A 129,613-nucleotide genomic window follows, 5' to 3' on the forward strand; every position below is an offset into this window, starting at 1 on the left:
AAAATGTGGAAGAAAATGGCAAATTACTTTCGTACTGTTGCCAAGAGAACTGTACAAATTCTATGACGTCACCGGGAGAAAGTGTGACCTAAAGGAGATTTTACCTTTTCACTTCTACACACTTTCCCCCCCACCCCCTCATCGGGGCATTGATGATGTGCAGATCTGAGGCAGTCTTGAACTAGGGTTTCAGGCAGCCAAGTTCTATTGGTCCCCCTCCTCTGCTGCATCTGGTGCACTGATTTCTCCGCTAACTCTTCAAGTCTTGCTCACCATCTAGGACTCTGCATCAGCCTGCCTGAATGTGATCAACAATCCCACTGATCAATCCAATCCATCCAATCCTATATTTTCTCCTCAGAGTTATGTTTCAATCTGAATAACTCAAAAAGCTGCTCCAATCCAGAACCAGATCACCTGAAACTGATGCAGTGTTTCTCAACCTTAGCAACTTCCAGATGTACGGACTTCAATTTCCAGAATTCTCATCAATAGCCATGTTGGCTGTGGAAATCTTGGATTTGAAGTCTCTACATATGGAAATGGCCAAGGTTGGGAAATAGTGAATTAGAGGCTTGGGGGCTTTTTTTAAATTAAAGATTTGCCAGGCATAATGAGAATTTTGTTTCTTCTCATTTCAGAAAATGGGAATTGTTCTAATATTATTATTAGAATACTGGTCCTTCTCAGTTTCAGTCTTAGCAAGAAGAATAGTCCTCCCCTTCATTCTATATGATTTAGAACTTTTATATTTCAGGAAAGAGGAACACTTCTTTCTCTGCCATCCTAAATATGCCTGTCCCTGTGATGCTTCTGGAAAATATTCTACTATTGCTGCTATGACATTCAAGGAATATTTTGATGCCAGAGATTTTGGCAGGAGTACTGCATTTGCCCAAAATTAAATGTCTGTTTCTAAGAGTGATCCATCTCCCAGCATATAAAAAATACATTTCTTCATCAACCCTGGCAGAATAAGGCAGAGTTATATGTGACGATGATTGAAATCAACGTTCAGAGTCATAATTTTGATCTCTGCTTTCAAAGTATCCACAGCCATTGCTGGAGGTCAACCCGAAAGAGTTACATTCTCTCCCTGATATTCTAAGACCCTTTACTGATTAGCTATCCAAATTATAAGAAAAAGTGCATATGCAGCCTTGTTAGATTTCATATGCCTTTGGAGGTGAGATTTATAGCCCATTGGGATAATGATGTTACAAACAAAATGATTTGCACTTAGGATTTACAATCATCCATGAGAAACTCAAGTAAAAAACAACATGTAAATCTCAGTGCTGATGCTCAGGAGGTTTTGTCTGCTTATGCAGAACTGGGATTAACTGCAGAAGCCAATGTGCCCCCTTGATGTGTTTGAACTAACTCACTCATACACCTGCCACATATTTATTTTCTACCCAAAGGAAAAATCTGAACTAAATGTCATCCATCCTCAACAAATCTACTCAACAGTCAGCCCCTGTGTGTTTGTGAGTGCACTGTGGTGCTTTCTGCACAAATGCAACAATCAGGCAGCCAACAGCAGAGAACATATGCTTTATCTGGTTGATGTTAGATCCTTTGGGGGAGAGGTAAATCAATCTCTCAATTTCCTTTAATTTAGGTTCAATAAAATCTCTGTCTAACAGAATCTCACACAAAGAAATGGCTTTAAGCCAGATTAGCCAGTCTGTTGTTTGACCCCAATTCACATGCTGAGACTGGCACTGACACAGAGGCTGAAGCTCTTTCCATCATACCTACTTGGTGCTTTTACAATATTGTAGTGGTTGCTTTAGCCATGCTCAGAACTTTGGGTGTAGTCTTGCATGTAAGCAGCATGACCAATGATCTCTTCATCTATCAGAGAACAAGGAGTTATTAGTGGCATGTCACACGCTGGTCTCACCCCACCCCACTACCCCACCCTACACTAACTAGTCCCAGTAGTTCCACAGCAGCTGCTACTGCTTCCATTCCTACTTGCTACCATCCTTGGCCTTCTGTTGTTTGCATTACTCTAAAGCAGTGTTTCTCAACCTTGGCAACTTGAAGATGTATGAAGTCCAGATGTTTTCAAGTCACCAAGGTAGAGAAACACTTCCCTCAAGTGATGCTCCTCCTCACTTCCACTTTCTAGGGGAAATCAATTTCTATGGGAAACAAGCTAGGTATCTCATTTTTCTTTCACTGCTGGGACAAGAAATAGCTCTGGACCAGTGAGCACAGGGACATTATCATCAACATCAAAAGGAAACTGAATCAGTGCAAGAAAAATTAAAGTGGTAGGCACACTGGGCCCTAACTAGGTCTATCTCTCAGTGCCTAAAGATGCGCTAGGTAGGAATTGTTCAACAGTTTGTTTCAGTTCCATCTGGAAATCCCTGGGAAGTGCGGTCTTTCCTTGCCTCCTTAAGCCATTAGGAATACCAGAAGACCTTACCATGAGCAGACTGGCCTTATTCCCAAAGTGGACAACTTTCAAACTAAGAATGTAGAAGATTGCCGGGAACAAAATGGTAGAACTGTAGCAGAATACATTATGTCTCTCCTGATCTCACGTGGGAGTCGGGTGGCATCACCCCCAAAAAATATTAAATGAGACAGGGTCATTTAAATGCACAGCTGCACATTTAGAAATAATAACTATAATTTAAGTAATGATACAGCTCACCATACTGTAACCAGCTGACCTTCATGCATCATAGGCAACTTCAGAGGCCTGGTGTGCCTTCCTGTTTTTAGAGCACTTTACCTTTAACCAGATTAGAGCATAAGAACCCTCCAGAGAACTGTCCTCTGTAAAATATAAATGGCCACCCTTACTTTTTCAAAACTGAAAATCAAACTGAAAATCAAGCAGTGTTCTTCTGTTTTTGGCATGCATGGACAAGTATGCATCCACAAGTAGATATCCGGAAAGTGAAAAACTTGTCATCAGGCGTACTTGAGAACAAGTCTAAAAGGGCACCCACTTGAATAATGAAGCCCCTTGCCCCAAGTCAATATGTCTTCTAGCATATAAGATCAGACACAAGTACCCGCCACTGCCAAACAGAAAATATTCTCCTCCTTTCATCAAAAACTATAGAGACTCCCTGCATCAATATTAGGAGCAGTATTTTTAGAAATATACATGTGTGCGAAGTTTCAGGTTCTCCTTTAAAACACAGAAACCTATCACTCACAAAAGTACAGAGGAGGGTGACCAAAAATGAATTCCTGAGGCTGGAATATTCCTAGCAGCTTAGAATAGGAAAGGAACTTGATCTATAAAGCAATTATCAGCAAGATACTTGAACTGATTCTTTGGAGCAACTTAGATCTGCCTGTGGGCTTTCTATTCTGTTCTTACTAGGAGCAGCTACTCCATTGGAGAGTCACTTATACAGTGAGATGGGCAGCGTATAAATTTGATTAATAAATAAATTTGATTAATAAATTGGATCAGCTAATATCTATGGCCCTAAAGGCTCTTCAGTTTTCTTGCAACCAGCATCCAGCCTTATCATTAGGCAGGGTGAGCAACCATCTCAGGTGGCAAATGCTGAATGTGTCACATGTGTGAGATTTGCCCCGTTCGACAGAGAAACTCTCGTGACACGTGTGGTTCACAAAGAAGGTTTACTCATGCGTAACGTAGTAGTCACAAGCAAAGCCAGGACTGGCTTGGTACAATTGCATCACTTGTTATATTCCCCCCTTCCCGCGCTTTTTCCCGCCTCGTGATCGCGTTGCGGCTGTGGGCTATTAGGCCCCCCAATGTCCCCCCTGATCGTTCATGATGGCAGGGTCGGTCAGAGTCCATTGTCCTTGATTGCCAGTCCCCCTCCGGCTGGGTTGGCCCCTCCCTGCTACGTGCAGACCGCGGGTTCTGTGCTGCGTTGCGATCTTGTTTCGCTGCCCTGCGGCCCCGTTCCTTGCTTGCTCGCGCCGTTATCAGTTCGTAATTAAAAGCTTCCGCTGCGGTTTTCCTGTTCAGCTGGCCGCAGGTGGCTCGTTAATTAGCGGCGCTTTCGGTTCCTCTTTTCCCCGCTAGCTACCGCCGGTGGATTCCGCGTGGTCTGGTTGCGAGCTTCCCTGCAGCCCCGTGCTTCCCTGAAACCTCGTGCTGACCGAACCTGACATGCCGCCCCCCTGACGACAACTCCCCCCCTCGGTCCTATTTCGGCTTCCCGGGGTATTTACTGTAAAAGTCCTGCACTAGGTCCGGCGCCCTTATGTGGGTTTTACTCACCCATTCGCTGTGGGACTTGGGGAAATGTTTCCATTGCACTAGGAGCTGGGTCTGCCCCTTGTGCCTCCGGGCGTCCAGTATCCGGTTGATTTCGAAATGCTGCTCCCCCCCGACCATGATGGGTGGTGGTACTCCCTCCGCCTTGTGCCAGGCGTTCCCCGGCTGGTGCAACTTTAGCAGGCTGCAATGGAACACCGGGTGGATCTTCCCGAGGCTTTTCGGGAGCGTCAGCCTGACGGTCACCGGATTGATGATCTCCGAAATGGGGAACGGCCCCACAAACCTCGGGCTGAGTTTTTTCGATGCCTGGTGCGTCTTTAGGTTTTTGGTTGACAGATACACCTGGTCCCCCACTTTCCACTTTTCCTCGGGGAGCCTCTTGCGGTCCGCGTGCTTCTTGTAGTCGGCTTTGGCTCTTTGCAATGCCGCGTGCGCCGCTCGCCGGGTCTCGTCGATTTGGGCGAACCAGGCGTCCAGGGAGTTGATCTGGGATTCCGGCTGAGGCAGCTCCGGCATGGGGACGAATTCTCTCCCGGTGGCTACTTTGAACGGAGAGAACCCGGTGCTCTTGTGGACAGCGTTGTTGTATGCCACCTCCACGAATGGTAGTAGCTCCGCCCAATCGTCCTGTTGGTGCCCCACGTAGCAGCGCAGGTACTGTTCGAGCCCCCCGTTCAGGCGTTCCGTGGCTCCGTCCGTCTGCGGGTGCGCCGCGGAGGATAGGGCTTGTTTCGTCCCCACCCGCTTCAGGAACTCCCGCCAGAACCGCGCGATGAAGTTGCCGCCCCGATCGCTGACGATACGTCGAGGTGCGCCGTGGAGTCGGTAGACATGTTGCACGAACAGTTTCGCCAGTCCCTCGGCCGTGGGGACTCGCCGGCACGCTACAAAGTGCGCTTGTTTGGAGAATAAGTCCGTGACCACCCAAATGGCGGTCTTCCCCTTACTCTCCGGGAGCTCCACTATGAAGTCCATGGCGACCTCTTGCCAAGGGCCGTTGGGTTCCGCTACCGGCTGGAGTAGGCCTCTAGGTTTGCCTTTGGCTCCTTTCGCCGTTGCGCACACCGGGCAACCCCCCGAGTACGCCTCCACGTCCTTCCGGAGCGTGGGCCACCAAAACTGCCGCCGGATTAAGTGGAGTGTCTTTACGAAGCCGTAATGCCCCGCGCTCCGGCTGTCGTGGGCTCTCTCCATGACCTCCCATCGGCAACCCTCGGGCACGTACAGCTTTCCTTCGTGCCACCACAACCCCTCTTGGCCGGTTAGCGCCTCTCGGTTCTGCTTGAGCCAACCGTCCCGCTCCGCTGCCTCCGCGAACCCTTGCCTTACTTCAGACGCCGCGTCCCGTCGCTCCCCCTTGGTCTGGCTTCGGGTCACCGCCTTTGCAGCCAGCCTGCTGGCGGGGATGACGGAGTCCACGATCTCCTCCCGTAGGCTGGCGTGTTGGGGCATGCGAGACAGTCCATCCGCTAAGAAGTTGCGCTTCCCGGGGATGTGTTTCAGTGTGAACCTGAACCTCCCGAAGTATTGGGACCACCGTGCCTGTTTGGGGGATAGCTTACGCGGGGTCTTCAGGGCCTCGAGGTTCTTATGGTCCGTCCACACCTCGAACGGTTCAGTTGCCCCCTCCAGTAGATGCCTCCACGTGGCCAGCGCCCACTTGACCGCGTACGCCTCTTTCTCCCACACCATCCACCTCCTCTCCGTCTCGGTGAATTTGCGGGAGGCGTAGGCGCACGGGTGGATGGCCCCCTCCGGGCTGGGTTGGAGCAGGACTGCTCCCGTTGCCACGTCTGATGCATCCACTTGGATTATAAACCGCCGGTCTGGGTCGGGATGGCGCAGGATCGGCTCCGCGGTGAACCGCTGTTTTAGTTCCTCAAACGCCCCCTGGCATTCTGCAGTCCACGCGAGTGCCATGCTGGGCTTGGGGGTTTTCCAGTGCCCTTGGTTTTTAGCAGGTCGGTTAGGGGAAGGGCGATTTGGGCGAAGTTCGGGATGAACTGACGATAGAAGTTCGCAAACCCTAGGAAGCTTTGGAGTTGCCTCCGGGTTCGCGGCGCTTCCCAGCCCAGGACATCCCTTACTTTCGCCGGGTCCATCTCAATTCCCCGGCTGGATATTCGGTAGCCGAGGTAGTCTAGTTGCTCTCGATGGAACTCGCATTTCGAGAGCTTTGCGTACAGCTGTGCCTTCAGCAGTCTCTGGAGCACCGTGCGCACCAGGCTCACGTGCTCCGCCAGGGTCTCGGTGTAGATGAGGATGTCGTCCAGGTAGACCAGGACGCCCCGGTAGAGTAGGTCGTGCAGCACCTCATTAATTAGCTGCATAAATACCCCCGGGGCCCCTTTTAATCCGAACGGCATCACGGAAAACTGGTAGCTTCCGAGCGGGGTGTTGAACGCCGTCTTCCACTCATCTTTTGCGCGGATCCTAACTCTGAAGTAGGCTTCGCGCAAGTCCAGTTTTGTGAACACCCTCCCCTTCGACAGATGCGACATCAAGTCCTTCATCAGGGGGAGGGGGTATTTGTACTCCGTGCTGATTGCGTTCAGCCCCCGGTAGTCTACGCACATGCGGAGCGAGCCGTCCTTCTTCTCCCGGAATAACACCGGGGCCGCTAATGGTGACTTCGCGGGTTGGATGAATCCCCGTGCTAGGTTCTTGTCTATGAACTCGCGCAGGGCTCCCATCTCCCTCCTCGACAGGGAGTACATTTTTGGCTTAGGCAGGGTCGCTCCTGGCTCTAGCTCGATGGCGCAATCACTGGGCCGGTGTGGTGGGAGCTGGTCAGACTCCTTCTCCCCGAACGCTGCCGCCAGGTCTCGATACTGCCTCGGGATTCCGCCGCCCGTCGGGGGTTCCCCGGGTCCGGCCCCTCGCTTTGCGGTTGCCTCGCCAGTCGCCGCTGCCTCCCCTCGCCTCGGGATCGTGGCGGGTCTCCGGGGTCCCGGCGCTGCTGCTGCTGCTGCTGCTGTTGCTGTTGCCGCCCGGGTCTCGGGCCCCATCTGCTCTCGCCCCGTCTCCCGGTGTCCCGGACCCTCCGCTTGTCCGCCGGTGGTTGCGGCTGCCTCCGTCTCCACGGCTCGGTCCCCTCTGCTCTCGCCCCTCGCCGGTCTGTCGACCCCGAACCGCACTGCCTCCGCCGTCCAGTCGACTCGTGGGTTCCGCCGCCGCAGCCACGCCAAGCCGAGTACCACCGCGTAGTCGGCCACCGGGACCACCACGAACCTCAGTTCTTCCCGGTGACTCCCGATCGTCATCTGGACCGGCTCGGTGTAATACTGAGCTGGTCCCCCCCCTGCCAGCGTGCCATCTAACTGGCTGAATGAAATGGGCTCCCGGAGGCGCCTCAGCTGTAGCCCGAGCCCCGAGACCACCGCTGGGTGCATCAAGCAGTGGGTGCAGCCCGAGTCCAGTAGCGCCCGTAGCTGCGCCTCCCCTCCGGATCTCACCCCCCGGACGTGTATCCTCACCCGGAACGGTGGGCAGTCCTCGTCTCCTATTGGGTCCGCGCGCCTCGACTCCCCTGCTCGCACTGGGACGCCGTTCAGTGCGAGCGCGCCTCGTTTCCCGCCGGCTCCGAGTCCTCTCCGGAGGATGCTGTTTCCGGGGTCGACCACCACCCGCGTCCTTTCTCGGTCACCGCCGCCACTGCCCCCTTCCGCGGTCGGTCACCGGTCCTTTTCCCGTTCGCACGCGGGGTTTTGACTTCGGGCCGTGGTGGGGCGCCTTCCCGCTCCGTCGGGCACTGCGCCGCTCGGTGGCCTCTGCCTCCGCATCGGAAACACAGATTCGGGGCTCTGGTCGCCTCTCGCCTCCCGGTGGACTGCCGTCGACCGCTCCGTCTCTCCTCGGGGTCCTCTCCCTCGGCCGGTCCCTCGTCTGGTCCCGTCGTCTTGTGCTCTGTTGGATCTGCCGCCACGCCGATTCCGCCGTTCCGGCCAGCCAGATCCAATCCTTCACTGTGGCCGGGTCGTCCCGCCCCAGTGCCCGTTCCAGGATCTCTGGGTTGAGTCCCCTCTTAAAATACTTCACCTTCAGGGACTCCGGCCAGTCCGCGAGCTTCTCGGCCAACCTCCGGAACTCCAGGGCATATTCCGATACCGATTTGCCCCGCTGCCTGAATTGTAGGATGTCGTCCTCCGCCCGCTTGGCGCTCAATGTGTCCTCGAATCTGTCCCGGAGCGCCTGCATGAAGTCCGGGAAACTCCGTAGTTCCGCCGCGTTGGCATCGTACAGCCCGATCACCCAGCTGGCGGCTTGGCCATCTAGCAGCTCGGCCACGTAGGATACCCTGTCCTCGTCTCTAGCGAACAGGTGACCACCCCTCTGCATGAACCCCCTGACGTGCGTCAGAAAGTGCGGCAGCTGTTCGGGGTCCCCTGAGAACTTCCCAGTGATACCTCGAAGTCTCAGGGCGTCTGCCGCCCGTTGGTCCTCCGACCGGGGCGCCGTGGGTGGTGCCGGCGGGGGTGTCGGACCGCCCCCTGTCGCTCGCCTCCTCGTTCACCGCCGGTGGCCCCACTCTCTGCAGTAGGGTCTGGAGCATCGCCTCCACGGCGTCTAGGCGTCGCTCGACTCTCTCCTCTAGTCGGGCGAATTTCTCGCTCCACTCACGGTCCCGGAACCCCGAACCCCGGGTCATCGTAACGCCCGAATCGTCTGGTCCTTGATTCACGCCCATCGACCACCGCTCGGATGGAGTGCGCCCGGCCCTGGCCGCTGCCCCGTCGCTCCCGGGCGGCTCCGACCGCCCTTCCGCGAGCCTGGATCCCTCGCGCTCCAGCTGACCCACGGATTCCTCGTCGCTGGTCATGCCTGTATTGAGAAAGAAAACGCTCCTCGGTGGTACCGGGTAGCGCTGACGGTGAGTCCTGGCTTTATGTGAGATTTGCCCCGTTCGACAGAGAAACTCTCGTGACACGTGTGGTTCACAAAGAAGGTTTACTCATGCGTAACGTAGTAGTCACAAGCAAAGCCAGGACTGGCTTGGTACAATTGCATCACTTGTTATATTCCCCCTTCCCGCGCTTTTTCCCGCCTCGTGATCGCGTTGCGGCTGTGGGCTATTAGGCCCCCCAATGTCCCCCCTGATCGTTCATGATGGCAGGGTCGGTCAGAGTCCATTGTCCTTGATTGCCAGTCCCCCTCCGGCTGGGTTGGCCCCTCCCTGCTACGTGCAGACCGCGGGTTCTGTGCTGCGTTGCGATCTTGTTTCGCTGCCCTGCGGCCCCGTTCCTTGCTTGCTCGCGCCGTTATCAGTTCGTAATTAAAAGCTTCCGCTGCGGTTTTCCTGTTCAGCTGGCCGCAGGTGGCTCGTTAATTAGCGGCGCTTTCGGTTCCTCTTTTCCCCGCTAGCTACCGCCGGTGGATTCCGCGTGGTCTGGTTGCGAGCTTCCCTGCAGCCCCGTGCTTCCCTGAAACCTCGTGCTGACCGAACCTGACAACATGGTCTTCTCTGCTAGGGAGGATGCAACATTAGTCCCAGCAAGACATATATTACCCCAGGTTGGGAGGACTCAAAATTCACTAATGTAGGTTGTGTTCAATAAACACTACGACCCTGAACTGAATCATATGTTATCGCCCCTCCTTTGTCAGCTGATAGCATAGGGCCTCAGAATGGTACTTTGAGCAAAATGACAATTATATCCATTCGTATAAATTCCATTATGGATACTCACACCCCTTCATTTTTTTGTGGACAGTGATGATATATTTTCACTTTTTTGGAAGAGCATAACCAGCCACCCTAGGATTATTATATGCTATATCTTTCAAGAAGCTCTTTAGATAGGAGGATCTTAATTTGCAGTTCTGTCTTTTGTAGAGTTGAAGCCAGTAGCCTTCATGAGCTTCTTTCACCAAGCCAAATGTTGTAGGGTGACTACTGTAAGCATCCTGAATCCATATTTGTTGTGCCCATGCATATATAAAGTGATGGTTATCTGAATTATTACACAAAAAAGGTGTTCATGTGTCCCTCCCTCCCCTCCCTCCAGCACACTGTACTGTTGAATGAACCATTTTTTCATTATCCTTCATAGCATTCCATTCACCTATTGCAAGGTTTTGTATCATAATATGAAAGGTACATACTAGGTTTAGAAAGACAGCCATGCTCAATCCAAAGGTAGCATTCCAACTGTCTACAGCCAGGTGCCCTCCTTCAACCTCGATCATCCCCAGTCAGCACATCCAAAGACTTGTGGGACAAGAAGGGCTGGAGTTGTAGTCCAACTGTCCAGCCAGCTGTATTAGTCCTCTTATTTTTTGCTAATGAACATCCAGAAACAGGCTGACTGGCTAGGTGATACCAGCCTAGGCAATTTTATTTCCCAGTTTCAAGAACTGTGAGGATGGTGAAAGGCTCAAGAACATGGAATATTTTAAGTCTGAAAAGTAGGATTTGCCAAGCTGGTGATTCACAAAGAAAAATTATTTTTCCCAGCCATGTCTTTCACCCCCATGATGCTGGACTAGGCAGGGCTGCCTGAACCTCTGACAGAAAATTCTGAAATGCACAATCATAACCATTAATAAAGGCTGACGTTGTTCCACTGTTTGGGGTCAGTGACTCATATGGGAAAAAAATACTTCTTCAGCTATATACTTGCTGGATGGGTTTTTTTTTTTAATGTTTTCTCCTCTAAAGTTATAATAATTTATTATAGACGAACAGTACAAATCAGAGGTGAAAGTTAACAACTTTTGTGGTGACACGGTCTCTCTCCCTTGGGCCTTTTTAGGTTAGCTTGTGAGTGTCTCTTCACCTCTATTTATTACACTGTTTATTTTAGGATGAACCCATTGAACTACAGTAATCCAGACATCTCATTAGCTTAATTCATGCATGTTTGGCTGAAGTTTGCTTTACAGATCATTAAAAAAAAATGGTAGCCCTCTCCTTTTCCTCCTTAGGACCATGCTGATTTTCAGTGAAAACACATTCCAATCAGAATATACTAGTCCACCCAAAATGATGTCAGGTGTGTGTGTGTGTGAGAGAGAGAGAGAGAGAGAGAGAGATCTGATCAGCCTTGCTCAGACAAATTGGGGCACTGTTAAAATTTGTTCTGGGCTTTGTTCGTCATTTTGCCAATGCAAACCCCCAGTGGTGGTTGCTGTATTAAATTTGAGAATCTTTGTGATATATAAATTAAACGGATTAAAAATAAGTTGCATATTTATGTTTGCTCAATCCAGACTCCGATGAAATCCTCAGTTTTATTCATGGGGCATCATACACATTTGTTCATTGTTTTATGGAGGCTCAGAATCAAAAACTGAGAGCCAGTTTGGTGTAATTGTGAAGGTGCTGGCCTAGAAACCAGGAGACTGTGACTCTGGGCCACTCTCTCTCTCTCAGCCCAACCCACCTCACAGGGTTGTTGTTGTGGAAAAACAGGAGGCAGGAGCAACTGGTATGTTTGCTGCCTTGAGTCATATATAAAAAAGATGGGAATAATTTTTAAAAAGTATGTAAAAGTATATACAAAAGGCAGGATAAAAAAAAGTTTGAGAACCACTGGCATATGCTAAGGCAGAGTTTTGTCTGCTACCCCACCTTCCCTTTGCAAATCATTTCAAATTCCAATTCCAACCCAGCAGGTGATTCCCCTCCTTTGTCTTCAGGTACCAAACCCTAATGTGGGCCAGAAACTTGCTGGGAGCACTTACAGCCAATCATTGCTCAACCGAAGCTAGCCAATAAGTCGCAGGCTTTCAGTTTCAAACTTGCCAGCCCCTGAGTTTCCTCCCGCTTCTTCCATGCTGGAAAAGGAAGGGGAAGCAGTCCACCATGTGCCATTCTAGCAAGCCCTATGCAGCATGTTGTCCCAGCAAACCCCAACAGCAAGTCGGTAAAGCTGTTGTAAGGTTTGCAACCCCAAATCCCAGAAAAATCCAATGCCAAGAATTCAGGAGGAGGCTCTTAGAAAGAAACAGCTTTTTATTCGGCCGAGTAAAGGAAGCTGGGTGGTCAATAACCCAAAGCATAGGCAGCAAATATGCCAGGGTTTTGCCACACCACCGGAAATACAAGCTCAGTTTTTATAGTTTACAGGGACAAGGCAGTTTGAACTGCAGTTTGAACTGGTTTGGCTGCAGACCCTTTCCTGGATGCCCTCAAGATACACAAGGCAGGTTGAACTGGTTTAGCTGTAGACCCTTTCCTGGAGACCCTCAAGATATCCTGCGTGCGTGTCCCTCCCGCTTCGAGCTAATGGTGTCCTTCTAGCGAGGCTGCAAAGACAACCCCCCCCCCATTGTCTTTTGACAGGGTTTTTCCCTAAGCCAAGGGGAGCAGTGGAGAGTCTAGCTAATGCAAAAGGAAACACCCACAAGCACAGGGGAGCCCTCTGGGTAGTTGAAGCATGGGAAGGAAAAAAGCCTTGACCACAGAATGGCAAGGAAGCCAAATTTGCAGGGCTTTGCAGCACGTTATCACAGTTTTGCTGCCCACATCAAGCAACAGGCAAGCATCTGTACATTAGCAGAGACACGGTCAGTTCATTCTGCGGTAAGCCAGAACAGGCTGAACCACAAACCAGCCAACCCTATTTTAGCATAGTTGAGCACGTTATTGTGTGAACCCAGTCACTGTCTTATAATTCTGTCTCTTGTTCTACCTCATGGAGTTGTGTAAATAAAATGATGGGCTGCCCAACGCATGGCTATTTGGAATTGTAATAATAAACACCACCATGCTGCAAGAATGTGCTCTATATTTTTATCGTGGCGTGTCACTTCTGGGTGTGGCCATATGTGGATAATTCTTAGCTTTCAGATAAAGTTTGAATGGACCCTCAATTACCAGCATCTGCTGGCATTAGACGAGAGCTGTGTGAGTCGATGGCGGCAAAAAATGAGGAGGAGCCGAGTAGCACCTTTTCCAACCAACAAATGTTATTAAAAGGCATAAGCTTTTGTGAACTGCAACTCGCTTCATCAGATGCATCTTATGCAACTCATTTTATGGCTTATGCTTTTTAATAACATTTGTTAGTTGGGAAAGGTGCTACCAGATTCCTTCGGATTTTTTGCCAGCATCTGCTGAGTATTCTTCAAAAGAGTCGACACAACAACAACAAAGATCCAGGAGCAAGGAAATAAAAGACAAAGATGTCCTCCCTAGCATACTGAATCCATTCTAACATGTCTGAGCCCGGCCTTGTAAAAGGTTTATAGAAAAGGAACAGAAAATCAGGTACCGACATGCTGTGGCAATCAGCAATGCTATCATGAAAACAAAATACAGTACAAAGTAACCTCCATAAGAAAAGCCGAAGAGGATGTAGCTTTATTGCGAGGAGAAAGTGGTGAACTGGCAGTGGATGATGGTAGTGAGGACATTTTTTTTCTAATACTTTCCTGCCCCCTGGGCTTAATGCATGCTCCTTCTGCACCTGTTATTGTCCTAGCAGCTTCTAGATGTCTTCTCCACGTTCATCTCCATGTTTCCCTACAAATAGGTTGCCACATGAAGCACGAGTTCTCCTTCACCGGAGGTCTTCCAGCAGAGGCTGGAGGGTCATCTTTCAGAGAAGCTGGGGTAGATCCTGCCCTGCGCAAGGGGTTGGGCCGGATGACCTTTAAGGTGGCTTACAACTCTGTGATTCTATGAGCATCGCCACCTGAGGATTGTGTGGTTGGATGTATTACCCACCTAGAAAGGAAATATATCCCAAGAAGCCTTTGTATGCTGTACAAAATCCACAAGACACCTTAGTACCCCAGGAGCTCCTGCGGAAAGGGCAGCAACAATAATAGGACATCTCCAAGCACCCCAGAAGACAAAGAGTTGAGATTCATATCTATGCATGCTAGAAAACAGCTGTTTTAAGTATAACAGAAAATGGGCTCCAAAGGACACAGGATGCAACACCTAGGGAAATCAGTTAATACAGGGGTAAGTAACCCTTCATCTATGGGCCACCTGCAAATCCCAGTCCCCTCCAGGGCTTCCCCAAGATTTACCACAGAAATTTTGTGGCACAGTTGCAATTTTCAGCGATACAGTTTAGAAGATTATGCACTTCTGGGAAAGCTGCTAGGGCAAAGGCAATGGAGATATACAAACAGCGAATAACAGCAGATGGAGGAACACATACTTCCTGACCCTGGATATATAGTAAGTGTTCACAAGGGAATGAGAGAGAAAAGTGAGCGGGGATACTTAATGCTCAGTCAACACTCTCTTCACCTTTTATCCTACCTTCTGGCTTATACCAGGCATGGCTAGAAAACACCCACACATGCTCTCCACATTCCAGAGCAGATGTGAGGAGGTTAGATAAGCATCTTTATTGTGGAGAATTAGGAAGCCGTATGTAAAAACAAGTTCCGCATATAATAACACACAGGAAATATGCATGTCAGTTCCAACCAAGATTCACATGTAGATTTTAACTGGGGGAACAGCTGTCCTGCATGCTTCCAAGCACTGGATGTGCTAAATCTGCCATAACTCTTTGGCTAGCATTTTTTCATTATATGACTGGGCCTTTATAAGGAGTGGCTGGATCTGCAAGCAGCTGCCCCAAGTACTGAACCACTGTACTTCAGGAGGCAGAAACAGAACTACAACTTCATGTTCAAACAAGCCTTGTGAGTAAGTGATGGTAGCGTAGACTGGAGATGACAACCTTTGGGCCAGTGAGCATGCTGTGGATGGTATTGCTGTCATACAGGAGAGGGTTCACCCACTGACAAAACGACTTTTATGGAGACCAGCCCAAGCACAATGGATGCCAAGATGAAGGTCTGTGAGCACACTGGTAGTCACAGGCAAAAGTGGGAGACCCCGTGGCTATGCTGACATTGCTTTGCCATTAAAATCAAGGTAAAAGAGAAAAAAGACCTTGCATATAGGTTTGAAGACAAGTGAAGGATATATAGCCTTGTGACTATATCAATCAGAGAAATAAAGCCTTGCTTGATACTATCTGCTGGTTGGCCCAATTATTCCCAGTCTACAGCTAATTTTAAAGCTGCTTACTCTAGCCTGCTCAATGCCATCCTCACACCTTTCCCTGGTATATTTTCCTGCCCTGTCTTGTGATGGAATTCTTCTTCAAACTTCAGAGTCAGATCTCAATTTTCAGCTCTGCTTCAGTGACTTACAAGCAAAAGTTTGCTATATGCAGTACTGTAGCTCCACTGCTCTGTTTATCCTGTCTATACTAATGTCAATTGACAGAACAAGGAATCAGATGATTCACAACAGTATAGAAAACAAAAACAGAATGAGATTTTTTGAGCCGTGCAAACAACAGATGATACGTTAGACATTGGAACATGCTAGGCAAATTAGATCCTTGTAAGTATAGATTAGTAGCACATGTTTTAGCTCATACCATTATAGAATAGGCTGTGTGGAACAAGATGCTTATCCATGATTACCTGCGTTTGCTAACTTAACTCAACTTCCCTAGGTTCACACAACACACTGAAAAATAAACTATTCAGTAGATTACAATGTGATTGGCTATTTTGTTGCTTAGTGTGTCAATGAGTTGTCAGAGGCCTTTGTATAAACCATCAAGACTAAGCCTTGCTTAAAACAGGAAATGAGGACTCTCACACAGATAGTTCTTCAACTTCTGTTTTTAGCTGACCCCTCCTTTAAGTAATTTGTTTCATTCTCAAACAAGCTGTCATCATAAGGGATTTTTTTTTTCATGATCATCCAAAATCTGCTAACTTGTGATTTAAAAATAGGTCATTAAACCTGACAGCAGAGACTATGTCCTCACTCTCTACTATGGGACTACCCTTCAGACAGTTGAAAAGTAGGACCACTTACCTTCAGTGACCAAGCAGAAGTTCCAAGATGATGGAGGATACAGACCACGCAGGTTTCACCTGGAGTCCAGTTACTTCTGTTCATGTTTGGCAGCTGATCCCATCTCAACAGGGCCTACAGGTCCTGAAACCTACCTTGAACTCTCTCTCTCTGGGCTGGTCCAGCAATAATAGAAATACCAAGCATTTTTTAAAAAAAAATTCCACGGTGACCCGGAGTGTTCCATAAAGCATCCGTTCACAACTTCATGGGAAATGGTGGCCTACTGATAGAGGAAGAAGCCCAGTCAAATGTGGAGGTAGCGCAGCTTAGATACACACATCTAAAGTGCCCCAAATGTAAAGGAAAATAATCCTTCTATCCCACACATCTATCAGAACGTCAAATTCTACTCTTTGTCCATCATATTAAATCAGGAAAAAATAATGCTTCCAGGACAAATAATTCGATTCCTTCTAATAAGATTACTCTCAATCATGCATTCCATCCCACCTCAGGCACACCCAATTTACTGTATTCACTTTTTCTGTCTGACATAATCAGCATTAGAACAACAAAAGAACATTGGTTTCTCAGTTTTCCATGATTCGCATCTGTCATCTGGCTCACACTGATGGGTAGTAGCTTACTCATGGTTAACCCTAGACATGGGTGAGCTTATCATATGAACATGCTCAGAGGAAATAACAGCAGATGCAGAGGTCTCCCATTTCATCTTACTCCTCTCTCACCTGTTGTAGATTTAGGAAAAGTAAATCAGAAGAAATTCAAAGGAGTGGCTGTTTATAATTCCACAACTCCACTTAAAATCATAAATCCAACATTACTCTATAAAGAGCTGCTTCTGATGTTTGCTTTTAGGTCATTGCTGCTTGCAGTAGCGTAACAAGGGTGTTACTTTTTTTTTGAATTAGGCAACATCTGATCTGACACTAGAAGCAGAAGTATTGTGACATTTCTGAAATACCCATCAGTATATTCATCATGAGTGATATTTGTCACTAAGACATAACCTCTGTTTCAGCCAATTGTGTTGCTGGATGTAAGGTCTTCTCTTCCTTCCTGTCTTCCATGGAAATGGAGCAGATGAAATGATATTTCTCACACAGCTGGAACTCACATCAATTGAAATAATAAGGTAGCCCACCTTGAATGATGACAAGAGTTTGTGGGATAGCTGAACACCTAGGAAGTTCTCTATACCTCTGCCCTTTCCACCTGGGCCATGCTTACACAGCATACTGAATCACAAACTAACCACATTGTAACCAAGCCTATGGTTAGTTGATGTTTTAGGGTATCATGCAAACCCAGAAAATGTGACTGAGTAAACCACAAGGCAAGGATTGTCATGCAAATTCATCCAGTTTTTGCTCATGCCTTTTTAAAAAAAATTTTCCTCCCTGATTTCATATAAGGAGAAGTCTTTAAATTAGTAGAGTTATTTTAAGAAGTCTTAATGGATATGGATACTGTGGTGGCGATGGTGCACTTGCTGCAGGAAGTCCTTTGACCTCTTCCAACCTTTCAGGTCAAAATTGATTGATTTCCAGATTGCTTCTGGTAATTGAGCTATCTGTATCTTTGGAAAATAGTCACATCCAAGCACCATAAATGTGCACATGGGCACTAATACATACTCACTCTGAAATTTCAGGTGCTGACATGCACAAATATGATTTTTTTTCCACCAGCATTTATTGATAATTTCTTATGTGAACCCATATAGAGTTTCAGTTAGATGGGAAGTATTTGTGAAAGACTCTATCATCCTTTACACTGGGGATGGAGAACCACTGGTCCTCTAAATATTGCTGAACCTCTTTCTAAATATCTTTACCTATTGGAGTAGTAGATGTTGTAGTTCAGCAGCACCTAGATCCCTCAGATGTTCCTCATCCTGGCTTATGGAACATCTTTATATTCACAACCCACGTTCTGTCCACAATCAGTATTGCATTCACCATTCTGCTGGGTGTATCCAAGTCATTTCTGGTGGTGGTGGTGCTGCTGCTGTACCTGACATTCCACCACATAATAATTCCAATAAATTCAAGATCCCTTAGCCACATAATTGAGCTGTACAACTGCACTCTATATAATTTAGTGAAAGCTGTTCAAGATTTAGTGAGACTTATTGAGAATATGTTACTGGTCAAAAATAAAAGTGACCATATTCCTGAATGCAGCTAATGCTAAAGATATTAATGGTCTATTGCAAGCTGAAAAGCCAAAGCCATTAAAATTTGTCATCTCTATAACTCCTGTTAAACAATTCTGATTGTGAAGAGATAAATGAACAGTCTATGCAATCTTAATAACTTGCCTCTCAGCCAAGTACATAGAGCACAGAATGACTTCATTGCTCTTTTGACTCTTGAATGAAACTGGTGCTCAAAATCCCATGGAGGTGGATATAGGTCAGTTTGCAAAACAGAAGCTTCTAGACAACCAGTTTTTAAAGATCAAGCCACATGGTCTGATGAAGTTGCTGGCAATAGTTACGTATATCTTTCCATTAGCATATCAATTTAGAATGAAATGCTAGCTGTAGTTCTACTTGGAACTTATGGTCATGGTCCCATGTCCCAAGTGATCAACACCCAGTGCTGTCTAAACAGGTCACACTCTTTACACACAGCTGCTTTAGTGATTAACTTCAAAATTTCACCTGGTGAAAAATCATGCTGATGAAGAGAGTCAAGAAATCTTCACATGTGATCCTCTTTTGACAAAAGATGATTTAACTGATTCATGGATCTACCACTATAGATGTGCAAGATGGTGTGAATACTGATTTTATCCAGGACATTTTCAAAGGACTGGTTATCTAAGTCAAATGTTCTAAGAGGCCATCTTCAATCATACTGTAGGTCCCTCACGTAGCCTCTGTGGGTAGTGGTGGATCGACAGATGCTTCTCTTCATACTGGTCAGGCCTTTTGTCTATCCAGATTTTTTTATTAAGAAATGCATTTAACCAAAAGTGCCAGCCACCAGCAGCCTCATTTTTATTTCCATACAGAACCCACACATATTTTTTATGAAATAATATGACATATAATATTTTGAACTGAGCATGGTTGCCCAGAGAGAGAGAGAGAGAAGAAACAAAAAGGTGAGAGGAGTTGACAAAGATTGCCGTGTGTGATGAGAAGGAAATTGGAGAGAGAGGGGGTAGACTGGGTGGAGTGATGGTAGCACCTTCCTTGTGCTGTCTCTCTGTGTGTATCTCTGTTAGAGGTGTATATTCACTTCTATTGTGTATCTCTGGGTTGCACTGGATATTGTACACATCAGCTAGGGTGTACAGAGAGTTTTGCCTAGAGTTGTATGTATGTGACATTTTTTGGGTTGCGTCTGTCTAGGCTGTGTATGTACGTAGGTTTCTCTGAACATCTTCAGGTTACCATCCATAAAACAACTATTATGCTTTGCAGGAACAAATTGTGATTTGATATCCAGGGATTGACCTTATATCCCTTTTTTTAAAGAAATAGTACATCAACAAAACACTGAGCAATAAACAAGAGCAAACCAAAACCACACACAGGAGCAAATACTGAACAAAAATGTTTCTTGGTCAAGCAATTTGCCTCATCAGCCTACATCCTGTGAAATGGTCGATGGAAAAGAAAGCTGAAATTAAAAGGATGATTTTGGAGCTCAGACCTCAGTTTTTCCATGTACTTAGATTTTTTTATTGTTTTTCTTTAATTCATTTACATTGTATTTATTAATAAAATATATAAGGCTATCCAACAGTGTGGCTCTGGGCAGTGTACGGCACAAAAAGTAAACAGTAAACCAATCCCCCAAACCATGTAACATTCAACATCAACTATAAATAAAAAATACAGAGTATAAAATGGCAGCCAAGCAAGATAACAGAACCACGGGTCTTAATGGTCTTCCTGAGGGTGAGCAGAGTTGGGACCTGTTGTATATCGGGAGAGAGATGGTTCCAGAGACAGGGGCAACCACAGAAAAAGCATGTCTCCTAAGCCCCATAAGATGACAAGATTTAAAAGAAGGAACCTGGAGCAGCCCTCCCTGTGGGGGCATGTGGGGCAGGCAGATGTTCTTGGGAGAAGGTGGTCCCTCAAGTAACCTAGTCCTATGCTGTGTAGGACTTTAAAGGTGATAACCAGCACCTTGGATCACACCTGGAAGCTTATTGGAAGCCAGTGCAGCTCATAGAGTGGTGGTTCCCTAGGAGCTGCTCCTTAAAGTCACTCTCGTAGTGATCTGAAAGCTATAAGACAGCATCAAAATGCTTTGGCGTATGGGCAACTGCTGCTCCAGATAAATGTATGAGGACAATATGCCTGCAGAAGAATGGAACTCCTCACTACTTGTCAGCTCTGCGAGGTAGTCCAGACAAGAAGCACACCCAGGAGTTCTAGCCCTACCTTTACTGTAAGGTTACATTAACAGAATCTTGAAAGTACATCTCTCCCTCTCACCTTGACAGTCCAAGAAACTAGAGAGGGTCCCTTCTGAGTCATTTGCCATGCTCCCATTCCTTCTGCAGACTCAGCTGCCCCTTATCTGACCATTGCCTAGTCTGTGGCTCTTCCTCCTGTCTCCCAAGGTCATTCTCACATACCATTACACCACTGACATTTTCCCCCCCAAAGTTAGGTTAGCCCTCAGACCATGATAGAATCCACCCACTTGATGGCCAGGGCTGGGTAAAATAGATTCTCAAGCCTTTAGTAGTCGGGGCTACAGTTTACAGTTTTGGAAGTATGAAGGTTGCAGTGGGAAGGGCAGTGATGCAAAATGGGTAGAGCCCTTTCATACACATAGGTGGCATCAGAATTACTGGGGGGGGGGGGGGCAAGGACTTGAAAAAGGAGGTTCTGATGCCACAGGCAGCCAAGGGACTTCAGACTACTAGCCTCAGCTGTAGGTGATGTTTAGCTATGGTCCAATGGTCTGATCTATGTAAGAAAACAACCTATGTTTCCATTATCAAATAATAAGCAAAAAAATCCCAATTATATGTATACATCCATTGGGAAAATGCTGGCTTCTCTTCTTCATATTGCCTACCATATAATGGACATTGATGTATTACAAAGTTTTATTTTTTTTTCCCTCTTCTTTGCCTTGCTTGGTAAGTAATACCAGCGGCAAGCCTTACTGGAGAGGTGAGATTTATGCTTGTGAAGGTTTGTACTTGACGGTCATTTGTTATGTAGTACTGTAAACTCCTTCAAAGGGGGTGATAATACACAGGCAATAAACTGTTAGCTGGAACAAAAAAAAAAAAGTTAACTCTAGAAATAATTGGACATCTCAGTGTGATCTTAAAACACAGGCGTCTGATATCAATCTTCCAAATTTAAGACACCGGAGTGCAAACCAAGCAAAGAACGAATTATTAAAAAAGGGGCTGAGGGATTACTTTTCTAATCAAGACATGGAGTCAATTTGGACTTCCTTATTTTCGCCATATCTCTGCCCCATTAAGAATGATCATGCCCAGGAGAGCTATTTTCACAATTTAATATCCACTTTGTTGCTTACAGCTTGCTTGTTTATTCTTTTGTTTGCACCCAGGTTCCCAATTACGGCCATTCGGTTCTTGAGCAGCACTCCCAGAAAATTCCAATGCAGCTATGTTTACGTCTGGGGAGCCTGGGAAATCAATAATGTATTTATCATTACCACCTCCCATGTGTAATATTGATAAAGGCTTGGGGAGAAATTCATTGCGAAAATGTTAGAGGTTCAGTCAGTGCAGGCTTACTGGGTACAGCTTTAGCTTTTGTCTGGAGACCAAGAGAAATGTGTCATGTAGAGAGGTGCAGGATTTACTGTAATTTTTCTGAAACTGCGTAAGAATTTGTTGAAGCAAATAGAAGTGATTATAACAGTGTGCATGTTGAAGTAATGTTTTAATATTTGGAGGAAAACATTTAAATTTTAGATTTTAATATGGCTGTTATAACATCTGCTAGTTTTAGAGTGACCTTGATGATCATGATACTTTCTGATTGTAATAATATTGAGTATTGCACAATTTTTTTAATAGAGTTTCCATCTGGGTGAGCCGGTACTCTGAACATTTTTAACACCATTCTGTGCACTTCTCATATATTTTCTTGGCCTCATCGTGACACCTCCCCCTCCCTCCTTTTTTTTTCTTCTCCTAGTGGCTTGGAGCAAATTAAAAGATTTTGTAAAATCATTATCATTATAGTGTAATTACAAAATGGAGACCAAATGTGAATTTCATTTTTAATCTTTAAAAACTTTTCAAGACTCTTCGCAGCTGTGTTAATTTTTCAGCACATACTGTAGTACTTCCCACAATTTTAAACATCAAGGATAACTTAATTAATGTAATTTTAATGTAATTTTAATTTTGCTGTAGTAAATCTAGTAGTAAATCTAGCAGCTAACAACAAAAATGGAATTAATTTCTTGGGTTGCATCACATTAATTAGTAAAAGCTATTGGCTCATTTTTCCAATTTTTTAAAGAGCTGAGTAACTAGGTACTAAAACCAAAAATGTTTACAAATTTGATTAGAACCCCCCAATGCAATCTAGAAAAACTGTGACTAATATAATGCCATTTAAATGGGTATAGTACCAACAATCGCCTATTTTATGGTCAATTCTTGATGACTTGCCAAAAGAGATTTAAAAGGAATTTTATACCAAAAATAGATCCCATGCTCATCAAGTTCAAATTCAACTCTTTTCCTGTATTTGTACATACCTTCAAGAAAAACAGTTGTACTTGATATCAGAATTTTGTCTAATACTGAAGCAGTTCTTTGATCTTTAAATCACATGGATGTACACTATTCTTCAAACATTCTGAATCTGATTGATTGGTAAGATCTCATGAGCTAAGAAGGTGATCCCACAGAACTGTTCCAAAACCAATGGACTTGGGATCAATCATTCTGCAGAATCTATTCAGCAGAAATAGTTTCCTATCAATAATTGAGTTTCTAAACCTACACAGTCCTCTACCCATTCCTTGAATGGATTATGTATATCAATGCATTTAAAAGATGGGTGATCAAGAAATGGGAAAGAAGGATCAGAAGCCAGAATGTGATGCTATACAGTACCCTGGAATACATCCAAGGCTTGGGATGAAACTTTGGTGAGATCCAACCTGCAATCTACTGGAGGCATACAGTGCTTCAGTTAAAAATGACAGTTCTGTGTCGAGCAGTTTTCCTTTCCCCTACAGTGTATAAACACACTCATCTACATACAAAGTGAAGAAATGAGCTTTCCTACCTGTCATCCACATCACTGGCTGTTGGTGGCTGGCTCAGCAAACAAAAGCACATTTATGACACCACAGTGCTGATAACACACCTAAACACCTAAAGATTACTGGGGTCAAGGAAGAAAGAACAACAGGATTGTTGATTTTGGTGGCGGCCTGTTGTCATTGTGTAGTTCTGAGCAAAGTCCCTCTCATATCAACGATGGCTGGCGATAAAACTAATCCATTCCAGGAGAGTGAAATGTTAGGAATTTCTCAGCATTTCTAAAATAAAGACATCATGCAAGATTTAACTCACTATAAACATGCTCAGTTACGACTCCCATCACCTGAGCATAATAGTCACATGATGTACCTAGAATGAAAATTATTTTATAGAAACCTATAATGGATTCCAAGGATGTTTCTTTAGTTGCAGAGTAATAATCAGCAGGGTGCATTTTGGGCACTATTTTCCTTCCTAAAAATTAAAAATAAATGATGCTTCGTGCTGAGACAATCTATACACAGAATTGATTTTATACTGCCTCTATAATTACCCAGGTATTACTCTAGGATTCTTCTATAAAAGCATCCACTTTTTCAGTAAAATTCTATATACTATAGTCTAGCTGATCAAGTGATATCTTCAAGTTGGGATGTTAATCATTGTGCATTGCACAATCATACTGTAGGAGTATATATGTTCAAGCATATATTCAAGTATGTGTCCTACGCACATACTTAACTTGAAGCTCCTGTTAAAATAAGCACCTGAAGAACATTCACTGTGGGAAAGTTGACTGTTGCAGCACTAGGACATTGCTGAAGGCCCGCTTTTGCCAGGAAGCAGCAGCTGAGAACATCTTCTTCTCTATGGGTTTTGGAAGCGAGTCCTGAAGACTGAAATGACAGAGACAGCATCTCTTGGGAGGTGGAGTTTGGTTTAGGGAGAGGAACTAATTACCTTACCCATCTATCTTTCAGGTGGAAAGAATTAAATCATGGTCTGTTTCCAGTGGGTCACAGAACACTTGCTTCTGGCTGCAGATATTACTAGGAATACTTGTTTAGACAGCCTAGTTCTGATCTAGCCAGGCGCCTACACTGTTAAACAGGAGTGTATAGTCAGGAAGAATTGATCTGCATGGACTTTCAGTAGAGCCAAAAAATGATTGTGAGTTCATATAAAACACTATGCCATAAGGTGTTTGGTTTCGTTTTGGTTAGCTTATGAACCCAGGTATTATGGTTTGTAAACATGGGTTATGTCTTAGCCTATTGTACAAACAAATTGTGGATTCATTATCTTTGGTTAAATAAACCATGGCTTGAGATACTATGTGAACCAGATTGAAGTGTGCAGGTATGCTTGGTAAATTTAAAACAACCTTTGCACCTGAAGGACCTCAGATATGTTGGACATTAATTCCTATAATTCCCAGACAGCATGACTGGAAATTATGGGGTTTAAAGTCCAACATACAAAGAGGACTCTAGGCTGAGGGAGTCCGCTGTTCAGGTTTAATAAAATAATATGCCGATCACTTGAGACTGAAGTGGGTGGAGTTACCAAAGGTCAAATCAATCTGTACTTCACTGAATGTTTTTGTTTTAAAAAGTTGATAAAATAATCCATGAAAGTATTGTCCAGTTAGTTTGCTGAGCATTATAAATAATTATGTTAAACACCTCCATATTAAACTGGTGTACCTGGATGATAGAAAACAATGTTCTAGGGGTTGAACAAGCTAATTTCAGATAAGATAGATCATCTTTAGACCACTGTCTAGTTCTCTAGCGCCAAGCCAAGAAATATACTTCCCATCCAGAGAGAAAACTATATGATACCCTCATAGATTTGAAGGCCATTTTTTACTTGATCCCCAGAAATAATTTATGAGAAAAACTGACTGCATCCTGTGCCAACCAGTGTTTACTAACTTGAATCATGATATTTCATGAGAATACCATGCAGGTTTATTATGGCTTTCAACAATTTGCCCTATTTACCTCCCCAATACTCATTCAAAAAAGGTAAAGCAGGGTTGTATCTTGGCTCACATCTTTTTCAATAATTACATAAATCCAGTGGTACAAGCCATGTCCAGGCCATGTTTCACCCTCCTTCATTAACCAATAGGCTTGTTTCAGTTTTGCTTTATGCAGATCGTGAAATCATCTTCTCTATGTCCTTATTAGATTTCAAAAGATGTCTTAGGGCCCTTGCCCCTTTCTATAGGGAAATTGGGCTTGACTTTAATCAAGAGAAAACCAAAGTAATTGTCTTTCTAAGAAGTCTTGTTATGCATCATTATTCGTGGATGAAAGATAGTATTAGCATCAACTAGGTCAAAGTCTTTAAATATCTTGGGGTCTCTTTTTATGCCTCTACATCCTGGAAATAACAGATAAAGACTACATTCACAAAGGCTCAATGGCTTTCAAATATTATCTTGTATTTTGTGATTCAGAATGGCAATAAAGATGTTTCAGCAGCTATTAAGACAGGTGGGACAAAGGTTCTAAGCTACCTATCTCTACCACCCTCTTTGAAACTGTTGAATCAAAATTTGTAAGATGCAAGGTGTACCTTGCTGCTTTTCTAGGTTAGAGACCAGAGGGATTTCAATTCAGATATGCAGGTCGCCTTATTACCTAAAATACCGGCTTAAATTTTGAGACACCTTTTATCTCCCTGATTTTCTATGGCACCTTCATGACTAAAGGGAATACATTTAAATCCAAGACCCTGTGGTTTCTCTATCCAATGTCTAAGGTCAGTTGCTCATGAGGAGCTGAAACAGCCTTTAAAAAAAAAAAAAAAATTAATTAGTCCTAAATCACAGTCTTACCACTTTGGCTTACTCAGTAAACCCTTCTCAGTAACTCCTTATCTTGCCAGTAACTTATGCCCAAAACATAGAGGAACCTTCATCCTGGCTCGATACATGCTGCCATTAGCACAATCAGAAGGCAGATTCAGCAGTACCTCTTTGCCAAAGTATCTTTGCCCATGTCCAATAGGGAAAATTGAATCTGTTGACCATATGCTTCTCTATTGTCTTTTTTATTTATCTTGGGCTGGGGATTTAATTAGGCCACTTTTATGTAACTACTACAGAAACTTAAATGATAAAGGCTGTTCTCTTCCTGCTCACACATATGACTTCTAGTTGCAAAAGTTAGTGCAACTGTAATACATCGTGAGATTTAGAGTAGCACAGTATCTCATTGCATTTAATTTGTCTATTTTATGCAATACCGTAACCAGTAGTATGCCAGTATGTTATTGACTATTAGCTATGAAGTGTAATGCATACCAATGGATTTTAGAACCTTCTGACGGTACTAATATGTTTTGTTTAGTCTAAGTTCTTAATAAAGTTTTTATCTAGCTATCTGCCAGACTGAGGATAGAGTTATCATTGTGGAACATGTATCTCTTGAAATACAGACATGAATGTTGGCACAAAATCTCCAGAAATTAGAACTGTTAGTGATATTGCCTCTTCCTCCTGAGCATCAAAAAAGGAGGAGACTTTACTTTTTCTGATTTCATGCAGGGACATACCTGAACTCATAAGTTCCTTCTATGGTTCAAGCCTGAACGAGGCTCACTAAATGAGTGAGCCCCAGAATTAGGTGAGGTATGACCACCCAGGATTTCCAACTGCTGAAACAAATTGCTTTCAACTACTATTGCAATGCACTGCCATTGTTGGTCCCATCCAAATTTTTCTATCAATACCATACAGAAAAGCCTACGTGTACCCATACATCTGTAAGGGGGATGTTTGGAAAGGGGGAAAGAGAGAGAGAGAAGTCCAATGTGCTGCAAAGGCACCAGGTTCAGTCTTTTACAGCCTTTAAAACAGAGACACGGGATAGAGCATTTTCTGTCTGGCCAAGGTTCTCATGCCGTGCAGCTCAACGAGATATTTGAAACAGAGGTAATCCTTTTCTGCTGTCTTTCTCATTTGTGCTTTTGGGGAGTAATCGTTATTTTATGCTTTTAGGATCTTTTCCCCTCCATTGGTGTTTTTGTCTTTTTCAAATTTTAGAAGGAAAATGCATTTGAAGTTAAGATTCTCATACATATGCACTTTTTTACTCTATAATATTAATCATTTTAAAAGCTCTAAAAACTCTCATGGTACAGAAGTTAAATTCCATGAGGGAAATTAGAGCATTTTTTCAACAGAAGAATATAGTATTATGTCTACACACATAGACTGGCAGAGTTCTTGTCTCTTTCCCTGTATTTTTTTCCTGGTGCCAAATAGCTGCAACCTCACAGGTTGGTTGGTTGGTTTCAAAGAGCTGTTTGCAATGTGGTGTGTCAGGGAGGGGTATGTGCAGTAAATTGCTCTTTTATCCTTCTAGACCAATATTTCTCAACCTTAGCAACTTCATGATGTGTGGACTTCAACTTCCAGAATCTCCTACTTGTTCAGAGCTGCAATATTTCCTTTGGTGAAACTATAAATAATAGAATGCAGGATAAAAGTGTGATCTACAACAAAACGTTGCAGTTTACTGTGGTGGGAAAAAGCCTACCTAAATAAGAAACCAAAGCAATTGGAGATAGATGAAATAAAGTATCCTTTATTGGCATGCATAACCACAGTGATCCCCAGACTCCTGGCCAAAACAATGCAAAAGGGCTCCGAGCACAGCGAGGTTGTTACAGGTGATGTATCTTTGGTTTCTTACATAGGAATGATATTGAAATATTGTCAGCTGTACTGTGATCTCTACAACTGGAATGTAGCATCTGATAATATTATGGGATGCCCTTACTATGGAGCCTCTATATTCCTCTCAACTAACGGGACTCCACATGTGCCCTAATTACAGATATTCACACCATGTACCATAAACACCAGCAGTTATGGTGCCCATATACTGCCTCCCCTCATACCAAAGGAAATAGAAACAGTCTAGTTTCTATTATTTGTCTCCTTTCTCTCCAGGTCATCACACAACTTCCACGTGCCTGCTCTTTTTTTTATTATGGTTGGTCACACAGTCAGCCAGATGTTTAGACTGCATTTGGCATTTTTATCCACCTATCGAGACCGTCCCAAGGACCTGGGATAGGCAGATGTTGTTTAATAATATTAAAGGGATTGTTGCAGGATGTAAGCTGTTCCAAGTAAAGCTGCCTTTTGCAATGGATTGATGGCGATTTTGTCAATGCCGATGGTGTTCAAGTGGTGCTCCAGATGTTTTGGGATTGCACCCAAGGCGCCTATTATTATTATTGGTACTATCTTTGCTTTCTTTTGCCATAGTTGTTCTACTTCTATTTGCAGGTCTTTCTATTTTGTAATTTTCTCCAGTTCTTTTTCTTCTATTCTGCTGTCTCCTGGTATTGCAATGTCCACTATCCAGACTTTTTGTCTTTCTTATTAACAATTGTTAAGTCTGGGGTGTTGTGTGGCAGGTGCTTGTCTGTCTGAATTCTAAAGCCCCAGAGCACTTCAGCTTCTTCATTTTCTATTCCTTTGTCTGTTTTGTGGTCCTGCCAGTTCTTGCTTGCAGGCAAATGGCATTTCTTGCAGATATTCCAATGCACCATTGTTGCTACTTTGTCATGCTGTTGTTTGTAGTCAGTCTGTGCAATCTTCTTGTAGCAGCTGACTAGGTGGTCCACTGTTTCTTCAGCTTCTTTGCAGAGGCGGCATTTGCTGTCTGTTGCTGTCTATTATTATTATTATTATTATTATTATTATTATTATTACTACTACTACATCATCATCATCATCATCATCATCATCATCATATCCTGCCTTTCTCATGCTTCCACATATAAGTCATCATACACATTATTAACCTCCACATTTCATCTATTAGGAGCTCTTCAGATTCCAGGGCTTTCTCTGCGGATATCACAATTTCCCATTTTTATTTTCCAATTGATATTCAATGTCCAGTGTGCTTAGCTTTTTTTGGGAGGGGGTAGAAAGGAGCCTGGTACCCTTATTTTTAAAGGCCTTTTGTATTTCTGCAAACCTTGTGGTTCACCCAACGTATTGGTTTCTCCCTCTTGTGTTTGAAAGACCCCAGTGACACTCAGTGCCAGTGCCAACTAAGTTTGGTGTTACTGACAGCAGCAATTACAGGTTGACATCTTGCTCTGAGGCAGTAGATTTGTGTCCTGTGTTTTTTATATGATTTATTGAATATATGGTCAAAGACCAGAAGAAAACACAGATACAGTGAGACACATCAGAACCAAGAGAGATAGTGGCAATGTTTAAAAATTACCAATTGTCTAGGCCAGTGTTGTCCAAACTTGGCCACTTTAAGATGAGTGGACTTCAACTCCCAGAATTCCCATGGCTGGCTGGGGAATTCTGGGAGTTGAAGTCCACTCATCTTAAAGTGGCCAAGTTTGGACAACACTGGTCTAGGCCCAATAGAGTTAGCCAAATCCTCCAGGCCTGATCATCATTCAAACCCACTACCTTGTGACATCAATTGCAACTGGGCAGAATTTAGCAATTTTTGTAGAAATTTTGACAGACTGATTACATAGTACAAAATGGACAACTCCTATTTCAGGCCAACCTATATATTTCATAAGGAGAAGCTATATGGAATCTTAGTGGTTCACAATAACCATTTAAATCAAAGTTAAAATTTATTAAAACAATAAAAACATATTAGGTGCTTTGAATATGGGATGTTACTGAATCTCCGCTCCAGCACCCTCAAGGCCAAGGCTAGCTTCACTAGCATAAACATCCTTCTATGCAAAACAGAGAGCAGGAAAATAGTTAAGAATGACAGCAGATCTAGACTTCTGGGGGAAGTCTGAAGGCAGCTCTGCAAAAGCAGAGCCAATGACCGCTGGAAAGACCAAGAACCTGACAGCACTAAATGGGTCACACTAAATGGGTCAAAAACCATGGTTTTGGAAATTCACACTAAATGGGTCAAAAACCATGGTTTTGGAAATTCAGATTCTTGTTCAGTTTCTCCTGGAGCTGCCCAATATCCAATGAGGATCATATCAGGATAATACTGGCAAAGCTTAATGATTCTACTAGCTCTTCCCAATTACTATAGTTCTAAGAACCTTTCAAATGTTTACTATACTGTATGTGTTTTGAATATAATTTTCATTTAGCAGAGGATGTTAATTATGACTGGAGATTTTAATTTAGATCTATTATTAGACCATAATACATTTCCAACTAAATTTTACTCTCATATATGGAAAGAGCTACAAGCTTATACATCGAATTTGGTAGGTATGTGGTGACTTCTAAACCTTTCACAGCAAAAATACACTTTTTTCAATACCATATTAGACTTATTCTCACTTGATTTCTAACTATCTCGATCCTCAGTGGACTGAATAGTTGAATGTAGCATGCGTTCTAGTGCAACATGAGCAATTCCTATAAGAAAAAGTTTTCCAGTTTTTTCAAAATGGCCCTTAAATACATTGTTATTAACAGATTCACAATTTATAAAAAGGATGAAACAAGATTTTGAAGATGTTTGTTTTATATAAATAGTAACCCTGCAAACCTAATGATGGTTTAGGATGCTTTTAAGGCATATATTCATGGACATATCATTGCTTATGGTTCAATTAAAAAAATCTAAACAAGAATATTTTAAAAATAAATTAAGGAACCTTTCAGTAAATATGCAAGCCAACCTACATGGGTACTATATAGCACTTTTACGTCTGATAAACTGAGACTCAGTTCCCATTATGACTTATTACATAATATTTACTGAATTGCATAAAGCAAGGATCTGGTAAATTATTGGCCTCTTGACTGAAAGACAACAAATTAATACAGTTTTTACTATTATGGATTCTTAGGGCAAAGTTTATAATGACACTGATATAATAAACCAGCATTTTTCTTAAATTCTTATAGTCAGCTTTATAACAAAGTCAAATGTTACTAAGGAAGAAATTAATCAATGTTTAAATGATAATAATCCCATATTGGGATTATTATATAACATGACCAATAACATAACCAAGCTGTTTATCTAGCTATATCTTAACAGGAATTAACAGACACTATTAAACCTACTGTACATTAACAGAAAATTCTTTCAGTTCTGATGGTTATCCTATTGAAAGGTACAACATATACTGATATTATTTATTTTATTTTGTTCCTATTTTGTTAGAGGTTTATTATGATGCTTTCAAGAAAAGTTTTTCCAACTTCCTTTAATTAGACTTATATAACAGTGATTTTGAAGGCTGGTAAAAATTCTGTTGAATGTGCAAGCTACAGTCCAATTGCCTTGTTAAATGCAAATGCCAAAATTTTGACAGCTACCCTGGCTTGTTGACATTATCTCCAGTTGCCCATTCTTCATAATCCAGTATTATAAAAGGGTGATAATGCTTGGGTAATGTTAGATTAATTCATGACATTTTAGATATATTCAGAAAAAAATGGAATTGCGGTAGTGGTCTCATTAGACCCAGAAAAAGCCATTAATGTGATGGAATTCAAATTTTGGGGGCAAATATTGCCCAAATATGGATTTTCTTTTTTTATTTTTTAATTAATTGGATTAAATATCTTATTCCAATCCTTCAACCAGGTTATTATAAATGGAATTATTTCCTTATCACGGAAAGAATCAACATGTACTGCCAACCTCATTAAGGATGTCCCTCATCTTCTCTTATATTTAATATGATTCTGGAGCTATGGCCTGTCTTATCAGATAATTCAAGGAAATTCTGGCTATAAAAATGGCTAAAGTTTAATTTTATTTTATCATCCACCCAATTCCATTATGACTCTGGGTGGCATATAATATACAAAATTTAAAATAAAGCAATTTATATTTTTATAAAATAATATAATAATACAATAATAATTGAACAGGCTTTAATTCTATGCTGAACATGAAGTATTATAGGTTCTAATGTATCTATGGAAAGAGGTAAAAATTGAGGCTTTATCTGGTATTTAACTTCTTCTAAATAACATGGAATAATTATCCCAAGCAAAAATAATTTATTAGTAGAGGTAAATATTTTAAAATTGTTTACTTCAGTTTAATATTAATATAAATAAATGATTAAAAATACTAATGAGTTTATGAGGAAATTCTACATGTGATCCAAGTGATCAAATCCAAAAACCATTATGAACACAATTAGAAAATTATTTCATAACTTGTCTGACATGATGGCTGTTTTTAAAATTAAAAATCCACAATATTTCCAGCATTAAGTGTTACAAGGGATATTTGAAAGTGGAAGAATAATCTTGACCTTGATTCACATGATACAGTTACATCTGGGGATAATCCTAGTCTGCAAATTGAAGATATATTTTTTTAAAATGTATGAGTTTATAAATGAGATCAATTAATTGCTAATATATACCAACAAAGATCCAAATCATGAAGGCAATGGTTTTCCCTGTCACACTCTATGAAAGTGAAAGCTAGACTTTGAAGAAGCTTTTTGAACTTTGGTGTTGGAGAAGTAGCCTGAGAATACCATGGACAGCGAAGAAAACAAACAAATGGATCATCAAACAAATTGAGGCACAAATGACCAACTCAAATTATTGTATGATGCAAAGACCTAGCTCCCTTGAGAAGTCCATAAAGCTGGGAAAGGTAGAAGGAAAGAGAAGAAGAGGATGACCAGCAGCAAGATGGATGGACTCAGTTACAGTGGCAATGGGTGCACTGCTGCACTTTTTTTTTCTTATTTATTTCTAATTATAAAAGCAAGCAAAAAAAAATAAAAATATACATACAGGCCTATAAAGTAAAAGACATTGGACAAAAATTAAAAAAGGGTCGAGATGAAGAAAAATAGAAGCATGACCCTTTGTTTTTAAGGTTAAACAGAACTTCCTATACAGTATAATGACCAGTTACAGACTGTTCAGGGAGAAGAGGAAACAGATGGAGCTGGTCTTTCTACAGAAATGATTCTGTTTTCCTTCTCAAATATCTCTGTGGGATAAATACATAAACCACAGTTCCATGAAACCCCAAGCCAATAAGAATCTAATTTAAGAAATCCATTCTGTGCTTAACACGTCATGACCTAAAAGGTTGTCTTGTCTACATGTTGTAAAATAGTCCACAACCTAAGGCTAACTGAAAAGTATCCATATAAACAGGGCAAAAGTGAGCCATAAATATAACTAGGGTTGACCATGGGAGTTCCAGTCAGGTGGAGCACAGTGATTTCCTCTTACATTGCTTGACAAACTAACCAGTTCAGGCCACTAAAGAGTCCTCTCATTCAGGGTTGGGCAGAAAGTAAATTAGGATCTGCTGGAAACCGCAGGATGATTTGCAAAAGGCAAGAGTTTCTGAGGCTTAGCTACAAAAACTAAATGAGACTTTCTGCCCTAGAATGTAGTACTAAAATAAGAAAACAGTGGTGGTAACAAGAATGGGCTTTTCTGCCAAAAGAGGATGAGCTCAGATCAAGCTGGATCTGACTAACTTTGTGTTGTGGCCAAAACCTGGCTCACCTAAAGCAACCAAATCACTCTGAAGATACATCATCAATTTATTAAGCATGCAAACAACTACAGTGTACATTGGACTTTCAGCAAAGCATTGGCAGCTTGCTGAGCAGCCCTGATCAAAAGCAGAACCGCAGCTTATATACCTTTGGCCTATTATATTACAAAGACAAGACAAGAAAAAAGCAGACGCTGTGTACATTATAGCATAATGTTGGAATGCTTTTGATAAACCCATCTGGATGACATTATTTATCCATTCCTACTAGGTCAGCATGGCAGCCACACCATCTTTGAGACATGTACAGTGAATATAAATAATTTGGTTTACTTGGTCACTGGTTCTTCCCCTGTCACCACTCAGGGTCGATTCAGCTTACTGTGAATATTTTATTGCAAGGGCACTTTAAGCAGTTCACATGTATTTGGGAGGGGGGGTTTCTTGTGGGGTTGACAGTGAATGTGGGGGGTACCTTTTACCACCACACTTCAGAATGTGCTCATAAGTGTTCTTAAGAGAGAGAATCTCTCCTGACTTGCATATAACTATGGCACAGTTATACTCATGCAGCCTTTTTAAGGGGGCAGCCATAACAAATCAAGTCAAAATGACAACACATATGTACACACACACGCACATCATCATACAAATGCTGCAATTACATACCTGCATCACAATATCTGAGACAGATATGTACAGGGCAGTATTTATATGATAACATCATTCACACTTGTGCTGTAGTTCACCCATGTTCTTTTTTCGCCTTGTCCCCATCTTGTCTTCAACTCATACCTGAGATAGCTTAAAGCCATCCTTGGCTGTTCTGGTGTTACAGCAGTGTTTCCCTCAATAAACAGTTAATAAGCTATGGCATCTGGTGATGAGAACATGGGAAGAGGGCAGCCTGCAATGCATGGGAAATGAGGACATTGTTCTTCAGTTGCAAGATAGAACTGAGACCCTTGGGATTTGCAGTGGGGCAGCAAGATCCATGCTGGTTTAGTTTTCAGCTACGTTATAGACAAGAGGAAAGCATTTCAACTGAATTCTGGGGAACAGTCCAAAGCGTGTGACCTTTCAATCTCACTCTGACTGACAGATCTTAGTATATTCCATTAGTGTTACAACCAAAACTGTGCCATTGTGTATCTCTTTTTAGGTCCTAATGTAAGAGATCACTTGTTAATGAGAAAAGCTATGCCACATGTAAAAATAGCCAAAAAGCAAAATGTCTTGGCCATCTTGGCTACCACAGAATAGGCAATAAAATGAACCCTAGCTTGGATTTGATCATTTTCATTATGAGTTTTCTTCACTATCATGCCAGCTATTGATTTTGCCATTTTTTTTCCTCAGTGAACTATGAGGTCACTGCAGTTCTACCTGTGGGTGAGGGCATCTAGGAGTAACAAGTGCATTGCCTGGGACTTCTGAGTCCACAAATTAGTCAGTCACATCAGAGAGGACTCCTGGGAGCTACTGGAAAATCTTATCATTCCATCAGCTTCTGAATGTAGCACTACTTGTTTCTCCTAGCCCTGGGAAGTTTTATATAAATGGAGCTGGGGCTACAGCAGGAGTACTGTATGCCTAGGTCCCCTCACCAATTACGTAAGAAGCATATTGTCAGTGGAAAGGACTTAGGGAACTGCAAAGGCCTTCCACATGCTAGAGTGGTGGCCAAATTTCACGTGAGGTTAGAATAGCCGGCTTTCAAACAACTAAATTGTTAGATGTCAAGGACAGGAGAATGCAATAAGCATAAATTACAGGATGATAAATGCAAGCTGAACACTATCAAAATCATGCCAGCTATACCAAGCCAACCTAAAACAGTTTGCCAGAACATTCTTTCTTGTGAAGTTTCAAGAAAAAAAAATGTAAATGCATCTGTTGAATGCAACAGAGTTCTCCCAAAGCCATGGTATTATGTAAAGACAGAGACAATAAACAAGAAGTGATGGTAAGGCATGGTGAGCTATGGCAAGTTAAGCAATCTGGCAGCAGCAGGACCAGAGTATCTGCCTATATACTGGCAGATGGCATTTCTTGGCACCCTGAGCTCTCTTTTCCACCTAACTCCAATTATATATTAAATTCTTTCAATTAAATAAATGTATGGGTGGCATGATGCAAATAAAGCACCAACCTCTAGCATCAACTTTGTCTCTATCAATGCCTCTAGGGATCATATAGACTGCATAAGCATTTTTACAAAATAAAAATGATGGATGGCTACACCTAGCACTTTGGAAGTGTGCCCACCTGCCCATAAAAATGACAAATAAGTCAAATGTATGCTTACTTAGTCTTACTCCGAGGTATTATATTTACTAGTAGGGAAAGTTATTATGAGTTTACCGGAAATTTACTGGAAAGGATGCCAACTCTGAATCTGAGGCAATTTCCTCCCCCTCCAAAATTGGAAGGTTAGACAACAAAAGTGCATCTGCATCTACCACATTTTCAATGACTCTAAAAGGACCATCTTGTTTTAAAGGAAGACTACGGTATTGTGGAAAAACCATTCTAGTAAATTCAGAGACTGCTCTCTTACATTGTAACATTTTACACTATCTCTAAAACTTGATTCTTAAAGATAACATATGGAAGGAAATAAGACACATTTTTGTTAAAAAAAGGGCACTGTACCTTATGCTCCATTGATATTAGCGGAGATCTATGAATAAGCCTGTCTTCCTTTCCGCAAGCACAGAAGTCAGCAGAGCAGCCAAAGCACCCCAAAGTCCTCCCAATTTCCCCAATACATCTGGAAATGTCAAGTTACCTGACCTTACACTGGAGCGTAAGTCCCTTCGACACTAAAATCATTGACATAAATATTTATACTTATTACAGAGAATAGTGGCCAGAATGGAAAGAAGACTATTGCTCAAATTTCTTTAGCATTAGCCATGGTAAACATATGTATAGGGTAAATACATCTCTGCAGCTAGTTGAATAAATATTTTCACACATATGCACAAAAATAAATTAAATTTGTATCCTACAGCTAATTTCTTGGATACCTTTTTCCTAGATTCAGGTCTGGTACAAGATAATTCCAAACCTCACATTTTGATACTGAGATATTAAAAATGTGGCTGGCTAGTCATTTTAACTAGATGTACGTTCTCCCTTTCATTCCGTAACTCACAGCAGTATAATTAGCACTCCCTCCTACTGAGTTTGTGAGACGGGTTGAGCTGAGAGAAAGAGACTGGCCTAGTTACCCAGTGAGCTTCTGTGGCTAAGAGTGGACTAGAACTGGGGTCTCCCAATAGCTTCACAGGCCAGACTCACAGCACGTTACCTGTGCTTTTAGGAAAAACCATGTTCTGCTGCATGGAGTAAAGCCAGCTGCAAACATAGGGCCAAATGATACTCAGCTGGGAAGTTAATAAACTTTAATTTGTGGGCATCTTGTGAACCAACCATTGTCTAAATCAGTGTTTCTCAACCTCAGCAATTTTAAGATATGTGGACTTCAACTCCCGGAATTCCCCAGCCAGCAGGTCCACCCAGCTGGTCTAAACTGCCTTGGCCAAGCTGACAAAGTGACGCTGCTCATTCCTAGAACCACTTTGACTGCCAGAATTAACATTAGGAAGAGGAACTCATAAGAGTTTCTCCAGTGTACCTCCACTGCACACTTAGAACAATCTGAATACGAAAATCAGCCTTTCCCGACCAAAAGCCCTCCAGAGGTGTTCCCAGAATTCCTGGCTGGTATTGCCAACAACACTTACAGAAGGAAATCCCAAAGCTGTGTTCCAATACACCTAAAAGGTTCCAGATTGCAAAAAGCTGAGAAATCAGCATCAACAAGGATTTATCATGGCCCATGTGCTACCTGAGGAAGGGCAGGTGGACAAGTGGGATGTAACCCATTTACAGAAGAATGCCTTCCCACCTGAGCATTCATTACCCCTATAGTTACTGCTGGCTTTACTCCAAACAACAGAACATGGTTTCTCCATAGCACATTGGGTGTGAGAAGGATTTGGAGTTTGTTAAAAAGCAGAAAGAGCCTATGTTTATAACAAAATAAATAAAGCTTATCTGACAGTAAAACGGGCTGAGCTGGCATTGTTTCCTGCTCCGCTGGCAATCATGCTTAGCCAGTGCACTCAAAGTTGTATTTTATTGTTGGTTTTTTGGCCCAACTTTATGCTGTCTTGAGTTCTTTCTTTAAAAAGAAGAGCGAGGTGTAAGCATTCTCAATAAATAACTTTTATCAAGGAAGAGTTTCTGGAAAAGCAGCTATATGCTGTTGCAGCAAAAAAAAAAAAAAAAAGCGAGCTTAAAGGCCGACAAATTTATTAGGGCATAAATTTTTTAGATTACCGTCCACTTTCACTTCACCAGTTGCGATCAAACTGAATATTATAATATCGTAGAACTCTTCTTTACTTGATTTTTTTTATTTTTATTTTTTTACTAAGGGCACCACTTAAAATCAGTTCCTCTGAACTAATTCCGGTCGGCCAACCACGAAGACTCCCTCGACTCTTTCACAAAATGCCTTTCTCGTAGTCGTCACGCCGCTTGCACCGGGTTTCATGCTCCCCCCCTCCCCCTCCCGACAAAAGAGGCGCAGGCGCTGCCAACCGTATATGGAAAACGAGAAACACACTTCCCTCCTGCATGTCCATAAAAAGCAGGTGGGCTAAAAGTGCATGCACTCGTTGAGAACTCTAGGAATACGGTGTCCTCTTTGGCCGCGCCAAGCGCAATCTCGGTCTGAACCTCTCACCTGAAACTCTAGCCCTGATTCACCCACTTCCTGCACGCCTCCCGCCCGCGCGCTCTCGAGCAGGGCCGGGCTCTGCCTGCTGCCGTCCCGAGGCGGGCGGTGCTCGGAAGAGCCGGCGTTGCTGGAAAGGGCCGGGAGCAGCGCGCCGAGGGCGGTGCTGGGACGAGCCAGCGGGGAGCAGAGGGCGGTACTGGGAAGAGCTGAAAGGAGGCAGGGGGAGGTGCCCGGAAGAGTCGTTTTCTCGTCGTCTCCTGCACGGACTTTAGGGCTGAGTTCGGGACGGGGCGCCGCGGAGGCATCGGGCCAGGCGAGGCGAGGCGGGCGCACCCAACCGACCGCTGCGAGACAAAGCCGGGGGAAAATCGGGAGGTGGGCCTGTCGGGAAACCCAGCGCTAACAGTCGTCGCCACAGCTGAGCGGGAACAGCCGCCGCAGGTAACTTTCGGCCGAGGAGGCGGTTGGAGGTGGCATGGCGTCGCTTTGTCCGGCTGGGCCTTCCTTGGCCGAGTTGGAAACTTTAGAAGTGGCTGCGGGCCGCCCTCGCCAGCGCTGTGACGGGACCGGCGGCGGCCTTGGCTCCGGTCCCTCCCTCAGGCCCCTTCTCTGCCTTCTGCTTCCGTCCCCTCCCCACAAAGGCCCGGCGGAGAGAGACCAGGAACTGCCCGGAGGAGGGCTTCCCTGCCCCTCGTCTCTTCCCCTCCTGCGCCAGCGGCCTCCCCCCCCCCCAATTGGGCGGTGTCCCCATTCCAGGGAGTTGGGAGCGCGCTCCTCTACAGGAGGAAGGAAGGGCAAGCGGAGCAAGGAAGTCGGTTTTTCTGACTTTCTTTTGCCCCAAGTTGGCTCAGCCCGCCATAGCAAGAGGCTCTGACTTGAGTCTGCTGCATTGAAAGTATGTCAGAAGTTTCTCGCGGGTTTGATGCTGTGAGTGTGGTCATATTCCACGGGTATTTTTGCTGTAGAGAAGGTAAACGTGCAACGCCCTTTCTCCCAAAAGGAAACAGGACGCGAGTAAGAAATGGAGAGGGTGGAGAAAGAGACTCACTCTTCCGTCATACATTAGCGTGAGAAGTTGCTACCAGCTGAGATAGTAAGTCATTGGTGCCTTGTTCCCAATGGAAGCAAAGTACTTTTGAGGGACTTTTGAAAACTGCTAGTGCTCAAGCAACGAAAGTGCTAGCTAAGCAGTTACTAGATCCACAGTCACCTAAGCTGGTTTTAACTACACGTTCTATTTTAAAGAAACTTTGTCAAAAACCAGCAGGTTTCAGCAAACTGCTGTCTTAAATCTTTTTGGCTAAATCTTATATTGACATAAAGGGCTTTGTAAGACAGCTTATTCTAAAACAACATTGTAAATCTTTATGTATGAATAAATAGTATATGATGCTTTTTTTTTTAGGTACTGTGTTAATCATCAACTTGCTGTATTTTTTAAAATTGGGTTTCTATTATCAATTACTCAAACATCCCAAGTTTCATAAATCTGTTCCACAGTTTTTTAACAGGATTGTTTCTATTATTTTGCTATAAGCATCTGTGCTATAAGTAGCATATGTTGCATTAATCAAACAAATGAATGTTAACTTTTGTATTAGGAAAAGTAATTATAGTCTTAGTTCAAGTAATTTCTGCTGCTCTTATCCTGAGAACAAGTTGGCTGTATTATGTTTTCTCATAAAAAATATAATTTAACAGACTTGGTATTAACTACCTGGAGTAAAGTGGTGACATGAAACATTCACAGCTTGTGTTGTGATTTCCATGTCCATTATAGTTCAAATATTGAAAGTATTTAAGTAACTAATTCAGATGTATTACTGAATATAGTAAGCAAATTTTATATGAACTTTATAAAATATTTTACATGGGGCTACCTGCTCTCTAAATTGAAATCTGAACAGGAATAGTCATGCGCACTCTGAGATAGGAAATCCTGCCACTTCACAGCTTCTGTATCACCTGAATATTACTTTCAAAGGCAGCAGGATGTGTTAGTGTTGGAGATACCGTGAAAGAGATTTCCATCATGTCACTCACATGAACTATAAGGATATGTCTGAAGTCACCAAGAATTGTGCTTGATTCAAGGATGATTTTACCTTTGAAGAACATGAAAGCAGTTTTGTGTTGCTCCTGTAACACCATTAAGATTATCCCATATGTTAAATTAGGGATTTACCAATCATTCTGTGCCTATTGGTGCATCTGTAACTTTACGTCCAGACATTTTCACTTTCTCTTGCTTTTCTTTTTATTATTATTTTGTAGAACTGTAAAATAGCATTCATTTGTTCCTGCTGTATGTTTTATGAGAAACCTACTTTATTATGTCAGTACTGCTTATTTGTCTACTTATTTGTCCTAATCAACCTAATATTTCTTCACTCCCTTGGTAAAAGTACACATAAATTTGTGTCATCTCTTCCCCCTTTTCTACATGGTGCATATTTAATGTGGTTTCTTCTTTTTAAGAAGCCTCTGTCTCTATCACTAGCAATAAGAGAAACCCAACATTAATACCTGAACAGTTGCTTTTGGAACCCTTTCTTGGATTTGAATGTTTGGTCCTAGCATAGCCAGTTGTCCTTTGCAACATATATCTGAAAAATAGGCACAGTTTAAGGTCCAAAGTTTGGAACTGAGCCAAAATGTGTGAGGCAAGAAACAGAATATATTCACATGTATAAGGCAAAAAAGAATTTTGAAAATTATACAGTCCCAATGTATACATTGATCAAGATTCTTACATTAGCTTTTGTCTCTGTTATGGTAGCTATAAAGTGATGTTGGAAGCTCTTCAATTAAAAGCTAATAAAGTTTCTTTTCAGTAATAGGTAACATACACATGTTCAAGATTTTAAAGTGAAAACCATCTGGAATGAAGTATTATGGATTGTGATTGAATATGACAGATTAGAGCTAGGAAATGCTTTTTCAACCTGTTTTGTTTTGGAAGATAATACAGTGTCAAGAATAGAAATAGACAGCTATCTTACTAGGTATTTACTGGAACTGAAAATTCATATTCTGATATGATATTGCCAGATGTCTTGGCATATTGGAACACACACTACATAGGGTTGCCCTTGAAGACCATTCAGAAGCTTCAATTGGTCCAGAATGAATGCCTTGATATGCCTATGTGACTCTGCTCTGCAAGCTGCAATGGTTACCGGTTTGCTTCTGGGTGCAATTCAAGGTGCTGGTTATGACCTATAATGCCCTATATGACATAGGCCTGGTGATTTGAAACCCTGCTGGCTTTCCAGGGGCCCAAAAAGACCTGGCTGTTCTCCAAGGCCTTGGGCTGGAGCCCTCTCTGTTGGTTATTAGATATTGGTAGGATGTTGGGGAGTGTCTGCCAGGTTTGTCATGTTTTATTTCTTTTTCTTCTCTTCTGATTTGGCTTTTATTGTTTTTATATTGTTTAGCGCATTATGCCAGCCCCACTAGGTAGACCAGACCAGGAAATTAATTCCACAAGAAGGCTAAAATTATTTTTATGAGATTGGTTATACATGTAGTCCTCACTTAATGACCATTTGTTCAGCAAATGTTTGACATTACAACAGTGCTGAAAAAATGAACTACAATCCATGCCTGAAGGATCCGGCTGTTGCAGCACCCCCGTGGTCACATGATCAAAATTCAGGTGCTTGGCAGCCTGCCTGCACTTGCAGGGATGCTGCAACTCCCCCACCCGCCTATCTCCTCCCCATCTATGCACTTTTGGCTACCCTGCACAGTGGCTCTCGGTGGCAGCAGCACCAAGGCTGAAGTAGAGACCTGAGGCCTTCAGCAGTCTTGGCCAGCTGCCTCAAGCCCCACACCTCTGGCCTTCGCTGCCTTGTGCCGTTCCCTTGCAAGGCAACAAAGAATGGGACACTGGCTTTAGGAAAAGAACAAGAGGCGCAGCTTGGGGAAGGAATGGGACACCAACTTGCAGAAGGTATGGGGGACACAGCTTTGGGAAGGAATGGGACGATGGTATGCTGGCTTTAGGAAAGGAACGAGAGGCATGGCTTGAGGAAGGTACGAGGTGGCAAAGACCAGCGGTGTGGGGCCTGAGGCAGCATTTTTCAGTGGCAGCAGTGGTGCTGGGGCTGAAGTCAAGACCTGGGGGTGGTGGCAGCTGGCCAAGACTCTTGACCTTGGGCCTCTACTTCAGCCCCAGCCCTAGCCCTGGCACTGCTGCCGACAAGTGGTGCTGTGCAGGATGGACAAAAGGGCATAGATGGGGGGGAGATGGGTAGGGGGAGTTGCAGCGCCCCTGCAGTCGTAAGTGCTGCTGGACTGGGTGGCTGAGGCTTCCAGGGGCGGCTGCAGCTTTGCACCACACTGCAGCACCCCCTCAACTCACTTGTGGCCTGTGCCAGGCCTCCCCCACCCCATTGAGGCATCCCCATGCTCCTTACCTGGGACTCTGTTCACTTAACGACCTGCCGTTCTTACTTAACAACGGCAGCCCGGAGTGCCGCCATTGTAGTCACTAAGCAAAGTGGTCATGTGATAATTTGTTTAATGATCACATCGCTTAGCAACTTAAATTCTGGTTGCAATTGTAGTCTTTAAGCAAGGACTACCTGTAATAACAGAATTTTGCAAATTTGATTGTTCTGCACCTCCTCCTGCTCGTACTTAGTGAATGATGGAGGTGTCTGCCTGAACTGCTTATTCTGGACTTAAAAAATGTTTCAGCCCCTTTTGCCTAGGCAACATATCCTGAATATCTCCATCAAGGTCATCTTCCTTACTCTCTACAGTGGTAAGACACCCAGAGTTGTTTGGAGCTGGGGGGCACCAAATCAAATCAAATAATAAGTAATAATAAATATCCATAGAATCTTGAGGCTGGCATACTATGTGTAACTTGATATTTTTCTAGTACTGAGAGATGCCTTCTTGATTAGCCTTTCATTTCATCTTTAAAAAGGGGTTGTGTAGAGAGTTTGAGAGTATCTCTTCAATCCATATTTGTACAGATACTTTGGAAGGGTTAATTAAGAAAATAGTAAAATACTTCTTAACCTATATACATCCTCTTTCATAGCTTTGAAGCAAGAGTAACTTTAAACCCCTGCTTGAAAACTGTCTATGGGGCTTTGTTTCCATTTGTTCAACAAATTATGAGCTGTATCAACCTTTTTTTTGCCTTATTCTTTTTCTGCCTCTGTGCTTCCCTATAAGTAAAGGTTTCTCAGCATTTTTGGGTTGAAAGGCACATTTGAAATTTGCAAGTATATCGTGGATAATATTATGAGAAGTCTTCTACAAGAGGCTTCCTTCTTCACAAAATGGTTGCAATGACGTTATGAACAGTCACTGAGCACTCAACTAATAAAGGACAAACTATTGATGGTGCTCTGCCATCCTCTGTACCCGCCCCCATTGGTTTTGTGGGAAAATGAGTGCATTTATAACAAAGCATTAAGCTGCAGTTCACTATTTTTATTTTCTAATATTGTCTGGGGTATACAATGATTTTTGGGAAATAATGATAATGCTAAAGGTTGCCATTTTGCTTTGTAACATGCCAACTCCCCATTTAAAATTAAAAATCTGAAAAGCTTTAAAGTCATGGAAGCCAGAAGGTCTAAGGGAGATATTCACAGGTACATAATTCCCCTTGGGCATCATTTTAGGGACCTTCATTTTGAGTTGTGTGTGTGTGTGCACATGCATAAATAAATGTCTTATGTATGTATAAAAATTGATTTATGAGCAAACAGAACTTTTCCATACATGTGTCCCTCTATCTGGGATTGATTTCTTTGGGATATCAAATCAATTTCCCCTTAGTTGCGGGATATTCCTTATTAGAGATAAGGACACATACTGCATATCCATAGAAGGTTTTCTGAAAGGCATGGATAGGCATTATAAGATAAAAGACTTGGCAAAGAATTCTAGAAAGATGCTTGCTACAATAATTGTATCAGAAGGCACCATTCTAAACATGTTACAGCAATGTGTGCTTTAAGTAGAAATTATCAACTGAACAAAATACATCATAGCAATTTCTCCTGGCTTGTATTGAGGGTGGGACCTTATTACTCTTTTTTTCAACATTGAGAAAAAAATCTGAATATACTGTATCTAGTTTTGATATAACATTACATTGTCACTAAATGCCATTGAAATTCTTACATATTTTCAAGTTTGCAGACTTAGGATTACTCCCTTCAGTGTTTTTAGAGCTAACATTTAGTACTTCACTAACTTGTTAATTTATCTCCTTCAAAAAATAGCCCCAGATTTTCACCACTTAAAGCTGAGTAATGAAAGTGCTGTCATAGAATGATAAAATCACTAGGTAGTATCTAAATTCAGGGTGTTCCTAGCGGGTGTTCCTGCAGGAGTAAGTTATCCTTTTCCCATTACAGATTGTCCTCGCTATCTGACCATTTGTTCAGCCACCATTTGAAGTTATGATGACACTGAATGGAGTTACGACCTGACCCAAAGTTACAGTGATCTGGGCCCTTGGCAATCGGTTCACCCTCTCACACCCAACCCGCACCACACCCCCATGCACCCAACCTGACCCTCCCATGTACCCCCTCACTCCCTCCCCCACCTGGCAGCACCTGGGCCTTCCAACTTCCTGCCAGCTTCCCCACTAACTTGATTGTGAGAAGCCGGCAGGAAGTTGCCTCATGTAACGACTGGGGCATTTAGTTAATGACGGCTGCCAGGATTGCAGCCACTAAGGGATGCGGTTGTGTGATGTTTCACCTAATGACTGCATCGCTTAGTGACCAAAGTTCCAGTCCCAATTGTGGTTGGATAGCAAGGACTACCTGTACTGTGTGACTGTGGAACCGTTCACTAATTAGTTCATCCAGTGTCGTTGGTTTAATGTGAGTGCTCAAAATAAACAGTATTAAAGAAAATGTGTTTCCATTTATTGTGGTTATTGTTTGCCCCACACTGCGTCTCTGTGGAGTATGTGTTGTGTAATCAAAGTTCTCTGGATAGGATTAATGTTTAGTATATAATCTGCCAGATAAGTATAGTACTTTCATTAATGATGCAGTCATTTAATTGTCATCTAAGCCTCCTGCCAAAATTGCTACAGTATCTCTGTTTTACCGACTTGCTGTATCTAGAATGGAAGTTCCATTTAAAAAAAGGTTAAAGCTTTTGAATGGACTAATGACATCACTGTATAGCTATTTCTGCTCAACAGTTGCATACTTTTTAGACGAGTTTAGATGTCACAGACATGTTTCACTGTGAAATCTGTGAAGCGAATTCTGGTTTGCTGGTATGTTTTTCTGTATTTAAATTTCTCCACTTGATGCTTGGTTTACTAACTATACAATCCACTGGGACCAATCTGCCAGATGTAAAATGGCTGAATGAAGTTACAGGCTGAGAAAATGCAAGAGGAAGAATGGTGGAAGAAGTGAGGGAACAAAGAGCAGAATAACCATTGAGGACAACAATGCAAAAGGAAGATAGGGAACTTTCAAATGTTTATAAGGAATGAGATCAACTAGTTGTATTGGAAGGCTCAGTGAGATACAGAAGCATTGAGTTTTCGAGAACAGTGAGAAAATCAAAAAGGAAATTCTGTTGTATTTAAAATAACGTATTTCTTGTAATTGTAAAATTTCCTGCAGTTTAAGTATGATTGTTGCAGCTTTTTCATAAACCATCCTTAAGCAAGATGTAGACATAAAAATTAATTTAATAAGCTTTCACAATATAAAGAAAAGAAATGGGCTTTTGAGACCAGTTTAAACTATTTCCATAGTTTAAAGTACTGTATTATGGAACAATACAAGAGAATGTATAGTCATAATATGACAGTGGCTTAAAACAAGCAAGCAGCAGTGGGTATCTTGGATAGGTTGAAAACACAGTTCATGCATCCTGTTGGGTTGTAGAGCAGTTAGCATGTACTGGTATCCTGTATTGCAATTCCTCCAGCTATGTCCATCTTTTTTATGGAATGTTGTCCTGATCCTCAGTATATTAGATAGCATGACTGGAAACTTAGAATTGATTTTTTTTCCCCTGTGGGATTATTTGGGTTTGCTGTGCATTGAAGAAGTCTTCACCAGTTAGAAGCTTTGCTGAAAACAGCTAAATGATATTTTGATTATATTAAACTGGTTGGTTGACAGTATAATTTTGAGATTCTAAATTGTAACTACTTTTGATATTTTTTTTTTTGTTATGGTACCTTCAAGTCAATATCATGTCATGTCATGATGTGGAAAGCAATAGGGATATAGAAAAATATTGAATTTGTAAATGCCCCAGATCAAGGGTGAATTGCTATTTTAAGCAAAATGCTGTTTGGGGCATTTTGGAAGTGTTTTGAACTTCAAAAAGCTGTGTTTCAAGCATGAAACACTTTGTTTCACAAACAAAACATTTCTAGAATGCTTGAGAGCCCATTTCACATTTAGATAAGCTGTTTTGCATCAAAATAAGACATTTTGTGTTCACATAGAATGTTTCAAATTTGGAAGATTTTGTACAACCCTATAGAGCAATAATAGGGTATATTTAAACAATGACATTTTCTAGAGATCCCATAATTTGAGGTTCTGAATGTACATAAGTAACTTGTTACCATGTTATGTGATAGAAAAGTAAATGTTTAGAAGAGGGTGTTAGCAAGAAGATGTCAACATTGATAACTTCCTTAAGGCATGTAAAATAACTTACATAACTTTTCAGGTCTGTGATTAGAGGGAAGAAATACTTCTTACTTGCAAAAAACAAGTTTGTCTTGGCATTTTTCTTGTAGTTTTTGCTAAAGTTTCTCCCACCGTAGATGGAAACAGCTGTTATTCAAAGTGATTGGAACTACATTAGCTACAACTAAAATAATTCAACCTTGCCATTTTTTATAAAGGTCCAAGGGAGTCTTTTGTTAGAACTAAGTATTATTATTACTGTTATTATATTTATATCCTGCCTATTTTGTATAACTTAAGATGGAGTACACAGTGTTCCCACTTCCTATTTTCCCCACAACAATAACCCTGTGAGATGGGGTGGGGTGGGGTAATACTGCAGCATGTATTGCATTGTGCCAGCTGCATGTTTATATTCTGCTGGCACAATCCAATATGTGCTGCTATGTTGCTGCATATATTGCTATGTTCTTTTATTGCAAATGCATGAAATGGTTGGAATGGACAGTGCATCTATTCCTTCCTGCTCTACAATTAGGATTATTCATCTACTTATCTTTTATAAGTCACTTTTAACTGGTGGGATGTAGTCTTTTTAAAGAGTAATTGATTTAAGAGAAAGAAAACTGAGATGCAGGGATCTCTGAGATATAGGTCCCTTTTTGAAGTTCAATCTAAAGCAAAGGTTCCAGGATGGCACACAAAATCTAGATGCATCAACTTCAAAATAAGTTTTCTTAAATAGCCAGATTTCACAATATTGATACTATATGATCTTAAGCTATTTTCAATTACTTTTATTTTTGACCCCTTTGCCATTGTGCAAGATTGCATAGTGGCACTCAAGAAAGTTGCTGATCCCTGGACTAAAGGTCAAGAAAGAAATTTCAACTACTAATCTATATATTGTATTGGCTATCAGAAGAACTCTAAGGATAGAAGTAAATGGCTCTATCTTGTGTCAGAGGTATTTAGTCTGTGAATTTAGTTTTGAGTAACTTCCATTGATTACAGTGAGTTTTCTGTTTAAACAGACATTTGTGTTATGTAGAGAACTGAAATAAGAGTGAAATGATTTCATACTTTTCATTCCCAGAAATGACTACCATTAATGCAGGAAATGTTAACTTCAAATGGGATCCTAAAAGCCTGGAAATAAGGACACTGGCAGTTGAAAGGCTGCTTGAACCTCTTGTTACCCAGGTAATAAAAAATTACATATTGTTATCTTTTGCTTTTTATTAATGTTCTGGAACTGATAGATTAATTGCATTGTGAGCTAGTCAGTTGGGCCTACATTAAGTTATCAAGGATGCAGTGAGAATGTTAACCAAGTTGGAATGTTTTCTGTTCATAGCTTTTCTTTTTTGCATTTATAAAGCCATATCAAAATAGAAAATACAGTGGTACCTCAGGTCACGAACGCTTCTGTTCACGACCAATTCGGTCACGAACAGGACCGTTCGCAAAATCTTGCTTCCTTTCGCGAACTCCGCATCAGGTGATGAACAGGACCGCGGCCATTTTCCCTGCTGACACATGTGGTCGTGGCTTCCTGTAGGGAGGGGGATTCTCCCTCCAAACAATAACCGCCTCCCCACCCACCTTCCTGTCCTCCACGCCTCAAGCAAGGTTAGCGTTCTCTCTCTTCATAGTGTACTGTACTGTACTTTGTGTCATATTTTTGTGGTTTAAAAAAAAAAATACACATGGTTCAGAACAGATTAACCATATTTACATTGAACCTTATGGGAAAATTTGATTCGGGTCGCAACCAAAAGCGGTTGGCAACCAAATTCGTAGGGGTCAGAACGGATTAACCGTATTTACATTGAACCTTATGGGAAAATTTGATTCATGTCACGGAACAAATTAAGTTCGTGACCCGAGGTACCACTGTATCAGGGATTTAAAAAGAACCTTTAAAGCTGGTATATAACCGCATCTTTCCTGAAGTCTAAGATGGAAAATACCTAAATATTAGGGTTAGAGATGGGAAGACAATGTTACAATTTGGCATATTAAATCAACTTTGGAAGACTGATGAGCAAAAATCAACATATTTCTATTGCTGTGAGTTTTCTTTTAAAGATGAACTTAAGTATAATTAAAATGACATCCAGTATTAATAGAATTTTTTTAAGTTTAGCAAAAACACTTAAAGCTGAATCACTGGCATACTATTAAAAGTGAGAACAGGCATCATGGGCATTGTGTCCTTGATCTCATAGCAAGTTAACTGCATAAGTCCCACTTAAATTAGTGGAACTTAAATGGCCCAGAGCTAGCCCAAATGATTTCAGTGATATTTAAGTACAATTAAATATGATTTTACATAGACTTTCAAATATATGTTGCAGTCTTAGATACACACATTTTTCCTTTTCCTGTTCAAGATATCCCTTTCTCTTTTTTTATGGTATCTATGGTTGTTGATAGCTCTGTCAAACTGAATATTCATCTAATGGAATCCAAATGTCAAAAGGTAGCCATGGGTAACTTTAAACCTAACAGTAACCCTGATGCTAACTATAATTTCTGAACCAGAAAATATTGATATGGCTATCATTTAACTTAAAACCAGAGATACCACAGAGGTAGAGGGGAGCACCAGAGCCTGAACTAATAATATCTCAAATCATAGTTAGGAAAACAAAATTTCAAATCCATGTTTAAATGTAACTCATTAGCCCAGTCCAAATAATGTCAGCCCCATTGGGATTCACATATTAGAATAACATATTTTATGTGTGGTCAAAACCCAAAAATAACATTCAACACAGCCTTGTTTTTAAGCAAAGCAATGCATTTGAGATCTACATATGTGGGGTCAATTGGAGTGAATTGCCGGGGTGATATGGAAATATGATTTGTATTTTCACTTACATGTATACCTACTTATACTTATTACTCTATTTTTATTCATGTTTTATTTAATCTGTTTGTTACATTATTTTTGTAAAGAGTTTTATTAATTATTTACTGTCTAATTGTTATTTTGATAAGGCCTTAGGGCTAATCAATAAACTTTGATTTGATTTGATTTTAAAATATGTCAGGAGTCGTCATAAACATGTCACAATAGATAATGTAGTGTGCCATGGATTTAATGCTAGAAGGTGGGGATTGACATGCCATTAACAGTTAAACTGAACAGTAAGAAAATAGGAACAGTTAAGAGAATTAAGCAGTAAAAATAGAAATAGTTATGAAGATATAAGAGTGAAGAAATAAAGTTGCTTCTAAAGCACATACCTACATTGCTTCCAATTCTTATTTCATATTCTAGAATATTATAGGTGCAATTGGCTATGTTACTGATATGAAGGTTCCACAAGTATTCAATTTTTTTTTCACACATTACTGACTTATGGGTGTATGAAAGTCAACAGGGTATATAAATGTTTTGAATGTTTCTAGATTTTTAAACTGAGTTCTAAAAAAATCCTTTTAGTTGAAGCTTTGTTTACTTAAATGTGGCATGTGTTATTTGAATTATCTTGTTCAAGCAATGAAATTTTGGTTGCAATCGCATTCATAGGGAATTTCTGCCATATTAAATAGTTAAAGCTTTTCAACTGAAAAAGGGATCATATTATGCTGTTTCCAGGTCACAACACTGGTGAATACTAGCAACAAAGGTCCTTCCAACAAAAAAAGAGGCCGATCTAAAAAGGCACATGTTCTAGCTGCATCAGTTGAGCAAGCAACAGAGAACTTTTTGGAAAAGGGGGAAAAAATTGCAAAGGAGAGCCAGTTTCTTAAAGAAGAACTGGTTGCAGCTGTGGAAGATGTTCGCAAACAAGGTATACCTTTCATAAAGTTGTAATTCCTATGATTGTCCACGCTTGTAAATTAATTCACAAAAGTTACCAATTAAAAAAAAAAAATAGTTTGCCTGTCAGTACGTGCATATATTTAAACACCAGTTTTGGGATACATTCAGCTTTTAATATGCATCAGCATGTTTTATGTAATTTCACTATTTTTATTTACGTATACCTTATATCTAGGGCCTCAAAGAAGTGTGTATAATTCTTCCACACTCAGCTTAATCTCATAGTAGGCCTGTGAGAAAGATTGGACGGAGAAATATTGAATGACCTTGAGTCAGCCACTAAATTTGTGGAATGAAATTTTGTCTTTATTGACTGATGACTGCAAAAGTACTGCTTCAACAATATTCTTTGTAAAATTGAAAATGGATCCATTATTACCACCAGAGGATTTTTTTGTTTTTTGCTTCCAAAAAACTTGGCTGATCTCAAACTGTCTTTAACTTAGATGATTGTATTGATATCTTCTACTACTGAAGAAACATAGTATTTTCCTCCCCCTGCCCCCATTTTTAAAATTTTAATGGAGTGTGTTATCTTCTAACAAAAAGCTATAATTTTAATGGGGCTATGTAAACCATCTAAAACAAGATGTTTGAGAACACATAGTGGCACATACAGAGCACCTCTTTTTGCATAATTAAAGCAGGCACATCATTTTCTAGGCTTGTGCAGCTGCTTCAGAAATCTCCCAGGTGTCTTCACATTAATGTGCATGCAATTTTGCTTCATTTTTCTAGCAAAGCAAGGTAGCTGTTTATCCACGTGTATGTCAACAAAACCAGGAGCAGTTTCCAAACCAACTACATTTCTAAAAAGATAGTCTGCTTTAAGAGTTCAAAAAGCAGTGATTAGTACATGCACCCATGCATTCCAGAACACCTTTGTACAGCCTAAATTCTAATATTACTTACCAATAACTGAAATTATTTTACATTATTCCCATTTTGTAACTTGACAAGGCTTAGAGATATACAGTATTTGAATTCGAAAGGTGTTTGAAATCCAGCATAGTCACTCATGGCAATGCTTCCTTAATGAAACTATGCCTTTTTCTGGGCTTGCACAATGTTGCTGAGTACAACCAGAAAAAGATGTGGCTTCTTTAAAAGAGTCACTAACACAATGAGTGTACTCATCTTTCCAGTTTCAGGCTGAATATTTGCACATCTTATTAAGGCCATTGAATTCTATATAAGCAGCAAAATTCTTAATCTTGCAATACTTGTTTAAGTGCCAAAATTAAATTGTTTTGGTAGAGAATGTGATGAAAATGATAATGATAGATGTTTTAATGGAAAATACCCATGCCATTTTGGTTTTGGCTGAATTTAGTATGCTGGCCTAATGATTATAAAAGCTGAAGCAATGTAGCTATTTTCTGTGTACATAGGAGACTTGATGAAGAGTGCCTCTGGAGAATTTGCTGATGACCCATGTTCTTCTGTGAAACGAGGGAATATGGTGAGAGCAGCTCGGGCCCTCTTGTCAGCAGTTACCCGACTACTTATTTTGGCTGACATGGTGGATGTATACAGACTACTTGTACAACTTAAAGTTGTAAGTCTTGAATATATTATTCACTATTTTAATGGTATTGTATTAAAATACATTCAGAATAATTGTTTCTAAATTACAAGAAGGGGTGTTAATAGAGCAAGATCATGGCTTTTATGTCCTGCTTTGGAGCTTTTAAGAAATGTTGGGTTATTGTTGGAAACAAGATTCTGGCCTAGATGGAATATTTCTGTAAAATAGAAGATCTGTTCCTATGTTGTTACTTACTGTCATGTTGCTTGACAGATTTCCCATCAGTTGAACAAATTCTGTTTTACTTCTTTCCCTCAGGCAATTCTTTAATTTTAATTTGGATCTGCTGTGTTAGTGGTCTTTTTATGTAAATTTATATTGTTAAATTCAATGTAAAACATTAATAGCATATTGAAATCTAATATTCCCAAATGTAATAGATTTTTTTCTTGTTTTACTAGCATGTCTGGTTTTATTCATTTGCTTGGGGTTGGGGTTAAACCATATATCTCTTGCTTGAGTGTAGTGGCTTTGTAAGTAACTCCTTTCCTAGAATTCATATTAAATTATACATATTGTGAATAATTTAAAACTGATTTCATCTTCTAGGTGGAAGAAGGCATCCTAAAACTAAGAAATGCTGGAACTGAACAAGATTTAGGAATACAGTATAAAGCTCTTAAACCAGAAGTGGATAAGCTTAATATAATGGCAGGCAAGAGACAACAGGTATAGTAATTTTAGGATTATTTACTTTTACAAAATCTGACTATGTAATACAGAAACAGTTGTAATAGAAATGCCAAAATGATATCATTGACCATTGTGTAAAGAGGATGTATAAATTGTGATGTAAGTTAAAGGAGCCTTGGGTTTTAAAGAAAACCAAAGCTGCCATATGTGTAGACAAACACTCTATCTGCAAGGCAGACAATTGTAAGTAATGCACCTTGGTGGACTAATAGTAAAAGATGATTAGTAAAAGAGATACTGACCTGAAAAGATAAACCAGTCATATTAGAGGGGTAGAATCCAGGAGACAAAAGATATTTCTGACAAGTTACAAGAATCAGATGATTAACATTGCTGAAAATTCATGCCATAATAAGCTTGGAAAAGATACATGAATCCACCCAATTTGTGCTAGTAGCTACTCATGTGCCCAGTTTAATACTGGAGAGGAGCTTCTATGCAATAGAAATCTGCATTTTGTTTGCTCCTGCTTGCAACACTGCTGCTTGTTTCCCTGGCTCTTTCCTTTCTACATTATGCCACTCATGTAATCTGCTAAGACACATAAGGGGTGATTATCTGCAAATTGATCCTTTTTCAGAAGGAAAGATTGAAAGTGGCTCCAATTTACTGCAGATCTCACAGAAAATATATCCCAATCTATCCGCTTCTTACTCCTGTTCTAAGGAACTGACTGAATGTGTGTGAAGAAGAAACTTTAGTCAGCTGCTTCAGGTGTTGCTGGTCTCCTGAACATGATTAGCAGAATAAAGAGGGCTATTGGCTTAATCCACAATTTCTTCTCTATGGAACAGTTTAAAATCAAGCTGCCCATTTTTCTCAGAAGTTACAGAACAAAAGTCATGTCTGTGCAACTGTTACTAATTACATAATTATTCAGTTGAATAACTTGTTCCAGTGGGGTTGAGGTTGTTGTATAAACTGGTATAAAGAGAGACAGCAAGGCTGTTTGTTGTGAGACACTGCTGCCTGCTTAATACACACTTCTGGATAAGCGTATTAGGCTTTGGCTTACACTTTTTCTCTGCAGTTCAGATGGAAAGCTTACAGTAACTTCAGTTACAAAAATTGACATTTGACACTCTTCATTTGCCAACATTATTGTGTTCCAAAAACCATGTAATTTTCTGATGCTTCCTGATACAGGCTATGCTAAATTTCTTAACTGAAACAGAGTTCAGATAAGGAATACACAAAATGTTCCTCTCCAGGTTCTGTGGGACTGCACCAGCCCTTCTCTATTGGCCATTGCAGTTTATATGTGGAGTATCAGATATTGTCACAGCTGATATAAACACTAAATTCCAAAAAATCTTTTATCCCTATATAAAATAATGTTATTGTTTCAAACACTTCTGCAGGAACTGAAAGACATTGGTCATCGTGATCAAATGGCTGCAGCCAGAGGAATTCTTCAGAAAAACATTCCTATACTTTATACTGCTTCTCAAGCTTGCCTCCAGCACCCAGATGTAGCTGCTTATAAAGCTAATAGGGACTTGATCTACAAGCAGTTGCAGCAGGCAGTCACAGGAATCTCTAATGCTGCCCAAGCGACAGCTTCTGAAGACTCTGTCCAGCATCAGAGTGGTGGTGGAGAGTTGGCTTATGCACTTAATAACTTTGATGTAAGTTTTACATTTGTACAACAAATAAGTTTTGGCACCATATTTCTGGAGCAATATGATTGACAGACTTTCTGATTTTCAACCTTGACATGGATATCGTTATTGTATAATTCTAAAGATAAATAAAAGTACTGTCTTTCAATGTACAGTAGGATCTAACTTATTTGCAGCAATCTGAATGTGTTTGTTGTACATATTTTAATAATACCCAGCTCAAACCAACTCTAGCAGTTTAGAGAGGCAAATTGCCTGTAATTGTGTTATAACAACACTAAAAGTCTGTTCTCTCTTACTGAAAAATCAGAATTTTCTATGATTTTATTTAAAATTTCATTCATGTTGACTTCCATTTTGGAGGCTAGGCTTTCAGATTTTCCAGAGCTCCGAGAGGCTGTCAAATAACCAGGAATAGGTTATTCCTGTGCTTTCTCAGCACAGTTTCAGTTTACTCTGTGTTTCACCTGGACTATTTTTGAGTGATACCTGTGATATGCCTATCTCTGGTTGAGAACCACTGCCCCTAGTCAATCACATGCAGCTCTCCATAGCCTCTGTGGGGCAATTTTCCCAGCCAAATTGATCTTCCACTATTCAGCTTTCCAACTTTATTCTTTTTTTTCCTGAGCAATTGATCTCAGATTGGCCACTTGGAATGAGGTCAAGGCTATAGTACCTCTGATAGAATCTCAGGAAGTGCAGCTTGTACAATAAACTACATTATCCATTCATAGTGTTTGGGACATCTTTTTCTTTTCACCTGGTCACCTTAAATGAGTTATTAAATTCTGTGACCCTATAGAAATGCTGCTGCCAAGAGGGCTTTGTGCTTGAGCAATAGTTTTGGTGAACGTTCTTACTAAAGGGAGACACCAAATATTTGGTATATATGTTTTCTCTGGGTAGAGAATGTGTAAGCTTCCTTAATAGGTTTTAAGAAATAATTGGCCTCAGACTTTTCTAGGGCAACTTTTAAAGGAGTTTTCTCTCAGGTGAAAAGTCACTTTCCTCAACAAAGTCTCTTAACATTCCCTTTTAATATTTCAAATAGGTCACTTCTAGCTGCATTGGCAAAGTGTGGAGAAAATAGGTTCACTATTAGATATGTGAAATATTATAGAATAGACAAAAAATATTGCCACATGAGACTTTACTGAGCAGTGCTTCATACAGTAATGTTAAGATAATGGCATCATTAGTGTTATATTAAAATATTTTTGTGGGAGTGGTGATACTAAAACTTTAGAAAGCTTAGCACCTAGGAGAATTTTTATAGAAAAATAAAATGCTGCTATTTTTTAAAATAATAAACCTGGTTAATGAATATTTCTTTAAGAAATAACGATATACAGCATAACTTGAAAAACTGACAGACTGACAAACCGCAGAAGTGAAGTCTGCTCTCTGATAACATAAGTGAAATCAGTAATGGAGCCTTAAGTTCATATAATGTTTTGTTGCATGCTTCTTTTTAAAATTAATACTCAAAGGTAAGAGAACAATGTAAGATTAGAATCCTACTGCTAATATAAATCTCTGTAGACTGAAAACATGTATTTGCTTAGTTCTGGATAATGTATTGGTCTAAATGTTTTAGTACTGTGCATGTTAAACAGACATATTCTGTGGTAAATCTAAGAGATCTTCATCAAACTAATCCAGGGTAGCATGTCACTTTATTAAAAGTTATAAAACATTTCTTCTTAACAGAAACAAATTATTGTAGATCCTTTGAACTTCAGTGAAGAGCGTTTTAGGCCGTCCTTAGAAGAGCGCCTGGAGAGTATCATTAGTGGTGCAGCCCTAATGGCTGACTCATCCTGTACACGTGATGACCGACGGGAACGCATAGTGGCAGAGTGTAATGCAGTGCGACAAGCCTTGCAAGATCTGCTTTCAGAATATATGGGAAATGTGAGTAACAAGTGTACTTGCAAATATTTCCTTTTCATTTGAATTTTGGGGAACAGTAAAACAATGTGATTTGAATTAGAAAATTTTTACAGATACTCCTGAAAGTAAAGTTTAGGTCATTAAAATTTTTAATTGTTCTGTCATGTTCTTTTGCTGTGTTGCATATTTTTTTTATTAATTTTGGAAATAGGTTTGAGGATAGGTTAGAATAGTAGTGAGTTTCAAAGGTTTGGATTTTTCCTCACTTAGAATTGATTCTGTATTAAAAGAATGGGAGAAATAGTTGTTGGATTTGACAGGATTACAGTAGATGAATGCCAAAGATACGTAATACTTGTAAATTGAAATAATTTACATTTCTTGCATATAAAAACAATGTCACAGTTATTTAAGACAATCCACGTACGTGTTTGCAACTCATAGTTCAGCCAGTAATATTGATTTTTTAATAGGGTAATTTTTTTGTGCCTAAGTATAATGTCCCATCTACATGTGTACAAATGTATTGAATAGAGCAGGGCTGGGCAACCCATGGGAGGGATGTAGCCTCTACAGCCCCTTTTTTGGAACTGAAAGATTATGCCACCACATTTTAGCATTAGGTTACTGTATAATAATGTTATCCTGCTGATTTTTGGCAAACAATGAAAAAATAGACACATTAAACTTCAAGTAGTCTTAGCATACCTATCAAACTTTAAAATAACACCCTGAAAATGGGTTGATGGATAAAAATGCTAAATCTATCCTTTTGTTGATTGCCTAGCCTACTTAAGCTAATAGCAGTTGAAATTAAATGTTTAACTCATGTGTAAAACTGGCTGAACAAAACCCATCTTCCACACTTTGTATGAATTAGAGTGTACCAGATGAGGTTCCTGGGTTACATCCAGCCTCCAAATGTCTTGGGAGAAGCCCTCAGGGACTTCCTTAGCAGCCAGAATGTTCAAAATAATTTATGACAAGCTTATCTTTCTCTAAATGAATTATGTGTGGAAAAAGCACATTCGGAATATAATCAGAATTGTGATATCTATTGGCAGTTATTAGGTTAAAAAAATCTTACTTAGCTAGACTGAACAAATACACCTGCTCTAGATGACTTAGCATGGCTGTGTTTATGTTTGTAAAATAGAGGACAGGGTTGATAAACTGATGTTACAATGTGTTACAGTCAATTTCCAATCTATTTCTATGAAAGAACTCTATTTGAATTGAAGGTAGAAAAGAGAGACAAGTGGTGGAAAGGTGGGGGATAAAGATAGCAGGTTGTCTTGTGCAAAGAAAGAATTCGGGCTTTTTTTTTTTTTAATGAGGAAATATGAGGAGCTAAGTAGAAGGAAAAAAATCATAAGAGAAGTATTACAGTGGCAAGTATTACAGTGGTATTCCTTTGGGTCTTTTGTTACATTGCTTAACTTACAACTGCACCCAGAAAAACATCTAAATTTGCTCACAGTCACTAACTAGTTCATTCTTTACAAATCCCTTTTTCTCCCCTTTCCATTATTTTCCCTTCTCAGATGAAGAAGTAAGAAACTTTGAGTAAATGAGTTGGGAAAAAGAATAGGAAGGAATACTAAATAGCGCCTGTATTTTGACATAGGTTATATTTGTATTATTTTCTAAGTTGATCTGTTAACTAAGAATTACACAGAATATACTTTCCTGCTGTAAAATACTACATTGTTTTTTGAATTCACATATTTAAGTAATATTTGCAACTTTATTTAAATCCCTTGGTGACTTAAATCACCTTGGTTTTGAAATCAGTCTAAGCTATCATGATATTAATGATTTTAAATCATTGTTCTTCAACTTAGGGGAAAAGGAGACAGGACTCTACAGTTAAAATGTAATAGTAAAATGTTGTGCATATTGATGTCACACAGTGAATTTGCATGAAACAAAACCAGTATTTGCTAAAATGCTGGGTTCCCAGTACATCTAGTGCAGGTTGCTGAAGTGAACTGTCCCATAAGCTGGCACAGCTAACAAATGACAGGCAACTCTGTCCATAATTGACTTAGCACAGAGTTGTCTTTTAGAACAAATGATAGAATAAAATCATGGCTTGCTCTTGGCTTCTTTCCTTGTCTTGTTCCAAGAGCAATAAGACAAAGTCCCTGGTTTGGACAACAGACTTGAAACTACAGATGGAGATTCATATTGTTTAGTTAATCACACCTGCTTGCTGGAGGCACCAGAGTGCATAGATTAGAGCAGCTTGCATCATCAGATGCTTTTTGTATCAGGAGAGAAAAAAATCATTCACGGCATTTGGCTTTTAATAAAACTTTGAATGGTTTGTTCATAATTGACAAGATAGGTTTCGGTTATTAGGATCCATGTTTCCCTCTATAATAAATATATATTTTAAAAGCTGGCATCTAAAGCTTTGCTTAGGCCGTTGAATATATTTATATACCTCTTCTGGATGTTCTAGATGCCTCCTGAAAAGCCTCCCAGACTTGAGGTACCCTCAGAGAGCATTCCTGGAATTTTGAGTAGTTTCCAACAGAAGGTGAAAATGATCACCACTTTTATAACCAGTCCTTCAGCTTGGTCTCTAGATTTTGTGAAACACTTAAGAAGAATGAAGCCAATAATGGGGAAAATTTATTGTGGTTTTGTTGATTTCCTTTAGTAATACCAGCCCCAGATATCATGAAAACATCCTAAAAGATGACCAACTATTAAATGTGTTTATGTATATTCATTTTACATTATAAATATGAACCATTTAGTTTCTACAACATTCTTTTGGAAATCTGTAATCAGCGCATCTTTTATATTAGCCAGGGATCTAAAGAACTCTTACAGGTGGGCTCCAAGTTTAGGCAAGTCCAATTTGACTTATTTTCATTTCAACCATAGTTTCTCGTACTTCAGTAAAACAATCTTGTGTACTTTCCTTACTTTCAAAAGTGGCTTGCAATATGGTAGTAAGGAAAGGATGATTGAGAAGGCCTAGTTAGATCCTGGACAATGTGTCTACAGTAATTTATGAAGCCATTCATTTTCCTGTCAGTTGTGTAATTGTAGTGCTTAAAGTGCTTAGAAAATAGTTACTTTAATTAAACAGCACTTCAGTATATTTTGGAACATTTGGAAATCAAAATGCAATTGTATATTATAAAATTCATTTGACTTTAGCAGCTACAAACTCTGTACGTATGATTTAATCCAATACTACGCTAACGAAAAAAAATAACAGCCCTTTAATGCAGGGGTACACCGGTTTAAGAGGTACATTTGAGTTTTGAGTAGCTTTGCACAATTCTCAAAACTGAATCCTTCTGCAAATTGAAGCCCCAACCCTCCTCCTTGTCCTTTGTTGTCCATAAGATGGGAAAGGGAAGGACTCTACTGTCTACATGTTGATCTGTCTAGTAAGGCAGGGCACACTTTCTGAAGCAAAACCTGCTCCAATCAAAAACCAATGGCTTCTGTCATACTTTACACAGAAAATAGAAGAAACATAGATATTTAAAATTAAAATCAAAAGACAGTGTTGAATAGATCTTCATGAAAGATTGTACTTGAATAGTGCTGGATGATCTAGGAGCATGAAAAATTCAGTTCATTTAGCGGGTACAGGTATATAATAAATTCTAATTCAGTGTTCTTCAAAATGGAAGCCATGTAACCAGCCTCGCAAATGATGTCTAAGTTATTAAATATTTGACCTATGCTTATTACAATGTTCCATGAATTGCTTAGAATTTATTAAGTGTGCTTTTCTGCTCCATTGGGAAAAAATAAATTCAGAAATAGTTGTGAAATGTAATGATTACCCAGAAAAAAGAATTGATTGTATCAGCATATCTGTATTTTTCCAGTTCTGTTTTCAGATATTTGGGGCATACTGGTCCATATTTATGCAATAAAATTGTTACATGGACATTTACTCAATTATTATGGAATTTAATTGAGGTATCAAAACCTAGTAATATGTATTTGATACGTTACTGTTATAAGATATAGAATAATGTGGCAAGATCCCAGTGTATGGAACATTGATTATTGTAGCTTTTGACAGTGGTCTAGCTCAATCTAATACTAAAGTTATGGTTTAGTACCATATCCATTTTTGTTCTTCTCCCCATCTGGCAGAACTGTGAGGGGATATAACACTTTTGCTTTTGGTTTTAATTAACAAGTTTGTCATTAAACTTTTATCTTTGTTTAAGAAAATAAGCCAACAGATTACTTGAACCTAGCTTGTTTAATAACACATCATTAAGAATAACCATGGGAAAAAAAGCAAACGTTTCCAGTCTCTGCAGCTGTGCAGAGGAGTAGGAGTTTTCATAGTTGAAATCAGTGTTCAACTTCCAAGCTGGATCACTGTGCTGAGATTTTCTGCCAGTGCATTAAACAAGGACTGGAGACACACAGGTTCTAAAATAAATAGAAGTTGATGGGGAGGGATATGTATATCACCTTGAGCTTCCAGAGGAATATGAAAGATGAATGTACAAAATAAAAAATATTAACATATGCCAGGAACAACCTGAATAACAAGGCATCTCTGTCTATGCTGCTTTTCTCTCCCTGTTAGAAGAATCAAAAACATGCAGTGGCTGCTTAACCAAGAAATGGTTTCCACCACTAATAAGAGTTTAAGCATTGAGAAGACACTGAAAGGTCAAAGGCACTTTAAGCATCAATTGATAATAGGCTTGTCTGTCAGGAAATTAGGCCATTTGGACATTCAAATATCACTATATTTCAAAATATATCTAAAAAGTAAATTGTCTTCATTTTATGAAAAGAAAATTACACACATATTGCTTTTGCCTAATTCCTCTTACTCCATTTCCAGAGTATATAACCAAAATAATTGACATGAAGGACATATCAGAATAAAAGTTAACTATTTCTCCTTTCAGTAACATTATTTTTCAACCTCTAAGCAAAAAAAGCCAAGAAAGCACCTAGAAAATTGGAGCTCTGCCTCTTGTAGCCAGACAAGACTGTCTAGTTATGGGGAAAAATAATTGCTTCACCCTAATAATATGGAATACCAATTCATGTTTATTTTCTGCTGATGGAATGGCATCTATTCCTGCATCATCCTGGACTTATTTAATGTGAGATATAATAGCACTACTGCCACAATGTATGCTGAGCAGTAATAATAACAGCCAAGTACTCAAATGGCTGTTATTTTGAGTACTTTTTCAAAATTACTTTCTGTCTTGAAAAGGATGGAAAACTGCTCCTTTGGAATATATTACAAATGTAAGGAATTCGAAAACAGCAATACAAGGAAAAGGGAAAGCTAAATCTTGCTGTTTTTTTTGACAAATAGATATGCCCATTGGAAAACACTGGATATTTTTTGTGGCAAGATTGGTTTTGTGCTTTTATAACAGAAACCTCTAAGGTCAAGTTGGCTAAATTTAAGCAATCATGATCATTGAAAACCACTTACGCAGTGAGATTACCAATTATTAGAATATATGTCTGCCCCAGAAATTATTCATATATGTCTGCCCCAGAATAATTAGATTTAATTAATTTTAGATTTAAAATCCTAGATAAGCATCTCTTATGTACATTAGGCCCATCATAAATTAACAAAAATGATTTCCTTTTTTAAACAATTCAAATGCAGTAATTGCTTCTTATTGCTTAAGTGCTTCCTTATTGTGGTCTTCTGTTAAACTGCCCATTTCTCTTAGGAATACAGACCCCTGGGAAGAAATGGGCTTAAGAATTGCATACGTTGCATATTTTAGTATCTTTTGAGTCACTGGAATGAAATAATTTCACAATGCAAAAACCTGTTCTTAGGAGATAGAATTTGAGACTTCGTAATCTGCTTACCATTCTGATCCCTTTACAAAATGCTTTTTCCTGAACTTTTTTTATCAATACTTTCTGTAAGTCTTGAGTGGCATCAAAGCAATTTGAGCGTGATTTTTTTCTTTCATGGACTGCTACTCACATACTTAGAAACTTAAATAAATATGGAGCAGTTCATATTATATCTCCTTATTTAATTAAGTACATGGATTAGAAATCTAGATTTGCTGTGACCCTTATCTTCTCACTGCACAGAAACTGGCAGAGGAGCATGGAGATGGCTTTTGTTGTACAAGTGATCAATTTTGTTAGTTTGACTGCATTGGAAAATCTGGTCTTTGAAATAGAAAAGGATTTTTCACTTGTATTCTGGAAGGTCATCTCTCAGATTCTAGTCTGTCAGTATAGTGACTTCAGTAAAATCATGTTGAACAACTAACAGGTAATTAATATAAGAAAGTTTGTACAATGGGACTATCAAACTAATCTCTTTACATTCCCTTATGCCTATTGGCAGACCACAATTCAGAGTGCCAAAAAAGGATTTGGTAGAATCTGTCGAAAATATTTTCTTCATCATTATGAAACAGTCTTGGGAACTACAGTAATCTTAGTACATAAATTAGTCCCATCATGGTTCCAGATAGGTAATTTATATATGGGAACATGAAAAATATGAAAATTTGTGGAATATGAATATTTGATTCAATAATGCTGTGCTCCTTCATGTTCAATGTTTAATATTTATGTTCCTGGAATTTAAAATTATCCTCCTACAGTTTTTGAGTCCTTAAGAAAATCTAGAGACTATGATGGTACAGAAATTTTCTATTTACCTGATATATCATAAGTAACAAAACAATGTCCATACTTTTAAGGGTCATATTGATAACACCCTAAACAAATGGGTATCATATTTGTATCTTTGAAGCAAAACGATATGCTTATTCTGAAAAGAGATTTTTCTTTAACCTGTATTATAATGAAAGATATAAGCAAACTATTTTGTTAGATCTTGTTCCCAAGAAAGAAAATCAAATTAACGGTTTCTTATTTTGAAAGGGCACCAAGAAAGAGTCAGCTTCTAGTTTTATAGTGTATACACTTTTTAATGTTTTTTGTACACTGCACTTACTGCATTATGAATCTTCCCACCATCACCACCGCCACCACCAAAAAATGCACTTGGAATATTGCTAGTAGAAATCATTTGAATTTTCTATTAATATTTTCAACATTTAAAAGTTTGAGGGGGAAGATGTAATCATAACTGAAATAGTATAGCAGATAGCAGATATCTTTGAAATTGATGACATAAATGTGACCATTATTTGGTTCTCATTAGATGGCACGATTTGTATTGTATTAGATGATATCTCATTTAAAGTTTTGTACTCTTGCAGAATTCTTTCCCCACTAAATAGGTCCTGCAATATTAAATTAATATGGATTTATAGTACAGTACTACAGCTAAAAGATTGTAAAGTTCAGTCTTTGTATTATATCTTGGACTGGAAAGTATTGTGATATTAAACATAATTAACCACCACAGGTTGTTCTTCCCATAGGTACCAGAGAGCATTTAATTCAGGAACTTGCTTGTAGGAACCTTTGCTTTCTGAAGTAATGGAAATAATTTATATGTTTAAGGACTGATTGAACAGTGTTAAAATAAGTTATAGGTCCATTATTTTCCTTCTGGGATTGGTGTAACAGTCACTTGAAATATCAGCTATAGATGAGGAAGTAATTCAAGACAGCATTCTGTTAAGAACTACTAAATAAAAATGGCAAAATCTTTATTTCAGCATTGGCATTGGTTGGAGTATTTGGGGCAGGACATGATGCTTTTTGGGCTGGGCATGATCAACAGCTTCATAATTTAATGCCAGTTTAGAATTAATTCATACAGGTTTGCATATTACCTAAAATCTCAATTGATGATTCACCATTTGTATCTTTGCCAAGGATATATAATACTCATCTTCCATGAATAAGTGATAATCAGGGGGGCGGGCACTGAAAATTGTGTTTGAATTGCTATCAGGAGATGTGAATATTTTGCCTATGGCTTTTTCACGTATACAAGCTCTTATTTGACGCCACTGTCAGTGTGAAAATATATATTTGGACTGGTCTTTGTAGTCTTAAAATAATACTTGCTGCATCTCTGAATGCTGTACTGGATGTGATATCAGTAGCAATTTTGTCACTTAGAAAAATGCCCTCTTTTTAGACTCATAAGGAAAAGTAAAATATAGAAATACAATTAACATAACAAGAACCAGACTATTCTACAGCTGATATATTTTGGTGATTACATAGCTTTATCATGCAGCCCATGTGACTGACGTTATGGGATTAAGGCATAATATTGCCCTGTACTTTCTCTGTAGATTAAAGCAGTCAAATGTCATCATGTAGGCATGATAATATGGGATATTATCTAAGGAGCTAAAATTTATATTCTCAAATCTTGTATGACTATAAAAATAATATTAGACTGTGTAGGTGTTTTCAGGTAACAATTCAGAAGGAAAAGAGAACAGTGACATAGGAGAAAGTAACATCTCTTTTTGCTATTGGTACTTCCCGCAGCATCCCCTGACTGAGAACTACCCTGAAGAGAAGGGTTGGTAATAACAAAGAGTTTTGACCAATTAATGAGCCAATTGTCACAACTCCGCATAGCAGTTAAGTACAGTAATGCTGATGAAATAATGTTAGGCTGGTTTCTAATGGAGTATCTTATGGGATACAAGTGTGATTAAGATGCTGAGAAAAATGCTCTATTGGAATTTAAATGTTATACAGTTGTTACTCCATTGCCTTCCAGCTCTGCAGTATATACACCTCTGGTCACTTTCAACCAGTTTGCTCAGACACAGTGGGTTCTTGTTAAGTTGGCAGGTAGAAATAAAGACTGAAGCATAGGCAGTTCTCAGTTTGGTATGTGGAGTGTAGATTTTTGATGGATGTTATGTTTCAACGCAGAGAAAATTTAGTTACCAGATGCATAGAATATATTGTATATGGCTGAAAAACAATGGCTTACCATGTAGAGGATTTGTAGATATTATCTATCTTTCACTTATAATTTGGTTTAATAAAGCTTAAAAAAAATACAATCCAACATATTGAGTTAAAGTAATGCCCATTATGAAGGGATAAAACTTATGAGTACTGGGCTTTGATGCATTGGCTTTAAAGTCTGAAATTTCCATCCTTTTCACCCTGTTCAAACCATTGTAATATTTATTCAAGGACGTTTATATAGCACGCGCATCAGAAATGGATGATTTGCTTGAAAACCTTGCAGCATAGTACAACATACAATATTATATACTGATTTAAAGAATCCAAGCACCGATATTTCTTTTCCCTTTGCATGTACTAACAAATGTCATTGCTGAACTTGGCATGATAGTTAGATCTACATATGTACATTTTCTTCCAAACATCATACTCTTGATTATGTGTTCATGATTTTTGAGCAGTTGTACTAAATACTTTCTTAATTGAACTACATTTAAACTCCATAGATGTGTAGTAAATTAAATTTCATAACCACCAAATCTAGAATTTTCAATATCCAGGAACTGATTATTTGCTTTTTAGAGTAATTTTGTCCTAGTTTAAATGACATCATAATCTTTCTCTACAAAAAAAATCCCTAATCTGAGTTTTTAAAAGTTCTTACTGTTTCCACAAGCATAATTTAATTAATTAATTAGTCATATTGTAATCAGTAGAGCCCTCTCCTGAATATTGGATTGGTGTTTAAATTGTCCAGGGTTGAAATTTACAGTGATAATTGAGAGTTCATTCTGCAAGGATAATTTGGTACCAGAAGAATAGTAATGAATACAGAAAATAGTTTTCTAGTATTAAGTAGTCAGGCTTGTTGAGCAAAAGAAAGAGGGCTTTTTGCTTAAAAAATCCTTACTGTTCTGTTCTTTATATGTTGCTTCTTGGTATGAAATGCATCATCCCATTAAAGTCAAGATAGATTTAACAAAAGTTGAACCGCATGTAATACTTGGAGACCACACTGAATGCTACTGAATGGCTGTGGCAGGTTAATATTTCGAAGTAATGAATGTGATCTTGATTTATTCAGAAGTGGCAGTAGCTATATTCTGAATTTGGAACACATTTAGATAAGCTGAATTCTTAATATGGAGTTAAAATAGTACTAAAATTCCATGCTGTAGTAGACTGGAAAATCCCTCTTCTGCACCTTTCTACTTGATCACAAGACTGAGAAGCATCTTTTTAAGGAAATTACCTTTTTTTTTTGGTTAGCATGTACTTAATGAAACACTGAACTGGCTGAAATGTTGGTAAAATTTAGTAACTATAATGCATCATTTGGTAATATGTTCCCCTTTCACTGGGTCCTTTAAATATATACCCAACAATATTATTTTCATCCAGACTGTTTTTCTAAATCATATCTGGAGGGTTGGGAGTAAAAAAATAAAAATAAAAAAATACACATATAATTACATAACATGAAACAATATACATATTTTGGGTTGAGCATATTTAGATTCCAAACATCAGGAATGCAAATGTAATGCCAACACTGTTGTTTAAACACTGAAAATATTGTGGGTTTATTAAAAAAAAAAAAAAACACCCTGAAATACTGCATCACTCAAAACAAGTTGCTTAGAAAAATCTAAGCTTTCTCAGTATTTGAGTTTTTTTAAAAAATGTATCAGATCCCTGCAATTTAAAATAAGTTTATCTCCTTTGTGTTCTTTGATTACCTGTAGATATTACACTTCACATTCTTTATAGGGTAGCTGCTGACATTTGCATTGTCCATAGCCATTAATGATGATGAAGGGTCCTTCATGGGTAGGTTCATATTCATTATACGGTCCTTGGTCTGACATATTTGACATATGTAGCCGTGTTTGAGATCGTAGTTGCCTGTGGCTTTGAATCATTGAACACTGCCTAATTTTTCTTAATGTGGGAGGACAGCACTTCCTGGAGATGAACACTACAAAAATGATAAAAAAGAAAGAAAATAATAAAGCCATTGTTCCTGTAATTACCTGCTGGGTGAAGATGGCATTGTTTGGTTCAGGCATTTGCTCTTCTGTGGTAAAGGGTATGCCTGTGGTGGTTGAAATTTCTTTATCTCCCACATGGAAATTTGAGGAGCTTATTCGTTTTGTGTATTCAGTTGTTGGAGCTCTGTAAGTTGTAGCAATGGGTGTAACAACAGTTGATAAATTCCAGCAAAGCTGAAAACCATAAACTGCATCTAGAATATCCTCTCCCTGGGTATGATTTGGGGTATGACAAAGGATGGAGTGTTCCCACCGACCTTGGAAGCCACTGAGCCATGTGGCTAATGCACATATTTTGGGGCTGCATTCCCAGGGGTTGCTGGAGAGACCCACAGTAGTTAGGGATTTAAGTGAATATAAAACCTTGGACTCCAGAGTGGTTAGCTTGTTATTATCCATTAGGAGAATTTTAAGATTAGGCATTATTTCAAAAACTGTCATATCAATGGCTTTGATCTCATTTACAGACAAATCTAGCTTTTCTAAAGTGCCCCAGGTCCATTCCATCCCGCAGGTCAGGTTGCTAATTTTATTCCCTTGTAAGAAGAGCATGTGCAGATTGCTTAGCCGTAGGAAGTGAGCAAAGTTAATCTTTGTCAGCTGGTTGTGCTCTAGGTGAAGCTCCCTTAGTTTGGTTAATCCTGCAAATCCATTGCGTGCCAAACTTCGCAAGCGATTTGTGCTCAAATCCAAAAAATCCAAACTACGACAGTCTGAAAACAGACGGACTGGAATAGTCCTCAGAGAATTGGAACGTAAACTTAGGGTTTGCAGTTTACGAAGGCCATAGAACAATTCAGGATTCAAAGCAGATAATTGATTGAAAGAGAGATCCAAATGTTGCAGGTTAAGCAGCTGGCTAAAAGTTGTGTTTGGTAAATAAGATACTTTGTTTGAACTTAAAATTAATTCCTTCAGTTTATACAGTCCTTGAAAAGCATCTTCTCTTATTGTATCAATTTGATTATGGTCTAAATGAAGCCAGGTAAGTTGACTGAAGCTTGCAAACTGATCCCCTTCAAGTTCCATAATAAAATTGTGCCTCAATGACAAACCTAGACAGCCCTTGTCAGTGGTGTTTGGCACTGAGTGAAACCCCTGAGAGTCACAGTAAAAGAGCAGCTTCTCACAACGGCATTTTGGTGGACAAGCCGTGCCCAAGGCAGGCAGCATTTTAAAAACAATACTCATTGCATATACTGCTGCCAGCATAGGAGCCCCTAATGGCCACTTGAAATGTAAGCCTGCAGAATATAATTCAGGGAAACAACAAAATAGGATATTCTTATCAGATGTATGCTTACAACAAAAGGAGAAAGATTGCTGCAAATAATGACATGCATTAAAATGTTTTGAATCTTTAATTTAAAAAGAAAAATTCTTGGTAGGAATATCTAAGTTACTGAAATTACCGATAAGCAATTCCCCAGTCTCTTAAAAAAGTATTGTTTCCTAAATGTGCATTTCTACAGCAAGATTAATTGCACATTATAAACCAAATCAAATAATGTGAACTTACCCATTCTTTTGAGTACGTTGGAGGTTGCATTCAGTCGTAGTTTTAGACTCAACACAGTGAGTCTGTAAAAAGCTCTAATGTTGACAGCTTTTAAATCATTTACTCTCTTTACTGTTCTCTGATACTGGAGTAAATAAAAAGGCTTCACACCCCATTCCTAATATATTCCTTTGAATTCATGACCTTGATTTCCAGTGGCAGATCTGTTAATTCCTGAATCAGTGCTGAGTTGATTGGCAGGTTTTCTTTTACTGTACAGCTGTTTAATTGCAACCGCTTTCCACAGCTATGGCTTTTTTACTCTTAACTTGTTGATGGCAGATGGGTAGCTTATCACTGAGAGAAGCTTCTGTAGTCGCTTGAACGCATTTGCTGAAAAGCTTTCAGGGCTAAGGTACAGAACACATTTGCTTATGTGCTGCTACCACACAACTGTATATAGGCTGACGTCATCCTGTGACGTTCCTTTTTGTTTGGGTTTTCCAGAAGCTTTGCAGTTTAAGGCACTGTAGTGCATACTGTGAATTGTGAGATTAGACTACCACTAAGAGGAAAAAAAGTAAGAATTCTTCAGCTGACATCCGGGAGATAGGAATGACTTTGCAGGTGTCTCTCTTGTAGGTTATATGTTTATTACTACAACCTTAAGCTGCACAGTATTGATTTTTGTAATAGAGTATTTATGTTGGTTTTCTGTATGAAAATTGCAGAATTTGTGCATAAAATGATTAGCCCCTCCCAAAAAAAACTAACAAGGAAAAAGTCATACATGAAATAATACTTTAGAAACTATTAGCATTCACTTATAAAGCTTTTTAAAAAGGAATATGTTTATAAATTTATTGCTTATATTAGGAAAGCTAGATTTTGAAAATTGTAAAGTTCTGTGTGTAAATCAATTTTGCTGGGCTGATGATTCTTCATCTGGGTAGTTCAGATAGAATTTGGAAACATACATATATATATTTACATGCATACATGGATTCCATTCCAAATTATTGGATCCCTGGAAATGTGCAGGACAATAACATCCTTGATTATTAAATATGTAGCTTTTACTTCTTAAATTGAACTGAAGAGTGAGCCAGAGGTGGTATTATTTAACTGCACATTCAGCTTTGCAAGTAACGGTTCAAATAATGTGAGTAATCTAGTAAATAAAAATTCTGTTTGGGGAAAGTAATATAATGGTCTTACCCAACCTTGGCAACATTGAAACATAATTCTCAGTTAATAAGAATGAATGCTAACAGGACCTAACATTATGTATTTTGAGTATTGCTCTATCACTAAGGTTATAATTTTTTAACTCTTAAAGTAGCCTGTAATAAATAAATACACGCACACATGCGTGCATGCATGCCATTAAAACTATTTTTCTCAGAGAAATTACTTCCTTTTCACCTGACTCTTGTAGAATTCTTCATCAAGTATTTATGGAAGATAATATATCAGGAATTTTCTGTTACTGTAGTTAGAATTTTGAATATGCAGTACTGTTCAGAAAATTATTGTTAAATCTGAATGTTAAGACTTCAGATTCCGGGTTGGGGAGGGGGTTGTCTACAGATTTCAGCAGATCCCATTAGCCAACCCAAAAATTGTGGGTTGTCCATCTCCTTCTCCACTGCTAGAATGATGGAAGCTGTTTAACAGCAACCAAGGAAGCTCCCAGCCTTCTCTGACACAAAGTCCAAAGGGGTTCTCACTTGAAGTAGTGATTAGTAGTTAGCAGACTTGACAAAATATGAAAAAGTCTCTTTCTTTCTTGAAAAAAGAAGTTCTGAGCTGGTCACTAGTCAAAGCTACCATATTACGTCTGCAGCTGAAGAAGCCCTTTCCTGTTCTAGATCAGAAACAGTGGGATGTGGGGCTTTTGAGTCTCGTTCTGAGTCATGAAGATATTTCCAAATGCCTTACCTTTGCAACTTCCAAATCAGATCCACCATTCTGATAAACCTTCTGATTGGGAGGAAAATGTGTTCACAGAGCTGTGGTTTTGAAACTGAAGATGCTAGACTTCCACATACCTGCAGGTTCCATGCTTTGCATGGCAAGTGTATCTGGCAAAGCTAGCTTAAAGTACTAAACTTCCCAGTACCTTAGCAGAGTCCTTTTTATTTTATATCCTGAAAACTCATACTCGTAAATCATACGTAATGGGTTTCAAATATTCTGTGTATATGAAAGGAAGAGGCCCTGAATTTTAGACAATGTCCAAGAAGTGAAGAGATGAAAAACTATGAGCATGCTCAGACATTATATGTAATGCACATATTTCTATCATATCAGTCTAAGGTTACCATTTTCTGCTGAAACCAGTCCTGGAGGCTTTTTTTCCCCCAAAGGACGTGTGCATATGAATCACTTCTAGCTGGGTGTACATGCAAGTGTGTGTGTGCGTGCGCAGGTATGCATGCATATGTACTTGCTAGAAGCCACAATCCAAAAAAAAGGATAAAAACTAAAATTGAATTCCTAGTTGCGTGTAAAATAAGGCACCCCATTTTTAATTGATCCCCTATATACATATACACAAACAAAGCATTCCCTCTTACATAAAGATGCAAGTGCGCGCACACACCCTGCTCCCTCATTCCAGCTGAACAGCAAAAAGAAAGAAAGAAAAACAGGATGGAGAAAAGGTGAGAAAAAGGGATAGCTGAGCTTGGACTGAAAAAGAAAAGATGGAACAAAACTGGAGGACAGGGGAAAAGATAACTGAAAAAAAGAACTATTAGCCCTCCATTTGTAAAAGGTGAGTATCTCCAGCAAGTCAGAAGAGGAGGATTAGTAGCTGTCATCCTCTGTGCCACACAGAGCTGTGATGTGTGTGTGTGTGTTTGGCACAGAAGTGTCTGACCTGTTGAAATAACATTTACAGTACTATTTATAAAAGAGAGAAACTCATCTCTGCTTTAATAATTATGGGACTCATTTTTAAAGATAGTAATAGAAAGCCATTCATTTTCTTCCCAGTGTTGCTGTCTTTTTATGTAATTGAATTGATCAGTTTAGATTATTGAGAGTATATTTGGATATAGTGGCTTCTGTGATATGGAAATCTCTTGTTTTTTCTTGCAGTTGCCTAATGCTCTCATGATAGTGGAGTAGGCCATATGGCTGCCATTTGTTAGCTGCTCAGATCCTAGAAGGGCCAAAAGAAGACAAAGTAGAAATAACAAAGGCAGGAATTTGCAGAAGCAGCCAGAAAAAAGGAAAACCTTAAAATAAAGTTTAAAGAGAAATATTCCAAATGAATAATAATAATGAGGAAGTAAAAAGAATGAGGTGAATATTGCATATAGCTAGGATTTGCAGGGTTGGGAGTTCATATTATAAGTGATTTGAGAGGATGAGCCAAGTCATTTGGCTTCCAGACCTTTGAATTCCAAGAAACTTTTTCAAGATGGATAATAGTGGTTTATCTTAGGTAAATCGTATGTATGACCAGAATCATTATACATTGGTAACATATTTAAAGGCAGCATGCATAAAAACAGCAGTGGTTCCTCCATCTGAATATTCATTTGTTTATTATATTTCTAGTCTACCCACCAACTACAGTACTTTAGGCACTGTGCACATCATTAAAATATATATAACAAGCCAATGCCATACAATAAAAACATACTACTGTATAGTGATATACAAGTTTAAATCCTACTTCACATATATTTCCACTTGTACTACAAGTCCAAACTTTCACCTATAATACATGAAGTATTATATTCAAACAAATAGGTATAGAGACTTTTTGGAAGCAGATCATTGGTTTGAATCCAGCTATTGAAATTTGTCTTCAGTTTATGAGATTCAATCCTTTCAGAGCACAATTTATAGTTGGTGACACATAGTCAATAGCTCTTAAGCAAAAAAACATGGAGTCAGCTAGAGTATGCCCATTTCAGAAACCCTGGGTTAGAAATGTAGTAATGTGTTTGCTGTAGATTAAAAGCCAAGGTTGCTTATCATAGTATACCCAGGCAATCTAGCATCCAAATTGATGAGGTTGTTTGAATTTCTGAGGGGGCTCCCTATATATCAAATGCTTTCGGGTCCAGCTTCCTTTTCCCATTATCCATAGGTACTGGAGGGGGAGGTATGACAAAACAGACATCATGATGCCAAACCCACAACTTTGTACTTGCATTGGATGCCAATATGTGAGGACAGAGTTTGCATCACCACATGCATGTTGTCATTTTAACATAATCTGGGTTTGCTGCAGTTACTTATGCATTATTTTTTGCATTTTCTATTGTATCTGAATATTTTATTTCCTGGTGATAGTAAGTATCCATGTTAGTTTATTTTTATCCTGCTTTTTTACTTAAAGATGGGGCCACTGCTAACATTCACCATTTTTTATTTTCAAAATATTTTAAATAAATATAACTAGCCTTATATGCAAGCATAGGCATATCCTGCTTGCTTAGTGAAATTCAACAGATGTTTTTCTAGTACAATACTGCCACCTGTACAAAAAGGGACTTTGTGTTTTACTAGTACTAAACATTTTGCCTGAGAAATACCATTCCTTCCATTCCCCTTGTCTTTTTGCACTCATATATGTTGACACAGAATCTTAGGTTCATGCATCACCTTCTCTATACTGACATAATATAACAAGGTGTATCATGTTCTAGACAGATGCCAAATTTGTAGACCTGGCACAAGAGCCATTGGCCATAAGGAGCTTAAGGAATTGCTGGGGACAGAAGCAGTTGCTAAATTAAGTGAAAGCAGTGATGACTCCATCATTTTCTGAAAGAGATGACCACTTTTAAATGGTGGAACTAATCACAAATAGATCCCTAAGGGCTGTTTAATCAAAGAAGATGATTAGTTTTCCTAGGAGTTAGAAAAATCTGTATTTAAGAGGTTCATCCTTATTATTCAGCTAAGTTTGCATCTGGATTCATATAGTATTCTAAGTCATGCTTTGTTTAACTATGATTTGTTGAATAGCCCATAATGCTTAATTGTGCTGAAATTAAACAACCATGTTATGTCTTAGTAAAATGTGTAAACCACCTTTAGCAAACCTAGAAATCTACAAGAACCAAATGTGCAATTCTAAGCATGCTCAACAAAAATTGTTGAGCATAATTATATATACTTTGCACCATTATATATACTTTGCACCATGCAGCAGTGATTCTGCATATTAGCTATAGGTGAGCTTTACTGCTTTGTTCTGGAGTTACTCTAAAATGACATCACTCTAAAGTTATATTATAAGATCTGTTATAATAGGATTGATTATGGTTTCAGCCAGATTAAACTATTATGCCAGAGAATTAACCTTTTTCATGTGTTCTATACTACATAAATGTGGATACTTTAAGGTGGTAAAGTTGGTCCACCATGTGCATTAGGCATTTTGGACATTTCAAGGACCCATGGCAACATTTCCTTTAAATAATAAACCAGCCTTGTCCTTTATTCTGAGTCTTACCATGATTTTTGTCCCAGAAATTACCCTGATACAGCAGCATTCTGGAAAATGAACATAGCAATTGACTCAGACAGCCGGTTATGAACTTTGCTGCAACCTGCTCCTCATAAGCCTGTAAAGTATAACTAAGGAAGCCAAATACAACATCCAAATCATGTGCATTATTAGATGTGTGGTAGAATTTGGTACTCTGGTTTCTAGATCAACCGATGTAACTCTTACATTCAGTCCAGGAGCTTTTTTCCTATATGCTACTGTTTTTATACACAAGACTTGCTAATTTCAGTTTGCTATTAACACTGAATCGGTGGAAAAGTCAACACCCAGAATTTAGATTTGCGCTGTTGTATAACTTTATACACTTTAATGTTGCGTTATCTGATTTTCTAGGCTGGACGCAAAGAAAGAAGTGATGCCCTAAACTTGGCAATAGACAAAATGACAAAAAAGACAAGGGATTTGCGTAGACAGGTATAGTATTAAATATGTATAAAATGCTCATGTAGTCTGCTATGTACATAACATACCATTTATTCTAGCAGTCTTTTCAGATCAATCAACTGTAGTAGACAACTAAATGCTTGAATCCCATTAAAACTGGGCAGGCTAACCTTAAGTCTAGAGTATGATACCTTCTTCACTTTGTCACATTCAGGAGTATAATAATATTTTTTTCTCTTACCCTCACCCCAGTGACAGGACCAGGCTGAGCAAGCCAATGTTGCCAGCAAATCTTGGCCCTCCCTGTACACCCCAGAAAGCATACTCTTCTGTATTAGTCATCAGTTGGGCAGGTGAAACTAGGATTTTTTCTCCACAGCTATTAGCAACAGTCTTCATTTGGATTATTGGGGGATGAGATCAGAGCCTTTGTTTCCTCACCCTAGGAAATATTAATGCATAACCAACAAGGAAATGGTCATCTAGAATGGATGTAGCTTATGCCTCTTTTTAGTGATTTCAGATGTTCAGAGAGAGCTGCGCAACAAATGGCTATACATTCTTGACCATTTGTTCAGCCCTTGACAGATTCTTTAGGGATCAGTATAGATCACCATTCCTTGTCTATAACATTGAATGAACTCTCTTTTTTGAACAGAGAACATAGAGTCATTAACTAAAGCAGTTCTATATCTCTGACCTTTGGTGACACCAAAATGGAAACTGAACCTGTGTTTTGACCTGAAGCTGTTTTAAACAAGTAATTTTTCCAGATTTCAAAAATAAAATCCCATCTACAATCAAATATTCTCCATAATTGCCAAATGTATTTAATAAAAGGATTACTGGTAAAATAAACTACATTTTAGCAATGCAGAAGTTGAAAATAGCATTTTACCTTGATGAAACAACTTAACTTTGTTTTGATTTCTCTTAGCTCCGTAAAGCAGTTATGGACCATGTTTCAGATTCCTTTCTGGAGACAAATGTGCCACTTCTTGTTTTGATTGAAGCTGCTAAGAATGGGAATGAAAAAGAAGTTAAAGAATATGCACAGGTTTTCCGTGAACATGCCAACAAGCTGATTGAGGTACTGTGATAATTAAATCTGGATGCTGCGTGCTTATGGAAAGCAGATTATGCCTTTTTGGGAGTATTATTGTATCCTGAGCCTGTTGCAAAATAATTGCAGTGAATTATCTCAAGTTTATTTCCATGTTGTGGAAAGAATTTTGAAAATAAGATATCTGAAGCACAGAGGAAAAATTATAGTTTTTTCAACTGAAATGACAGTTGTACATATTTAGAGTAGAATTGTTCCCTCTCTTTTAAAGTGTACAAGTTCCTGTAATTTCAGAGTAAGATTTTTAGCAAATAAATAACAAATACCTGTACAAATTTCTGAATTCAGAAATGACTGCAAAGTGTTCAAAACAACTTAAGATGCTGAACTGATTTTTAATTCATAGCTTCCTGTGTAAGCAAACATACATGTGGAGGTTATGAGTTTGACTTGTCTACCTTAGCCCAAAAGTTTAAGGATGGGGAGAACTGAAAATCCAGTCCTTGAGAAAAATAATTTACCAAGTGTTCTCTAACTAATATAAAGTCTTTTTTAGAACCTAGCCTTTTCCACAGAGGTCATCCAATAGCTATGAGTTATAGCTTTGCAAACATCAACATGATGGGTTTCGAGTAATGTTTAATGCTCCAGTAGCCCTTTTTGACAGTTGATTTTATGATCCATTGGGAATGATGCCTTAAGGCATTGTACCCTGGAGGTTTTGATTTCCTCCCTCTCCTCACCAAACAAACAAACAAACACTTGCTTACTCAAATATTTAAGCATAATACATTTTTTTCTGAAAATAAATTCTTAGAGTTAAGATGCCTTGGCATTTCAACCTAATTTCTTATTCCAATGTAAGGAATATTAATTAATTGTTAATTAATTTCAAAGCAAAATTTAAAGACGATCTGCATTTGGACTGGATCACATTCTGGATTACCCAACACATTAGCTCAAATTGGAACAAAATATTTTAGGGAAATACTTATATGTATGCATTTGTTACTATTATCTCTGGCAGGATTATCACAAGGGTAGATAGAAACTTGCTCATCTGACTATTGGTAGCATCAGTAGTCAGCCTGAGGCCTTCTATACCTCTGAAGATGTAATGGGCAAATTCTGAGAGAACAATTACATATTTGATAAAAAGCATTATTAGAGAACTGCACTGAAAATTAATTTGCCTTGTCTACACTACAAGAAGCATTCCCCTATTCTAAGTTTGTTTGTTTGTTTGTTTGTTTTAAATTAGGCATGTTCTCATAAAAGTACATATCTTTCTCTTCCCTACTATGAAAAACGTTTTAGACATTGATTTCTGTAAATGTTCCTTCCTATTTCATAAAACAGTACATGACAGGATAGATAGAATTCAGACTGAAGGCAGCCACTTTTTTTATTTACTTTTACAAGAACCTTAAGATCCATCAGTCAGCACTTGACAGAAAACACAAAATTAGACTTTGGTATTTTGAGCCCAGAAATTTATTGTTAGTACCAGAGATTAAGGAAATGCAGTCTTTTCATGTACAGAAATCTCTTCCTAATCCCCAACCTCAGTTTTCTTCATCTTAGCAGTATGATTTATGACAGATTGGAAATAAGTAGATTAATAATAAATTCTTGTTGTTCTAGTAAATCCTGTTCTACCTTCTGCCTTCCTTTGATACCTGGGATATATGTTTTGGTTCTTTGTCTTATTTGTAACAAGGGACAAAGACTACCAAGTTTTCAGGAAGTTTATTGTTCCAAAACTGAACAGTATATAATACCTAGGAAGGTGATAAGCTTTCAACTAGGATGAATGGGAATCAACAGATACACACACAGAATGACAGCCACTTTAAACAACATGGCTAGAGGGAGATTCAACCCCCACTCAAGGACAGGGATCTGGTGCTGCCAAGCCAATAAAATCATTCTTTGCTGTTTTGCTTATCACTCCCATTTTAAAATGTGAGATTACTTAATAGTACTGTGGTTGTGGGTTGGACTTTTTATTTTTTTATTGACATGCTCACCATCAGCCCAGTCATAAGCAGTGCTTTATTATAGTTTGTGGGCAAGCTAGTATCATTTCTTGGGCTTTGATCACATGAAATATTAATGCCATGTTTCCTAGGCAATTGCATATTGTCAGGTTATTTACCATTCTGATGAACTCCACTGAATTGAACCATATTTCGGTGATGCTCATTCTGGATGCCTAACTATTTGGTCAGAGCTCAGAAGAGCAAACCTGACATAATTTCTGCCTCCACTGAAAGGAGGAAAGTTTCCATCTCCTTAGTTTCAGACTCCAGACAAGAATTCCATGCATGGTGAATAGACATTAAAAACTTTCTAGGCATTTTAAAGTAATGAAAACACTTTTTCCTATTCTTTTTTTTTCTTTTTTTTTTCTTTTTTTTTTTTGTGGTGGGAATCGGGAGAGGGGATTGGAAGATGTGTAATACTTTGAACAACCCTTTCAGATTATGAAGTCTGTTCCTTTTTCAAAACTGGTGAATGTGGAGGAGCTGTGATGAATGCTTTGAAAGAGAAGCCTGATAATTAGCTGCAGCTTGGGAGGGGCTGTTTACCTGTTCACTTTAACTCTTTTAAAATCCTAAAACATGGCTTCTCTTTCCATTCCTTCTTGGACTAAACTCTTCCATACCTCCATCCAGTTTTATCCTCCCCACTTGTCCTTGCACGTACTGTATCTGTTTGTGTGTGTTGAACAGTCCTCTTAGTCCATTTCTTTTGTGATTTTTTTTCCTTCCTTTTTGTGTTCCTGCTGGAAAGAGAGAGGGTGTGTGGCCATGCATAGTTGTATTTTTTTGTGAGAGTGATTTGCATATGTAATAAGGATCAATACGTGTTGTAAATTAGGATGCCCTACGTTGTAGGCAGTTAATTTTAATTAGCAGTCATTCAATTAAGGTAAAATGGTGCTTCTGTCCTGGCCCTACCCTTTTGTGTAGTATGACTTTTAGTGCAGATACAGAGTTGGCACCCTACATTTACAAGGTAGGTAAGCTGGGCGTGGGATCTTTGTTTTGGTTTTGATTCTTTTTCTCTCTCTACTCTTTGTATGGTACACTTTGTCTTAATTCAAGGTCATCTTTGGATAAATATGGTGAATTCCATGGCCTGCTTGTACAGGTATATTATACTGAAGATATAGTTTATTCAGGCAATATTTATACATGTGTAGTTTTAATTAACTTCTATGGCAAATGGAACTCTAGAACACTACATTTTTCTACATTTAGGAAAAACAAGTAGGCGACAGCTATAAAATAGAAAAATATGAACATTACAATGTGAAAGATTTATTTTGGTTTTTGTCTTCTACAATATCAAACAGATATAAAAACATTAATTTTCAGGAAAAGAAACGTGAGAAAAATTGTAGGGAAGTCAAGGCTGAGCATACATATTTTGCCACGTAAAACTTCAACAATTTCTGTTTCTTCAGATTTTTTATTTTTGTCTTGTGTGGAAGAGCAGGCTGCTTGAAAAAAATTGCAGGCACCTGTGCTGCCTTCTTTCCCTCCCATTTGAGTCTTTTCCCCAGTGTCAGCACAGCAGAGTTGCCAATAAAGCAGCAACCTTGACACAGGTGTGAGAGAAGACATGTGTTTTGGAGCTCTGCAGCCACCAGCAAACTGAGTGCTGTACAGCAGCCAAATGAAAGAAGGCGGTTTTCCTTCAGAAGGAGCGGACAGTCCAAAAGAGGGAAAGTAGTGGAGAGGCCCAGCAAGACAAAGCACAACATAAAAAAGGTGCAAGAGCTGTACATGCTGGCCATTAACAGAAAAAGAAGAAGAAATCTCAGAGAGAGGGGACTTAGGACAGAACAGGCTTAAGAAAGGAACATTGATGCATATTAGTAATAGTATAGAGCCTAGTATACAGGTAATGGTAATAGGTAATAGTAATATAGCATATTGAATAATGATAGTATAACATCTCCCTGACCCTTATAGAGAAATATAAAGAAACTACCCATCCAGGGTCCAGTGCTTTTGTGTGTCTTTGGAGTCTGGGTCAATCCAATTAAGCATGGTTTAAAAAAAAAAATGATATTGTGTTCTTAGACAAGTCAGAACTGAAATTTAACAATCCAACAGACCAGAGGAAAAAAAAATTTTCCTAGCATTTTCTAATTTTTTTAATGATTACCTTATTACCTTATTCTGTTGGAGATCTGTTAAGTTTATATTTTCATATTTATGAAAATGCAAGTAAGCAGACAGATATGTGGCCCTTATCTCATAGTTGGGTTTTTATGTGTGAATAAAAATTCAATTTATATAAATATATAATTGCTGCATAGCAGACTTGTTTAAAATAAAACCTGATTATTTATTAATAACCAATTGAACCAGTTCTGTCAGCAGGAGACAGCTGATCTCTGTAGGATGATCCTTATGGAATCATATGCAAAATAAATACTTATATGCAGGAGATCATGGCAAACATATAAATATCAAGAAATAATTATATTCAGCGTAAAATATTTTTTTCAAATTTTGAGCATAGAACTTCAAAAAATATCTCAATTTGAGTGTGAAACTGCTGCTTTTGAATACAAATACTCTGTTTTAAGCATTTTGAAATTTATTCACTTATTTGAGTTCGGCAACACCCAACTCCAAACTGACTATGGGCAGCTCACAGTGTGACAAACAAGGTAAAAGTGGAATATAAATAAATGCTGAAAACAACTAATTTTGTGAGATTTTGCTCTCAGAATAGTTTGAAGTGTTTTGCATATCCCTTGTTATTGGTGTAGATATATATAGATATAGATAGTAAAAAAAAGTCTTTAAGAAAAGCCACCTGCCAGTAGAAGAGAATATACGTAGCTCAGGGTTGAATTGTGGAGTCCTTGGTGCTCTCTGAGCTTGGTTGTTTGCTTGCAGACATTTCATTACCCAACTAGGTAACATCATCAGTACAAGTGAGTGTTGGGTTTGCTCTCTGTTTATATTCAGTAGCTTGCCCTTCCAGTTTTGGTAGACGTGTGGTTTTCTCCTTGGTAGTTCTTTGATTAGGGGGTATAGTTTTCTGTTTGATTGTTTGCCTGATATTAATCCCTGCTTATCTGGGTGTTGGCTGCTGGAGAAGATGTGTTCTGGTCTTTTTGTTTCCTTCTTAGGTCTCTCTTGAATGGTGTGTAACTGGTTTATTTCTCTGTGTCTATTGATGGCTGATTTGTCGGAATGCCAAGCTTCCAGAAATTCCCTAGCATTTTTGGATTTAGATTGGTCTAGGATGCTCAGAGTTTCCCAGTTGAAACTGGTTGAGTCTGTCCATGTGTTGTACGATTAAGGAGTTTTCATTGTGTCTTCTGACTGCTAGATGGTGTTCATGGATGCACTCTGCTAGTCTTCTGCCTATCTGTCTTACATAGTGGCTGTTATAGTACTTACACTATATGTTGTAGATGACTCCTGTTTTTTCTTCTCAGGTTACTGGGTCTTTTGGTTTACTTAAGATGTTTTGGAGGGTTTTAGTTGGTTTGTATGCTACGGTAATGCTGTGTGGTTGTAATAGTCTGCTGATTGTTTCTGAGATGTTTTTGATGTATGGCAGTGTTATCCTTTTCATAGCTTGTGTTGGTTGTGTTGTAGTGGGTTGAGTGGTCAGGCACTTTTTGATAAAATTCCGTGGATATCCATTTTGTTGGGAGATGTTGTATAGGCGGTCTGTTTCCTTTTTCTGATGTTCTGGGTTGCTGCAGTGTGTTTGTGCTCATCTGAATAATGTTCTTACATAGTTTCTCTTGTGAGAGGTTGGTTTGTTACTTTGGTAATGGAGCACTTGGTTAGTGTGGGTTGTTTTTCGATAGACTTGCATTTCTAATTTGCTGTTGTTTCGTCTGCTGATGAGGATATCCACCTGGTTTGCTAGTCAGTTTTTACTTCTTGAGAATTACTGCTAAATGGAGGAAAACGTTTGCCACTTCCACAGGGATGGAACACACTGTTCTTGCCTTTTTGTATTAATTTTGCATATTTCTGTGCACAAATGAAGGTTTTCAATAGCAGGCTGTCATACATTTGTCAGCGAATATATATAAACATTGTAGAATGCTCTATGAGAGCATGTTCTAAAATATAAAACACTTTCACTTAAAAATAACTTCTTGTGACCTTTTACTACCATGCCAGAAAGCAAGTGGAAAGACTTGTCCCTAGATAGCAGCACAAAACTTCAAGCAGTTCTCTAGAAACAGCCAGTTGTCATATTTTTTTGCACCAGTTGGCATCTTCTGCATTAAAGTTGGATGCATATGAACTGCTTGCACACAAAGAGAGGAGGATCATGTACCAGATTCTTTCTGAGAAGTGAGATGGTTAAGTGCAATTATAGGTAGAATTCTCCATGTACTTTTAACTTACTTCATGAGGTCAGTGCAATTCTAGCCAGTGGTTCATTGCAGGTTCGCCACATTCCTCTGTCAGAACCTTCTTGCTGCCTGAGCCCCACCTCCCCACGTTTGCCAACATTCCATAGCCCAGCAGTGCTTGCTCCCTCATCTACCTCTCTGCATTTATCACTAGTCATCCGGTTCACAAAAAGGCTTCAGTAACAGATTCGTTCGTTGAAATGCACAAGTCATGACAGAAGTAGCAACACGAGTTCTGTAGTTCAAAAAACTGTAAATGGTGAGCCAGTCTTAAACATAATTAATGACTGAGTCCACCTGTACTGTGCTAAGTTGATCTTGCACAAGCAGCTCAAAAAGAAAAGTGCAAATAGGACATAAAATGGTAAATATCTATAAATGGAATGTAATTGGTCTGGAGATCCATTCAATACAAATACAATCTGTACAAAAATGCAATTATATTCATTATCTTGTTTACAGAAAAACATAAAAGTCCATGTCCTTTAAGATAAAAAATAGCAAAGGGTGTGTTGGGTGTTCGTGCATTTTCTCAACATTTAGTGATCCATGATTGCAGAAAGTTTGAGAAACAAAGATTTAGAATAGCCAATTTAATTGGTTAATGCATTGTTAATTCTGTTATGCTGTAAAGAAGGTTTAAGCATACATTAATTAGAGGGTAATTACTAATTTAAAAGTTCTTCACTTGTGCATTAGTCAATATTAAGAGAATAACTGAGTCATTGACTGTTCAGTTAGAGGCTATTATTGGTTATAGTAAAAGTAGGTCCTCATTGTCAAATTTTCATTGGTAATTATGAAAGATTTTAAAAGGTATTTACTGGTTTCTTATGAAAAATTACAGGACACCGGTCTTACAATGTTATGGATATATGTTTACATTGCTAAAACTATCTGTATGTTATTAGCCACCCTGAAGAACATTTTAGTGGAAAGATGGGATATAAATTTAATCAATGTGTTCTCTTTACACAGGTTGCCAACTTGGCCTGTTCTATCTCAAATAATGAAGAAGGTGTGAAATTAGTTCACATGTCAGCAAGTCAACTTGAAGCATTGTGTCCTCAGGTAAATTACAAGCTTGATACATCATTTTCATGTTCCAGTTTTATATCAGAGCTGTGGAATATAAGTACCTTTAGAAAAAACTAATTTATTGTCTATAAGGACAATTTTGTGAGTAGGTTGATTTTCAGATAAAACACAGAAGTTCACTGGACTAGCTAGACAAAACATACATTTACTGGCTATATTCAAGAAGCTGGAACGAAGTCATTTCTTTATTAAAAAGTTTAAAATATTTAATTTAATAGCATGCCAGATCCAGCAGGAATGGTATAGTTTGGATGACTGTAACATAGGGGAAAGCCACCTATAGCTCTTCTCAGGCTAATTCCATGCAACCTGCTATTTCAAGACCCCAGTGTCAGAGATGACGTGAAGCTTTCTTGAAGCTTGCTGCTAAAGAAAGGGAAAACGGTATTATTAAAATAAAAAGTGTATCAGGGAGAACAATCCAATACTTGCTTTAGTCCTAAGAGTTCGTTCCTGTGGAAATGAAGCCATTGGTAGCAAACACTATCATGCTCTTGAAGGAATGAGCTTTATGCAGTGCTGTACTGTATTCTACTTGAGATGGCCTTTGAAGGGCATTCAGAAACTTCAGCTACTTTAGGGTATTGTAGTTCCACAATTAACGGGATTTTTTATATGGAATATATGGTCATGGCAAGCCAACTTCATTACCTGCCAAGCACAATTCACTCTACTGATTATAACCAATAGCAGTCTCTATCACTTGAACTTCTATCACTTGACTGCATTCTATGCAAGGACCAAATCTTAATACCTGTGGGTAAGGATCTTCTGTCAGCCCTGCCAGTATGCATCAAATATTTGGCGTGAACCCAAGAGAGGGCCTTTTTTGGTAGCTGCTTCTAAGCTGTATAATATCCTGCCAAGGAAACTCGCCCTCTCTCTGATAAACCTACGACAGATAAAAGTATTCTTAGTTAGGCTTTTGATCCTTAAGTTGATCTGTAAATGTAATTGGTTTTAACTGATTGTTCTTAATTGCTTTTATTTTTCTTGCTTTTAAACTTTCTGCTTTCAAATTTATAGGTTGTGGGGGAGGGCAGTTCACTTTTTTTGCATTTGATTTGTTAGCTGCCCTGTTGAAAAGGTGTATACAGATTTAAAATACAAAATAAGCGTAATGTAGCATAAGATATTTAGATATCTAAATCTATCTCTAGTGAGCCTTAACTAAATCACTTGGCTTTCTCAGCACTACATCCCACAGGAGAAAGACTTTTGCTGATTGACTTGTCAGTTTCATAGAAAACTAGACAAGGTGTGAAAATTGGTAAATCAATGGCTGTGGACATTTTGCTTTGCAGGTAATTAATGCAGCATTGGCTTTGGCTGCCAAGCCACAAAGTAAACTAGCTCAAGAAAACATGGAGTTGTTTAAGGAACAGTGGGAAAAGCAAGTGCGTGTGCTAACAGATGCTGTGGATGACATCACTTCCATTGATGATTTCCTGGCAGTATCAGGTAATAGTTATACATTGCTTAAATTTCTTTTATGAAGTTGATCAAATTTCAGAAATGCTGAAGATTACTTTATGGAATCCTGTGAATATTCCTGTTAATGTATTACCTTTGAAGAGAGTCCTATAGATGAAATTAGTGCAGAATGTGACAGACTGCTAATGGGCATACAGTATTTGTATTACATTGTGCCTGTACTTAAATACTTGAGGAATTGTCCAGTTGTTTTCTGGGCAGAATTTAAGCTAGTGATATTTGGCCTTTAAAGCCATAAAAGATTTAGGCTTTATCCAGGAGGACCTTCTTTTTCATGAGCACATCCATTCACTTTATTTTCAGAATCACTCTTGTGGGCAACATGGGAGAGAACCTTCTTTTGCATGACTCTTAAACTGTGGAATGCTTTCCTTCAGGAGTTATGTATAGTCTTCACTCTTTCTGTCTTTAGAAAAAGAGTTAAGGCATAGCATATTTCAAGTTACACTGTTTTTAGTTAATGATTTCTAATTGTGTTTTATTGTATATGCTGCAAGTTGCCTTGATTTACCCACTTGGACAGGAAAGATATTCCTAACAGCTTAATGTTTTGTGCAAAAGACCCTATTGTGTCAGATAAATGAAGTGCATAAAAGGGATAGTGAGAATTCTAAATAGTGAGAATTCTAAATAATAGGTATAGGTACCTCCACCTTGATCCCACTGAGAGGAAGTCTCTTAAAAGGGAGTATTAAAAAGGAAGACACTCTTTCCAGTGAGATGATGAACCCACTGAGACAGAAGTTCCCAGGCAATATTTTCCTGCCAGTAGAGGCTGTAAAACTTTTCAGCCTAGAATCCAGTAAGCCATCTAATTTTTGCAATCTTTGCCCCTGCCCAGAACTAGTTCCGACATTGTAAGATCTGTGGCACTGCTGTGAGAAATACCCTGAATAGTGCTTCCTTAGTAACAATTCCCAAGTCAGATTCACAACTTTTTGAGGGATTAATGTTTAAATTACAGTAGGCCAGCCATCATCCAGAAAGTACACATTTGCATTTTTCTGGCAAATAAATTCTTTTTGGGAAAACCCTTGCATCTTAGAATGTGTAAATGGGTTTGGACATATTTTCTAATAAAATTAACTTGAGGATCTCTGCAGTTAGCTGTGGGTCACTACTATAAAGGCAATAGCGGAAGATCCCCTTTCATGTTAGCCTTTTCAGATACACTTACCTGGACCACATAGCATCCATGTAAACTCAAGTATAGCTATAAAAATTATATACTCCAACCATATTTTCAATAGTGATACATCAAGAGGGAAACTAAGCATTTTCCCCAAATGACAGATACTCTCTTTTTTGTTTGTTTGCTAAGGAGAGACAAGATAACTATAAAAATTGCCAGGTTAAAAAAAAGAATCAAACTAGGGACAAAAAGAAAAGGGGACAAAGTAAACCAGGAACAAAAATACACATACATGCACACAGATAATGAATGAAAATACATGTGACCCTAACAAGAAAGAAAAAAAAAAAGATATTAGCCTCTATATATCACAGTTTTGCTTGGTTATCAGGGAAGAGTTTTAGCATATCAATCCTGATGAAGTGGACGGGCTACTTGGAGTTGTATGTTCATCCACTTGTGTTTTAGTTCCATGCCCCTTCTGGTCAGTTAAAGCCTCCCAGGAGATGATTTGTGGTTAGGTCCATGCAGTGGTTAACGCTTTCTTCAGGTGGAGCGGGGAGGTTCATCTATTCTGAAACAGGCAGCATTCCACCCTTTCCACAAGAAATCATTGCTGATTCAAACAGGATCATCTTTCATCTCATCTAGGACTAGGTTATTTGCAGGACCTCTTGTCTCCAATGGTTCTTGCTCATCCCACCAGCCCCAACAGGGTGGGCATGCTCCAGTTCCCTTTTATTAAACAATGCAGCTCACAAGGAATAGCATCCCCCCTCCCCCACATGCAAGATTCAGATGGCCCTGGCTTTGTTGGCCTTTCGCAAGGCATTAAAGACCTGGGTTTTCCCTCAAATACTGGGATCAGGTGAACCCTGTTAGTTTGTTTGTGATGCGGATTTATTTGAACCTCTGGCACACTGTATATTAATTGTTACTGTAATTGTTTTGAATTGCTTTTGTTTTATTACTGTTAGTTGGCCCGAATTGCTACAATGAGATGGGGGACCATATAATTTAGTTTAATACATATTCAATAATTCTATCCAGAATGACATTTGTAAGACATGTAATCTATTAGGAAAGCATTATTAATAATAGTTAATACAATGGTGACCAATTACTTGTACTGCATTGTACAGTTTTTAAAAGCACTCTTTTGTTAGATTACCTCATTTTTAAATAGTTCTCATTCAGTAACAAGACGTTTTCAGCATTTTGCAGTAACAAACCTTATGTGCCTTAGGAAGAAAGATGATAAACATGTACCCATTTGCTGATAGTCCCACCCACATAATCTAGAAATCGTACCACTTATATGGTACAATTTTAACCACCTATGGATTATCTTCATGGTCATTTTTTAGTGAATTGGTGAAACAGATTTAAAGAAAACTCTGGCACAAGGAATTTCTGTAAGGTTCCTAGAGTTCAAATCCCAAATGCTTCTATTAGAGTTTTAAGACTGTCAGAACACCTGCTTTGCTTAATATTAAAGTTGTATTTAGCATTAACAAGATTTCCTTGTTATACATCATTCTGGATTTGAGACCAGCTGCAGACATGAATCCATGGACAGCAGACTAATCATAACAAAATACTGCAATATTTGGGTCAACTGATGTGCCAACATTAGCAGTTAACTAATTGTAGCTAGGGTTAGGGTTACTCTGATGTGAAAAAGCACTCTAAGTGCACTGGCTTCATTCTAGATATTAGGCCAGTCAAAAGTATGCTGACATTCCAACCAGTTTGGAGCCACCTAGCCATCCTGACAATTGCAGGCACAGTTCAAACACACTGGTTCTTATCTACACACCTATTGAAATTAGCCCAAATGACATCAAAGACACCCAACTTCAAAAGGCTTTCAGTTGCTTCAATAGAAGCTATCTATAAATGTCCCAAAAGTGTGTTCCTAACCATATGATACTAAACAAAACTATGAATCTGGTACAAATGCCTAAACTTGATAGACCAATGCAAATAAGCTAAGCTTGTTGGCATTGCACAATACAATGAAGTTTACCATGGTTGATGCATTTACAAATTGCTGGAAGAATAAAAAATGATCGCAAGAAAAAGGAGGAACTGAGAAACATGACAGAATTTGAAACACTTATACAAAGCCAAGATCATCTATTAGGACATATATATAAATAGTTACTCAAATATGGAGATGGAACAAATCAAGATTTGTATGATAAAGTGGATGCAAAATTTCAAAGAATTACAGTACTAATCAAAATTTACTCCAAGCTATTAACAGAAAATTAATATAAAATGTTTTATAGATGGTATACAATTCCTTTACCAAGATTGACATATCATATAACAATAAATGTTGGGAATGCCACAACAAAGAAGGAACATTTTATCATATGTGGTGGCCATGTAAAAAAATTCAAGAATACTAGAAAGAAATATATCAAAATTTTCAGAAAATTCTAAAAATAAAATTTGAGCTAAAGCCACAAATATTTCTATTAGGTATAATTCTAGAAAACATAAATGAAAAGTGTCACCATTTACTAAGATACATGCAGACAGCTGCAAAGACAAATTTGGAAAAGAGAAACTTCACTGATGATATAGGACTGAGAGACCAAAATTGGAGAGTATGTCACAGTGGCAAAACTGACAATATACTATTATGGAGTCTAACCAAATTTAAGCAGGAAGAACTCCTTTATATTTTTTCAGTTGTTTTTTTCTTACTCTGTTGTTTTATATCTTTATCTAAAAATCTGTTAAAAGTCTTTTTTATCTTCTATTTTTTTCTTTATATTATTTTGTGTTTAACTTTGTAAAAATTCATCAATAAAACTTATTTGAAAAAGATTAAATTTTTTAAAAATGTGAAATTTGCCGCCAGCTAAAGGCAGGCCATGAGGCACACTGGAACTCCATGGCCCTGGAACTGTAAGTGGCTGCACAAGAGCACAAGTACCATATGCTTGTTACCTCTCTCAGATACTAAAGGGGAAGGACTAAATCAACTGGGCTGATGGGATATTGTAAGATCTTCAAATGAGTAACTTCCAAGATGGGGAGAGTTTCTTAATAACTGTGCAACTATGCATAGTTGCAGAGTTATTAAAATAACTCTGCAACTATGAAGAGCTGCTGGGACCACCAGCAAATCCAGTACTCATCCAAACACCAGAAAGTCAGCCCTTGAATGCAGAGACTGCAATAGATGAAGTAAGAGTGGCAATAAAACTACATAGAAATGGTAAAACAGTTGAAACCGATGGCGTCATGACTGAGTTATCCAGAGTTGGTGGAAACTATCTGATTCAGTGAGTGCATTCACTGTTACGACTCATTTGGCACTCAGAAAAGCTCTCCATTCCATGGAAAGGAGCGAGTATATCATTATTTTGAAAAAAGACGATGGCTGCTAATGCAAAGCTACTGGTGCATAAGCTTTCTATCAATCATTGGAAAGGTCTTCATGAGAATAATCCAACTACACTTTCAGAAACAGCAGAAACTGATAACTAGAGAACAGCACCTCATTTCCACCCAACCCAAGGACGCTATGACCAAATTTTCACCATCAGACAACTAACAGAAGAGAGAATTTAATGTGACAAACTGTCATTGCATTTGTTGACTTTTGAGCAGCCTTCAACTGCATACACTGACCAACTGTAAGAAAAAAACTTTGAAAACTAAACACACGTCCACAAAATGAAAAGCCTACTGCAAGAAACTTAGAGCAGTTCCAGCAACTTGTATAACTTTCAGTGGAATTCTTAAGTTAACTGGTATTAGGCACAGTTGTGTGATATTACCTCTGCTGTTCTGTGTCATAGTTGATGCTATAATGAGGAAAGATTTTGACAGCAGGCAAGGGTTGGTGTATGATGATAAACCACTATTTAATCAATCTCATGTTTGCTGATTCCAGTGCCATATTTGCAGGCAGCAACATAGCAGCCATTCCCATGTCATATGACATTACACTGCTCATTTATAGTCTGAGGATTAATGCAACAAAGGTTTTCATAACTGATGAGTCATAGTTTGCTGTTTACCACAGTGAAGCCCAAATAGACCAGGTTAACCAGTTCAAATATCACGAGTTACTGGGGGAAGAATAAAAGACAGCACCATCAGCCATGTCTCTCTAGATTGTTAAACTAGGACCTATGGAGGGAATGAAATGTTTCAGTGAAAACCAGGATGCAAATCATCTTGGCACTAGCCCTGCCAATCTTGTTATATGGATCTGAGACATGGAGACTATTAAAATCAAAATGGTTTTGTTTTTGATGGTTTTGTTTTTGTTTTTTAATGTGGGGCCTATGGTATATACTGGGAATCTCCTTAGACAGCCTTCTCAAGAATGATACCATCAGAGATGGAGTGAACTATCTGCAGTTGAGAATGAAATGCAGAAATGCAAATTAAGATGGTTCAGACATGTATTCAGAATGGCAGAACATTACCTTTCTTGTGGTCCATGGGAAAATGGCCTGTGGAGTGAAAAGTCCAACATACAGCACCAGATATAATATGGGCAAAGCAATTTGAAGATGATCTGAAAAATATAAGATTCAACCTAAACAACACAGCCTCAGTTGGAAACATGGAGAACCATTATAAGAGACGTCTGCTGTCTAGCAGCACCCACAGCAGTGTACTGGCTCCGAGGTCATTCCTACCCAGACTCTCTCTAAGGGAACAAAGAACAACAACTGATGAGAGATGTATGAAGGTTTTTCTGTAGTTCAAATTAAACGTGCACATGCCTGTTTCCTGATCTGACTGGGACCTCATGTACAGTATCTATTTCAATAATAAGAATGTGGCTAGAATCTGCATTTGGTGTGCTAGTCATCTGTCCTTGTTCTTTTGCAAGCAACAACAGCACTAGGGATATCTTGTGCATTAGAATCTCAGACATTTGAATCACTTGACCAGCAGCTGTGGCATTATCATTTTCCTTTGTATAATGAAGTAAAAGTTTTAAGTTCTTTTCAGCAGACCATGAAAGGAAAGAGTTGCTGTAATTAATAGTCTCTTCATATTATGGGCTGTAATTCGTATTCCTCACTCAATATCCATCAGTAGCTTTTGGTTCACATCTCTTACGTTAGCTTTGTTTTTACAAAACTGTAACTATATTGCTAAAAGCAGGTTCTGCAGCTTCTGTAGTGTGATTCTAATACGTAAATATCCACAGTTGCTCAGGAGTTTTTACATCTGTGTTTTATACACACAGCACAGGTAAATACTAGAAGCATATAAATACAGCATCAGTACCTTCTTCAAGATTGAATAGGAACTTTACATTTTATCAGACATATGATTAGTTTGGCTGTGTCATAATTAAGTTGTTTTTGTTGCTTTATCTATGTAATACCAGTAATTCTACTGTGCATCTTACAGATTTTATTCATCCTGTTGCATTATTTACATAAAGTTGTTTGAATTGCTTAACTTGGTAAAGCAAGAGTTTCCAGACCTGAACCTCCATTGAATTTCTACTAGTATTATAATTAGTTAAAAGTTAAATGGTACAACAGCCCACAGCTAACCTAATATCTATTATGCAATAAAATATGATCTTGAACATGCCCTTCAATTGAGTACGGTTAGCAATAGAACATTTGCATCATTTTTGCCAACCTGGATTCGGTTAATCTGGTATTGGTGCCTGCTTTTTAATATACCAACACCAGAGCAAATGAAAAACGGTATTGTGTTTGGCCTATACACATATACAGTAAGGTAATAATTGGTGGTGTGCAAAAGTTTTGGATTTGGACCATTTCAAATTCAGAATTATATAAAATTTGAAACAGCTGTTTCTCATTTGAAATAGGCCAGTTTAATTATTTTGGAAATGTTTTGAGCTTACAGCACATGATCTAAGCAGCCCAGTTCAAATGTGAAGCAATTGTTTCTCTCACAAATCAGATGTTGAAGTAAGAATGTTTTGAATGTGAAATGTTTTCCACATCCATAATGGTAATTATTAATTACTACTTAGCTTCCTATTCTATGCTTCTATACTTTTTCCCATACAATTCCGTCTTTAAGTAGTTTGCTGTACAAATTTTTAAAATAAAAACACTATAAAATATATATATATATATATATATAGAGAGAGAGAGAGAGAGAGATATTAACAAGATGGAATGGGAAAGAGAAAACACAAGTGTTCAGCTAATGTTCATATCAGGAAGGCCTGAGTACAGGATACTTCCTCCAACAAGGAAAAGGGGTAATAGTAGAGGCCTTAAGAATTGGGAGAGGGGGAAGGAGAGAGAGAATTCCTAGATGGAAGTGCTACTACGGCAGAAACTCTTCTAATAAACTTGCTTTATTTGTTTGTTTGTTTTTTATTGATTTATTGGTTTATAGGCAACAACCGTTCACTCTGGGTAATTTACAATAAACTACTCTGGGTAGTTCACAATAAAACCAAACAGGAAGTACAAGATAAATAGGATAATAAAGAAAAATAAGAAATCAGAAATATTTCTGATTTAAGGCGGCGGCGGCGGCGGCAGCACCCACACATACAAGCATATCCAACAGGGCCCACAGCCACCCTACCCCAAGGCCTGGGAGAACAGCCAGGTTTTTAAGGCTTTCTGAAATGCCATCAGGATGGGACCATATGGCTCTCTGGGGGAATCTTATTTCAGAAGGCAAGGGCTGGGACAGAGAAGGCATACTTCCTTGGTTCCAATAGTTGACACTGTTTAATTGAAGGGACCCTGTCGGCTCTTACCGGCTATGCAGATGCCATTGAAGGTGGGTAGTCCCTGAGATAACTAGGTTCTATGCCAAGTAGGGCTTCAGGGGTCATAACCAGCACTTTGAATTGCACCCAGAAGCATACTGGTTACCAGTGCGGCTTGCAGAGCAGGAAAGTCACAAGGGCATACCGTGTGCCCATCACTGCCTGTTTCACTGTACTCCAGACCATTTAAACCTTCCAAGTGGTCTTCATGGGCAGCCCCAAGTAGAGCATACTGATGATACCAAACCCCAAACCTGTAGATGACCTCACTTACTGGTTTCATGTAGATATTGAACATGAATGTTCCACTAGGTCTGTAATAAATTATTATGGTTGGTTCCTACTAGCATTTTGTTTAGAATTTATAATATTTTACCATAGAAATGCTTTTTGTTAAGAAACCCATATTTTTGTTATGTATTCAAGAATATCTTGCATATTATTTCATTGGTTAATAGCCTGTAGCCAGGGCTGTGTTATATCTTACTTTACTATGTTAGTCATTTTCAAGATGAAAATAAGATAAAGGGCTTTAGCCACATATTAAGCGTCAAATTTCATCAATATCTGAGAAATGTAATAATGTATAGAATCTTGAACTACCTCTGCACTCTTGAAGGCTTTGGTAGGCTCTCAGCCTTAAGAAGGGGACATTTTTCTGTTAGGAACTGCTTTTCTATGGGATAGACAGAATATGGGTAAAACTATGGCTTATTCTTGCAACTCTTTTTCTCCATTCGTGGCAGAAAGTAAGCGGCTATTAACAACAGCTAAGCTAAGTTACAAATTGCTTTTTTCCTGAAGCAAGATATTATGGTGAGGGAAAGCAGTTGATAAATAAGTGGAAAAGTCTCAATAGTCTTAAAAAGCCATGTTCCAACATTACTTTAAAGAAATGTTATGCTTATGACCTGTGCTAGTTTGTAACCATTGCCTCATTCACCAGCCTTTCTCCTCTACCTTCTTCTACCATAATAAATATTTTTACATATTGTTCAACCAGGAGCTGAGCAAGTAGCTGTTCCTATTCTGTTGACTTTCCTCTTTTTTTCTGCATTGTCCATTTGGCTTCCTCATCTAGCCTTTCATTAAGCCATGTGTAGGTTAAGAAAAGCATCCTCTTACATAGCTTGATATATGAAGAGTTTTATTCTGTGAGGATACTAGAGAGGTTTTACAAGAATCAGGATTTCTGAAGAGGAGACCTCCAAAGAAATAGAGTTTTGGATATGGTGTTTATAGTTTGTAATTCTGCAAGCTTCTAAATACAGGGAGATGTCACTGTCTATTAGGTAATCTAATGGCTTCCTGTACCTTCAGGTCAGTGGGCTGGGATCTGTGGCACTTTAAGAATACAGCCTCTGACTTAGTTTCAGCTTGTGGATTTTTTTTTTAAAGATTGGGATATATTTATGCCATCCTACACCTAGCATTAAGCTCATTTTCAGTTAAATAAATGAGATAGAGGTTTCTTTATCAGTAGGAAGTTTTTAACTGCTGCATTTCATGCTAACTTAGTATTTCAAATATAGCTAGCAATTGCTTTTTAACCTACTAGTGCTGATTTATACATTATCAGCACAAAATGTGACTTTCCCATTTCTTTTTTTAACCACCAGAAAATCATATTCTAGAAGATGTAAATAAATGTGTCATTGCTCTCCAAGAAAAAGATGTTGATGGTTTAGATCGCACTGCTGGTGCAATCCGTGGCCGTGCAGCAAGAGTAATTCATGTTGTCACTTCTGAAATGGATAATTATGAACCTGGGGTATATACAGAAAAGGTTTTGGAAGCAACAAAACTGCTGTCAAACACAGGTAAAGTAAACAACGTACTCATGCTTTTAATTTGATAGTCTTGATGAAACAGTTTCAGCCAGGGCAGCATGTTCCTCACTTCTTTCTGCAGCCCCTTTATAGGTGTGTGTTGGGGGGCGGGGGGTATCATCTAATAGTTAGGAAGTTACTGGCATAAAGTACCAAATACTTGTTTTAACTCATAGATAGGCAGACTGATGCCCTAGGGCAGCTCAGCCTTGGCATCTTTAAGCTGTGTGGACGTCAATTCCCAGAATTGGGAGTTGAAGTCCACACATCTTAAAGTTGCTGAAGTTGAGAAACACTCCCTTCGGGCTATACCTGACACCAGGCCACCTGTTACTTTTGTTTCTTAGCACTTTCAGAAGACAAATACTCAAAATGGTAGTGTACATCCTGAAATAGGTATACATCCTGAAACAAAGGAGTGTACAAAAATGGTAGTGTACATCCCTTTAAAAAAAAAAACTTAAGAAAAATCCTACCAAAATATTGGCTTTGCTTATTTGCATTCTCATCCTGGCCCCTGAAAAAGTTAGTGTGGCTCTCAGCCATGAAAAGGCTACTTACCTCCCCTTAACTGAACAGTGTGAAGCAGGAATAAGCAACATTTTGAATCATATACAGCCCCCGACCATCCTTTTTACAGTTCACAAATTTATATCATACACAATGGCCCACTCCCTGCACTGTGAAACATATACGTGGTCTCATGTATGTGCCTTATTCTTCATCATCAGCACACACATACGTATATCTCAGCTCACAATGCTCTTCCAATAATACATATGAATTAAAACTGCTCTCTAATATTGTGTTGTTACATAATTTTTCTCTATTATATTCTTGTTCCCCCAAATTTGTTTTTTCTGTGTGTTCTGTAGTTATGCCACGTTTTACTGAACAAGTAGAAGCTGCTGTAGAAGCATTAAGTTCTGACCCTGCTCAGCCAGTGGATGAAAATGAATTTATTGATGCTTCACGACTAGTATATGATGGAATTCGTGACATCAGAAAAGCAGTATTGATGATCAGAGTGAGTGAACTTCAGCTTTCTTGAAATTGCATTCAGTTTTCAAAATATATTATTAATAATTCAGAACACATCACTGTATACTAAATTCTGTGTAAATTCATGCACTTGCATATCATCATGTACATATGCATATCATAACAGCTTAATAATTTCAGTAACTCCAGTAACTTTAGCTGCAGCTAAATATTTTATATTCTGAATAATTATACTCTATATTTCACCCATTACCTATATATTGATATGTGGTTCTTTATACACAGTGTATTCACTTTGATCACTTTCCATTCTTCTAATCTCAGTAATAAACGCAGTAATTTCAAATGAAATTTTATGCAGTTGTGAAAGTGTTGGAGACTATCAAAATCAGGATCTTTCAAATGCCTGTTGGTGTTTAGTGTCCCAATTGGACAGGAGATAGGTACAACAACTATTTGTTCTACTTACATCTCTCCCGCACATAGAAGAGGAGGATGGTGTAAATCTAAAGCTACTTCAGGTTTTTTGGCCTTTTAGTACTCTGGTCACAGTTTAATTTACTGCTTGACATACATTATGTCCAAATCTTTATTTGTTGCTAATTCAGTAGTGCCTTTTTCCAATATGAACCACCACATTTTTAAGCATGCATTTGGTTTGTATTTAGAACAGGGCTTCCATTGTATAGTCTTTATGTTAGGCACTTCAGAGTGGGAAAGGCCAATAACATAAAGGTGTTCCATTATTTGAAGTTTGAAGGGATTTCAAGGGGAAAAATTGTTGCCATTTTACCCCTTAAAACTCTATCCGTATCCCAAAATTGGGGCTACTTTGGTTCCTGGACCTACCCACTTTTAGGATGTAGCAATCAATATGTCACGCAAAGCCCAAGACATTCCCCAAACTGAAAAAAGTTACATGTTTCTGCATTACACAAAAGCACAGACAAAACTTCTTTTTGTGTGATTGGTCAACCCAGCTATTACAGGATTGTAAGTTATGTTTTATGCTTTACTTTGATGTGATGCATGAATCCAGGTTATGCCTGCTTTTGTTTTAGATGTTCAATGATTTAATTTAACTATATTTAGATTTTCATCTCTTTATGGAGTTTTGTCTGTATCTTGATGTTTCTGTTTTATAAATGCTCTTTTGGTTGTTTAAGTTTTGGATAAATGGCTGACGTAACAGAATAGAAGCATCAAAGGAAAAAATAATAGGCTCAGTGCAAAGTTTTCCTCCAAAAAAAAAATAATCTCAGTAAAGAAGAATTTATAAGGATTAGGATTAGGGTTAGGGTTGTCTTGTGCTCCAGAAATCAAATTCAAAATCTATCTGCTTTTGATGGAGATGAAGCAGCATAAATTTTTTTTAAAATGAATAAATTATGAGAGGCGAATGCCTTTCATTTTCTTAGGTGTTTCTTAAGAGACCTAATTAGTAAAAGCTCTGCATTTTGTCTAAAATACAAATTGGATGTATTTTCAAAGCAAGTTGCCAAAAGTATCTAAACTTGCATAATACCATTAGTGATTAGTCACTTTGAAAATAAAACATAGAGATATGCACAAAGCAATTTATTCAAGCAAGATGAAAATAGAAAGGAACTGATCCCCCCCCCCATTTCCCATTACCATCTGTAGATAGTCCATATCTGTTACCAACATTCCCACTATCTGAGCTAGCATAAAAGTTCTAGCTATGGTACGCCAGGAAACAGATTTGCTAGGGGAAAGAAATCAGCACCTAACCACCTGCTCCCTTTACTGCCATCTTTTTTTTTTTTTTAAACCGAAGTCCCTGTAGTAAGTCCAGCAGTTCATGGTCCACAAACAGAAGTGAAGAAAAGAAAGCTAGTCTAAAAGGGCATATTGGGAAGGTCAGGCTTTCAAAGAGTGAGGAAGTCATTTGTCTATTGAGATCCATGTGACCTCAGGCAAATCTTGTTGGGGATAGAATTCAAGCCATGGGCATGGTCAGAATTAAAACTGGGCAGATACAAAGTCAAAGCAAGAGGGGCTACCAAGAACACTGATGCTCAAGTTGCTACCTCTCCCCTCTCTTCCATTTTCCAGCATTTGTTGTTTAAATCATTTGGTTAGCCTTTGCCCTCAAACCTAAACCAGGGGGAAGCAAAAAATGTCTTTCCTCCAGCCTTTTTTCTCAGTCCTACCTGCCATTGTTTCTCACCCTTTATTGCACGGGTTCCCAACCTGTGGGGCTCGCACCCCCAGGGGTGCAGGATGGAATTTTAGGGGATGTGATAATTTTATGCACTGAGTTAAAAGCTTGTTTTTTTAAGTTCAATTTGTTCACCCGCATTAGAAATTAGACTTCTTCATCTTCAGATGTGATATTACTTTTGTAGGGAGTGCAAACAAACATTTCCTAGGGGTATGGGGCATAGAAAAGGTTGGGAACCACTGCTTTACTGTATGTCCTTTGCAAAACATTACTTGTCCATTGCAAAAGCAACTCATTTATTGAATATTTGCAGAGAAAACAAGAGAAAGTAATGCTTGCCAGTAAGAGTGGTGGAAAACACAGCTTGATAAGAGACCTTAGATTAACCAGAAATAACTGATCATGACATTCACATTGAATATTATTGAATATTTGCTGTTCTTCCCTCTCCAACAGTATTTCCTGAAGAGTCTAATCACATTTAAAGTAACATCTAAGATGTAACATGTGTGACTTCTTAACTAAAGTTATTAATACAATCAAACATTAGTTCATTGTGTACAACTTGGGAAAAACCTAGTATAAAAGAAGTATAAGCTGCAGATTTCTGAAGCTACAAAAAGTAGTATATACTTTTAAATGGGTTTCTGTGGATTAATCTAGCAAACTGAGTTCTTTCACACAGTGTCTACAGAAACTGTATTAAATAAAGTGTTACAAATACAGCAGTATAGCAAGCTGATAATTGTATTTTTATGTCTGTTTGCTCAAGCTCAAGACAAATCGTAAGTAGCAAACGTAACTAGGCAGTATAAAATACCGGTTACTTTTTTTAAGTGTTTATCTAACCTTTCCGTCAAACTATCTCCCAGTTGTGCTAGATAAATGTGTATAAAATATCCATGATAGTATTTCTAATTGTTCATCTGTCTTAAAATATGACATTGTATTTATGTGCAGTTTGACAGGTTTTAAATTCAGTGTATTCCAAAACCATGGAAACATTTGCTCCCCTAGGTTGCTCTTGAGTTTGATTTGTGCTTAAACTGTTTTTGTAGACACCTGAAGAACTTGATGATTCTGACTTTGAGACAGAAGATTTTGATGTCAGGAGCCGAACAAGTGTTCAAACTGAAGATGATCAACTTATTCACGGCCATAGTGCAAGAGTAAGGGACGCCTGTTTAGTTACCTGCTCTAATCTCTTTGAATATAGCCAGAATACTAGGGCACATTAAAATCAAGATACCATGATTTCTCTCATTCCCAATATATCTCTTTATCTTTATTGCATTATTTAATTGTTTATCTTCTTCCTTGGGATCATCTTCCTCCTCCATTGGTATTGCTTTGGTGTAGATAAAAATCACAGATCTGCAGCATTATCTAATCTGATTTCTGCATTTACAATCCTTGATTAAAACATAAGCATAGCCATGGAAAGAGGAATATTCCTTCTAACGGGAATTATTTTTTATTAAGAAATATCAGGCTGCCAATTGACACCATTATAATTTTATCTTCAGTGTACACATAAATGGCTACCTTATTCTTATGATAGCAGTTTTGTTTTCAGCTTGCACAAGGGTGTCCTTGTAGATTACAGTGACAGACAAACAGTGAAATTGCTAAGCTTCCCTATTCCTTGAATGTTTTCGAAAAAGCCATTCTGAATCCTGTCCAGTTTCTCTTGTGTGCTTTAGCAGTGAAAGAAAATTCACTATGCATATGCTATGTTAAGCATCAATAAGTACTGTTCAAAATAGAGTTCAGAAGGAATCCCAAAGTGATTTTTCACTTTTTCAGGTATTCCCACATTCATGCCACTTGAAAGTTCAGGTAGGGGTGGTTGCTTGCCAACAGATTTGTTTATGAAAAAGGATTGTCTTCCAAGCAAGTGTCCAAGACTGCCCTCTTCATTGTTTCATAAAACTCAACACTTTTTGTAATCTCTCTAATTTGCTTTCATTTCCTGAAATAGCCCTTACATTTTGTGTGTAGGCAGTATGAACTTAAACATTCAAAATGAATGATTTGAAGAGCTGAATTAGATAATCATGATCTTCAAATTATGTTGTACCCTTGTTTTATGTCTTTGCCTCAAATTTTGCACATAATTGGAAGATTTGATTTGAACAAGATTTGATCCTTGATCAGAATTTGCAATCTGGCTTTCAAAAAAGTGTCAGTTTTCTGTCTGAAAACTCTTATTTTTCATCAACTGTAGCAATTTCAAAATATGCATCCATACATTGATGTAAAAATGGAAAAGGACAGGGAACATACATTTCCTATATTACCAATTTTTTCCAAGGCACGCTTCAAAAGTCACCTTTCACCAGTAGATGTTTTTCCATATAATATGTTTTTATATTGTGCAGTCATCCACAGAATAACAGACTTGATCAAGATTAAAAATAATGTTCCCATTCATCCTTTGGATATACTTTAACTCTGACTCTTAATTAGGCTGGCTAATGAAAACATCTGAATAGCCAGTTATTGAAAAGAATTTTATATATAGAATAATTCTTTATTCCAGGCCATCATGGCTCAACTCCCTCAAGAACAAAAAGCCAAAATTGCTGAACAAGTTGCCAGCTTCCAAGAAGAAAAGAGTAAATTGGATGCTGAAGTATCCAAGTGGGATGACAGTGGTAATGATATTATTGTTCTGGCAAAACAAATGTGCATGATTATGATGGAGATGACGGACTTCACCAGGTAAGCATTTGGTATAAGTAGGCGTTTCAAGGGCAACCTTACTTCGTACTCCTTGTATCTCAGCTAGTTTGCTTTGCAGTTGGGCTTATGCCTGAAACTGTCTCAGACACCTTGTAAGATGATCTTATTTATTCTCTCTTATCTCTCATTCTGAAGAGACTTCTAAATGAGAGCAGGGTCATAAATATGCATATGAACCCAACTCCTCCTCTTTTTCATTTAATCCAACTGTGCCAGTGTTGGCTCATAGACTGAAGGAGAACCAGTTAAAGCTGCAGTTAAATCTAGGCAAGATAGAGATGCTAATGTTGGGTAGTTTGCTGTGCTAGCTATTCTGTTTTTGAGGTAATAGTGCTTCCCCCTAAAGGGGAAGTGGTAAATTTTGTTTAATAAGATTGCATTGCCTGTATTTAATGGTATTGTATTATTTTAACTTTGCCTTTTGGTTTTCCTGTGTTTAGGCTTATAGAGAGGTGCATAAACTGTATAGTAAATTCTGTAGCACATGCATAACTGAATATAAAGTTAAAATAAATTTAATCCCATATTTTCTGAAGATTCGGCTTAGAAAGTTAGATTTCAATCAGTGCAGTTCATGAAGTTTCGTAGGAACTGCACAAAGCTGGAATAGTTTTAATAGCCTTCAGTTCTTGACAGTAAATTGTAGGCAATTAATAATTAAACAACCTTTACTATCAAACACAATTGTCTGGCCCCATTGACATTTTTTGATGTGTAGCCTACATTTGGTTATAGATTAATGGATAGGCCTCAAAGAGATACTCTAGGAGTGTCCTTGGATTTAGGCCTCTCTTGTATGATTGTGACTTTATGCTTTGAATACCATACAGAGCCTGCCACAGAATCAAACTATTTAGGAAAGCTCTGATAAGGGAACTGTTGATGAGATAAACCCTAAAGGATGTCCTGCCGAAGTCTCTAACTAATCTCTGAGGGGCAATGTAAGAGTAGCTCAAAAAGAAAAGAAAAGAAACCAAGAACAAGCTATGAATACTTTGAACTGTAAAACTAATTTGGCTTAAGTGCACCATGATCAAATAAACCATGGCCTAGCTTAAACATTTGTTTAATAAGATACTAAGCAATGTTATTGTTTAGAGAGGGAAAGCTGTTTGTAAGGATATTGTAATTATATTTTTAGTTCTCACAAAACTCTCCTCTAAAGTATTTTTTAATACTGCTGTCAATACCAGTCTTGTCGTAGTAAAGCCTACATCATGGGAAATAATTGGCAAGGCAATATGAGTCCTTGATTCTAAAGACAAATACTCTATTCTCCTTTGCAGAGGTAAAGGACCACTAAAAAATACATCTGATGTAATCAGCGCAGCCAAGAAAATTGCAGAAGCCGGGTCAAGAATGGATAAACTAGGGCGGGCAATTGCTGATCATGTAAGCCATAATTGATTTTTTTATGAGTCTTCAACACACCTTTAATTTTACAATATGTTTATAAACTCAGGAACTCTGAAGCCAGTAGTTTGTTTTATGGAGTCTGTCTAAGAATCTTAATTCTGTGTCTTCCTCTACTAAAAAAGCTTTCTTCGTTGCTTGCTCCTAATATTAATGAATTTGGAATCTATTTTGATATCTTGTTTTCCAAATAATTACTCCAAATAAAAACTTACTTGAGACTTCCAGATGCATATACCACATGCATGAATAAAAGGGGAATACTCTGGCATATACAGAGTTTCACATTTATACCCATTTAATTCAAGGCAGCATCATATACATTTTTAATATTCTTGTTTTCTTCTAGTGTCATCAGCTAATTTTTATTTCAGAGTACAAACTATTTTATTGTAGAAAATTCTGATGGGTGGCATCCTAAAAGGATGGGGATCCTCAGTCCACTTCATTTTTCTGTTGCTACCCCTCTGTAGGAAAAAGATAATGCATGTACGTTGTCTCTGCCTGGAGATCAAACATGGTGCTGTCCATATATTTGGCAATATAATAGATAAGGATACTAACCCTGCCCTGGCTTTTCAATATTTATCTGGGATTTTCTCCCTGCATTCTAAGACATTTCTTCTTAAATATTTGACAGTTTCAGTTGATAAACAAAATGGGCTATTGTTATCTGAATCTTTTCAGGACAAAGATTGATGGGAATTAAATTCCATTTCGTGGACTATTGCGATACACTCTATTTGGGGCTGCCCTTGAAGATCACTTGGAAACTACAACTGGTCCAGACATGGGCATTAATGGGCATGCCTTGATATGCTTCTGTGTCACCACACAACCTTCACTAGTTGCTAATTGGTTTCTGAGTGTAATTCAGGGTGCTAATTATCATTTTTAAAGCCTTTCATGACATAGGGCCTGGTTATCTGAGAGACTACCTGTCTCTAATACTTTCTGTCCATCCTGTAAGATGGGTGAGAGTACTTCCAATCCCCTCAAGGAAAGAATGCCATCTCTTGGGACCTAGGAATTGTGTCTTCTCTGTTGCGACGCCTGCCTCTGGATCAGCATCCCACAGAGATCCATATGGCTTCTCCGGTGATATTCAAAAAAATCACTGAAAACCTGACTGGGGGTAGGGTGGGGTTGAGCTCTTCCAAAATGTTATTTGGAATTTTACACCATTAAGTATTTCTTTTTCCATATCTCTAATGCTGTTCTGTTCACAATGTGGCTTAATAAATAAAATGACCAAAATATTAACTTGTGTTTAATGCATTTGGAGTGTGCAACACACTGGATCCTCTCTTTAGAATGAAGTATCTTTCTTTTCTTTTTTTCTGTGCACAGTGTCCAGATTCAGCTTGCAAACAAGACCTGCTAGCCTATCTGCAACGTATTGCTTTATACTGCCACCAGCTGAACATCTGTAGCAAAGTGAAGGCAGAAGTTCAGAACCTTGGAGGAGAGCTTGTGGTGTCTGGGGTATGTACAAGTCTTAATGTTTGCTTTGTGTCTTTCTAGATTCAGCTCTTACACAAGCTTTATTTTGCTTCAGTTGTGAAATTCTAGATGTTGAATGTAAAGGTGTTCTTTCAGCATCTTCAAGCCCTCTTGAGGTTTTTTCCCAGCATTGGAGGGATTTATACTATTTTTCTCATTCAGAAAAAGTGTATGGTCCAAACTGTGGTTTAAATAATCCAGTGCACAAATTTGATTATTATAAAAATGGCTTTGTTTACTGAAGTCCTCTGAAAGTATAGATTTAGTTTCATTTCCACCCATTACTCTACTGCCAAAGCCATTCATCTGTCCTATTCTCAGGTCATGCGGTGACTGTACACTTTCTTACCATGTTCCTCTGTATTCATCAGAAACTGTGTGCCTGTCAAACATTCCATGGAGTTCATCACCCCGTATTTTTGTCTGCAAATTTCTGTTATATCTTTTCCTCTGATTGTTCCCCCCAGGTCTGTCTCAGCCAGCCACTTGCATCCATTTCTGTTTTCTACATTCAGTTTCCTCTTTTCCAACTCTCTCTGAAAACTTTCTTCTAGGCTGTGAAGATTGTGGCTGTAACATTTTAATCCTCATCTGAAATGGAGCCGGCCCACATTAATTCCTTGTTTATCTTTCCTTCTCATGTGTATAATTTTGTAGACTACAATCCATTTTTAGCATACTTCAGATTGTACTTGGATATAGCTAATTTATTCTCCATGAAGAAAAAAACACGTTGATGGTCATGTTCACCAACCCTTCTCCAAAATTAGTAATATTCAAAAAGTTTTTATTGACTTGGCTGTGAAGTTAAAATGTAAACAAGAGGAGCCATGTGCAGGGCTTCATGTTTTCCTAAGTATTGTGCTTCCCTTCTCCATCATTAATGCTGGTGTTTTCTGAGTTTCTTTACAAGGAATAAACAGTTTCTTTCATTACAATAATATATTCCTAATTTCACTGAAGTAAGGTGTCTCCTTCTCTATATACTTCGGTCTAGATGTCAAGAGTTAGGGTAGAGCTGTCTGAGTAGTGAGGATAACATTTCTATGGCCCCACAAATGCTCTGATTATACCTATTTATGTTTATGTACTTATTGGATGCTGAAAAATGTGCATTCACCTTTGGGTTAGACAATTACTTTCATGGAGATAAAACCACATTATGGGCTATGGGGAAGAAAAGTCTCTATTCATAAACTACCAGCACAAATGTGATGATAGCAAATTCTGCTTAGACAGACAAACAGACAGATTCAGTACTACCAGATATATACCAAATCAATGCTACCAAAGATCTGGGCCATCTTTGGCAAGAATATTGGCACTGAATAGAACGTTGCTGGCTTTACAGTATAATAATATCTTCTCTGAGGTTTTATAGTGACTATAAAATGTTTATTTAACTTTGAGCTCTGCTGCTGCAGAAATTTGTCTTGAAACTAGAATCAGTAATATATAATTTAATAAATACTGAAAAAGCAAATATGTCACGTAATGTAGGTACCTCTTTCTACACAGTGGATAGTTAAACAGTGACGGAATGTGCTACAACTACTGCCTTCCCATTAAATCATTCTCAAAGTCTTTAGAAAACTAAAATAATTAAATCTTTCCAAAATAAGTCACACACACCATATATTTTATTTCTCTATGTTCTTCTCTTGATGAGAAATACAAATGCAATGAATATAGGGATGTGCTGTGCTCTGTCTGAATAGCAGTTGGTCATAATGGATCCTAACAGTGATTCTGTTTGTAAAGCAACTAATTTACAATCTTTAGTTACATACATTGCAAAAAATAAAGGGCAGCTTTTAATCTGTTAATTTCCAGTTTGTTCATTTTGAAAGAACCTAAAGTCAATTAAAGGACCCAACAGTTGATAGGCAGTTACACTTCTGTAATTCCTTTTTCATCAGATCATGCTTTGTTTCAATTTTTTCACATTCTCAGCTAATAATCTGTGCCAACCTATCAGTTGCCATTTGTAGGGATTTGTGTGTGCTTTTGACAATGCAACAGTTATGAAGTTTCTTTGTTGATGTTTTTGTGGATTTATGTATTGATGCTGAGAGCTTTTGTCTAAGATAAACACAACAGGCATAATGGCTATTGATGCTAAGCTATTTGACACAATAGTACCTTTGTTCCTTTTCCTGCCAGCAATTCCATAAAATGTATAGTATTTTTCTGTGTCTTAGCTTTTGAAAGAAAAGGGCCATCCAAAGGTAATTTGTGACTTAGCATAGTGGTCTGCTGTTCAAATAACAAATTCAAATTTTACTATCATTTAAGTTTTGACCAGTGTAGTTGTGTTTTTCTCTCCAGTCTGTCCTAAGCCAAGTATCTGGATATTTTTCTCCATTCCCTTCCTAGTTTGTACTCAAGGATAAAGGCACCCTTGGATTCAAAAGGAATCTTCTTGGTAAAGGAATCTGAACCTCAGATTCCTGTTAGCATTTGTTCTGAGAGTCATAAACTTGGAGCTCTTGAATCTCTGGTATATTTGAAGCCTCTACCGTTAAATTTTATATAGTAAACTGTATTTCAGGCACTGTCTCAAACTAAAGGTATTCTCTCTTGTGGATTTGTTTGTTAAGGTGGATAGTGCCATGTCACTGATCCAGGCTGCAAAGAACCTGATGAATGCCGTAGTGCAAACTGTGAAGGCCTCCTACGTGGCCTCCACCAAGTACCAAAAGTCTCAGGGGATGGCTTCTCTGAACCTTCCAGCTGTGTCTTGGAAAATGAAAGCTCCCGAGAAGAAGCCTCTAGTCAAGCGAGAGAAACAAGATGAAACTCAGACCAAAATCAAGCGAGCTTCCCAGAAAAAGCATGTTAACCCAGTACAAGCACTCAGTGAATTCAAAGCCATGGAGAGCATTTAATTCCTCATTTCGTTTTTCTTTCTTTCTTTCAGAATTTCTGCCATTCTGGATTATGTTAAAGTTCATTTACTTAATATTATGACAAAATCATTTAGAGTAAAAGGAAATAAACAGAGTTAGGAAGCACGACAGTTCAACTTTCAGTCTGCAAGCATGGTAATGTTAGTATGAAAATGCTGTCTAGGTTTCTGTGACATATTTCTAGCTCTGTTTTGCTTAATAAACCCTGCTTTAATTCTGTTCTATAACCAAAGATGATTTCACAATAACATTCATCCTTCACATAGCTGGATCATGTCATTCCATGAGCAGAAAAATTGATCTGTCTCAGTGTGAACAGGAATGGAACATGTGGTTTTCTTAAAGTATATACATGCTCGGTGGATAGAGATAAAGCTTGGTATGCATAATAATTGGAAAAGCGGAAATGCTAATTGCTACTTAGAACACTAAGACAACGGTAGAAAATGATTTTGAGAAAGTAATATACTGTAGCATTCTTTCTAATTTAAGTAGGTATTGACTTTTTTCCAGCCTGAACACATTGATGCATTTGTTCTAAATAACTCTTAAGGGGATGCACATTAGGGGTGCATATTAGTGAGTGACAAATTGTAGCCACCCCAGCATTTCCAAAATAGTTTCCCTAGGCTCTTGGGAGCCTGAAGGAAATCATCATACAAGGAACGTGATGTGGATTGTGCAATGAATTAGGACAAAAACTTGCTACTTGTTTTTGGGACATGATAATGTCGGTGCTTGGTTACAGATTACTGATATTCTTTGCCACAAGACTAATAAAAAAAGTGCTTGCACCAGCGGGTGCTGTAAATGTTGCATGTTCTCCCTCCGCATTCAAATCCATCACTGTGTTCTTGTAATAATTGCTATTCATTTTTCTTTAGGCTTAAAAAGAAAGCTAGCAAATAGGTTTATTCAGGCTGCAGCCTAGGTATTGTTTGTCATAATGGGAGCTTCATGGTATAATTTTGCTGTTTTAAATTTTTTATGGATTTCTGTTTTTATATCTTTTCCAATAAAGTATAAAAACCAGTTGTACTAGTCAGAGTTTTCTTTGGCAGTTGATAAAATAATCTTAATTCTACAGTGTACTGACTAATTAGAGATAACTTTTAAGAGGCCAATAATGGATGACTCATACATGATTCCCTTGAATGGTTTTGTTGAAAGTCATTGAGTTTCAGAGCACAACAGGCAAAATTAATTGGCTCTTTTGTGACTTGCACTATGCCAGTAGGGAAAAAGATACTCAAGAGTTAATCAGCTGGGGTCATGGCCTCATTTGTTCCAAAGAGTAATTTCAAGTCCTTGCATGTCCACAATACATTTTTAAATTAAAGGTGTTTTATATTAAATGGGGGGACCTGCTTTATCGGTTTGGTTTGGTTGGGCAACACACGGGCTGCGTGCTGCATTTTTGTGGCCCTAGAATTGCATTGGTGTTTGAACTGTTAGAGAAAAGGTGGGATACAAATTTAAAATTAATAATTCTAGGGGTTAATGACCGAATAATTAAAACAGCATGAGTTTTGGCCCTTTTGGGAAAAATAACATGTGAAAGAGGTTTATTGAACCTTCAATAGTTCTGCCCTCTTCAGTGCTGAAATTGCATAAATATCCTGTTTTTTGCCACCCAAAAAATCCCAACATCCCACAAACCAAGCCTGTGCAGGTTCTGGCTGTTAAAAGGCGTACAGTACAGTTTGAAAGTTCTTGAAATGCTAAATATCACAGAGTCACTATGTTAATTACAATGTACAGGAGTCTCCTCATCCAAAGAGCTTCCAGGAAGCTGTTATCTCAAGACTAATTGGATACCTGAAGCTTCTTAGAAGCTCATGATTAATAGTTCAGTGCTCAGGAATCAACACTTTTATTGATGAGGCTTTATGGCAATAGAGCCTGATCGCTTAGGAATTCCATTTTAACTTTTTCCAGATCCAAATAGCATTCATTTAAACATACTTTTTATTATTCATTGGAGGATTCTAATTAGAGAATTAGGATATATCAGCACGCTGCATATATCCCCTACTTAGGTGGATATATATGGGCAATAGTTCATTGGCCTGCAGAGCACTTGGATTTGAGGTCCTAGGTTGCATCAGATAGTGTGAGAGTGCTTCGGCTTTGGTTGTGCTTTTGGCAGGCTGGATAAAATGCAGCCAAGCTGACAAGTATAGTGTCCTTACTGGTAGCAGGAAATGCTAAATGTGGTGCAGGTACCACAAAGGCTGGTAACCTAGTCTAGCTTAATAAAAGCCTTTTATGAAAGCCTTAGTTAACTTTGGTGAAAGTCAACATTTGTGGGCCCACTAGTTGATAACCATGAAGGCTGCAACTTGGAACATAGGATGAGTAAATGTTAAACCTGAATTAATGAATCAATTGAATGAAAGAAAAAATGTGCATGTGTGAAACTAAGAGGGGAAAGAGTTACTAAAATAAAAGTAATATAAAAGTGTTGTAAATAAATGTAATAGAACTGAATGAGGATGATCTGGTGCAGTACATAAAGAAGTGAAGATGCGGATGCAGTGTGAATGAACAGGCTAAAATGTATGTCAGTATGAATTTTTGAAGTGCATATGAAAGTGGCAATTAGGCTGGTGATACTTGCATGTTACAATCCAGAGAATTATAACGAATGAACCAGGAATGAATTTTGAAGGCATTTGTGCAACATTGCAATTTGTACAACACTGCAATTTGCAGGAAAAAGTTAATCTATGGGTGACATTAAAAGATGAGTGGGAATTGAGAGGGGAATACAGAAAAAGTCTCAATGAATGAATAAAAAGTAATCTGCTTTTGAAAATGTTTAGAATACATGGTTTAAGCATAAGGCTATTCATGTACTCATGGTAAATCAAATCAAAGCATGAATGATGTAATTAATTATAATGAAATATAGAAATGAAGGATACAAGGTAAATCAGAAGCCATCAAATATGGAAAAACAAACCAGCTTGATTGGTGCATTTCAAACAATAGAGTATGGATTATCTATTTTAGCAATCAATACTGGAGAAATCAGGAAAGACAGAAAAATGGAATCGCAATTTATCTCAAGTCATCTTCCTAAAACAATCAGAAGACAATTTTCATCCTGAAATTAAGAAAAGGTAAGATTTTAACTCTGGCATCCATTTATGCTCCAAATACAGATAAGGAACAATTCTATGAAAGATTCTTCCAGATGTTAGTAGGAATTGCAGAGAAGATCTTTATTGTAGGAGACATGAATGGAGTGCTACATCCAAGTTTAGACAAATCATCCCAAGCGGGGGGGAAGGGGCAGCTCCCAAGAAAGGTTTTTCAGTACATATATTAGCTTTGGTCTTTGGTCTTTGCTTTTGGTCTTTGCTTGAAGATTAAAGAATCCAAAGGTAAGAGGCACATCTTTATTTTCAGCAAGACACCAAACATACTCAAGAATTGAGGTGCTGGATCTCTCAGGCTCTAACATTATCAAAAAAAGTGCAGATTTGCTCAGACCGTACTCCAGGTCCAATATCTTGGTTTCAGAGAGAAAAATCACCTTTCAGATGGTGAATGAATGGAACACCAACTTCAAGAAACCATCCTGCAGAAAGGCAAATAAGAGTTAATTTTTAAAATGAATATATAAAGACAACTCCAGGGCCTGCTCTTCTCCCTTGTTTGCTTACTCCACCTCTGCTACTGCTCCTCCTTGCTACCAGCAGCAGCTGTCTGGGGACTAGAGACTTCAGTCTATGAAAAAGCTTGAGCATTGTTGCTCTCAGACTAACAAACTAGTCCTCGTGAGGCACTGTGAAGTTTGGAAGCTGAGACCCCTGGCTTGTTGACTAAGTAAGAGACGGAGATGATACATGCTATTTATTACTTTAGTATGGGGAGCGCATCTACTATGGCAGAAGACACTAACAAGCCAGCGTCTGAATGCATCTGCCATCGGTACCGAATAGTACTGACCGAACAACAGTCAGCTTTGTTGTTGCGAATGTTGTTGTAGAACTTGGGTTGAAATGTGTACAGGTCATTGATAAATTGTTGGTGCTTAAATTGTTTTGCCAAATACACGCTAAAGGCTGGCTGAACACATTTCCTCTGCTTCTGTGGTGCTAAGCTAGGTTATCCTTCCTTTTAAAACTGCATGTCTTAAATTAGGATGTTTGTCAAGCCACTGAAGATGGTTCTGTACCATGTGCCTGGTGGGGCTTCAGAGTTAATGATGTAGGAAAAATTGAAAGCCTTCACAAGGGAGAAATGCATGGCTTCAGAATGAAAAGGCAAATGGGTCGGCTAAAATTACCCACGCTTCTAAGCGAAAGAGGAAAGGCAACAAAGGACACAGCGCACTTTGCAGCCAAGGCCTGGATGAAATGAGGTTAGGCGGTGCATAAATGGCCGTGAAGTTTCCCTCCTGGCAAATACCTCAGTGGCTCAGAATGGGCTCTTAAATAAAGACCTCTTCATGTCTGTAAGTCCTGTGTGTGAAGAAAAGTGATAGCTAGGCTAAGAACAGTCAACAGGAATATAATAAGAGTAGAAAGCTTAGTCTGTTTTTGAAGCTTTAGTTCCCTGCTCTTCTCGGTTGAAAAAAGCAATTTTAGATGTTTTTGCTAGTGAAGATGAAAGCAGCACACAGGAAGTTGTAGGATTACTTTCTTCCACTGAGAGTGGAATCATTCTTGAATCTGGCCGTCTCAACTAGGAGCAATATTCCACGTAGCCAATATAGACCTAATAAGAGGAGTGCCTTGTTAGTTTATGATGTCAAATAATTTTTCCACTTGGCAAAAAAAAAAAAAAAGAATGCCTACCTATGTAGGTAGGTAATCCTGAAGTTGAGATAGACAACTGGGCTCCTGGAGTCTATATTGGATGGAATTGTTTGGAGGGGATTTTGGAGATCATCTACAGCAATCTTCTAAGTAGGAATTCATCTCTACAATGTTCTGACCAGATGGCCACCCACTCTCCAGTTAATTAACTCCAGCAAAGGAGAATTCACTGCCTCCCAAAGTGCTTTGTTCCATGATTGAGCAGTTCTTATCATTAGAAAATTCTTCCTGATGTACAGCTGAAATCTGCTTCCTGGATTTCCCATTCTTTCTTGTCCCATCTTCTAGAACAACTGAACAATTCTGCCTCATTTTCTGTAATGGGCTGTGAGAATAAACTTGGGAGACAGGAGACAGGAGGAAGAGTCACAGCCAGAGCAATGGTCAGCCTTTGGCCCTAACTGATTGCAGGTGTTCATCTGACAATAGATAGATCTTATCTTTTTTATTTATTTTGTATGATTTGCTCTGTTTCAGTGGTTCATTCCTGAGAGTCTTAATTGTTTGGGGGTGGGGGAGGGCTTACAGATATTGCAAATAAATAAAAAAATTAAATCCAATAGCTAAAAGTTAAAGAGAAGCCATTTCGGCACAACATAAGAAGATTGTTTCTGACAGGAAAAGCAGTACAGCAATGGAGAAGATTGCTTGGATGGATGGAGGCCTCTCCTTTGCTGAAGATATTTCAGTAGAAGATGGACAATTTGAGGGGGATGCTGTTTCATATCCTGGTTTGAAAAGAGACTGCATTAAATGGCTTCTAATGTCTCTTCCAATTCCAAATCCTTCCCTAGAATAACAATATTCAGATTCTGGCAATAGAACTCCATATGGAAATCAAATGTTTGAATAGCTATTTTTACATATGTCTCACTATGCCTCATTTGCAAGAATGCCATCACATAGCAAGAGTGAGTCATGGCCCTGTGTTAGAGGACATGCTTTGCAATAAAAGATCCAAGTTCACTCCTGTGTACTAAAAACTCCAGTTTGAAATTGCAACAACCAGTTTGCTAGGGAGGAGTAGCTAGGCTTCTTATGTTTCTTTGCCAAAATTCTCTGTTTGGACATCACTTATAATGGCCAGGTTCTTTGTGTGGTGGTTATGCTGTCATTACCTATCCTGGAGATCCCCCTGGGGTTCCTGTCTGGGGTAAATACACCCACTCCTCATTTAGCAATTGAGTTCCATTCCAAAGACCAGGTCATTAAGTGAATGGTCACTAAGTGAACACATGACAGAGAGACAGAGAGAGACGCTGCAAAGATTGCTGGTTGCTGCCATCTCATTCAGATAAAATTCTCTCGTACAGCTACACCAGCATTACTCTCACACTGGTGTGCATGGCAGGTGCACAAAATTTGGTCATAAATATGCACATTGGTCAGGAAATGATTTTTTACATTACCATTTATTACCATTGTATTTGTGAATGGTCTCTAACTGAGGTAGTCACTAAATGAGGAGCGGATATAGGGTTCCCTAAGTGTGTTCAATTAATTATGCTTATAGAACTGAAGAATAATCCTGATGAAAAGCATGATATTAGAAGCTTCCCCCTTGGAATTTAGGGAGAATCAAAATAATGATCAAACAGGTTTATTAACTATTTTGAAGCATACAATCAAATAAAAATATGAAATATAGGTCTATTTAGATTTTGTCCTATTCTGAGATCTAGGCTCAGTTTCCCTGAAGCTTGGCCACTTCAGGCTTCAGGGCCAGCACTCCCAAAGGCCTGGAAATATGAAATGCCAGAAAGAACACAAAAGCCATCCCTTGCTCTCTCTCTGCCCCAAGCTCAACAGCTTTTCCTAAACATGAGGGAAAATCCGGGTCTTACCGGATGAGGCCCATCAGCCAATGACTCTACTGTTGCTATGTCAGACTCGGCAAACTCCTGGCTGCCTTCCAGAAAAATCCTAAATAACCATTCTCTGTTGGTGTGGTGTCAAAATTAAATCAGCATGAACCAAGAGCAGCTTACCACCCACCCCCCAAAAAGAAATGACACTGTAATAAATGGGACTAAAAGAATGTAAGATGTTAAAAATGGATATTGGAGAAGGCAAAACTGACAGATTCATTCATCCAAGCAGAAAGCTTTGAGTTCAGCTCTTTAAAATCTATGTTTAAAATCCTATATATTGAGCTCTGTATTGAATGGACTCCCCTTCTCTATGACAGGCTCCTCATCTCGGAGTTATTTGGTAAACAGGTATATTGTGGTCCTTCCCATGCTGGGAATAGCTGTGCCTCTTGAATTTGGCCAGGGAGTAAGAATTTAACTAAATTCAAATATTCCTTCATTAAAAAGACACTTTTAAGCATATGTGAGAGAAGATTAAACATACAATTTCATTAGTGGTGGAAATCTATCTTTACAAATCAAGAGTCTAACTGGTCCAAGGCAGCTCTTCCTGACTGAAGGTCCCTTGTGAAGTTTGAGTTATCTATGTAGTACAGAACATTTTGTTTTTGAAACAAATACGAATTCTGTGCTCCCTCTTTCTATATATTAACAGTTCCTAAGGACTAGGCTCCAGTGTGACTCGACTACCTATTCCTTTTCCTAGAGCAAATTTAGGAATTGAGTCTACGGGACAAAAATGAGACAGAACAAAACACTGTGGCACCGAAGGTAAGCATATCCAGTACAGCTATGGAGAATGCTGGTTTCCATCTATCTGGGGAGAGGGTGGGAGAGGTCCGGCCTGTTTTCTGGAAGCAGTCGTAGTTCATTTCAAGCAAGCTCTCCTTCTTTCAAGGCATCTTCCCACTTAGGGTCATGTCATCTCACAGCTAAAAGCACTTCCACCGTTTTCTGGTTGTAATGAATTGCCAGCCTCCTAAACTGATGCATTTTTTTTAAAGAAAGGAAAGCGCATCCCTCATTTATTATGTTCAGTTCCCATCTCTTCTTGTCGTCTGTTTCCTTATGTCTAATGGCGACCTTCCTCTCGAACCTCACCTGCTGTATATTTCCTTCTAACTTCGGCTTGTACATCTCACTGTATTTGGTGGCCAATTATGCTTCAACAGCTGCAAAATGGATTAACATAATGGGTTCTGTTGCATAATCCCCTCGTCCTACTAAGATTTGTCAATGAGCTGAGATAGGTGCTTTTCTTGGAATATGAATTTTTATTATTCCACACAGGACCATATTTTATGCATGATCATTTCAAAAGCAATGTAAAATGCTAATCAACAGGAATTTAGTCTGACACAATCTGTTGGTTACTTAGCTTCTGCTCTTAATACAGTCAGGTGGAGAACCTAAGCGTCCATCAGGCAGTTGGGAAGTAGAGAATGGAGGAGCAGAATTGAAGCTTCAAATTGATAGGAAAAAAATCAGGAAATACCTCTTTATTTCGAATGAGTGTAAACCTCCAGGGACTGACAGATGACATCCTAGAGTACTAAAGGAATTTGCTGATGATTCTTTATATATTCTCTTTGAGACATCCTGAAGAATGGGGTGACGTTTTCGATGTCTGGAAGAAGACAAATGTTGTCCCTGTCTTCAAAAAAGGAAAAAGGAAGATCCTGGAAATTATAGAACAGTCAATCTGACATGAGTACCTGGAAGATCCTAGAGCAATTCATAAAGAGATGGACCTGTCAGTATCTTGGAAACAATGCAGTAATTACCAGCATGAACGTGCTAAGAAGAGACCTTATCTCACCCTATCTGTATTATGAAAGGGACCGAAAGGAAAAAAGGGGAATAACAGAAACATACTATGTTACATATAGAAAATTATTGAAACTAATGTTTAAATATATCATTGATCTTGACCACACAAAATAATACTGATACGTCTCTCCGTCACATCAGTTCAAAGCCAGCTTATAAACAAAAATGAACACGTACCCATCTTTCCCACCTTGAAGAGGAAGGTATTTTCACTGCCTTCTATGCTCGATAAAGCTCTAGTTATTCATACTGTGACATGTTCTAAGGTTTTGTTGCATAATTAAGAAGTACACTCACATCTTTAAGCACTATTTATTTATTTGTTTATTTTACAATATTTTGTATGCCATCCCCATTGTCAGACACTGAGTGACTCATAATAAAATATTGATCTTTGTAACACTATATTAAGATCTGGCATTTAGCAGCAGCAGACAGAAGCTAGGGCCCCTGGAGACTGAGTGACCCATCATCGAGGCTGAATGCTGAGAGCTGGAAGGCAGAAGAGGTTTCAGTTTCCCCTTCCCCATGAGTGGCCTGTCCCCAGATTCCCCCTGTCTCCCACTGCCCATCATCCAGATGTGACCACTCCCTCTCCTCCCTGCCATTCCTCTCCCAGGTCCCAGGCACCACCCAGCATAACTAACCACCCAGCAGTCAACCAAATATACCCAACCTAATTGTCACTTGACAGCAAATTGTAGTTTTGGATGCAGGAGATACAATGGTGCTCTTGGGAAAAATACAGCCAAAGGCCCTGCCATGATGTTAAAGGGCTCACAGAGTAGCTTTCTAATCGCACCATGCTTTCTTTACTTGACCACTTGCATTCCATAGAAAAATTAAAGTCAAAATATGCACCCAGTGATAAAGCTACATCATCACACAATAGTTCGATGTTGCATGTGCATGCCTTCAAGTCAGTTTTGAATTCTGGCAACTGTCTGAACAGAAGTCCCTGCAATTTTCTTGGCAAGATTTTTGGAACTGGTTTGCCCTTGCCTCCTTCCTAGGGCTGAGAGAGAGGGAGTGGCCCAAGGTGACCCAGCTGGTTTAGTGCCTAAGGTGGGAGTTGAACTGACAGTCTCCCGGTGTCTTGAGCCATTACACCAAACTGGCTTTCAGTTTTAATTTAGATAAAGGAAAATCTATGAGGTTGTCCTTCCCATAATACTAGAAAAACCCTCATGTGCCTCTGGATGACATCTGAGATTTGTTCTCCAATCAGATTGAAGGCCATCCAGTTTCTGAAATCTTTTTCACTTTGAGTAACAAAAGGTTTCTCTGCCCCCCCTGCCCCCACTTCCAGCTATTGAATACTATCACATTTAAGGTGGTGTGTTCAGATAGCAGAAACAATTTAAAAATCCACAAAGGTGGCTCTTTCTTTGCTTTTGTTTTTTTAAGAAAAGATTGATGATTAGGAACAAGATCCATTAAATAATGGAAGAAATAAAAGAGAACAACTGTTCATATCTGCAGATGTTGCAAACAATAGAGTCAGCACTCTGAGTTACATCTGATTCTCTTTTTTAATGCGTATCATTGATTTGAAGCTTAGGATGCTTAGCCAACTATTATGCACACACACACACCCCGTGGTGGCTTCATTTGATCAAGCCAAATAACCATCCACCCTATAAGAAGGTTGGGAAGGCAATTGTAGCCAGGAAACTGGGATTCAAAGTTGTACATACCAAAAGTTGGGCAAACAGGCTGTTAACAAGCTTCCATGAATTATGTTGGTTCCCTTTTTAAAGCCACCAAGACCATTGGTCTTTCCTGCACACCAGGGGCGTGAATTCCAGCAATTGTATTTTATGAAGGAAGCACTTTCATTTGTCTTCAACTTCCTGCCAATCAAGGTCATTTTCAATTCCCTGCTGGCAACGTGTCCTTGAATTCTGAACTTACTTGTCTCTAGTGACCTTAAATGGGAGATGAAGTAGGTGAATGATGCCATGTTCAGCATTGGACCAGCTTGGTGATTGGTTAAAAAAATGGAGGAAAATTTCACAGACCAGACAAACCCATCCTAACTCACTCTTTGTTTGGAGCCTGGGAGTTTAACTAAATATACATGTATGTATGTGTGTGTATGTATTTTACAGTTCTTATAGCCCAGTCCAATCAGAATATGACATTATGATTGTGCGCCAGATGTTTAGACTGGATTTGGCATTTTTATCCACCTGTTGAGTCCTTCCCAAGGACCTGGGATAGGCAAATGTTGTTGTTTGATGGTGTTAAAGGTATCATCCGTCGCAGGATGTAAGCTGTTCCAAGTAAAGCTGCCTTTTGCGATTGACTGAGGGTGATTTTGTCAATGCCGATGGTCTTCAAGTGGTACCTATAACTATCAGTACTATCTTTGCTTTCTTTTGCCATAGTTGTTCTACTTCTATTTGCAGGTCTTTATGGTTTGTGATTTTCTCCAGTTCTTTCTCTTTATTCTGCTGTCTCCAGGTATTGCAGTGTCCACTATCCAGACTTTTTTGTCTTTCTTATCAACAATTGTTAAGTCTGGGGTGTTGTGTGGCAGGTGCTTGTCTGTCTGAATTCTAAAGCCCCAGAGCACTTGAGCTTCTTCATTTTCTATTACTTTGCCTCTTTTGTGGTCCCACCAGTTCTTGCTTGCAGACAAATGATATTTCTTGCAGATATTCCAATGCACCATTGTTGCTACTTTGTCATGTCATTGTTTGTAGTCAGTCTGTGCAATCTTCTTGCAGCGGCTGACTAGGTGTTCCACTGTTTCTTCAGCTTCTTTGCAGAGGCAGAATTTGCTGTCTGTGGCTGTCTTCTCAATTGTGGCTTTGTATGCATTTGGTCTTGTGCAGCCAAAATTAGCCCCTCTGCCTCTTTCTTCAACTTTCCTGCTCTTAGCCATTGCCAGGTCTTGTTGTTGTTTGCTTTGCCTGCTAGTTTTTTTGTGTACTGGCCATGTAATACTTTGCCTTGCCATGTCTCTTTTCTATTCTTCATTTGGTCTTTCTCGTAGGCCAGTTTGGCCTATTCAGTAAGCCTTCATGATGTCCTAGCTTCAGTGCATCTTCTTTACTGTCCTTCAGATATTCTTCCAATGCCCTTTTTCTTCTTCAACTGTCTGGTGTACTTGCAACATTCCATGCCCACCTATGCTCCTTGGTAAATAGAGACTGTCAGTGTTGCTGTTGTGGATGAAGGGCATGATTCACTGTCATTATTTTTCTGGTCTTCCTATCCAGGGCTTCTAGTTCTGCTTGAGTCCAGCTATGTATCTAATGACAGGAATTGCCCAGGTGTTAATCGCCTTGATGGTATTTCCACCACTGAGTTTGGACTTCAAAATCTTCTTCATTCTTCCAGTGTATTCACTACTAACCCTGTTGTTGTTGTTGTTGTTATTTCACCAGCACCAGCCCCATATCACCTCCAGATCACAAGTGCTCCTGAGGGAAAGGAAAGATTGAGAAGAACCTTCTCTCCTATCTTTCATGGCAAGAGCAGGAGGGGGCCTGATCAATTCTCTTTCCTTGCTTCTCTTGTCATAGATGGAAGGAGAAGCAAGAGGAGAGAGAATGGGGAGAAGCAGGCAAGAGCAGCTCCTTTACTACCAGTTTTCCAATCCTGAGAGTTTTCTGCTGCCAGTTGCAGACACCAAAGGAAGCCTTCCCCATCCCACCTCCTGCCTCCCTCCCCCCTTCCCCTGGCTCTCAGGACAGGCAGAACTCCTGGCCTGTTTTACTGCTGAGGTAAAAAGGGGTCCAAAGCATGGTCAGAACTTCTTCTGGGCTGGTGCTGCTACTGGATAGCAGCAGCACATGAGGGCAGTGCTGCAGGAGAGCCCTTAGTCTTTACCCTTGGGAAGACCCACTGAGCCCTGAGCAGGCTAACTTGCCAAGAGTGCCGACTGAGGAGAAACCATTGTTGAGCAGTGATATAGAAGCAGAGGGCAACTCAGCCCTGTCTTCCTGCCACTCCCAGTCCTGCCTGATAAGAAATTTCTGAAGCACAAGTTTGCTGCTGTCACATCTCATCTTCCCCTTTCTCAAGCTTAATTGAAATTGGGATCTGCCTTTTCCAGGGAGGTGGTGGTGATGGTGGTGGTGCAGACCCCTGGAAAAAGGCTTAAAGCCACATTAGTGCATGTAATGAATAACGACAGCCTGCGCAGTGACCTAAAAATGTAAGGAACTTTTAACAAATGTTGAAAAGAGGAAATTCCTGGTAATGACAAAAATGTCTGCTCTAAGGCGTGTTATCTCTGGAGTATAACTTGGGGATAATCAGTGCAGGTTAGCAGGCCTACAGGAGTAAGTAGAAGTGGAAGATGGTGCCAACTATGTTGTTACTGCCTTAGCAGGAGCTGAAGGTAATGGTCCTTTCTATGTGTCCTTCTTACCATTATTACAATGTTGGAAAGATAAATGCATGGGCTCAGTTACTCTATGGATTGAAGACCTCATGTAATTTGCAATTAGGAACAAGTTGCTTACAGATGTTGATTACATCTGGATGATTACAATGAAATATGCTCATCTTTTATTGAAACTACTGTGTAAAACTTTCTATAAATACTGTATATACATGTTTGATAAGTCTATCATGGAACACAGTTAAGTAGAAACAGCTTCTTTAGGAATGAAAGATTACAGTCTTAGATCAGAATATTCCCTGTGGGAGAAGGACCAGGTGCAGGGAGCAAGAGCTCTCCATCTTTCTCCTCAGAACTGTTGATCTTGTTTTTAATGGATAATATTCTATAGGAACTGACTTTGCATCATTATAGTATTGTCTCTTTCAGCCACTCAGATCTTTTCTCTTTCTTGAACAGCATCTTAACCTATAAACTACTAAAACTCTCATGTCTGTAACCTTCAACTGGGTGAAATGGTGCATCACAGGCAACAATTTTTGAACCAAGGTACCTCAAATGGGCTAACTTACAGAATGCGTCCAAAATCTGGGACCCATTACTCCTTTGGGATTGAAATTTGGAAAATTTGTGGGTACTTCAGCCCAGATCATGTGATCATCATGGACATATCTCCAACCTCTTTCCCACCTCCCTCTGTCCCCTGCACCCAATCAGCTGGTGGCAAGGCCTGACAGGCAAGCGGTGATTGGCTGTTTTGGAAACGAGGCCAAAATTTGAAATCTCTTAACAGCAGTGGGCATTGAGGGAAGGATAAGGGGTGCCTGCTGGTGAGGTAAGGTTAGTTGGGGGGGGGGGTGCTGGTGGTTGACAGGTAAGCCTTCCTCCTCCGAGGGAGGGGGGCCTTGGGGACACACCAGAATGAGGAGCAAGGGTGCAGTTTTCCTCACAGTACGTGGCTCCCTTTGTTCCATCTCCCTCCAGCAAAGTGGCAGGCAGTTCCACAGGTCAGCCAAGGAGGAGAAGGCTTCACCAGAGCTCTCTTGAGGGTCATGAGGGGAGGGAAAATGGCACAAGCCTATATTATATGTGGGGAGGGAGGGAGGAAGGAAGGAAGGAAGGAAGGAAGGAAGGAAGGAAGGAAGGAAGGAAGGAAGGAAGGAAGGAAGGAAGGAAGGAAGGAAGGAAGGAAGGAAGGAAGGAAGGAAGGAAGGAAGGAAGGAAGGAAGGAAGGAAGGAAGGAAGGTTTCTGATGCTCCCTGCCAGCTTCCCATAAGCAAAGTCAATGGGGAAGCCAGCAGCAAGTCATAAGTTGCTCACACTCCTACTGCTTTTTTGCCCTTGGTCATTCTCTTTCTCTGTTTAGGTAAGGAAATATCTCTGAAACAATGACCCAGTGGGTCACGGGTTGTCTAGTATAAAATAAAAGCACAGCACATCCTTCTTCCTTAGCAGCTATCCTCTTTCTGGGAGGAGGTACACAGAGACCCATCTTCTGCCATATCACTTGTTCCCTTATCCCTTTCTCAGGGATAGGAAAGCTATCTTGGGAGAGATTGTACTGAAAAAAAAGAGGAATGATATTATTTGACAAGAAAGCATTTGTGCCACTTTTTAACCTCAAGAGACTCCCATTCCTCCGAGCTGGGGTTGGTAAACAAAGCTAATTTCCCCAGCAAATAAGAATAAAATATTTTAGGATTTTTTTAGAGTACATTAGCTTTCCCTGAAACACTAGGAGTTCTCTATTACACAACTGGAGGCCACCATGTTTTTCTATGGCAACCTTCCCCAAATGTGTTACCCTCCAAATATATAGATTTCAACTCCCAGATTTGCGAAGAATTTGCAGTTGGGGAAGACTGATCTAGGACCTCAAGATGTATATATTAAAATGTGAGGTTTGTCTACTTTTGGGATCCTTAGCCCCCAGATTTGGCCTTTTGCCTTTTGTTTTGTTTTACACCTTAACATTTTGCCCTGAAAAAACCAAATGATGGTTTTATTGGCCAGTAAAAGCAAAGCAAGCCGTTCTTACAATGTTCTATGATATCAGCATAACTTGTCTTTTTTTTTTAATTAGATATTTATCCAGTCTTGCCCCGTGGAATTCAGGATAAATGTAACCATAACCACACAGCCATTCATGATACGATTCTTGCTTTCTAACTGCCAGAGAAGGGTCATGTTGATTTGAATTTCTGCCAAAATACTTTGCTCTGCCTGAAGTATTCTTCATCGTGGCAGGGGAAAAGCCAGTTGCTGCTCCACTTTAGGCAGCAAAAACCTTAGAGCTGGTCCTGATTTACAGGTTTTTCAAATCCAGCCAGAAGAAACTGTGATCACGTTAAGCCCCCTAAATCCATAACTGTTTGGCAGCCCTGGAAAATGATCCTCCTTTCTGAGATCCACAATTAATTGTCTCTTGCTTTTTCTTAGCAGAATCTCACTGTTGTTATGACAAGGGCTCCCCAAACGCAGAGCTTGCCTCTCAAATGGCTAAGGCTCACTTTTGTTAGAGAAAATAACCTTTACAAAATATGCACCCATTCACCTTTAGAAATGCACTGCCAAACAGCATGTTTTCTACTGTAAACACAAGAATGAGCAAGGTCTGTATAATCCAAAAGAGGATGCCGCTGTTATAATCACTTCAGGTTTTCACTGCTGTCTAGAGAGGGTTTTCTTGAGTGGAAGACCGTCTTCTTTGGTCCATTCTTCCAATACCAGGATACCAAAAAAGGAGATGCCCATCTACTCTCACATTTTTGGGTGATACTCTTACATCTACATAGTCCACAATCTGCTTCTGCAACCATAAATTCCATTAAACTGAATGCGGCTCTATCACAGCCGGGCAGAGGATTGCGTCTTAAAATCCCTGCTTGTAACTCCTAACTCACCAGCGAACGATTGGAGGCTATCACTACGGCTCACCAAGACAGAGTTTTGCCAGTCAGTTTCATACACACACACACACCAGCTTTATTAAAGATTGTTTCCTGGGGTTATTAGACAATCAGAAAAAGCTTCCAGTTGGCCTGTTTTTGTAACCATAATCTTGGTTAGATTGCCAAAGTAAAGTAAAGTAAACGCTTTGCAGCTTAGGAAACACCCCTCCCCTCCGCTTCCTAAAAAACAGTGAGTGTTTCTTTCACTAGGGAGATGTTTTATGACAGTTGCAGCCAAAAAGCTTCTGTTATTGTAATAAATGAGGACACCCGCAAGTCCAGCTTGATTCCCAGTGACTGTATCCATGCCTTTTTCTTGACAGCAATACAAAAGGCCTTTTCTACTCTTCCTTCTGGAATGCGTTTGTCCTAGAAGCTCCAGTCACCCATCCAAGTACAAACCAGCCTTAACTTTTCTTAGCTTCTAAGATGAGTCAGTAAGCTATACACTGCCACCTGCTAAGGCATATTCCTGTAACAGATTCTTAATGTTGTAGCTATCATTCTAAAAAGGCTGGTTTAATCAGGAATATGTAAATAAAATTGTCAATACCGTTGCTGATCAATCAAGAAAGTGTTTAATTTTGGAGTCAGTATGCCCTCTTTGGGTGCCTTGCTGAATTAAAACTGAAGAAAGAAGTTACCTCACCTTTAGTAAACTGGGGTTAAATTTTCTACAAGAAATCTATTCATATTCCCCAAGAGCAGAAATAATCACAGGGCCAAAGAACTTAGCCATCTGCTTTTGCCTGATCTTTTTGACATGGCAGGGATGAAAGAAGGAGCTATATAATGCCAAGAAGCGTATGTGAGTCTTGCACAATGAGTGTATTATACAAGGGGAGATATTCATATCTCAGCTGTGTATGCCCAATTCCTGCAGATAAAAAGCCCCATCATTTTACAGCTTAAAGCAGGATTGCCAAGCAGAAAAGGAATCTGAAAAATGTGGGCTTACAAGCACTAGACCTGATAGAAAACTGCAATAAAAAAAAAGATTCATGCTTGATGATTCTCATAAATGACTGTAGTGACCCAGTTTTTGATAGAACACCTCCTCAGTGAGCTCAGAGGGATTGTGAGCCAGGGAACATTAGCAAAGAGATGATGTTATAAACATAACCTTTTCCACTTGGAATCGCCCCTGCATAATCAATAAGCCCCAGCTCCCCAATGCATTCCCAGCGCGCTCATGATTCTGCTGTTGTGATTTTAAATGTGGGCTGTCATTTCCAATTCGTTTAAAACATCACAAGATTGCACTTGATTCTTATTGTGCCATATTTATTACAAATTACAAATATGGCACAGGGAGGAAAGAGCTGGTGATCATTTGTAGCTGTTTGACAAGCACTTTCATTTCAGCTTCCATGAGGCAAAGGAGACCCAAAGCCAAGTGAGAGACTCTGAGCAGGGAGGAAGGAAGATGACCTTGATGGGATTGCAGGAGCCGTTGCCTGGGCAAAAGGGGCTGAAGCATTTTTTGAGTCCAGAATGGCCAGGTAACATTCAGAAGCGGCTCAGACAGGCACCTCCCTAATTCACTGAAGTATAAGAAAGGGGAGGAGGTGCAGCACAATCAGACTTGCAAGATTCTGTTTTTATAGCCAATCTCCATAAAAGTACTTTTAGCCTTCCTGTGGAGTTGATTTCCTGGTCTGACCTACCTAGGGGGGCTGGCAAGTCTGAACCTTTGTATGGACGCAAGGGGACATTCATAGCCAAGGATATATGCTAACAAAGAATGTCAGATGAACAAGCTGGAGAAGATGCATGCTTCCAGTTACCATTCATAGGAGAAAAGGAAATAAATGAAAAGGTCAACCATTAATGATTTTTTGATTTGGTAACTGTTTCCTTCATTTTTTTTTAATCTTTTGCCAAAAGATATTTGGCTTGTGCTGGTCCTGGGTTTCCTTAAAATATCTTTTTTTATATACAATGCGGTTACACTGATACTCTCAAAAGGAAATGCCTGAGTATAACATTATTCATAAAATACCCTATCTTTGCTTTCCTGCTTTTTAATTTTTTTCCCAGTCACCACAAAAATGTCCTGGTTATACTGCCACACTGTGTGTGCAGTTGCAATTCTACCGTTTGATGTGATGACCCAGCTGAACATCCCAGATAAAAAAATGAGCAGGTTGAGACAACCTGATGCCCACTTGGAATTCCTTTGGATTTCCAAATATTTAAGAGTAATTCTCCACCTTTGTCATTTCAATACATAAACATCCCTTTAGCGCTGTCAGTTCCAACCTGGTTCAGTTATATCTGGATCTGCATTTCAAATAAAAATTTCCCAATCCAGTCATTTTTTTCCAAGGCCTATCTGTGCTAGGTGTATCAGAATCATACTCAGATAGCAGAAGGACATAAAGATCTGTGCAGTTACGTGTTCTGCTTCAAGGTCTACCTACAGAAGTAGTTGGTAGACCTCTGCCAATCAAGTGGCCTGCTAATTAATTCATAAACACCATGTTCTAGTTGCTATTCATGCATCACATCAAGGTAATCATTCCCAGATGTGTTCCCTGGGCACTAGAATCCAACACATCTGGAGAAAAGCAGCTTGGAGTTTGGGGGAGGTGGCCTTAAGTTTTGTTTTAACAGGCTTTGTTGAACAATTCAGGTTTGCAATGAACAAAAGAATCATGACTTGTTTGGCTATCCTTGTTTTCTTTCTTCTGCTTTGAAAATTATTCTTCCTTTGCCCCTCTGTGAATTAGAGGGAAAGCTCAAAAATAAACCAGGAAAAAGGCAGAAACTACAAACCAACCATGTACCTCTCCCCCCCATTCACATGCTGTATTACACTCTGTTAAAAATAAACACACCGGAAGAGAGCTTAGCAAAGTGTCTGAGTATGCAAATAGCGAGAGGCATCTTCTTATGAGATAGGATATAGCCTAGAGGATGCTCACTTGACAATGACTTTCTTTCACAACATGGCAGTTTGAATAACAATAACAATAACAATAACAATAACAATAACAATAACAATAACAATAACAATAACAATAACAATAACAATTATTATTATTATTATTATTATTATTATTATTATTATTTATTTTATTGGATTTCTCTCCCGTCCATCTCCCCTACAATAGGGGACTCTGGGCGGGTTACAAAAACATTAAAACTATAAATATATCTAAAACACATAATACATCCAAAATTTAAAACAATACTAAAAAAGGAAGATCTAAGAAGATGGAGAATCAGGGCGGGGACAGCCGGCCTCTATGGGGCTAGCCACCTCCCTGCTTGAGATGTTCCCTCCCCACCCCAGGCCAAGTGGCAGAACCAGGTCTTCAAGGCCCTTCGGAAGGCCAGGAGTGAGGGGGCCAATCGCACCTCCGGGGGCAGAATGTTCCAAAGAGCGGGGGCTACCGCAGAGAAGGCCCGCCTTCTGGACCCCGCTAGATGGAGTTCTTTTACTGAGGAGGTCCGAAGCATGCCCTCTCTGTGTGATCGGGTGGGACGGGTTGAAGTCATAGGGGAGAGGTGGTCCCTTAGGTACCCTGGTCCCATGCCATGCAGGGCTTTAAAGGTAATAACCAACACCTTGAATTGGACCCGGAAGCAAACTGGTACCCAATGCAGCTCGCGGAGCAATGGTGTTACATGGGCCCGTCTCGGGGCTCCAAAAATAGCCCGCGCAGCCACATTCTGGACCAGCTGTAGCTTCCGGATACTCTTCAAGGGTAGCCCCATGTAGAGCGCATTGCACTAGTCTATCTAGGAGATAACAAGGGTGTGAGTGACTGTTATCACTCACATAATAACAATATATTAAATTGATATGCTGCCCGACTCCCAGCAGATCTCTGCTTGTTTTCTATATTTAACACGCTAAGGGCTACAGGGGGTTATTGCATGCAACACCCTTTGGAGGCCATTTCTGAAATTATGCCTCTGGACCCCACTGCAGATGACCTCATATTTACACACATTAGTAGGGATGTGCAAGATTCAGGAAAGAAAACCACTTGGTTCTCTGTTTTCAGCCATACATTTGTATTGTGCAGACTAATGCACAATCCATTATACTTCAGGCATATAAAACTATGATTTGGAATATGCAAGCCGCTCGTAGGGTATGCCTCTGAGCATCACTAGTAATATAAAAATGTCGCTCTGCAACCTCGTGCAGATTTGTGCATAGAGAAAATAATTCCTCGTGTGGGTATACACGTTTTATTTTTGCCACCTGCCAATGGATGATATGCGGTTTTGTTTTCCTGTTACAACTAAGACCATTTAAATACCCCTCCAGTGCCCGTGTGTACTATGGCATTGCAGGAGGAGGGAGGAGGAGCATCGCTGGCAGAGAAGCCATTTGGAAAAGTTCAGGTCTTCATAATCAGGCAGTCTTTGGAACTGACTTTGCGCTACAAGGCAAAAGGCACAGCACTAGAGCTCTGTGACCTGTTAATATTTGAATAAGGTTTCATTTTAAGCACATTGTTGTTCTTTGAGATGCAAGACGACCAGGTGTTGGGGGAAAGAGTGCTTCAGGTACTACACTGTGCCTTCAGCCATTCTGAAAAGGAAAGTTAATGTTGCTTTGATGAAGACAAAAGCGAGGCCAACCTCTCAGTGGGCAACTGTGCTGTTCTCCACGGTCTTCTCAGATGGCTCCAGCACCTGCAGGAGCTTGTCCCAGCAAACTTGGCTATTCCTTGCCATTCTCTATTTACTGTGAGTTGCTGCCCTTTACATCACGCAGACTCCAGCTTGTTCTTAAAGTGGCAAACTTGGCTAGAGCCAGAATCTTTCTGCTGAGGGGCTGCAGTAGATCCTCTAATTTGCTCTCCAGAGTAGCAATTACCCTTTTAACAATCCTTCTTGATGTTGTGGTGAAGGTGCTGGTCTAGAACCAGGAGACAGTGAGTTCTAGGCCTCCCTTAGGCATGAAAGCTGCTAGGTGACTTTGGGCCAGTCACTCTCTCGTAGCCCAACCCACCTCACAATTGTGGGGAAAATAGGTGGTGGAAGCATTAGGTATAACCCACCTTGTGTTATATATGAAAAGGGGGGAATCATCATCATCATCATCATCATCATCATATTATTATTATTATTATTATTATTATTATCCGCACTCAATCGTGACCGATTCTGCAGTGACTGCCTGGACGAGTCCCTGCAGTTTTCAAGGCAAGGTGTTTCGGAAGTGGTTTGCCATGGCCTCCTCCCTAGAGCAGAGCCCAGCTGGCGAGCGCAAGAGGCGGGGTTTCCGTTGCTTTGCACCTTTTTCGGGCGTGTGTGGCTTCCGCGTTGCCGGCAATTGCTCCCGTCTCCCGTGCAAGCGCCACCAGCATTTTTCCTCCCACCAGGGTGAGAGTACCCATTTATCCACTCATGTTGGGTTGGCAGGAGCTGGGGAGGAAGCAGGAGCTCACTCTGCTGGGCTTGAACCGCTGAAGCGTTGACCATTTCTGGCCGGCAACTTTCAGCATCATTGAGCCACCATGCCACCGCGTCCCTATTTTATTTATTTATTTATTTATTTATTTAATAATCATATCAGAGGGAATGGAACATTCAGTTTCCCTATCTCCAAAATAAGGAAAGGAGGTGTTTATAAGCAAGGAACCATGGAAATTGTTCCAGGGATGGAGGAGCTGATGGCAGGTGGAACCAGATACATCTGGAGCTGGCCTTCCCCAAACTAGTATCTTTCAGGTGTATTGGGACTGTATCTCAAAGTTTCCCCAGCTGCAATTTCTCCCCTCTTGGGCTCCCAGAGCAGAAGTTCCTGGGAGTACACTGAAGAATGAGTACAAGTGATCTGTTTTAATAAAATGGCTCTTGCCTTGTAGCTAACAGTGCAGGAAACTTACTGCAATGCTTAGCAGCAGAGGCCATGGTGCTACACTTGCAACATTGATGGCAGAAAATGCTAGTCTACTGTATGCATGAAGAACAAAGACGAGATGGCTTCCTAAAAATCATGTGGCAAAGTGGTTCTTTATCCCCCCAAGCCCAGGCTCTGTAAAGGTACCACCTTTCCTATGGAGAGCTCCAGAGTTAACAAGGATATCACAAAAGCAGGAAGTTCCAGCTCCCCAATGATGTGAACATCTGGATTGGGCAGGGATAGACAGCCTGCAGCCCATGGCCTGGTTTCCAAAGCTCTCTACATGCAATCAGTCCAATTGTTGGACTGAACACTGGTTGGGGAGGATGAAGCAAGAGGAATGGGAAAGGGGGAGAAGAGGCAGAAAGGGGAGGTGTGGAGGAAGAAACGAAGGAGGGACCTTTCTCTGTCTCATCTTCCTCGCCTTTCAAACCCAGCCACAGACCCAGATATTCCAAGCGCAGTCAGGTCTTCCTTAAGGATGCTTAATATCCCGAGGCACAGCTCACTCCAGAATATACTCCATTGTTTCTTGCTCCCCGTGTTCTGGAAGGCACTCCAATATGAAAGATCTACTTAAAACGCTAGGCATGCACACACAGCCTTTCTCTGAAGCACGGCTGTGTGTGTGCTGCCAAAGCTCTGACGTACGCTGAGCATCTCATGTTTTACAGCTTCTAATAATCACATGCTGTTCTCCAGGGAACATTTCCTGTAAAATCCCTTCATCCTCAACTGCCCCCCCCCACCTTAAACAACAAAATGCCAGCAGAAGGAAAATCAATGCGTATAATTACTTCTGCAACTTAATAGCGAAGTTCAAATTTGTAGAATCTGCAAAAAGTAACAAATATTTCCATGTCGGGCAAAGAAGGCCAATGAGCTATTAGCTTTAAAATAATCAAACCAATAACAAGCTAAGTGCTAGCCATTTTAGAAAGAGCTGGTCTCTTCCACCTCCAATGGAAGAGACACTGACCATTGTCAATGGCTTGGGCAGCCCTTGCTATCAGGTCAAGCTGGAGCAAGTCTAACATCAATTCTTCACAACTATTCAGTCAGCTTTATTATGAACTTGTGGCATAGATGCTAGATCTTGCTCGTCCATCAAAGACAAATGAGAGTCATGTATGTTGACATATGAATCAAGGATTCCGCAACCAGCCAGTCTTAACCGT

At 39.3% G+C, this 129,613-nt stretch overlaps 2 protein-coding genes across 2 annotated transcripts; one reads left to right on the forward strand and one right to left on the reverse strand.

Annotated features, from left to right (window-relative positions):
- Positions 1 to 38,719: 38,719 nt before the first annotated feature.
- Positions 38,720 to 107,757, forward strand: CTNNA1 (catenin alpha 1). The gene is made up of 18 exons (XM_007430216.4): positions 38,720 to 38,978; positions 48,294 to 48,400; positions 50,808 to 51,003; positions 52,427 to 52,593; positions 53,173 to 53,292; positions 54,678 to 54,944; positions 56,652 to 56,855; positions 75,127 to 75,207; positions 76,115 to 76,267; positions 83,631 to 83,723; positions 85,055 to 85,211; positions 94,759 to 94,959; positions 95,844 to 95,995; positions 99,214 to 99,324; positions 100,698 to 100,879; positions 102,187 to 102,292; positions 103,664 to 103,798; positions 106,417 to 107,757. Exons 2-18 carry the CDS (start codon positions 48,296 to 48,298, stop codon positions 106,702 to 106,704), a joined length of 2,718 nt encoding a protein of 905 aa, XP_007430278.1. The 5' UTR covers positions 38,720 to 38,978; positions 48,294 to 48,295; the 3' UTR covers positions 106,705 to 107,757.
- Positions 67,293 to 69,036, reverse strand: LRRTM2 (leucine rich repeat transmembrane neuronal 2). The gene has a single exon (XM_025167919.2). It carries the CDS (start codon positions 68,966 to 68,968, stop codon positions 67,454 to 67,456), a length of 1,515 nt encoding a protein of 504 aa, XP_025023687.2. The 5' UTR covers positions 68,969 to 69,036; the 3' UTR covers positions 67,293 to 67,453.
- Positions 107,758 to 129,613: the final 21,856 nt, after the last annotated feature.

Source organism: Python bivittatus, unplaced genomic scaffold (assembly GCF_059951505.1).
Source record: "Python bivittatus isolate LINGU-HERP-01145 unplaced genomic scaffold, Pbiv_v1 ctg000020_np1212, whole genome shotgun sequence".
In the NCBI taxonomy this organism is placed as follows: Eukaryota; Metazoa; Chordata; class Lepidosauria; order Squamata; family Pythonidae; genus Python; species Python bivittatus.

What these genes read in the sequence shown, in the direction of transcription:
- CTNNA1 (XM_007430216.4), top strand. Translation starts at nt 48,296, where the DNA reads ATGACTACCATTAATGCAGGAAATGTTAACTTCAAATGGGATCCTAAA. An exon ending in TACTTGTACAACTTAAAGTT is followed by an intron (nt 52,594 to 53,172) that starts GTAAGTCTTGAA and finishes TTCATCTTCTAG; the next exon opens with GTGGAAGAAGGCATCCTAAA. An exon ending in ATGCCAACAAGCTGATTGAG is followed by an intron (nt 76,268 to 83,630) that starts GTACTGTGATAA and finishes CTCTTTACACAG; the next exon opens with GTTGCCAACTTGGCCTGTTC.
- LRRTM2 (XM_025167919.2), bottom strand. Translation starts at nt 68,968, where the DNA reads ATGCTGGCAGCAGTATATGCAATGAGTATTGTTTTTAAAATGCTGCCT.